This window comes from Silurus meridionalis, chromosome 7, assembly GCF_014805685.1.
Source record: "Silurus meridionalis isolate SWU-2019-XX chromosome 7, ASM1480568v1, whole genome shotgun sequence".
Taxonomy (NCBI): Eukaryota; Metazoa; Chordata; class Actinopteri; order Siluriformes; family Siluridae; genus Silurus; species Silurus meridionalis.
The window spans coordinates 22,906,285-23,050,463 of NC_060890.1; the positions used below are offsets into that span (position 1 = coordinate 22,906,285).

Consider the following 144,179-nt stretch of genomic DNA (forward strand, 5'->3'; position numbering starts at 1 on the left):
GAGCATGCAGGAGAGCTTAGTGTCCTCATTCTGGCCTTTAAGAGAAGCAGGGTAGGGGTTTTTATCCTGTTTCTACAGGAAGAGAAAAAACTCCACAAAGCCTAATTTTCTGCTGATTAAATCTAATTAGCACAAATGTGCTTCTTAGAAAGGGGGATTTTCTACATGAGGGGTAACTGCTCTTATTGTGGCCCAGCCTTAGCTTTTTCTTTGAAACTGCACAGCTGGTGAGAGACTGAAGTCTGAGACCGACCTGCTCACTGTTCTCTATATTTCTTCGTTTTAATGATGACACAGTATTAGTATCATTATACTGCAAAAACTCCTCATCTAGTCTAAACTTACAATTGTATTTCTAGCCATAAAAATCTTATTGATCTTGTTTTAAGAACAAAAAAAACTATGCAAGAGAAAATTGTGTATGATTGTTTTAAGATTTGTTTTTTCTTAATTAATAAAAAATTGAGCTTCATTGCTATTAGAGACACAATCTGAGGACTTTATTTTAGCTCTAATAACTGGTTTTAAGGTTGCTCAAAAAATATATGTCAATAAATACATTTAGGACATGTTATTTATTCCAAATGCTTGTTTTATGTCCACGCCAACACATTTATTTGCAATCTATTAACACATTATAAGACTCTGCACCATTAAGTCACCACACTCTTTTGGTTCTTTATACAAAGCTAATAGCTTATAGTTGTTCTGTAGTTCGATTTCAGTTTCTCATGCTGAATATCTTCCAGTGTTCAGTAATGACAAAGAATAGCAAAGTCCATTAGAATAGCAAAGTCCACTAAAGGCGGTAGATCATTTTCACATTTAGCTGTCTTCCTGACAGTGTTCAGGGCTCAGACACACTCTCCCAGTTTAAGTGCAGATTAAAAACCTTTCTTTTTAGCAAATCCTACACATAACATACGTCTCACGTCATAACCTTGTGCTCCAGAACATCTGATCACATGCAAATTATCAACTTGTGCTGTTAATATCATGAACAACAGCTACGCTAATTTCTCTCCACTGCTTCTCTTTCTCGCCCCATCCCAAGACACAATGAGGTTTGGCCAGCTCCAGTCACCTCCCACCTCATGAAGATTATGGACTTTAAAGCAGTAGATGCTGAACTCGCAAACATCCCGAACCATCTAGAGACGTTCCAGTGCCAATTGGATCCCACTGCATGTGTGGAGTTTTGACATTGGACCTCCTGGAGTGTTTAAAGGCTCTGGTGCTGGATCTGTGATGATCACAAATGTTGAGCTCATAAAACTAGGAGCTACTAACCATATAGACTGCATAAGACTGTAGAAAGAACATTAGTTATAATCTTATACTCCAGTGCTCATGTTAGTTCTCACTCTCCAGTGTTCTGTATTGTTGAAAGATTTATGATCAAACTCTTGATGTCACCCAAATGAAGATGGGTTCCCCTTTTGAGTCTGGTTCCTCTCAAGGTTTCTTCCTTGCCACAGTCGCCACGGCTGCTCATCAGGGATAAATGCACACCATTCACCTTGACTGTTAAGTTCTGTAAAGCTGCTTTGAGACAATGTCTGTTGTGAAAAGCGCTATAGAAATAAACTTGACTTGACAAAATAAATCTTTTATGTTGCAATAAGTTAAAATATTTTGAGAAGCAGCAAGTAATGATTTTACTTTGTTTTGACATCGTAACTATTGTATATTACAAGACAGTCTTCATTTGAATAAATAATTGCTAAATGCATGTATGCATGATCTTGATTGTAACAGTAGTGAACAAGCAAGTTTTAGGCTAATAAGACTAAATTAATTGCTTAGAATAATGCATATTTTAAGACATTTTATTATTATCTTACTGCACTAACAGATAATTGGACTGCATCTTCTTAAATCATGCATTAATTTCTTTTATTTCGATTTCTTTGCAGTGTGTTGTGTTCACCACTGTTCCTTCCTTGCAGCCCTTTTGAAAGATACTGACCACTACAGACCAGAAACATCCCACAAGAGATGCAGTTTTGGAGATGCTCTGGTGTCGTCTAGATATCACAATCTGGCCCTCGTCAAACTCGCTCAAATCCTTACGCGTACCCATTTTTCCTGCTTTTAACACGTCAACTTTGAGTACAAAATGTTCATTTGCTGCCTAATAAATCCTACACACTAACAGGTGCAATGATGAAGAAATAATCAGTGATCACCGCTCGTAATGTTATAATGTCATAATGTTATGCACAATCAGTTTTTTTTTTTTTCCAGAGACAACTCCAGATCCACTGCAACCCTGACCAGGATCAAGTGCTTACTGAATATTAAATATACTAGAAACGCTCGATGTAGAAACAGTGTCAGAACGTTAAAGATGGCTGAATGTAGTGATACTCAGGGTTTCTACAAACACCAGTTCCAGACTGGCAGAATAATTTAAATACTAATCTGAAATAATTCAATCTAGAGTTTATTTTAGAACAGACCCGTCTGTACTTTGGATATGTTATACTGCCCTCTAGTGTATAAAGTCTGTTCAAATGAATGACTACATGAGATCTTTAAAATAAATTGACAAGAAAAAAAATAAAATTAAACCTTACATTTTCAGCACATACAATATAGAGTTATTAGTTAATTCATAACAGCAGCATAACCTGCAGCACTCCTTTTCACAAATACTCAAGTAATTGCAGCTGTACACTGATTACTGGTTACTAATGTAAATAGACTAAATGTATTAAGACACCTGATTTTTCCAGCCATGTGTTTTTTTCCCCCAAAATGTTACCACAAACTTTTACCACAAAGTGTGAGGCACATATTAGATCCTTCCTTCACTTGAACTAGAAGCAAACCTGTTCCAGCAATAAAAAGTGCTCCTGTGCACAAAGCTAGCTCCATTAAGATATGCTTGACATGGGTTGGAGTGGAAGATACCCTGCTTTAGAGCTCTGAACTCAACTCTATTGAACACCTATGGGATGACTGTAAATGCTGACTGCACCCCAGGTCTCCTGACGTACATCAGAACCTGACTTTACTAACACTGAAGTAGCTGAATAAGCACACATTTCCACAAACACACTTTAAAATCTAGTTGAACATCTACCCAGAAGCAAATCAGGATCTGTAGGGGTTCAGGCTAGATGTTTGACCTTTTCAGTGTATTTTTCTTGTGTTTCACATTTTCCACCACCAGATGTCGCCAGAGTGTGTCTTCTTAGCCCTTAGTGTATTTTTCTCTTTTTGTACATTTGCTTGACTGTTCCTATTAAGACATCTGTTAAGAGTATATTTGCCTTTTTTCCCCTAAGAAAGACTTTGTTCTTAAAAAGTATATATTTTTTGTATAGTATATTTTCTGGTTAAACCTGCAGTCTTTAGATTGAGATTATTTTTATATTCAGTATATGGCATATTAATTAACAGCTGATTTGCAGGTGAGCAGAAGCAGGTGTATTTAGAGCAGAGGTAGCCAACATGGTACAATTTACATTTTTAACACAATTTTAAATATAAAGCCTGCTTGATTGAATAATATATAAAATATAATATTTAATTTTAAAAAATGGAATAAATCCGATTAATGCAATACATTTTTTATGTTGATTAAAATTAATAATCAAATAAATTAGCACAAATTAAATTGAATAAATAAATGGATCAATTAAATAGTTTGCATTTGTTAAACCATATTTGGATAATAGTGTATATACACTAAACTTACTATTAAAGCAGTTGGTGATGGCACAATGTGGAATGACACCTGACACAGAAGTTTCCACGCTAACTGCTCACCTGGCAGAGCAGTTTTGGGTAAACAAAGTCTTTTTTCACAAAGAGGATGAAAAAAAAAGTAACTGAAGCTTCATTTAGAGGTGCACTTTTTTTTATTATTGTAAAGACCAAGAAATAATGTTGCATGTTTAAATATGTGTTTTTTCTACCATGGTAAATCAATTATTGTGAGGAATTATTCACATTAACATCAGACAGTCACTTCATGTACACGAATATTACTATTATTATTATTAAAGGTGAACTGTGCCACTTTATCTTATTCAGGAAGTTTGTACCAAACAAGTAGCCCTTCATATTTCTCAGTACCCTTGAATTAGCTCTCAGTTTCGAATAGGTTGGTGACCACTAATTTAGAGTAAAGTAATCCCCCGTTTATTGCGGTGGTTTCGTTCCAAAACTGCTTGCGTTAACCGAAAAACCACGATAAACGGACGCCACCCCAAAAATGTCATAAATCATCCTCCCACACAGTTTAAACACACATAGAAATCATTTGCAAGTATATAGTCATTTGATTTTTATTAATAAATGTCATTATTTCAACATAAAACTCCATAAAAACTATTCCCTCTAAGTTTTTTGGTCTATCATGTTATCCGCAAGAAAATCAGCAGAACAAATCATATGGCAAATGCAATTCGACGATAAAACTGGGGGCGTGAGATTCGAACCGCCCGTAAAGCGGCGGATTACTGTACATTGCCTTGGGAATCACCATTGTATTGTGTTATACCAATATGCTGGAGTTGGTTATATGAGGTGGTATAAAAAAAATTGGAGACTAGTTCTATAGCATGCCAATAGATGGCAGCACAAGGCTGCACACACAGTCTCAGGGAACACCGAACTTAATAAGTCAGTGTGTCGAAAGACATCGTCCTATGTACATCGGGAGCTGTGCAACTGGTGCTACCATGTCTGAGATTTCATCATGGACAGCGAGTTAGAACACAAAGCAAACGTGAAATTCAGTGTGAAACTGGGCATATCTGCCACAGAGACGTTCGACATGATACTGCAAGTTTACAGCAATGCTGCAACCAGTCGTTCAAGGTGTGTTGAATGGCATGCACGCTTCAAGAGCGTTAGCACATCACTGGAAGACGATCAGGAAGAATGAGCTCAACCCCCAGTGTGTCATATGGAACAGTCCAGGCGATCCGCACGAGTGATTTCAACATGCATCGTGTTGATTCCAAGTTCGTCCCCAGGAGCAGAAGGAACACCGCTTTAATGTATGCCAAGAACTCCGTCAGCGTGCAGTGGATGACCGGGTTTTCAAGTCGAGGATCATTACCGCTGATGAAACTTGGGCGTACAGGTTGACCCTGAGACGAAGCAACAGTCTTCGCAGTGAAAGAGCCAATCATCTTCACAACCAAAAAAGGCGAGGCAGGTCTGCAGCTCCACCATGTGCATGCTCATCGTCTTTTTTGACATCCGCAGCATTGTGCATCGAGAATTTGTCCGCAAGAGCCAGACTGTTAATACCGGGTTCTACTGCCAGGTTTTAAGGCCAACGAGGGAGGACAATCGGCAATCTGTGGCACGCTAGTCTCAAACCTTTTTGATACCACCTTATCTTATTAGATAAGTTACGCATCTCACACAGTTACGCATCTTTAACAGGAGCAACTTTCACTTTCAGTCTCCAGGATGCCCTGCACTGCCTCTTCTTCCCTTCCTTTGGCAGTGTGTACAAATTAGCCTGCATCTGCGCCTGATTGTATTCCTCCAGCTGGGTGTCTGTCCTGAGCTGAAAACCTCCGCTCTCTCGGAATGGATCCAGTGGACAATGGATTTGCCTAGATCTCGCAGGAGTCTCAAAATCAACATGGTGGCTTGGATGCTTCGATTCACCCTTAATGAAGGAAATTCTAGGTTCTTGGGTAGTGGTGGTGGTGGCACAGGCCGTATGGGGGTGTGTGGATGCAGATTTAGGCAAAGTCTGGAGTAATGCTGGAGATGGGATGCTGGGATGCATGTCGGTTTTCAGGGGTGTGTATATTTTTAGCATGCCTTCAAATGAGGAGGGTTTGGAGGCAGAATGTGACCGTTTTGATGCTTTCTGAGCTGAAGAAGGAGATCCTTTGAACTCAGGCTGACGTCTCGGACGGACCTTTAGGAAAACCTGGGTGGGGGTGATAGACTGATGAGGGCTTTTCTTCCTCAAACGCTCTCGCACAGCTCTCTCACTCGGGGTCATTAAACATCTCTGGGCCAGGTAGTGCTTTTCTGTGAAATATAATGCCAATATTGATGTTCTATTTGATTTTACTTTGTGCTGCTCTACATATCATATATGAGGCACATTGAAAAGTGCTGTTAAATTCTTGAATCTAATTGGAATAAAAGGTATTTTGACAAGCCTTTTTGCTTCTGCAACCTCTAAAGCAACGCTGCTGCAGTCATGAGTCGTTTTTTTAAAGCAGCTTCTGCACCTGACGCACAGCAAAGCTATCACTATATCCAAGTTGCAGATATAAACAATGAATCAACTGATTCTGACTAATCGGAATCTAAATTCTAGGAGCGAGTTAAAATAAAGCCATGAATCAAATAAGCATTACATATAATGAAACAACACATTATGGAGCTGTCTCCATTTCAAAACCCACATCAGCACAAAAAAACAACCAACTAACATGTAATTGATGGACAGGAACAGTACACACCATGTAAGTGATGCATGCTGGGAGCTGAGAGGTTCCTCATCCGTTGGGAGAGAGACAGTGTTCTGGATCTCCTTTCATTTTTCTTTGGTTTAGTTGAGCTTGGTAAAGCAGCAGGGATCTTATGCTGAGGAAGTGTGTGATCCATTATCCGCTCCGGCGGCGCGCTGTAATCCCACTGCTGCTCGGAAAACTGCAGAGACAAAACCCGACTGCTGCTGTTCACCACAATACTATGAAGGAGAGAGAAACAAAGAGAAATAAATAAACATACATCTTATTATATTCTCAAGGGACAATGCTACAAAACAAAACTTGGATATTCTTTAGAGTAGTTAATGTGCAGCTCGTACAGCAGTACAGATTTTCTGTCCTCTAAAAATGACAACATTCTGCCATTATTGTCTAAATAACTGCCAACAAAACTGCCAACACCCTAATTAAACATATCAAAACTGTGTCCAAAGTCTCAATATTTAGTTTGAACATCATTGTTCTCTATCACTGCCTTAATCATCCTGGGCATGGAATTTACCAGAGCTGCACAGGTTGTTGCTGGGATCCTTTTCATTCCTTGATAATGACATCACGGAGCTGCTGGATGTTAAATACATGACGCTTCTCCACCGTCCACTTGAGATGCTCCACAGGTGCTCAAATAGGGTCCAGGTCTGGAGACATACTTGGCCACTCTATCACCTATTCTCTCCCCATCCCGAGACAACCTGAGGTTTGGCCAGCTCCAGTCACCTCCCACCTCGTGATGATTACGGACCTTTGAAGAAGTAGATGCCGAACTCGCAAACATCCCGAACCATCTAGAGACGTTCCAGTGCCATTTGGATCCCGCTACATGTGTGGAGTTTTGACATTGGACCTCCTGGAGTGTTTAAAGGCTCTGGCATGGAGAAGCTGATGCTGGATCTGTGGTGACCACAAATGCTGAGCTCATAAAACTTGGAGCTACTAACCATATAGACTGTTTAAGACTGCAGAAAGAACAACACTTATAATCTTATACTCCAGTAATCATGTTAGTTCTCACTGTCCAGTGTTCTGTATTTTTGAAAGATTTATGATCAAACTCCTGATGTCACCCAGATGAGGATGGGTTCCCCTTTTGAGTCTGGTTCCTCTCAAGGTTTCTTCCTCATAACATCTAAGGGAGTTTTTCCTTGCCACAGTCGCCACGGCTTGCTCATCAGGGACAAATTCACACCATTCACCATCACTGTTGATTTGTGTAAAGCTGCTTTGAGACAATGTCTGTTGTGAAAAGCGCTATACAAATAAACTTGACTTGACTTGACTTGACCTTCAGCTTCACCTTCCTCAGAAGCGCAGTTGTCATCTTGGCGGTGTGTTTGGGGTCACTATTATGTTGGAAAACTGTTGTTCGGCTCAGTTTCTGAAGGGAGGACATCGGGTTCAGCTTCAGAATGTCACAGTACATTTTAGAATCCATGTTTCCCCTTCAAGAAACCGCAGCACTTATGCAACCCCAGACCATGATACTACCACCACCATGCTTGTCTGTAGGCAAGGCACCATTTTCTTGGCACTGCTCACCTCCTCACTTAGTCTCATCAGACCACAGGACATGGTTCCAGTAACTCATGCTTTTGGACAGGTTGTCCGCAGCAAACTGTTTGTGGTCTTTCTTGTGAGCAGCTTCAGAAGAGGCTCCTTGTGGGACGACGGCCTGCAAATCGACTTGTTGCAGTGTGCAATCTGAGCCCTGACAAGGGGACTTTTCGCTTCTGCAACCTCTAAAGTAACGCTGCTGCACTCACGAGTCTGTTTTTTTGAAGCAGCTTCTGCACCTGACGCACATCATAAGGACTCGACTGTTTTAATGGGCCCTCGTGAGGTCTGTTCCGAGTGAAACCCGTCATGGAAAACCTCTGTATGACCCTGACCACTGTACTGTAACTCGGTTTCAGGGTAATACTAATTTATAATTCCTCAGAGAGTCTTTACCATGAGGTCCATGTTGAACATAAAGTGGTCAGTATGAGAGAATTGCACTCAAATCACCAGATTTTAATAAAAGATTTGTATGGTCAAGCAGACAAAAGCATGATGAATAAGACATGTGCCTTTGCATGGTAAAATGACGTTAAAGCTGTTATCATTACTCACTTTTTTCTGCAGTTATTTGGACAATAATGGCTGTATGTTGTTATTTTCAGAGGACAGTAAATCTGTACTGCTATACAACCTGCACATTGACTACCGTAATTTGCAGACTATAAAGCGCACCTATAAATAAGCCGCACCCACTGAATTTGACAAAGATTTTTATTTTAAACATAAGCTGCAGGTGTCTACATTGAAACAAATGAAGTCTACACAGGCTTTAACGAAAGACAGTGTTACACGGTGTAACGGGTGAAATATGTTGTGGCTCCATTAAGAGCAGAGCGGCATTTTGGGAAAAGCCTGCCGCCGAATTTTTCCGCTATTACTGCATGTGTGCAAGACCGAGGAATATGTCCTTATTATTTTCTGATGTTTTCTGGGTTCAAAACGTGGGAAAAAAGTAGCTGGTTAAAGTCCGAAAAATACGGTACTCTAAAATATATCCAACATAATTTCTATAGTATTGTCCCTTCGAGGAGATTAAATATTTAAAATGGTTGCTGAAATGTGAGAGGCATACTCACTTTTGTGAGATACGTATATATATATATATATATATATATATATATATATATATATATATATATATATATATATATATATACATACACAAAAAAAATGCCCTAAAGATGGCTTCATGTTTATGTCTTGTATTTTTGTGTGCGTTTTCTGGCCAGACTCACGTATTATGATGTGTGTGCAAAGAACGTATAGGGCTTTCATCTGTGCCGATTTTGATGACTCTCAAACAGTCTCCGCTGAGCAAGTTAAAGATCCGGATCCTTCCGTCCACACAGCCAGTGATAACTCGCAAGAAGAGGGAAGACACCGTTACCACTTCCCTACAGCAAAACAACATGTAAGCAATGTGAGAAAGGAAGGAGTTCAGTGGTTAAGACTTTGAGTTACCGATCGCAAGCTTGTGAATTCTTACTCTAGTATCACCAAGCTGCTACTCTTGGAGCCTTAACCCTCAAGGAGTGCTGCAGTCTGACCCCAGCTTACTAACATCACTGGGATATGTGAAGAAAGAATTTCACTGTTCTGTAATGTACATGTGACTAATGTAAGGGACCTACAACTAATTCATAGTGGAATCCTCGATTCTGATTGGTCAAAAGGGGTTGCTTTATTTTCATTAACAAAATTTCTGATAATAGTTACGTCTGCAGGTACGGTTTGCATTATAAATTGTAAGGCCGATGTGCCACATAAACATATAAAAAACAATGTGTATTTGTTGATATGCTAAGGTTTTCTGGAAGGATTTAGCAGTATTGTTAATTTGTCAGAGAAGATGAAGATGACAATGTAATAAAACAAGCAAGAACCTGAACTAACCATCCATGTACATAGATTCGCAAAGAATAATGTTATTTTATTCATTGTATATCATTAGTGCTTTATCAAATAAATATTGTTAGTGTTACACAAAAAGAAATTGTTAAAAAGATAATATAATCAACATGTGGTAACCCAATGGGCCATATCACAATTATCTTTCTATGCAACCAAGTACATGTAAAAGCAGGAGCAGGAAGGGGAAGCGAATGTAAAAATGGTTATAGTGCAAACATGAATTACAATGCTAAGACAAAGAGAATACATACACGAGCGCTAATTTGTTAGAAATGTGTATCAGGTGCCAAAAGCCTGGTGACATGGCATGTGTGGGTTCAGTGGCTAATGGGAATCAGGGATTTGGTGCCATATCATATTTCTGGTATAACACAGCTGAAAGACCCTCACTTTATTCACACAAGACTCACCGTGGATGCTGGAAGGTCATAAGACACTTTTTGAATTGACGGTCCGTGCTCCAGGCCAGCACCTTACTGTCTGATCCTCCGGACAAGATGTGAAACTGGTCAAGGAACAGACACCTTACAGAGCCCTGGTGACTCTGGGTAACCTATAAACACCAACACACAAAATTTACCAATAGTTTACAAACCCCTTTGTTTACTGATCGGGATTTAAAATTATATATATATATATATATATATATATATATATATATATATATATATATATATATATATATAAAATATTATATAATGTAATGTAAGTGAATATAATAATATAATGGTATAGATGTTTAATGTCATACTAGACATAAAAACAATTGTATTAGATGAAGAAAGACATTCTTCCTGACAGCTGTAGAACCTGACACTGCACATTAGGCCTAAAAGTTCCTGCCTCATCTTGTTAGTTTACCTTTAAAAGATTTGCTGTCTCCATGTCCCACATCTTGATCAGTCCTTCCTCACAGCCGCTGAGCACCAGAGTCGAGTCGGTCTTCACACACACTACAGGCTTTCGGTGACAAAACCTCATCCTGTCACAGCACTGACCAGTCTGCAGGTTCCACACTGACACAAACACATTTCCAGTGCATGGCAATGTGTGTCAATATAAATATTAAAGAAACTGCCAGGAAAGTGACCTGGCTTGTTAAATGTTGACCTAAACTTTTAGAACCACTTTTACCTTTGACTTTGCAGTCTCTGGCTCCAGAGACCAGATAGTTCCTGTTCAGGTCCAGGCAGGTGATGGTGCCCATGTGTCCAGAGAATAGCATCATGCATGTACCAGTCTTCATGTTCCAGCATCTGGCAAATAAAATTATGGGTGTATATAATTGGATTTTTACTGACCACTGCTTAGCCATGGATGCAGTTGGAATTGTTAAAGAAATGACACATTCATTACCTACACTAGCCAATCACTGAAGTTGAACAACTTTCTAGCAAAGTCCAGACACAATTGATTGCATCTCCATGATAAAGTGCACAAACTGTGTTTAAGAGGGCTGTCTGTCTGTCTGTCTGTGTCAGTGTAAGTTAATCGTACCGGATGCTGAGATCATAGCTGGCGCTGATCACCAACTCTCTTTCCTCACACACCAACACTGCTCTCACACTTCCTGCATGGCCATACATCCGCGGGGGAACCTCCTTCAGCAGCACCATGTCAAGAAGACGCACAAGTCGGTCCCTAGATCCCAGTACCACCTTACTGCCTCCATCATAATGGATCACTCTGCTGTGGTCTTCTCTGTAATAAAACACAAGCAATCCGAAAACCAACTCATTATATTAATATTAGAGGTCGACCGAGTCATCGGTTTTGCTGATTAATCAGCACCGATACTTGATTGCTGGAACTATTGGCTATCTGCAAAAATGAATAAAGATTTTGCTGTATTTATACAGTACAAGAACGGCAACTTACTTTAAAGAATTAACATCTCACATAAATCCAGTCATGCTTTAAATGGCCATCTTTAAAGGTGAGCATTGAAATTACATTACTTTTGTATTTTTGTGTCTAGCATCCATTTTAAAAACGAAAGCGGTTGATTATTCAGTTATCGGCAAGTACGATCCAACCTCGCAGTGTTGGTAAAATCCATCATCGTTCGAACTATAATTATTATTATTATTATATACAAATATTCAGGTAAAAATAATAACTTTCTTAATGGGTAATTCGTTAGATTTCTTTTTTTACTTATACCCTAATGCTGCTGATTTCTCCATCCTGATTGATCAGAAGGTGTTTATTATAAGTTTCCTATAAGAGCAGCTCTGAATGCAATTTATTGGTTCTAACCCAAAATAATATATAAATGCATTATATATATTAATTTATATGATGGGGCATAAAGAATGGTGGATGGCAACATGAATGATAACAGAAACAACTTCTTTCGGCTTCTCCCTTTAGGGGTCACCACAGCGGAACATCCGTCTCTATACCCCCCCTGTCCTTTACATCTGCCCCTTTCAAACCTGCATGTCTACCTGCATGTCTTCCCTCACCACACCCATAAACCTCCTCCTTGTCCTTCCTCTTTTCCTCCTTCCTGGTGACCCCATCCTCAGCATTCTCCTACTGATATACCCCATGTCCCTCCTCTGCACATGTCCAAACCATCATCTCCTGTCATCTCCTCCATCACCTTGTCTCCAAAACGTCCTACATGTGCAGTCCCTCTAATAAAATCATTTCTAATCCTGTCCATCCTCGTCATTCCCAATGAAAACCTCAACATCTTCAGCTCTGCTACCTTCAGCTCCACCTCCTGTCTTTTACTCAATGCCACTGTCACTAAACCATAGAACATAGCAGGTCTCACCACAGTCCTATAAACTCAATTCAATTCAATTGAATTCAAGACAATGAACATTGTCTCAAAGCAGCTTTACACAGGTAATGTGGTGATTAAAATGAATAAGATGTTCTTTATAAGTGTAAGTTTGTCCCTGATGAGCGAGCCAGTGGCAACTGTGGCAAGGAAAAACTCCCAGAGATGGCATGAGGAAGAAACCTTGAGAGGAACCAGACTCAAGAGGAAACCCGTCCTCATCTGGGTTGCATCGAATGTCCATTTCTTGCAGATATACGATGTTGCGGGTACAGTGATCTTGATCAGAAGCAAACTGTAGTCCTGAGTCAGTGTAGCAGACTGTTGACATTACCTACAGTCCAAATCCATCTTCAAAGCTCCTGTTCTTACTTCGGAATTTCATGGAACCACCCAAGACGTTGATGAGAAACTGTCTCCAGCTCCACAGAGTGGCCTCTAACCGAAGAGGATATCCATAGGCAGACCTGGACGAAGTGGGAAGATCCACGGATGGAAGAGGGGCAGGAACAGTGGTCACTGGAACCTTAGGAGCATGTTTAACTCGACCTAAAATTACCCTTACACTCTTGCAGATACCCTTCTATCACAAATCACTCCTGCCATCACTCTTTTCTTCACAATGCAACTCCTTCTGACCTTCTCTATACTTCTATATTAACATTCCTAAGGCAAATAATGCGTCTGTGGTGCTCTTCCTCGGCATGAAACCATACTGCTGCTCACAGATGGTCACCTCTTCTCTCAGCCTGGCTTCCACTACTCTTTCCCATAACTTCATGGTGTGACTGATCAACTTAATTCCCCTGTAGTTACTGCAGGTCTGCACATCTCCCTTATTCTTCAAAACCGGTACCAGCACACTCCTTCTCTATTCCTCAGGCATCTTCTCACCTTCCAGAATGTTGTTGAACAATCTTGTTAAAAACTCTACTGCCATCTCTCCTGAACATCTCCACGCTTCTACCAGTATGTCATCCTACCGAATTTTCCACTCTTCATCCTCTTAATCGCTGCTCTCACTTCCTCCTTACTAATCCTATCAATGATTCATGATCAGTGCTTTTTAAACATCCCATTCCACATTTAGTCCAGATTTGCTGTTATAATAACCTTTACTCTTCTGGGAAGATGTTCCACTAGATTTGTGATCATTCAACATAATGGAATTAGTAAAGTCAGGTACTGATATTGGTGAGGATGTCCTGGGGTGCAGTCAGCGTTTCAATGCATCCCATAGGTTGAGTTCAGAACGCTATAGCAAGAGATCTTACACTCCAACCCATATCTTCATGGAGCTGGCTTTGTGCACAGAGGCATTGTCATGCTGGAACAGGTTTAGGTCTTTTACTGAAGTGAAGGGAAAGTGTAATGCTAGCGTGTCCAAAAACATCTTGTACGCTTGCGTAACTCCAACTTTGTGGGAACGGTTTGGGGAAGAACCACATACGACTTAAAAAATTCATGTGTTTAAATACTTTTATCCATATCTTCTTCTTCTTCTTTTTCTTCTTTCGGCTGCTCCCATTACGGGTCGCCACAGCGGATCATCCGTCTCCACAACCCCCTGTCCTCTACATCTGCCTCTTTCACACCAACTACCTGCATGTCTTCCGTCCTCAGCATTCTTCTACCAATATAACTCATGTCCCTCCTCTGCACATGTCCAAACTATCTCAATCTCGCCTCCCTCACCTTGTCAACAAAACATCCTACACGGGCTGTCCCGCTAATAAACTTATTTCTAATCTTGTCCATCCTCGTCACTCCCAACGAAAACCTTAACAACTTCAGTTCTGCTACCTCCAGCTCCACCTCCTGTCTTTTACTCAATGCCACTGTCTCTAATCCATACAAATACTTTTATCCATATACTGTATTTTATTAGTACTACTACAGTGTAAACTCTTAAGGTAGTAAAACATTATGGTAGTATTCTCACTTTATAGTGCAAAATTAAATGCTCCGTTCTCCACTTTACCTGTCCAGCATGATTAAACTGTTATAGACTCCACAGTACACGTTCCTTTCTTCCATCTCCACAACCTTGGTTTTAATCTTTGTATAGACTGCTTCAAAGCCCCTGATGTCCTGTTGGAATGAATGCACACATACACACACAGATATTGTATATTGTGACACTAATACCTATAATAGAGTATTGTCTGATACAGTTTTTTTTGTAAGTACTTATTTTAAAATAACCTTAGATTTTTGAAAACTCTTCTTAGGCTGCATGAACACCTCCCCTAATCTGAAGGGCACTAGGACCTTGCGGATCCTTGCATAGGCAGGGTTGACTACAGAAGGAATTCCCTATGAAAAAAAAACATCTCAGCACACATATTGAAAGACATATAAATAGAGCGACTTGATGAAATATTACATATTAATGCAAGTAGAAATGTACAACAATGGCACCAATTCACTTTCTGTCTATTACCTGCAAAATCATGGCCTGCTCCTCCACCATCTTTTTTACGCTCTGCTCTGCAATGGTCTCCTCGGTTAGGTACCGCCAATGCTGGGAGACTTGTTTACACTTCTGTAGTGTATCTTTATCCAACAGGCCTGAAACATACAGCACAAACTTTACATTATTGAAACTGAGACTGTTCACAACACAAAACATTATTATATAATAATAAATAATAATCATAAATAATCATAAAAATAAATGCATTTTGGGATATTGTTGCGAGCGAGTTTTTGCAAACAATATGATGATCAAAATTATCAAGATTTAAGAGTTTATTGTCATATGTAGAAGAAACAGTATTTTACACCATACAATAAAATTCTGTGACCGTGACTCCTCCACCCTGACATAAATTACGGGCATGAGGTACAAAAAAAAAAAAAAAGATAAATAACAAAATGTACAAATTTAGGATGCAGTTTTAGTAATGCAAGCAGCAGATTCATCGGTTTTGTGATTCATCTGCACTGATATTTGAGAGCTGAAACGGAAAGAAATCCATACCGATAGTTTTTCCGGGTTGCGTTATACAGTACGAGCGCAGCCTCTAAAGGTGAATCACTAATGCCACGTGCTATTTATCTAAAGTGTCTTTTTTATTCGTTTTGGATGTAAATCTTTTACCTTATTTGGAGTATTACTTTTTGCTTCGGTTTGAATGCATGTCTTTTATTTACCTCAATATTTATTAATATAATTTATATATTCATATTTATTTGATTTAGCACATTTTCATGATTCAGTACTGTTTTTTTTTTAGTACTATTTTACATGGGGTGTTAGTTTTTTCCACTATCCATTTTTAAAAACTATTGGTTGAATAATCGGCAAGTACGATCCAACATAGCTATCGGTCGCCCTCTAGCTGAAAGGATCTGTCAGTAAGTGCGACAGTTAAGAGCTAAGAAACCTGCTAATCCCTCAACACCTAAACACAATAAAAAGTTAATATACATAGTGTATGGATCAAATAGTGTTTGAGAGAATGGGTCACGGTACTTTATTACAATTAAGACTTATAATGCACTACACAGTAATATTAATAAGATCTTTTAAAGGAGTTTTTATGCATATTAAGATATGCAAATGAGTAAAAAAAATATCTGCTACTACATGTCTCTTCTCTCACCTAAAATCCTCTTGGCGAGGCCGACTGGAAGTGCTCGAATAAAGTCTCGCTGTTTGCAAATTCCTGACATGTATCTGGAAGATATAGGCACCACCATGAGTGCCGGATCTTTTACATCATTCCAATCTATTTCCTCCACAACACTCCACCCAGATCCTTTGGCTATGGGAAAAAAAAATTATATTATAAATGTGGATATATTTGCAGGTTTTTTTAGTTGTCTCTGAAAATATTTGCTGTATTAGTAATATTATTTTTATAAGATCTGAGTAATGCCTAGTGCTTGTTCTAAATAAAAAGAAAAAAAGCAAAGCAGACTTACTGTCCAGAAGGTCTGATTCAGTATTATCTCGGGTTTCATGAGGGACTGAGCTAGCTCGGGCAAGAAGGTCCAGATCATGACTAGTTCTGAAGGATTCATTTGATTCAGTCACAGAACTGCTGTCCTTTTCAGTGCTTGGCAAAACTGCAAAACCATATAAAAAAAATTATAATCAGATTAAAAATATTTATTTGTGATTTGTTTGGTTTTATTTATGATTGTAAAAAAAAAAAAAAAGGAAAATGGTTAGATACAAGTCAAAATATTTTTTCCCAATCATGACTAGATGCAATCAGTCATTTCAATATGCCAGTTTTGAATATTGTTATGATTTCATAATATTAAATAAAAATTTAAATGCAAGTTCTGCAGACTGTAATGTGCCCATGAAACACAGCGATGACTATACATTTGATCAGCGTTTCAAATTATGAATAAATATTTGCTAATATATCAAATTAGTGTTAAAAAGTCGATCTGCTTTTGGACTTATTTTAAGAGTAGGATGCTCGTGTATTACCAGAACTGTATTGCTGTAACTGAGCCTTTTTTTTTTGTATGACTCTTTTGGAGTAAATCAATTCTGCATGGCTGCATGGTAAACAGCTAGTCTTTTTACTTCAGAGCTCCAAGGTTGGGGGTTCGACCATAAACTCGGGTTACGATCAGATAAGATTAGATTAGATTCAACTTTATCATCATTGTGCCCAGTACAAGTACTATAATAACTATAATAAAAAAAAAAACCACACATAAAATTGTGTACAAAAAAATGTGCACAATGCCCTGTGATGGACTGGTAAGCACCCTGGTATGGACCACGGTATGGAACATGGTATGAACCAGGGTGCTTACTGGTCTTGGAACTAAGGATCCACTGATCTATCTATCTGTTTTTCTGTGATATTAAAAAATATATATTTATAAAAAATAAAGTTTGTTATACCTGTTTTACATTGCAGAAGGTGTAGGTTGTGCTTCTCGATCAGCATACATGCCAGGTTCCCCAACATGTGCAACATCTCAGCATCACAAAAAGCCAAGAGTCCAAATAAATAATTGGTTTTCGTCACATCCGTGCTGTTCTTAAACCATTCCCAGGTGTCTAGCATCTCCTTTCCGAGTAAACGCACATCTGGAATTAAGGTTTTAAAGTGGCCAACGGTGTCGCTGGCTTTAACGCGACTCCTGGCATAGGTGAAATCTTTCCCCATAGTCACCTGTAGCACTTTCTGGACGTTGTGCAGGACTTCCTGACTCTGGCACTGCACTAAAATCCCTGTAAGGAACCTTCTCTTTGCAGCTTCTTCCGCTTCTAAGAGCCATTGTGTTGAGTTGTAGAGTTTGGTTGTGTAGTGAAAGGAATCCTCCGGTGTATTAAACTTGTTCTCTGGGTTACAGCTCAAACTTCTCCTTTCCCCTCTTTTCCTCTCATGCTGCATCTCAGTACACCCTCAAATGCCTTTATTTAATGTCTAAAAGAAAGAATACAAGTATTTTTCCTTTGACCAAATAGAGCTTGCTGACTGACTCCACACACACACACACACACACACACACACACACACACACACAAAGGAATGTTAGGGTAGTTCTACCTGTTGCCATGCAACTCCACTCCACACACTCTAATTCTTTTGAGACAAAATGATTCCTCGTCACTATTGGGCATGTCCAGTAATGTCTGGTTTGGTTCTGAACCCAAATCAGACATTAGAATACTACAGAAAACTATCTGGACTGCTGAATTCATTAATTTCTTTTTCCAGAAACAATAGACGTTGTCTCAAAGGAGGTTTACAGAGATGTAAAGGTTGTAAAGTTGTATAAAAGAGTGTATAAGCTAAGTGCCTATAAGATGTAGAAGAGAACTTGTCCTGCTACATGAATGAATGGACAGGCACACAAAGGGGTGTTCTCTTAGGGGGAATTCATAGTAGGGGTGTAAATGAATATGCAGGTACAGTAGCTGTAGCAGTAAAATTTTATATTGTAGTCATAATCAGAACTTCAGTATTAGTTAATGCTCATTTTACTCAGCAAAATGATTAAATATAGACTATTTTCCGCTATTTAAATATACTCAACACTTGTTTTTTTTCTCATATATATCTTATATATATCTTTATAAATTCTTATATTTTATATACTTTTTATACTTTATTTATCTGCCTTCTTTTTTTTTGTTTTATTTTTCTCCCTATTCTATTCCCTCATGCCGGACCGTCGTAAAAAGCATTTCACTGCATGTCGTACCCTGTATGTATGTGTATGTGACAAATAAAAGTTGATGTGATTTGATTTGATTATCTAAAATGTATAACAGAAATTGAAATATATGTTAGCTCATACTGGAAATATGAAAATGACTGAATATCCCTTTTGTGTTAACTGTGAAAGGGACTCCTGTTGTTAGGCTGTAGGCTAAAACCAATTATTTTCCTATTTCACCTAGGTGACTTCCCAAGAGCTATGGATATTACAAGGAGACTTGCTGAAATGATAAATGATTGTATAAGACCTGCAACCTAATTTAAGCTTTGAAACATTGTTTACGTTTGAAGTATTTATTTGATATCGGATCGATGCCAAATTTTGCAGTATCGCCCACTGCTTGTTCATTGTAGTGAAGAGTCGTTCATTAACGATTCGTTAATTTTGAATCTTTATGTGACTCAGAAAAATGAGTCATTTCAAAGAGTGATCCGCATTCGGCTCTTACGTTCATATCGAAGTTTGTGTTTGTTTGGTTTTTAATGTGTGTGTTCGCTTCGCTTGAATTCAATACGGTATTTTTAAGACCTAAATGAGCGTGCCCCTACTGGGAAGCTTTGCGGTATATCAGACCTGGCTCTTTGTACGTCCCTGTCCGGCCCGCGTGAGGCCAATCATAAATAACAGGGATGCACCGAATATTTTCGGCCGAAATCACCGAAACAACACGGCAGTAACACAATTGTAATGGCGCAATAAAAAAGCGCCGCCAGCACACGGTTATCTGGATAAGAGACAACATGTCTGTGGTGTGTGCATATCGATTTGCAAAACATGCAATGCTGAAATTTTAAGACAAACATCCCGATTGCCATTCCAAATATGAGAAGAACGCGGCGCAGAAAAGTAGTCAATCCGAGCATGCGCACTCCGTCTGTAGAGGACGATTTTGAAAAGGCAGGAAACTATATGATTTTCAAAAAATATGGATTTCATTGCCTTTTGAATTGAATTTTCATTTCTGTGCATCCCTAAAATATTATCGTTGGTGTGGCCCTCTGACACAATTCAGGTTTCTCATGTGGCCCCTTGTAAAAAATAATTGCCCATATTCATCTCACGCACATGCGCATTTGAAAGAATTGCTTCGAGTGGCAACAACGGAATACGAGGCAGATTTGAAGGGGATTGTTTAAGGCAAAGAATGCCAAAAGTCCCACTAAGTAACATGCATAGTAAAAGAAAAACGCTATTGTAAATTATTATATTTTTGTTTGTGGACTTGGTTAAACAGAGTTTGTGTGTGTGAGACAGTGCAGTGTTCATTGTTGAAAATGACTGTCCTGTGGTCTTAGTACTGTAGGAGTCAATTTCTGTCATTATGTTGGTGTGTGACATTTACAATAAATCTGGCTGAGCAGAGGGGTGTGAGTGTGTGTGTGTGTGTGTGTGTGTAAGAGGAAGGGATGGGTGAAGTTCATGTGTGCCCATGTGTATGATGTGGCTCTTTGCGGTAACACAGTAAAAAAGGTGGCTCTCGATCTCTGACTGGTTGGCCACCCCTGCAATAGGTCATTGTTTTGTTTTGTGTGTCCGAATGTTGACATTATTGTTACAAGATGCTACACAATGCAACAGATCAGGGCTTTTTGTTCCACATCTTGACATTGTTTTTACAATAATTATGGGAGTCACGTGACAAAAGAACTAAAGACTCGAGCTACTCGTTCTGTTGATCATAATTTGTCATATTTTTTATTATTGAAAGTACAGACGAGGTTTGTGTATGTAGACGTGTTGGGAGATCTTGTTAAAAAATTTAAAAATAAAATGATTTTATTTTATTTGAGATCAAAGGAACGAAATGAAGACATTCATTCATCTCATTAAAGAACCAAAACACTAAAATGATTCTATTTTCTCATCACAACCAATTAGCCACTGTTTCGAATTCTACATCATTAAATGCCAGTTAGCAGCCAATCAGAAATCAGAGATTGTTAGTTCCGGGTAATTCACGTGATCATTGCTGCACGCGCGTTCGTTACTAGGCAACATGGACGCGCACACACGCACACACCGAGTGGAAGTTCACTACAGGGACCCAGAGAGTCAAATGTCCGGTAACGCACCAAGTGGGACCTCCTAAAACTAACTCCTTAAATACGCGTGATTAAAAGTGTTCTTCATGATTATTGTTGAGTTCGCTGAGTTTGGTCTTAGTTTTCTTTTTCTTGTTTTCTCGTGAGCTCCACATAACGAGTTGTTGTGCCGTTTAATTTTCTCGTGATCTCGACATGTTCTGTAATTGTTTTTTTTCTGTTCTGCACCTTCTAAAGGCAGCATCAGAGATCATAACCATCCGTAATGACCAGACACCTGGTGTAACATACCTGTATAAACCAGCAGACTGACAGCTGTAGAGTTACAACGCTGTTTATTAGACCCTTTTTTAAAATAGTAAACATTGTGACGTTTTTTGTGGGCGGGGCTTATGTGGAGGCAGAAAGATTGCCCTGACCGCTTTACTAACGCTGGCTATGACGTTTTATTAGTTTGTTTTTAAACAATGTCTGGTCGATTTTATCTAGCCTTAAGGCCCTAGGCAAATTTGATAAAAACTTTTATATATTTACTAAATGTGCATGTTAATTAACATTTGAAAAATAAGGTCAACACAAAAAAACATTATAAATAAATGTCACCTGATTCAGTACTTCTAATGATTATTATTTCACCTAGCTGTGATTGCAGTTTTTATTTACAAATTATTATTATTATTTATTTTTTTGTATTTTAGCTCGAATTCGAAGCAGCATAAATACAGGAATTTAAACTCGTCATGGCAATCACACTGTTTTATACTCAACTGAAAATAATGATCCATCTTCAAATGGTGCTGAAGAATAAGCAGAATAAGGCTTTGTTTTTTTATTTTATCACATTTTTCAATAATACATCATAATCAAAAATACATGATGATGGCTCACATAGCTGCATCACGAGCAGTACATAGAAAAGTTGGATTTTTCTCATCCCAGTCCCTTCATGCATTCAGTGGGTGGGGACCCACATTTAACCAGTGTTATTAACTGGTTCCACATTAGGTGAGGATTTTTATATACAATGGACAATGAGTTTAGTCTTATGATGCCTGTTTTGATTGGTGAAGTAGTGTATAGGTTTGTTATGGTTACTGAGGCTCTGTCTCTAAGCCGGAGGCAGTTGCCTGCTTGGTAAAAGTTAGCGTTACAAGTTTATTAACTTCATGGATTGTTAGGTTGTTGATGTAGAACCATCTCCAGCTGCACAGAGTTGTCTCCAATTGAAAAGAACTCAATCAAAGGTTGGTAAGGCGAGCTGGGCCTTCCTCAGCTTTTTCAAGAAGAAGAGAAACTGCTGGGGTTTCTTTGTTATGGAGTTGGTGTTGAGGTACCAGGTGAGCTTTTCCTTCAGGTGAACATCATGGAATTTGCCTTTCTGAAGACAACAATCATAAATAATCAACATCATTTGACATTTGTTTAACTTACTGAATTAGTGGTAAAATATTTTAATGTTGTATATAGACTCGAAAAACTTCTAAGACTTTTTTCCACCATTTCTTCATCCATACGATAGAAAATAAAATTTTGTGCGCCGCCCGGGAATCGAACCCGGGTCGCAAGAATGGGAATCTTGCATGATACCACTACACCAGCGGCGCTGTTGCAGGAAGTCTCGCAGTTTTCCTTAAAAGCTACATCTAATCCGTTTTCTTGCTCCTGTTCATGTTTATTGTTTTTCTTCTACTTCTTTTTCTGATTTACGTCAAAGCGACAGATTTCAGTTCCTGCTGTAAGAAGAAGCATTGCAAATGACGCGACACATGATTTGATCACTTTCTTCGCTAAGTATACTATCGTGGTTTTACATCTACAGCGAGTTAACCAAATTATTCTAATTATTCTAAAATTTGCTAGCTAACTATAAATAACTATGATTAAAAATTATGTATATTCTTTTTTCAACTACAAGCTGCGTATCCAGTAATAATTAATCATGCAATTCCGTGAGTGGACGCATGATGTCGCTGCAGTTCAACAACGCAGGAAGAAGCTGTTAAAGCTAAACATAATTAAAATGTGATACTACTTGCACACAATAAGAGCAAAAAGTTTTGGGACACCTGAATTTTCCTCCCATATTTGGTTATAACAGAAATTTTGGAATGAATGCTGAACAGGATGTTCAAAAAGCAGATATGAATACTCCAACACTTTCTCTTCAAAAATCAAATAACAAAATAACAATAATGATTTACGAAAAAAAAAAAACTACAATTATAGCTGTAAAATTCACAAATACACGACAATTTCAGTAACTGATTAGAAGATTGGAGGTTATTATAACACAAATTATCATCAAAAAGCAGATACAAATCTTACCATCAGGTGTCCACTGTCTTTTGTCCATACAGTGTATGCTTTTATCAATCCTACACTTTTAGTACATTCAGGTTTGTAGGTTTTTTGTGAAAGAGAAAGAGAATTTTGAAGAAGAAAAAAAAAAATTATCTAAAAAAATTCCAGATAATGCAGGGTAAAACCCGACCCCTGTGTAATAGTGTGTAGTGTACAAAAGTAAAACCCGGCCCCTGTGTGATAGTGTGTAGTGTACAAAAGTAAAACCTGACCCCTGTGTAACAGTGTGTAGTGTACAAAAGTAAAACCTGACCCCTGTGTAATAGTGTGTAGTGTACAAAAGTAAAACCTGACCCCTGTGTAATAGTGTGAAGTGTACAAAAGTAAAACCTGACCCCTGTGTAATAGTGTGAAGTGTACAAAAGTAAAACCCGGCCCCTGTGTAATAGTGTGTAGTGTACAAAAGTAAAACCTGACCCCTGTGTAATAGTGTGTAGTGTACAAAAATAAAACCCGGCCCCTGTGTAATAGTGTGTAGTGTACAAAAGTAAAACCTGACCCCTGTGTAATAGTGTGTAGTGTACAAAAGTAAAACCCGACCCCTGTGTAATAGTGTGTAGTGTACAAAAGTAAAACCTGACCCCTGTGTAATAGTGTGAAGTGTACAAAAGTAAAACCTGACCCCTGTGTAATAGTGTGAAGTGTACAAAAGTAAAACCCGACCCCTGTGTAATAGTGTGTAGTGTACAAAAATAAAACCCGGCCCCTGTGTAATAGTGTGTAGTGTACAAAAATAAAACCCGGCCCCTGTGTAATAGTATGTAGTGTACAAAAGTAAAACCCGACCCCTGTGTAATAGTGTGTAGTGTACAAAAGTAAAACCGACCCCTGTGTAATAGTGTGTAGTGTACAAAAGTAAAACCCGACCCCTGTGTAATAGTGTGTAGTGTACAAAAATAAAACCCGGCCCCTGTGTAATAGTGTGTTGTGTACAAAAGTAAAACCTGACCCCTGTGTAATAGTGTGAAGTGTACAAAAGTAAAACCTGACCCCTGTGTAATAGTGTGTAGTGTACAAAAGTAAAACCTGACCCCTGTGTAATAGTGTGTAGTGTACAAAAGTAAAACCCGGCCCCTGTGTAATAGTGTGTAGTGTACAAAAGTAAAACCCGGCCCCTGTGTGATAGTGTGTAGTGTACAAAAGTAAAACCTGACCCCTGTGTAATAGTGTGTAGTACAAAAGTAAAACCGCCCCTGTGTAATAGTGTGTAGTGTACAAAAGTAAAACCCGCCCCTGTGTAATAGTGTGTGTACAAAAGTAAAACCCGCCCCTGTGTAATAGTGTGTAGTGTACAAAAATAAAACCCGCCCCTGTGTAATAGTGTGTGTACAAAAGTAAAACCCGACCCCTGTGTGATAGTGTGTAGTGTACAAAAGTAAAACCTGACCCCTGTGTAATAGTGTGTAGTGTACAAAAGTAAAACCTGACCCCTGTGTAATAGTGTGTAGTGTACAAAAGTAAAACCCGCCCCTGTGTAATAGTGTGTAGTGTACAAAAGTAAAACCCGCCCCTGTGTAATAGTGTGTAGTGTACAAAAGTAAAACCGACCCCTGTGTAATAGTGTGTAGTGTACAAAAGTAAAACCTGACCCCTGTGTAATAGTGTGTAGTGTACAAAAGTAAAACTGACCCCTGTGTAATAGTGTGTAGTGTACAAAAGTAAAACCCGACCCCTGTGTAATAGTGTGTGTAGTGTACAAAAGTAAAACACGACCCCTGTGTAATAGTGTGTAGTGTACAAAAGTAAAAACCGACCCCTGTGTAATAGTGTGTAGTGTACAAAAGTAAAACCTGACCCCTGTGTAACAGTGTGTAGTGTACAAAAGTAAAACCTGACCCCTGTGTAATAGTGTGTAGTGTACAAAAGTAAAACCAGACCCCTGTATAAGAGTGTGTAGTGTACAAAAGTAAACCCTGACCAGTGTGTAATAGTGTGTAGTGTACAAAAGTAAAACCTGACCCCTGTGTAATAGTGTGTAGTGTACAAAAGTAAAACCTGACCCATGTGTGATAGTGTGTAGTGTACAAAAGTAAAACCCGACCCATGTGTAATAGTGTGTAGTGTACAAAAGTAAAACCTGACCCATGTGTAATAGTGTGTAGTGTACAAAAGTAAAACCTGACCCATGTGTGAAAGTGTGTAGTGTACAAAAGTAAAACTTGACCTCTGTGTTATAGAGTGAAGTGTTCAAGCTCTGTATTTTACCCCTGTATAATAGTGTGTAATGTACAAGGGCAGAATTTCACCCCTGTGAAATACTGTTTAGTGTTAAAGGGCAGAACTTGCCCCGTGTATAATAGTGTGCAGAGTATGACAGATGTATCATCAAAGGGAAGTACATCTAAAAACAGTCTGGGACAAAAGTCACTTATCATCTGATACCAAGGAAACATTTCACACAATTACACAAACAAGATGATGATGTCACTGGCTTTTATTTCTCTGTTCATATAGATCTACATCAACAGTGCTTCCTCTTTTTCTCTCTAATTGATCTGTACTTTGATAAAAAAAAAGTAACACTGTATGTGTTTTTGCATTTACATAGACGTTAATAATAAACGATCTTGTGTTCATGTGCTGTACTTTAACGTTATTGCATTGCACAAAGATGCCTTCATGTAAGTGTGTAAAAATCACGATTTATTTTCACATAAAACCTATATGTTGTTTGCTTTTTATTTTTAATTTCTTTTGCAAGGCCATACTGAGAGCTTTGCATATATTAGACGCAGTCTATTCATTTGCAAAATTCTCTTATCTGAAGAGATAATCCAGCTGCGGTGCATAACGCACGGCGTGAGGAACGATTCGTTTCGGTTCAGACGAGCAGAGGCCTGTATGTGGTGATGAAGGAAGGAAGATGGAGCAAGAGACGTGAGACAGGCAACGCAGAGAGATGATGACAAGCTCATAGAGTCACACGAAGAAAGCGTTCGACCTCGCAGGGCCAGCTTTGAAACAGGAAACGTCGACTTCCGCAAGATTTTCTCACCAAAGATGTATGGCAGCTTGACAGATCTTAAGAATGCTTTGCTGAAGCAGGTTACATACAAGCCAGTTTTGGTTTAAGCTGCGTTGCTGTGTTTGTGCTGTTGGTAAGGTGCTCTGGATGCTCGGCCCGAGGAGGATTTCAGAAGGATTTAGAGTAAAACAGGAAAAACGATTCGAAACACGTTGCCAACATGATTCCAGCTCAGGATGGTTCCACCACTGACAGGCTGCTCGTTCCAACACAACAGGCAAGTTTTTTCTTTGCATAAGCAATTAAATCAACAATAAACACATTTTCTAAACTGGGATACAAATATGATCATATTAGTATATATAGACTTATGGTAGATCATACATATACAGCTAATGAATTTAGATTATTTGGTTTTCACGTTTTATTATCAGTTTTTGAGCAACAGACTATACGTAAATACCCAAATGGGCATTTGATTTTAATTTATCAATACATCCATTTGTTTTCTATCAATCTGATGCCTTTTTATAACATTTTATACCATGTCTTACCTCTGAGACCAAGCACAATGAAATCCTAAACATTGTTACCAAGACTCCTTGTTATAGTGAACAAGGAAGTGCAGACAACCACCACAGCTCTGCTGGTTTATTTGCAGCGTCATTTACATCAAGAAAAACAAATACTAAAAAAAAAAACAGCAGCCATAACGGTTCTCATAGTGAAGGACATAAGTCTCATTTAAAATACAATACACTGATCATAGGTGTTTTATAACTCTCAACATATTTCATGTTTTGAAAGCAGACGAATATGAATTTGAAACAGAATTTTCCTTGTTACTGTAAATGTAAAGTTATATTAAATGTCTGAAGTTTGCTTCTTAAGTTTGCCCCTAGAGCTCAAAAGCTAATGTCGTAACCTAGTTATAGAGTTCTCAGAAAGGCATCGCTGAAGCTTAGTCTCATGATGATTTGTATTTAGTTAAAAAGTAGGTAGGTATGCAAATACAGTGAAGTATTTAGTTTGGCAATTAAACATAAAATTTTGAAAGAAATTCAACTTAAGTTAATAAAAAATAAAGAATAAACAGAGTACACCGTTGATAATTAAAATGTTTTCTGTATATATATATATATATACATATACATGCAGGGAGCACATGAGAGAGAGAGTAATAGAGATGGACATGCAGTATTTCTTATTGACTGGTCTGTAGTTTTGTCTGCAATTGAATGGGTTGAATATAAAGTAATGATAGCTGGAATCCAGTGTGTTTTGTGATTGAAAACTGAAGGAATGAAAATCTTCGGGATCTTAGGGATCAAATAAATAGGCCAAATATTTTGTTTACATTTAAATATATCATCCACATGCATCACAAAATTAATATAAGCTTAAATAATGATATATATATATATAGAGAGAGAGAGAGAGAGAGAGAGAGAGAGAGAGAGAGAGAGAGAGATCAATGCAGTGCTGAATATTTAAAGCCCTTTGTATTACAATTATTTTGGAAAACATAACCATGCAGTTTTTGACCTTTACTGTTAAAGTACTCTCTCTCTCTCTGGCGAAATATTTCAGATCTACAAAAATAATAGTTTGGGACAAACCAGTGGACGTTTAATACATTTTTTTTATAACCCTAACCCTAGTGTCTTGTCTCTCATTAGAGGCCACTGTTTAGCTGTATTAGGCATTGGACTGTATTATACAATAAATTCGATTGTTTCTCATTGTATTATTATTCAAAATTTCACTGAACTAGAACTCTAAAAATGAGAGAACCCTGTTTTCTGTTTATTTATTTATTGCAGAGATTGCACAAGTACACACATCCTTCAATCAGAAAAACAGATACTCATGTATTAATAGTTGAAGTTCTGACTACACTTTTTCACTCAAGTTAAGGTAAAGAAGTTTGGGCTCCGACTTGGACTTAATTAAAAAGTAGACATTACTACTCCCTGTTTTAGTGTCACGCTGGTAACTGGACCTCATGACATTAATATATTACAAAAAAATGCAAAATGTTGTTACCTGATGAATGCATTCAGGCTGAACATCCACCATATAGAACACAAGCAGAGAGAAGATGATGATCAGGTGATCAGGAATGTCTCTGTTCTCAGTCATGTTTACATCACTGACTCCCTCTGTCTCATCCACATTAACCCCAGATTTCTTGTAGTCAGTGATGGATAGTAACAAAGTAAATGTAATTCGTTACTGTACATTTCAAAGTCAAATATCGTACTTTTTTACTCTACATTCCGCAAAATCAGTCATTTTTTTTATTTATAAGGGGATATAAACTTAACAGGTTAAACACACAATGAGCCACCAATCAGGGTCGAGTGTGAGCTCTGGTTTAAACTGGTTTTGATGGTGGATTTATGGGGACACCCAGGGCACGGTAAAAAAAAACAACACTTATTTGCACAGTCACATCAATTGTTATCTCATGTCACGGTGAATGAATCGGGTCGGGGTTTAGAGTCTGCACCAACCGCTTGGAGAAGTTCCCTCACTCATACACTCAGGTTTGGGTGAGGTCACGTGACGTCAGTAAGGAGAGCTGAATTTCAAATTACAATTATGGATGACAGAAAAGATCGAAATCTTTAGGAGCCCGATTCAGAATGCAGCTCTATCACTCATCTCGTTATGATAATAATATACGCTCAATTATTTTTAATTTTTTGTATGGTTAGTTTTAGTGTCTGCAATATTATGTGTATTTTTTAATTCCATCTTTTATGTCAAGCGCTTTGAGAAACTTCTTTTAAATGCGCTATACAAAATAAAGTTTATTATTAATATTAATGCATTTAATAAAATTGTCTGATAACTGTCTAATCACTTGTGCTGTGTTGCCTGATAAGCTTTTACGCATAGAGCAACAATATTTCTTTTAGCTACATAACATTATAATTCATAGTAGGTAGTTTACCATAATGTGTGTAGCAACAAAACAATTACAACCAAACTAGTCGAGTTGGATTGTAGTTAAACGAGCACCTATTGATTTGGTTTCCTTTAACTGAGGTGAATGATAAATGAATAAATGATGAAGGTTTTCTGTGATTGTACTGAAAATGTCCTGAACTGAGTTCAGTAAGGAGAATCTGCATTGCAGCTAAAAAGCTCATTTAAAAGACATTTGTGATAAGAATATAGATGTTGTCTGTATCTTATGGCTACAATTAACCAAAGAGTTGTTTGGTTGTTGGTTCGGAGAGTTTGATAAATTGTGCATTTAGGGTGATATTGCTACAAGAAATGGAGCTCTTAGAAATGTATACAGATTTGTGGACTGCTCTGAGAATATGTTTCACTCATCCAGTGATGCAAGCTGAAGCAAAGAGGAGTTTTTCAAAGCTAAAACTAATTACGGGGAAACGTTGGGTCATGGTGTGGTTCACCCCTCAGCTTCATTCAAACTGGAACCACCATTACCGCTTGGTGGTATCTACTTAGCACCGAACATACAGTTTAGCGTCAGTTCAACAGCAAGCAGAACATTTTTAGAGGAATAAAATGAAGAAACTCCAGACTCTTATTTGCATGATTCTTATTGAAGTCTTAGAAAAGAAGGTTGTGGGTTCATGATAATTTTTTAGATATCAATGTTTGAATCATCAATATTTTTCTATTAATTGATCAGTGTGCTGAGAGTCACATAAACTGAGTTGATTAAGTAAAGAGTCTTGTGATAAAAACTATAATAGAAACATTATAGCCATAATAAATCATAGTACTTGTATACTTAGGTACATTTGAAGGCTAATACTTTTGTACTTTTACTCAAGTGGAATTTTAAACGGAGCAATTTTTTACTTTACTGGAGTCAAATTTTACCTACTGTATCTTTACATTTACTAAAGTACATGCTTTATATACTTCATCCACCGCCTTGATCATTGTTCGCTTCGTAATCTAGCCTACGTCTGTGGTGTGTGAGGGCCAGGAAATGATACACCAGTGGTAAGTTTAAAAAGCCGCACAATGACAATATATAGAATGATGGGTTGAAAACAGAGCGCAGTGAGAAGAGAAAATATTGGTCATGTCACCAAATAAATTAAAACTAAAGTAACGAGTCTGAAAGTAGAAAGTTGTTCAAAAAATTAATAGTGAAGTAAAATACTGATACCAGAAAAATCTACTTAAGTACAGTAACTAAGTATTTGTATTGACTCTTTAATCTGTACTAATGTCAATATCTGTCATAGACATATCCATCCCTTTCTGTTTAAAATTATATATATATATATATATATATATTCATATTACATTATATTATTCTTATCCTTTTTTTATACCGTATAGTTAGACTATCCCTTTAACTTATTTAATTTATTTTTATCACTGAATTATTTTTTATTATGTTGTACTTCTAATTTCTAATGTTTTATGTACATAGTGTACTCTGTATAAATGTGTATGTGACAAATAAAAGTATTTTAATTCGAATTTAATATAATTTATATATATATATACATTTATTTTTATATAATATAATATAATATAATATAATATAATATAATATAATATAATAATATTTAATTCGAATTAAAATACTTACACACACATACCGTACTATACATATATGTGTGTGTGTGTGTGTGTGTGTGTGTGTGTGTGTGTGTGTGTGTGTGTGTGTGTTAAAATATGATATTTTGACCAAAATTTCCAATTTTGAATCAGTTGCCAGTTATTTACACTACTACAAAAGCATGATATTGTTAAAGGGACACATCAAAAATATATTATCAGTAATTCACAGTCAATTGTATTTCAGTATTATAGGTTCACACTGACAAAACTATTTTGCTGAATTAACAAAAAAAAACCCACAAGTGGCACATGATAGCATTCCATGAACCATGTGGATACGATTTAAACTTCCTGAAAAACAAATCTTTTGTTTTTTTCCAAATGTCCCTATGTTCTTATCATTACATTTTCCAGCCCTATTCATGCTGTAGTAAGGCATCTAAAGCAAGAGGAACCTCAAGAGAACCAAAGTTTACTGTTAGTCATACAAACACTTTCTTTAAAAGCACTTTTTTGTAATGTATGGTTTTGGTAATCAACTGTAATCCTACAATCACGGAAAAACGAGATAATATATTGCACTTTCTTTTTTTATATTTTTATCATTTTGTTCTCCTCACTGCACAGGGTCACTCATCTGGTTCAGGATCAACCAGAAGCAGACAGAGACAGGTACACATGCATTATCTTAGAGATCTTCCTTTATATCTGGCCAGTTTAAAAAGACTATCATTTCTAGCATATGGCACAGAGGGTAACTGATTGAAACAGAGTTTATACAAAGAGTTTCTGTCTCATGTACACTGAATCACATTTTTCTTCAGGGCTCTCCTGCACGAAAACTGGGCATGACCAGGAAACTACGGGACAGAAAGGTAAACACAAATACTCAAGCTTTTTTAAGCAAATCTATAGATATACTTTAAATGTTATAAAGCATAATGTATAATATTAAAATATATAACAATTGCTGGAGAAGTGATAACTTAGTGGTTATAGTCTGGGAACTGGGAAGTCTATAGTCTGACTGGGAAGTTATGAGTTCAAATCCCAGCACTATGCTGCCTTCTGGGCCCCTGAGCAAGGCCCTCAACTGCTCAGCTGTAGAAATTAGAAAATTCTACCAAAAAATACAATTATATATTTATTTATGTAGTCATTTCCAGTATTTTCCTAAACAAACTAATATTTTTTTCCTAATAGTCAATATTCAACATTTTCAATTTAATTCAGGAGTAAATTAGTCATTCTTACTTCTTTCTCGTTCATATAAGCTAAAATATAAAAAAAAAAAAATCATAAGGTCGCATGAAGCAAAATATGTAAATTAAAATATTTATTTAAAAATGTATAAATTTTTATGTAAATTTATAAAAAATAAATAAGATTTACAGTCAGCTGTTGCTTTATATGCGTAATATAATTCAACATCAGAACATTTCTGTAACAATGTACAGTTCTGGTGGGGGAGGGCGTTAAAAAAAGAGGAAACAAGTTACAACTAATACAGAATATGCGTAGTTAACAAATTCTGGACAATTTTTAACAAGTTCTTTATGTAGCTGTTTTGTGAAAGTATCTGATCATGACTTTTCAGGATCCTGAAGATCCAGAGGAAAGATCGAAAAGGCAAAAAGAGTTTGAGGTGAGCGACTATACACTCGCTTGTGATTATATAGACAGTTATAGTGCACTCTGTTTTATTTTGTGTGTTCACTAAAATCTAGACACTATATGGTCAAAAGTATTGGGACACCTGACTGTTCCAGCAAAAAGTAATTCTTTCCCAAACTGCTACCACAAAGTTCGAGGCACACAGATCTATAGGATGTCTTTGGATGCTTATAGTTCACTTGAACTAGGAGACCCACATTTTTCCAGCATTGAAATTCCCTCCTGTGCACAAAACCAGCTCCATGAAGATATGGTTTATATGGGTTGGAGTGAAAGATCTCGAGTGGTCTGTTTTAAAGCTCTGACCTCAACCCCATTGGGATAAATAAAACTCACCTACATTAATACCTGACTTTACTAACACCCTTTCACTGGAGGAGCACAAATCTCTACAAGGACACTCCAAAATTTAGTGGAACATCTTCCCAGGAGAATGGAGGACATTATAACAATAAATCGGGTCTAAATGTGGACTAGAATTCCAAAAGGCACATACCAACCTTATGGTCAGGTGTCCACAAACTTATCCATATAGTATATGTATCAAAGTCATTAAGAATGACAGGTTTGATATGTCTGAGTTGTCATAACTTAGTATTAATACAAAAATACAGTGTATATACTTTATATTTACATAAATGTGTCACATGTCTTGTAAGAAATGTATTGTATAAATGTAAAAAAAATATTAATTGTTCAGGTGACACTCTGCAATATAATTGGCTAAAGATTAATAACATATATTATTAAACATGAATGCTGCAGCTGAAACCACTGTACAAGGAGTTGCTGTACACCATTAAACACAGACTGGGCAAACCAACCACCAACACAGAGTACAGCACTATTCAGTTACAGGACTATATTAAAGAGGTGAGTTTATAGTGATATATATATATATATATATATATATATATATATATATATATATATATAGATATATAGATATATAGATATATAAATATATATAAGATATTTATTTAAAATTGATTGCCTCTATGTTATATTTCTATCTCTCGGTTTTTACCTTGTTATAATGGTTATAATTATTATTAGTAGTAGTAGTAGTGGAAGAGTATCTTCAAGAGTAAAAGAGAAAGTTTATAGGACTGTGGTGAGACCTGAGATGTATGGTTTAGAGACAGTGGTATTGAGTAAAAGACAGGAGGTGGAGCTGGAGGTAGCAGAGCTGAAGATGTTAAGGTTTTTTTTTGGGAGTGACGATGATGGACAGGATTAGAAATGAGTTTATTAAAAGGACAGTGCATGTAGGATGTTTTGGAGACAAGGTGAGGGAGGTGAGATTGAGATGGTTTGGACATGCAGGTAGTTGGTGTGAAAGAGGCAGATGTAGAGGACACGGGGGTATGAAGACGGATGATCCACTGTGGCAACCCCTAATGGGAGAAGTCGAAAGAAGAATTATTACTATTATTACATTTTTTATTATTGTTTTACATTTTAATTCTCAAAAATATTATGTTTTGTAAAATTTTAATTGCTTAAACTATTCTTGAACCTACTGAATCTTTTAATCTCTATTGAATATTTTTTTTATTTTTTTTTTTATTTTATGTCATTGGCTGACAATAAAAGCAGTTCACTGCTCTTTGCACTGTGCAAATAACATTATTATTATTATTATTATTATTATTATTATTATTATTAATAATAATAATAATAAATATTTTATGTATTATTATTATTATTGTTGTTGTTGTTGTTGTTGTTGTTATTATTGTTATTGTTTTTATTATTATAAGTTTTTGATGTTAAGATTGTTATATATTATTCCTGATGGTAAAACATTCAGCAGTATACATTATATACACTTTATTTTCTTCCAGGCATTTGGCATGACAGACGATGAACATGAAAGTTTGTCAGAAAAAGTGGACAATGCAATGGTGATGATTTAATTCAGTAATTCAGATCATAGTTTACAGTATTGTGAACCAATGTTTTTGTGTGATTTAAATACTGTGTGGTGTTTGTTTTTTTACCTTCACTGTCCACCCGCTGATTGATTTGTACAGAAACCGGTTTACTGCCTGAAGATCACTGTCAAGGAGGCCAAAGGGATTCTGGGAAAGGACATCAGTGGTATGAGCTTATTTCCTCTCTGAGTAATAACCTGTTTAAGATCATGTGAGCTCACTTGTGATAGGTTGTGCTGTAGCTAAATATTTCCCTTCACGAAGAACTTCCTGAGGAAAAACACTTTAGAAATATTGCACTGAAAATACTTCCTCATTGAGTCCATTTGATATTTTTTCTCTATTTCCATGTGTGTAAGGATTTAGTGATCCATACTGCCTGCTGAGCATCTTACAGAAAAATGCAGAGGCTCAGAGCAGCAAACCACAGAAGGCTGTAGTGAAGGATTCGGCACAGCAAGGGGAAATCTTCCAAACAGATGTAAAGAAACAGACCCTCAACCCAGTGTGGGATGAAACCTTTAAACTGTAAGTGTAAAAAGAAAAAAAGAAAATTAACTCTTTCCTGTACACATTGTTAAATTAATATATTTGATTCCTTAAAGGTTTAAGGCATTTAGAAAAAACAATATTACACATTATTATGGCATTATTCCTACAAATTAATTTGAAAGTGGTGTGTTTAGAAAGATGGGGTACTGTAGTTGACACCTCTCAGGATCAGAATGTAATCCGTTTCTGCATTGATGGGTGGAAGGCAGTGGATGAGTCTCATCCACAAGCCCAATGGCTTGTGAGTAAGACTTTTCCAGCCTTGTAGTTCCGGTTTTCACGCTCCTGTAACGTCTACCCAATAGTAGGAGTGTAAAAAAAGCCAGTTCTAGCGGTGACTGTTGATGATGTCGGTGGAGGGAAAAATATAATCGGAAATGCTGAATCCTGGTGTTCTATTTAAAGCCACCTAAATAAGACCTTGGTATCACATTCATAAGTATTTATTATTATTATTATTATTGTTGTTGTTGTTGTTGTTGTTATTATTGTTATTGTTTTTATTATTATAAGTTTTTGATGTTAAGATTGTTATATATTATTCCTGATGGTAAAACATTCAGCAGTATACATTATATACACTTTATTTTCTTCCAGGCATTTGGCATGACAGACGATGAACATGAAAGTTTGTCAGAAAAAGTGGACAATGCAATGGTGATGATTTAATTCAGTAATTCAGATCATAGTTTACAGTATTGTGAACCAATGTTTTTGTGTGATTTAAATACTGTGTGGTGTTTGTTTTTTTACCTTCACTGTCCACCCGCTGATTGATTTGTACAGAAACCGGTTTACTGCCTGAAGATCACTGTCAAGGAGGCCAAAGGGATTCTGGGAAAGGACATCAGTGGTATGAGCTTATTTCCTCTCTGAGTAATAACCTGTTTAAGATCATGTGAGCTCACTTGTGATAGGTTGTGCTGTAGCTAAATATTTCCCTTCACGAAGAACTTCCTGAGGAAAAACACTTTAGAAATATTGCACTGAAAATACTTCCTCATTGAGTCCATTTGATATTTTTTCTCTATTTCCATGTGTGTAAGGATTTAGTGATCCATACTGCCTGCTGAGCATCTTACAGAAAAATGCAGAGGCTCAGAGCAGCAAACCACAGAAGGCTGTAGTGAAGGATTCGGCACAGCAAGGGGAAATCTTCCAAACAGATGTAAAGAAACAGACCCTCAACCCAGTGTGGGATGAAACCTTTAAACTGTAAGTGTAAAAAGAAAAAAAGAAAATTAACTCTTTCCTGTACACATTGTTAAATTAATATATTTGATTCCTTAAAGGTTTAAGGCATTTAGAAAAAACAATATTACACATTATTATGGCATTATTCCTACAAATTAATTTGAAAGTGGTGTGTTTAGAAAGATGGGGTACTGTAGTTGACACCTCTCAGGATCAGAATGTAATCCGTTTCTGCATTGATGGGTGGAAGGCAGTGGATGAGTCTCATCCACAAGCCCAATGGCTTGTGAGTAAGACTTTTCCAGCCTTGTAGTTCCGGTTTTCACGCTCCTGTAACGTCTACCCAATAGTAGGAGTGTAAAAAAAGCCAGTTCTAGCGGTGACTGTTGATGATGTCGGTGGAGGGAAAAATATAATCGGAAATGCTGAATCCTGGTGTTCTATTTAAAGCCACCTAAATAAGACCTTGGTATCACATTCATAAGTATTTATTATTTATTATTAAGTATTGATAAAAATCTATGCAATGATTAGAGGATATAAGAAAATAGTAATTTTAAGTCATTTACATTTATGGCAATTGGCAGAAGTGAGTACACCCCTCACCTTTCAGCAACCATTTTAGGTTTTCTAAAGGGACAATACTATAGAATTGAAACTTGGATATATTTTAGAGCAGTCAGTGTGCAGCTTGTGTAGCAGTACAAATTTACTGTCCTCTAAAAATAACTAAACATACAGCTATTATTGTCTATATATCTGGCAGCAGAAGTGACTCCACCCTAAGTGATAACAGCTGTTTGTCGCTTAACCATGCAAAGACACGTCCTATTCATCATGTTCATGTTTTTTGTCTGCTTGACACGACCATACAAATTTGTGTATCTTGTATCAGAGCAGTTAATATTTGGTGCAATTTTAGTCCAATTCTCACTGGATGTTCAACATGGTACCTCATAGTAAAGAGTCTCTGAGGATTTGAGAATTAGAATTGTTGCTCCCTACAAAGGTGGCAAAGCGATAACAAGATCAGTATCACCCTGAAACTGAGTTACAGTACAGTGGACAGGGTCATACAAAGGTTTTCCAAGACGGGTTCCACTCAGAATAGACTTCACAAGGGTCTATTAAAGAAGTCAAGTCCTTGTGCTGTGCGGCAGGTTCAGAAGCTGCTGCAAAAAACAGAGGCATGAGTGCTGCAGCATTGCTTTAGAGGTAACAGAAGGGGAAGGTCCCCTTGTCAGTGCTCAGACTGTACGCCACACACTGCAACAGGTCGGTTTGCAGACCGTCGTACCAGAAGCCTCTTTTGAAGCTGCGCAAAAATGAAAGTCCACAATTTGCTGAAGACAACCTGTCCAAGTGCATGACACTGGAACCATGTCCTGTGGTTTGATAAAAATAAGATAAACTTGTTTTGCTCAGATGGTGTCCAGCATGTGTGGTGACGCCCTGGTGAGGAGAACCAAGAAAATTGTGTCTTGTCTACAGTCCAACATAATGGTGGTAGCATCATGGTCTGGGGCTGCATGAGTGCTGCTGGTATTGGGGTGCTGCGGTTCATTGAGGGAAATATAAATTCCAACATGTACTGTAACATTCTGATGCCTTCGCTTAAAAAACTGGACTGAACCACAGTTTTCCATCATGATAACAACCCCAAACACACCACCAAGATGACTTGCTTGCTGAGGAAGGTGAAGGTGAAGGTGAGGGAGTGGCCAAGTATGTCTCCAGACCGGAACCCTTTTGAGCACCTGTGGGGATCATCAAGCGGAAGTTGGAGAAACGTCATGTGTCTAACATCCAGCAGCTCCATGATGTCATTATGGAAAAGTAGAAGAGGATCCCAGCAACAACCTGTGCAGCTTTGGTGTATTCTATGCCCAGGAGGCAGTCATAGACATGTTCAGTTAGGGTGCACTCACATTTGTTGCCAATTACTTTGAAAATAATTGCTGTATGTGGAGTTATTTTCAAAGGACAGTAAATCTGTACTACTATACAAGCTGCACATTGACTACTCTAAAGTACGTATATCCTAGTTTTATTTCTATAGTTCTTAACAAGATCTACTAAAATAGTTGCTGAAATGTGAGGGGTGTCACTTTTGTGAGATACTGTACATTAAAAAAAAAGTTTTTTATGAGAAACAATCATTTGTTTCTAAACTGCTAAAAGACTCCTGGAGTTTAAATCCATGAAGGTTCAGTAGAGGATCATTTAAGAAGAGGTAAAAGTTGAAGGTATTAGTGGACGGTGGTAGAGGATGGAGGGACCAATGGAGAAGTGGTAGAGGATGGATGGATCAGTGGAGCAGTGGTAGAGGATGGAGAAGTCAGTGGAGAAGTGGTAGAGGAGAGAGGAAACAATGGAGCAGTGGTATAGGATAGAGGGGTCAGTGGAGCAGTGGTAGAGGATGGACGGTTCAGTGGAGCAGTGGTAGAGGATGGACGGTACAGTGGAGCAGTGGTAGAGGATGGAGGGATCCGTGGAGCAGTGGTAGAGGATGGAGGAATGGAGGAGCAGTGATAGAGGATGTAGGGTTCAGTGGAGCAGTGGTAGAGGATAGAGGGATCAGTGGAGCAGTGGTAGAGGATGGACGGTTCAGTGGAGCAGTGGTAGAGGATGGACTAATCAGTGGAGCAGTGGTTGATTAAGGAGCGATTAGAGTAGTGGGGAATGATGGAGAGATCATTTTAATAATGGTAAAGGATGGAGTGGTCAGTGGAGCAGTGGTAGAGAATGGAGGGATCAGTGGAGCAGTGGTAGAGGATAGAGGGATCAGTGGAGCTGTGGTAGGGGATGGAGGGATCAGTAAAGCAGTGGTGGTAGATGGAGGAATCAGTGGAGCAGTGGTAGGGAATGGAGAGATCAGTGAAGCAGTGGTAGAGGATGGAGTGATTAGTGGAGCAGTGGTAGAGAATAAAGGGGTTGGTAAAGCGGTGGTAGAGGATAGAAGGATCAGTGGAGCAGTGGTAGAGGATGGAGGGATCAGTAGAGCAGTGGTAGGGTATAGAAGGGTCAGTAGAGCAGTGGTAGAGACTGGCGGGGTCAGTGGAGTGGTGGTAGAGGATAAAGGGATCAGTGGAGCAATGGTAGAGGATGGATGGATCAGTGGAGCATTGGTAGAGGATTGAAGGATCAGTGGATCAGTGGTAGAGGATGGAGGGATCAGTGGAGCAGGGGTAGAGGATCGTGAGATCAGTGGAGCAGTGGTTGATTAGGGAGCAATCATTGGAGTAGTGGTGAATGATGTAGAGATTATTTTAATAGTGGTAGAGGTAGAAGGGGTCAGTGGAGCGGTGGTAGAGGATGGAGGGATCAGTGGTTGATTAAGGAGCAATCATTGGAGTAGTGGTGAATGATGGAGAGATTATTTTAATAGTGGTAGAGGTAGGAGGGGTCAGTGGAGTGGTGGTAGAGGAACCAGAGTGCGTGGTGCAGTTTGGGGTGAGATAAATGCTCTAAGATAAAGAGAGGTGTTGGTCTGTTTTTAGCTTTGTAGACAAGCATCAATGTTTTTAATCTAATGGCAGCAGTTACAGGAAACCAGTGAAGGAAGTCATCAAGCCAAAAATGTGTAGAGCATGGTTTTCTAAAAGCATCGCAACACCGAGATCGTCATCAGATAATAGAGTAACTATTAACACTCAACACTTTTTTTTCCAGTTAGGACGACTTTAACCTTGCGATTGTCAGTACAGACATTTACTGTCTTCAACAAGACTGAACAAGTTCATCATCATTGTCTTTTAAGCACAGTATAACTGATTTATAGTATGATTCATAATCATCACAGCTTTTCGGTCTCCATTTCTTCCCTTCAGGGTGTTTGACGACATCAAGTCGGCCAATTTTCATCTGGAAATGTGGTGAGTAAAAAATGCAAAGTGGGCCAGTTTTGTCGCTGTTCTCAAATAAGGTGAAACGCATTAGTGTTGACTCACACTCCACCCTCTTCACAGGGATAAAGATGAGGAGGTGTCGCTTGCTCAGAAACTCGACGAGTTCCGGACAAACTTTCACGGGCTGAAAAGGTCACGCCGTCACCCACATGACTTTCACAAATACGCTCGAACACACACACACTCACAAACGTACAGTTAGAATGGCAAAACTGATTTACATGCTTGGCGGAAACATGTTTTGATGTGATTTGCTTTCTGATCTGATTTTATTACAGAATGTTAAAGGATGCCAAGAAGGAGAAAGGGCAGGATGACTTCCTGGGAAATATTGTTCTCAAACTGCAGGTAGATGGCCACTGATATGAAAAATTTGCATTTACACCATTTGGCAGACGCTCTTATCTAGAGTGACTTATCTCTAGATAATTATCTCAGTTATACAGCTGAGCAATTGACATTTACATGCCTTGCTCAATGACCCAGCCTGGTGGTGCTGGTATTTAAACCCATGACCTTCCGATCAGAAGTCCAACATCTTATCCACTGAGCTACCACTTCCAAATAGCATGCATGGCGCTAAGTGTATTATAGAGCAGTAGTTAAAATGTTGCACTTCTGATCAGAAGGTTGTGAGTTCAAATCCCAGCACCACCTAACTACAACTGCTAAAGTTGTATAAATAAGAAAATAGTAACATGGGGAAAATACATTACAGTGGAAACAGTATACAGATAAGGGTTTAGTCTGTTCTGACTTCTGAATAGAATATCAGTGTCATGCATAAAATCGAAATAAATAGTTTAAACAATTATGGTAGGACATAATAAAAAAGTATAAATGAATAAAAGTTCGATTTTGGGTTGAAAGGTCATACATTCAAATCCAAGCACCACCAAGCTGCCACTTGTGGGGCACCTTGGCAAGGTCCCTAACTCTCAACTCCTCAGTGTATAAAATAAAAAATAATTGTAATTCACTCTGGTTACAAACATCTGCCAAATGCCATTGTTGTAAATTGAAATAAGGAATAAAACATAATGGGGGTGTGCACTTGTAGTTAAATCAGTGACGTGAAACATTACTGTACCACCCTGAAGCTTCCTAAATTATATCTTATACCCGCAACATGTCTTAGAATGATTTGTTTAGCAATTTATTATTATTTATTAAAGAATAAGCTAATTTTTTAAAGTCTGCAAAACAAGTTAGTTCCTGTGATCATTTGCTATAAACCATATTTTCTGACCAATTGGAATACAAAGTTTGAGAAAGATGCTGTAGTATATTAAAATGGTGTATATAATGAAAGATAAAATAGAAGCACTGCACTAATGAGCATGAAGAATTTCTAAAATATCGGTACAGATTAAATTAGCAATAATCTGTATTAGAATTAAAAAAGCATATAAATAAAAACCTGTTCCAAAATGATGCTTCTTGGCAGAATGGGCTATGGAACAGTTCATTTTACATTTCAATTAATACAAGCCTGCTAGTTGCTTATGAAAGGGACAATGCTTAGAATTAAACCCTGCAACTTTTTCAATTTCTACATTTTCATTATTTAAGATTCAATTGTTTATTGTCATGTGTACAGGAAACTGTTACACCATATATTGAAATTGTTAGTCTGTGACTCAATTCAATTCAATTAATTTTTATTTGTATTGCGCTTTTAACAATGAACATTGTCTCAAAGCAGCTTTACACAGATAATGTGGTGATTAAACGTAAATATGTTCTTTGTAAGTAAGTTTGTCCCTGATGAGCAACTGTGGCAAGGAAAAACTCCCCGAGATGGCATAAGGAAGAAACCTTGAGAGGAACCAGACTCAAGAGGGAACTTATCCTCATCTGGGTTGCACCGAATGTCCATTTGACTCCTGTTTACGACATAAATTTTAAGGACAAATTAAATAAAAATAAAGTGCATAGTGTGCAAAACTGTGTGCAATTTGAGCATGGAAGACATGCATGTAAATGGGTCTGTGTTGTTATTCAGGTGTGAATGTGTATGTTATGTGTATAAATATTTCATTGTACCAGATGATGTGTATATTACTGTATAAATATAACAGTATCCTCCTGGCCAATATGCATTACAGGACCTGCACTGTATAGAGGATAAGTGGTACATACTCCAGCCCCGGACAGAGACGTACCCAGACCGAGGGAAGTGCCACCTGCAGGTCAAATTAATCCACAAGCAGGTGAGTGCCAGTACTTTTCTATACTGGGAATTTTCATTATCATTAAAAGGTACTCGGTTTTGTTTGTATAGCGCTTTTAACAATAGACATTGACCCAAAGCAGTTTTGTTGGCGAAGAAACTCACACCAATACACCATTACTCCATGACATTTTAAGTAGTTTAGAAGTAGTGTGATTTTAGATACCTCCTCCTTCTTCTACTACTCTAACTACTACTTTTTACCCCTAATGGTCTAAAATGTAAACATACAAGCAGGACTAATGTTTCATAAATGCAGCTTTTTCTGTATTTTTTTTAGCTTGAGCTACATATGGTTTGTTCAGTAACATCATATCTGTTCATTTACAAGATGCTGAACAGATATGATGAATATTTATTCCGATATTTAGTCAGAATTAAATCTATAAACATGATTTTCTCTTTTTAGACTTTAATCTGCTAAATGCAAAATAAACTCATATGAAGTCTTATCCATCTGTAGTTTCAGAACTATATATGAGAGAAAATGCAGTCATTTCACCATGTAAAGGGATTTCCGAGGTTACCACACATCATGTTTTTATGTCTGAACCAATACATTCAACACCATGACTATGATTTCATCTCTATTAAAAGGGAATGGTAACCAGTACAGTGTTTGTTATTGACAGAGAGACGATACTCTGAGCGCCGGACGAAGCCTGTACGTGAATTATAGTGGCATCTTACAGCAGTTTGTGCAGGCGTACATCTCCAAGCAACAGGTAAAACCCCAACTAACACTGTATCGCCGTAACCACATATTCAACACGAATCAGCAAATTAAAGGATTAACGCCATGACCATTATGTTACAGTAAATAGTTAATAGGTTTACACACACAAAAAAAAGTGTAAGACAAAGATTCATTTCTGTGTGTAGAAACGTTTAGTGTTTTACAGACATTTTTATTTAAGTAACACAATCAAATTTAGTCATCTCATTTAGGGTCATGTGACTTTCTTTCAAATTCTTTTCTGTTTTTATCTTTTTTTTGTCTTCATTGCCTTTTTAATGTATTTTTATTTATTTACACTGAAAACAGTCTTTTTTTTAAATAAGAAACTATGGAGAAATAAATTGTCTGTACTTATATGTGCTTACTGTATATGTGAAACAAGCACTAGGTCGAGAACCTGTGGAGGAAATCCTGAAGATATTTCCTCAATACTAACTAACATAAACAGTTCAATAGTGCATGTTAAGATATTAATAATGAAAGTTAAAAGGTCGATTGAAAAGCTCTGTAAATTCTTTAAGACTATTATAGAATAAATATATATATATATATATATATATATATATATATATATATATATATATATATATATATATATATATATATATCCATTTTGCTGTTATACTAATCTCCACTCTTTTGGAAAGATATTCCACACGCTTGCATTTCAGATTGTGCTCAGCGAGGTTTGTGCTCGTTCAGCCAAAAGGGCTTAAAATCAGTTAGGAGACCTGGGGTGCAGTCAGCATTCCAATTCATCTCAGTAGGGTTGAGGTCAGAACTCTATAGCAGCAAAAACCATGTAAAGCATATCTTCATGGAGCTGGCTTTGTGCACAGGAGCATTATCATGCTAGAACAGGTTTAAGTGAAAAAGATTTTTTATACTGAAGTCATCCTTTAGAATTGTGTCTCTCCAACAAGGTGGAAAAGTCAATAAATGTTTCTTTATTGAATGCATGTCTAAAATTCTGCCCTCTGGAAAATGCAATTGCACAGTAGTATGTCGTGCAAAACTACCAGACTCTGCAAGAGCTTTTCCACACATGCCATCAACTCATACAACTCTGACAATAAAGAAAAACCTACCTACCTGTTATGACTGTAACGGCTGAACCGCACACTTTTTCAGTCTTGTCTTCGGGCTGGTAGCTTAGTGGTTAAGCCATTTTACTTTGGCTCAAAAGGTCATGAGTTCAAATCCCAGCAAAACCAAGTTGCCACTTCTGGGCCCCTGAGCAAGGCCCTTAACCCCATATATGCTCAGTTGTATGAATGTGATAATTGTAAGTCGCTCCTGATAAGGGTGTCTGCCAAAAAAAAAAAAAAAAACATAAATGAACATTGTCTTATGCATTAACCAGACTAGTTATGTTATTGTGAGCATTATTTTATGAGTTGCTCAGTAGCTCCTAGTTTTATAATCACAATGACTGTAAAAGACTGTAGAAAGATCATTACTCATAATCTTACACTCCAGTGCTCATGTTAGTTCTCAATCTACAGTGTTCTGTATTGTTTAAAGATTATAATCACAGTCTAGATGTCACCCAAATGAGGATGTGTTCCCCTTTTGAGTCTGGTTCCTCTCAAGATTTCTTCATCAGGGATAAATACACATCGTTCACCTTAACTCTTAACTCTTAAATTCTGTAAAGCTTCTTTGAGACAATGTCTGTTGTGAAAAGCGCTATAGAAATAAACTTGATTTATTGTGCAATAAGCTTTTGGTACGGACGTGCAATATTTAGCCTTTTTTTGTTCTGTCTGTGTGTCTATTGTGTTATCTATGCGTATTGTTTTTCAGTACTGTCTGGTCTATTGTCTATTGTGCTGTCTATTTGTTATCTGTCTTGGCCGCTGACTGTTATATGTTACATCTGCACATCAGAGCCTCTGAAAAAATGCAATTTCATTCTGCTTGTTCACGCTGCTGCCTGGCTGAATGACAATAAAGTTCCCATTTACTTTAACTTTGACTTTAATTATCTCTAAATATGCATAAAAGTATACGTTCTTTTCAGTTAACACTGGGTCATTAAACCTTTTGCATTTTAAATGTCCTTCTATGTAGGCCAAATATTGAATGGATGGATGGATGGCTAGATCAATGGATGGATGGATGGATGGATGGATGGATGGATGGATCAATGGATGGATGGATGGATGGATGGATGAACGGAGGCATGGATGGATGGATGGATGGATGGATGGATGGATGGATGGATGGATGGATGGATGGATCAATGGATGGATGGATGGATGGATGAATGGAGGCATGGATGGATGGATGGATGGATGGATGGATGGATGGATGGATGGATGGAAGGATGGATGGATGGATCAATGGAAGGATGGATGGATGCATTTATGGATGGATGGATGGATGGATGGATGGATGGATGGATGGATGGGTGGATGAATGGAGTTATGGATGGATGGATGGATGGATGGATGGATGGATGGATGGATGGATGGATGGATGGATGGGTGGATGGACGGATGGATGGATGGGTGGATGGATGGATGAATGGATGAATAGAGTCATGGATGGATGGATGGATGGATGGATGGATGGATGGAGATATCTCACCATACACTTAGTCAACTGAGTCAAATTAAATCCTGAAACTATTGATTTTGCAGTCTAAAAAACATTTATATAATAAATTTGTAGCAACTTTTTAACAAATTTGTTTGGGTTCATGTGTCTCTGCGGATGTGGCATGTATTCTTCTGAAATAACTCTGCACTGTAACAAAAATGTTGCTGTGTCGTGTTATAGGAGGAAGTAAACAGTGCTCATCATGCTCATTGTATGTGTGGAAAAAAGAGATTTGACTGACTGATAAGCTCAATTTATATACAGTATACAACACCGATACTGTACAGATATACACTGAAAGTGACATCACCTGCATATGGGTGAAAAGCTTTCTTCTATTTCTCTTTTACTGATAATCGGTGTATTTATGCCTGTGTTCAGGATGGCGGTCCCTGGAAGGGAGAGCTGTGTGGAGAGGCCAGTACTCTGCTGGAGTATTACGCCACTCAGAATGATATTTCACCTTTCCTGCAGGACCTGGCGTAAGTTTATATATAGTGTGCCTTTTTGTCTCCTAATAAACATATCTACACAGACTCACATAATAAGATGTGTGTGTATATGTGTGTGTGTGTGTGCAGGAAGTGGGTGGCCTATAGTAAACTATATCAGAGCCTGGAGGTGGACTCTACGGTATTGTTTCAGCAGCTGACTAGTATTGAGTATCACTGGGACCAGCAGGAACTCCCGTACCAACAGGTCAGAGGCTTTAAAACATCTGAGACCTAAAACATCAGAAGTGGTGAAAAGGAAATGCAGGTGTATTTAAGAAAATGTTTTAACATAAGCTTAACTGTTAGATCATTGAACAATTCAGATTTTCTACCTCATTTTTTTCTTAAACAAAACAAAAAAAAGTACAAATTAGTTTCATTTTAAATCCCTGATTGTGTAGTTAGTGTTAGTTTTAGACACAGCTTTATACACAAATATGAAATCTACACTATACGGACAAATGTATTGGGACACCAGCCCTATGTGGTATTTCAGTCGTATGTGGTTCTTCATAAACTGTTACCACAAATGCTGTAAAATTAAATATTCCCTATTTCACTTGAACTACGAGACCCAGACCTGTTCCAGCATGGCAATGCACCTGTGCACAAAGCCAGCTCCATGAAAATATGTTTTGGAGTGGAAGATCTTGAGCGGCCTGCTTTATTGATTGAGCACAAATCCCCAAAAACACACTCCTGAATATAGTGGAAAACATCTTCCCAAAACAGTGAAAATTATTCTAACAGCAAACGGGGACTAAATGTGAAATGGCATGTTAAAAAATCATATAAATCTTATGACTAGCTTCACTCTTGTATAAGGGGGTCTGGGGTGCATTTGGGGTCTTTCCCGAAGGCTAGGTGTTCAGTGGGGTTAAGGAAATCAGGGGTTTGTGCAAGATGCTTGAGTTCTTCTTCTTCAACCTTACCATGTCTTCATTGGAGTTCACCAGGTGCAATGGGATGTTATGTTGCTGGAACAGTGTTTCCAGAGAAGGGAAATCGTAATGGAATGGCTATTGTGTGCTTTTATTTTTCTGGCAATGGGTCGAGGAAGAAGCACATATCAAAGCATCGGGCTCGTGTCCACATACTTTTGACGGTGTCGTTTATATATGAAATACAGTTCTACGTTAAAGAGCCACTCTTTTTTAACTAGCTCTGCGATAAAAAGCAATCTGATCAAAACAAATGATACCCGCTATGCTTTGCTAGCGAGAAATGATTCTCGCTAGCAAAGTGTCATTTCCTCACTATTTGATCAAGTTTTTTGATAAGTCCAAAATGTCTTCATTGTCACATCATCAAAACAGGGACGAGCCTTTGCAATTTTTTATGTACTATAAATAAAGCATTAATAACGCAGAAAACTCACAGTTTAAGGCTATTCTGGATGATGAACTGTACCCCCTTCAGGGTTTACTCATGAATCAGCAAAGCTCCTTTAGCAGGAGACTCGTTCAGCTTGGCTGTAGAAAGGAATGATACAGGAGGTCCCGAGAGCGATCACACTGTACGACATACAACACTGCACTGAGACAGTCTTAGGATTGTCTCATCGAGGCATCGTTACGTTAATTTACCTCTACTGCACTACATCACATCCTCACGCTGTAACTGTTTCTTATTGCATACTGTATAAACAATTATTTTTTATAAAAATAAACATTGTTCCAAAGCAGCTTTATAGAGATAAAGAGGTTATGAAGGTGAAATGTATAAGTTAACTGCTTATAAGTTTTTTCATTATAAGTTTATCTCTAATGAGTGAGCCAGTGGCTCCATGAGATGACATGAGTAAGAAACCTTGAGAGGAACCGAACTTAAACAATTAACAATTTATATAAAAGGTGCTTTATACTTCTCACATGTACTTTACAGCACAGTGTAATTCTGTCTTTGCATATCCCTGCGATGTTAGGAAGCTGGGGTCAGAGCGCAGGGTCAGCCATGACGCAGCACCCTTGGATCAATGAGCCTCGGCGGCCCATGACCGTCACCGGTTCACCACCATTCCTTTATTTGACCACTTTTTATCACACTGCAGACCAGGAATAGACCACAAGGGCTTTGGTGGTGTGCTCTGACCCAGTCGTCTAGATGTCACAATTTGTCAAACTCGCTCAAATCCTTACGCGTCCCCATTTTTCCTGCTTCCAACACGTCAATTTTGAGAACAAAATGTTCGTTTGTTGCCTAATATATATATCCGCCCCACTTTCTTTCGGCTTCTCCCATTAGGGGTCGCCACAGCCCCTTCCTAATACAACCCTTCCTATTTATCCGGGCTTGGGACCGGCACTAAGAGTGCACTGGCTTGTGCAACCCTAATGGCTGGGTTTATATATCCCACCTAATAACAGGTGATAATCAGTGTTAATCACTTCACCGCTCATAATGTTGTAATGTCATGATGTTATGCACGATCAGTGTACAATTGTTTGGCCGAAGGAAATCTTCATACCGTTCCTTGACCCATTTTTTTGCATATAAACAAAAACAATGCACGTGTCTCACAAAAACCATAGAAGACGAGGTTTTTTGAGCATTTTGTAATTCTTTACAATTTGGAGTTATTTTTGTAGGTTAGGTTTAAAGGTAGATTTCACATCTTTCAGTTCTCTATTGTTACTGTTGGCAGCCATTTGTGATAAAAACACTGGAATTTCATTTCTGGTTGAGGTGTATAGAAAAGAAGAACGAGTGTATAATGGTAAAAACTCTTATCTTGTAAAGGGGCTTTCCAAGGCTTTTGAAAGTGTGTAGGCAAAGCGTATAATTAAGCGTTGTGCTCTAAAATCCTGCATGTAGGAGTGTATTTGTAGGTGTGCAGAGAGAGGCAGTGTTGCTGCTGTCGCTGCTGCTGATGAAATATTTGCATATGAAGTGTTGCTGTTTGTTTTCCACATGAGGTCTGATGTGGTTACTGATGGGCATGATGGGTTGCAAGAGTGCTCAAGTAGTCAAGTGTAATTTTCCATCTGTGTGTGTGTGTGTTAAACAGAAACAAGAATTGGGAGACTCTTTGCATGGCTTTCTGCAGTATGGTTTATGTTTGGTGTCCAAGTACAGAGATATTTTTCCTCCGACACCTAAATGTACACCGAGGCTACACACACTGCTCAGGTAAGGCACTCATAAGACCATTGCCTGAAACCAAATGTCCCCACAAATGTAGAAATATCTGACTGTTAAGGTCAAGCGAACTAACTGAATTACTAAGTGTGTGTGTGTGTGTGTGTGTGTGTGTGTGTGTGTGTGTGTGTGTGTGTGTGTGTGTGTGTGTGTGTGTTTGTGTGTGTGTGTAGGGTTCTGGTCCAGATCTGTAAAACTAGAGCTTTTCAGAAGCTCAACCCAGCTAACTTTGCTTTACATGATGAGGTCATTGATGCAGTGCTGGTAAGAAGCAACTCAATAATAAAGTATGAAGTTAGAAATTAGCAACACTGCTATAATTACATTTTAATCACGATTTCATTGCTGGATTTTTCACAGAACGGTACTGAGGAGTGGTTCAACATTAAAAAAGGACTACACCAGCCAATGACGAAGGTGAAATATTTATTTATAATATAAATATTTTTTGTTTGTTTGTTTGTTTGTTTGTTTGTTAAAGGACTAAGTTGTCAAGTCAATGCGCATCTGTTGCAGGATTTGCTGGACGCAGTTAGCGCCTTCTCTCTATTGATTAAGGAAGTGCAGGAGGACATTTGTCTCAGCAAGGACGTGTGGAACAGAGTGTTTGTCAGGTAACAAGGTTGAATGTAGATATAACATTAACCACGTTTGATTTATTCATTCATTCATTCATTCATTTTAATATTTAGGCTGAAATCAGTTCTTTAAAATGCAGCTCATTTATTTATTTATTTTTTTTACACATATCATCCACAATTATATTGGCACATTAAGCACTGTTAAAAGACTGCTAAAGACTGGAAGACTCCGACTTCAAGCACATGTTACAGATATCGAGAGGATCGAGTCTGATCAAATATTCAAGACCTCAAATAATTCTAAAAGTCTAAGTCAACTAGTTAATTGGTTAATTTCTGCTTAATTTCAGAATCAGAATTATTTTTATTGCCAAGTATCATAAGTTGCATGTACAAAGAATTTGTCCTAAAATTTGTCCTAAAACTCGAAAAACTAGACAATATAATAATGAAGTAATAAATAAAGATATACAGTACATTGAACTATACAGTTTGTGCAGGGGATGTAAAGTGAGGCAGTGCTAATGATAATGTAAGTGAGACAGTGCAATTTCCGAAATGAGTTCAAGGTAAGGGGTTGCAATATAGTGGCCCTCGTTGATTGTGTTAATTATTGTGCATTGCAACAATTAGAAAGGTTTTCAGAAGAAGGAAGTACAATAATATTTTGACAATAAGGGCTGTATGTTAAGTTATTTTCAGAGGACAGTAAATCTGTTCTGCTATTCAAGCTGCATAGTGACTACTCAAAAAATATATCCAAGTTTTTTTGAGAAGATAATACTAAGATGGTTCTAAAAATATATATGCTCAGGGAAGTACAAACAACCTCCCGTGTTCACCAAACAGCTTTTATTAGCTACATAATAGACTTCTGGTAAAGCCATAGTGTAAACATTTCTTTAATTTTAATCCAATGTTACATATTTTACAGGATATATGTCTCCTTTAATGGATTAAATCAATCGCATGTGTCTCCTTAAATAGATTAAATCAATCAACTATATTTATAAGAGCAGGTCAATGCACATATAAATCATCAATCTAATAGAAATGATGACTCACATAGGCTTACTCAGTTTTTATAATATTATTGCTATATTGGAAAAAAATTGATTTGAAATCCATTATGTATTTAAACTCTAAAATAAAGTTAATATTTCCACTCACAAACTTTTACACTTCACTGAATATATGCTGTTAAAAAGTATATAAAACTTGCAATAATCGTGATATTTGAATCTACAGGTTATACTTTCTATCAGCAACCACATTTTTTTTTATAAATTACACATGATTTAGTTTGTATGTCTAATCTTCCAATTATTTGAATTGATTATCTACTCATTTAATAAGTAAATAATGATCAATCCTAATTCTCTCCTCAGTGCTGTGCAGTTGGACGTGTTTACAGTCGTGTACCAGAAACTCGACTCTCTGGTGAGAAATTTAATGAAATTAATATAAATGATATAGCTGTATATACGTGTGTGTGTGTGTGTGTGTGTGTGTATATATATATATATATATATATATATATATATATATATATATATATATATATATATATATTTATTTATTTTTTTTTTTTTTTTAATTATTATTTATTTATTTTTTTAATAAAAACTTTTTTATAATAGTGAATTGATAGTTATTTTGCTGTATAATAAAGAATATTACATTAAGATTTGTGTGTATGTGTGTGTGTGTGTGTGTAGCTGGCAGAGGAGCTTCAAGCAAAGCTGTGTCAGTTGGAGAATCATATGGATCAGTCTTTGGCTAACAGTTTGTTTCCTGTGTATCTGAGTCTGCAAACCATCCACAAAGAAAAAGCATATCTACAGAAAAGGTGAAACATTTACATATTAAAGCCACATGGTAGCAGAAATGTTACACAATATATAGACACAAGAGCCAGTTCAGTTTGCGGTTCAAGGCTCAAGTACACTGTAGGGAAAAATGTTAGGACCTTAAAACACTTTTAAAAAAAAAGTAACAATTGCTTTTTAGCTACATTATATAAGCAAGGTTTGAGGACACCTGACTATAAGAATGGTTTGTGTTTTTTTATCATCCCGTAACAAATGCAATCTCCATTTACTGTTAAGCTCTATTCTTCTGGGAAGATGTTCCACTATATTTTGGAGTGTGTTTGTGGGGATTTCAGCTACATTCAGCTACAAGGGCATTAGTAAAGTCAAGGTGTTTAATAGTGTTAGTGTTAGACCTTAGGTTGATGTTACAGTTAGGGATAGAGAGCATTTCAAATAAACATTTTAAGACATCCTATAAAAGTTTGGGGAAGAACCAAATATACCTGGAAAAGTGAGGCGTCACAATACTTTTGCTCATATAATGTAAATGGATTTATGGTTCCTTGTAAAAATCAGAAGTTTATTTTTCGGGGGTGATTTTATACATTTCATAATGTGGGAAGGTTCAGGTGGGGGTGAATACTTTTGCAAGGACTGTACGAGGTGGTATCAAAAAGTTTCTAAGCTATTTCTGGACAAATCTGCCACAGAGATGTTTGACATATGAGTTTGACATACGTCAATGCTGCAACGAGTTTTTCCAGTTGTTTAGAGTAAAACGTGCAATTCAAGAGCAGAAGAACATCACTGGAAGACGACGAGAGATCGGGAACACCTTCGACGAGCTCAACCCCCGAAAATGTCGAAACCATTTGGCAACTTGTGCATGATGATCGTCTGAAATAAATCAGACCTTGCCTTCTTCCTAAAGATGAAGATGCAGGTCAAAGGTCGCCGTTTTGACGCCGTTGAGGCGATCCAGCGCAAATAGCAGAAGGTGCTTGATGCGCTTCGAAAAGAAGACTGATGGGACACGTTCTAGAAGTGGCATTAACGCTGGGGGCGCTGTATTGCTGTGCAGGGGGACTATTTTGATAGTGATAGTCTGTAAATGTAGACAAATAAAGTACTTCTTGTAAGTTTCGTCTCGAAATTTTTGATACCATCTCGTAGTCTAAACGGGTGTGTGTCCATTTACAAGTTTGCTACAATTTTTTTTATTGTTTTCGATTATAAAATGTCTCATTTGATGGATCACCCAGACCTTACACATGCTTTTGTTTCTTTCTCAGAGATAAGTTGCTGCAGCTGACAAACTTCCACGAGGATTTCCGTGAGGCTCTGCCATACTGGCTGAATAAAGCTTACAGTACCACGATGGAGCGTGTGGAGAAAGCAGTGCAAGTGGATCAGGTAATATTGTGATCTTACATAGTGATGGCTGATCATACATATGTATTTTCCTTATTAGAAGTAGTAGTATAGCTATTGTATTGCTGTGTGTGTGTGTGTGAGTGACACTGATGCTTTGGGTAACACACTGAAACTGGTGTTTAAGACCCTGAGACCATATGTGGCACCCTAAAACTGTGTGTGAGACCCTGAGATAGTGTATGAGACCCTGACACTGTGTAACCCTGAGACTGTGTGTAAGACTCTGAAACTGTGTGTGTGTGTGTGTGTGTGTGTGTGTGTGTGTGTGTGTGTGTGTGTGTGTGTGTGTGTGTGTGTGTATGAGACCCTGACACTGTGTGTAAGACCTTGAGGCTGTGTGTGTAAGACTCTGAAACTGTGTTTGTGAGTAAACCTGAGACTGTGTGTAAGACCTTGAGATTGTGTGTGTGTGTGTGTGTGTGTGTGTGTGTGTGTGTGTGTGTGTGTGTGTGTGTGTGTGCATGTGTGTGCGTGTGTGTGTGTGTGTGTGTGTGTGTGTGTGTGTGTGTATGAGACCCTGACACTGTGTTTAAGATCTTGAGACTAAGTGTGAGACCCTGAGATTGTGTGTATAAGACTCTGAAGCTGTGTGTGTGTGTGATCCTGAGACTGTGTGTAAGACCTTGAGATTGTATGTGTGTGTGTGTGTGTGTGTTTGTGTATGAGACCCTGACACTGTGTGTAAGACCTTGAGATTAAGTGTGAGACCCTGAGATTGTGTGTTAAACCCTAAAGCTGTTTGTGAGATCCTGAGACTGTTTATGAGACCCTGAGATTGTGTGTGTGACACTGAGGCAGTGTGTGATGATACGACTGTGTGTGATCCTGAGGCTTTGTGAGCTCCTAAAGCTTTATGTGACTCTGGACTGTGCTTCAGCTTTATTTACAGTATTTTAATCTGCAGATACAGTGGCCTGTGTTACCTCATAGTTATAACCCTTCTGTAACAGGAAGTCATAGTTGAGCATTATCCTGTTCTTAGGTACCCATGTGTACCAAAGAAAAATAAGCATACATTACATACATTAAGTTTTTTGTGGTAGAAAATATTATTAGCACTCTTTTGTAATGTGTTGGTACATTATCTACTCATAACTGAAATGTAAAAGTGTGTGTGTGTAGTTACAGCCTTTACAGTCTGGAACAGTACCGATAAAGCACAGCTCTTCAGCCGTTGATCTTGCAGCATGTCTACAGCCGATTTGTCAGCTTTGGGAACAACTGAGCTGGCCTGACTCAGAGGAAGGCTTCATGCTCATGGTCAAGCTGACAGAGGTGAACACACACACACACACACACACACACACACACAAACACACGTTTTACTACTCTGTGTCTATCCAAATATTCCCATATGATGGTCAAAACCAGGAGTCCCCAAACTTATTTCCTTTCTTTAATGGAGGCCAGGTCTGTCTGTAACAGAAAACAACATAGGCCGGCATGACTACCAGTATTATTGAATATATTTTTTATGATTTAAAATGTATTTATTATGCCTCCTTATGCTAGATTAGTTTAATATTTTGTTATGCACCATACAGACAAATAAGTGTTACTTTTAAATAGATATAAAGCCTTTTAAAAGAGCATTATAAATATCATAATGCTATCTTTTCATATTCCTTGCTATTGAAATCAAAACATTTACTTATGCAAATGCATAGAGTTGGTGGGTGAATATAACAAATAATTAGGTTTATGTTGATAACGTAAGGTTGGACCATACTTACTTATAATCGATTAACCAACCGATAGTTTTTAAAATGAATACTGGATAAAACACAAACATAACACTGTCAGGGCAAGCTGGCAGGAAGGAGCCAATAGCAGGATGCCAGCATGCCTGACACGGGAGACATGGAAAGTCAGATGGATCCGTAGGATTCTTGGAAGGTGTACTGCCGTGGGGTTTATGACTTTGAAAATGGGGAATGGGCCCATGAAATGAGGAATGAGCCTCTTGCACATGACTTTAAGAGGCAGGTCGCAAGTGGAAAGTCAGATCTTTTCGCTGATCTGGTAGTGGGGAGCAGGACAGGCTTCTGGGTGGAGAACAGTGGGGCCCAACCTGAAAGGGCGAGAGGCTGATGGTGCCAGTGGGCAGTGTATTATGGGCATATTCAGCCCAGATAATTTTTTGGACCAGGTGAAGGAGTCTTGGGCACAAAAGATGCAGAGACTAGTCTTTAGTTCCTGGGTAAACCTCTCCATTTTGCCATTGGTTTGAGGATGAAAGCCTGGGGAGAAATGCCCAGGAGACGACTGAAGTCCTTCCAAAGATGGGCCAAGAACTTAAACCCCCGATCGAAGGCAATGTCCCGGGGCAAGCCATGCAGGCGAAAAACATGTTAAAGCAGGACCTGGCCAGATTCCTGGGCAGAGGGGAGCAGGACAGGATTCTGGGTGGAGAACAGTGGGCCCAACTTGAAAGGGCGAGAGGCAGATGGTGCCGGTGGGCAGTGTATTATGGACATATTCAGCCCAGATAATTTTTTGGACCAGGTGAAGGAGTCTTGGGCACAAAAGATGCAGAGACTAGTCTTTAGTTCCTGGGTAAACCTCTCCATTTTGCCATTGGTTTGAGGATGAAAGCCTGGGGAGAAATGCCCAGGAGACGACTGAAGTCCTTCCAAAGATGGGCCAAGAACTTAAACCCCCGATCGAAGGCAATGTCCCGGGGCAAGCCATGCAGGCGAAAAACATGTTAAAGCAGGACCTGGCCAGATTCCTGGGCAGAGGGGAGCAGGACAGGATTCTGGGTGGAGAACAGTGGGCCCAACTTGAAAGGGCGAGAGGCAGATGGTGCCGGTGGGCAGTGTATTATGGACATATTCAGCTCAGATAGTTTTTGGACCAGGTGAAGGAGTCTTGGGCACAAAAGATGCAGAGACTAGTCTTTAGTTCCTGGGTAAACCTCTCCATTTTGCCATTGGTTTGAGGATGAAAGCCTGGGGAGAAATGCCCAGGAGACGACTGAAGTCCTTCCAAAGATGGGCCAAGAACTTAAACCCCCGATCGAAGGCAATGTCCCGGGGCAAGCCATGCAGGCGAAAAACATGTTAAAGCAGGACCTGGCCAGATTCCTGGGCAGAGGGGAGCAGGACAGGATTCTGGGTGGAGAACAGTGGGCCCAACTTGAAAGGGCGAGAGGCAGATGGTGCCGGTGGGCAGTGTATTATGGACATATTCAGCTCAGATAGTTTTTCGGACCAGGTGGAGGAGTCTTGGGCACAAAGGATGCAGAGGCTAGTCTCTAGTTCCTGGTTGAACCTCTCCATCTTGTCATTGGTTTGAGGATGAAAGCCTGGGGAGAAATGCCCAGGAAACGACTGAAGTCATTCCAAAGATCGGCCAAGAACCTGAGCCTCTGATTTGAAGACAATGTCCCGGGACAAGCCATGCAGGCAGGTAGTTTCGGTAGGGGAATGACCCATCTTGGTGAACCGGTCGATTATTATGAGGATGGCAGTATACCCAGCGGAGGGTCTTGTGACAAAGTCCTCATCGATGTGTGACCAAGGATGTGGGGAACAGAAAGGAGGTGAAGGAACCCTTAGGGAAATCGATAGGGCACACCTAGAGCAGGCGGCAAAGTACGGCCAAGGTGCGAGGGGCGCCCGGGTGACAGTAAAAGAGAGAATTGTGACACTACTGAAGGAATACAGACTGCAATTGTTTATGTCTATGTATAGTTTCTGCGGCGGGCAGCGCTTTGGGCTGATGAAAGATTAAATAAACTCTACTGAATCATGAAAATCTGCTTAGGGAAATAAATATGAATATATTCATTAATAAATATAATTAATAATAAATAAATTATAAATAATATATAATATAGCGCTCTCCGTGCAGCGCGCATTTTCACGTTTAAGTACAAACAGCACGTGGCGTTTGTGATTCACCTCTTGAAATTTGAATTTAAAGCCAGAAACAAATAGTATGGGTTTATGCTGATAGCCAATAGTTCCAGCAATCAACTATCGGTGCTTTGATCCCTATTAAAAACTAATGGACATTTTAGTTTAAAAGTGAATCTTTACTATTAAATACAGATAAGTAACACATATTTATAATAACATTTTCAAAATATGTCTTTATTTTGCCTGTGGGCATAGTTTGTGGACCCCTGGTCAAAGCCATCACATATCCCTATTCTAGTGAGGAATATTTTGACCTAGATAAAAAAAGAAAAAAAAAAGTAAATAAAATGTCTATGATCATGGATTCATAGCAGGGCAGTAACAGTAACTTAAGTAACAGAAGTCAATGTTTCTTCACTCATACTATTTTAAAGGACTGATTGTTGGGTGGAATTATTTATTGGCATTATACTGTAAATAAATACAATAAATATGATTGTGTGTTAGGATATGTGCAAGATTGCCTCCATGTACTGCCGTTTGCTGAAAGCTCGGGTGAAGGAGCTTTCCCAGAATTGTGACCCAAGCAGTTCTGTCAACATGGTGAGCGATAAACACCTTAAAAAATCTTCTTTTAGTGTCTAAACATCTCCTTGGAATAGTAGTTCAGTGGTCTGATCTTTGCTGTTCTCTCTGTAGCTGTGTGTTGTAGTAAACGATCTGGAGCACCTACGGTCAGTGTTGGCCCGCCTACCTCAGCAGCTGAACTGGGCAGGGCTTCGAGAGCGGACCCGGAACGTGATCGGAGAAAGCCAGTTTCAGAACACACTCCCCTCCCAGCTGCAGCACACACAGGGCGCCCTGAACCGAGAAATCCGCTCGGCCGTCGACACTCTCGGCCAGAAGGTAGTACACTTTAAAGGTGCAGTTTGAAAATTGATTTTGGATCCTAAAATTCCTAAAAGGCAAACCAGAGATACTTTTGATGGACAAAAGGACACTTGACCTGACTTTGTCATATTTGGGTCTTCCACAAACTGTGTGAGACTCTGAGATTGTGTTTGACGCTGAGACCTGAGACCATGTGTAACCTGTGGGTCAATAATTCTGGACTTTTGAATAGATATTTGAAGAAAGTTGCTAAATCTAATGCTGACATTTTTATTGTGCTGCTTTTTCAGTGTGTGTGAGGGTTTGAGAAGTCCTGTAAAACACTGTGTGTGTGTGTGTGTGTGTGTGTGTGTGTGTGTGTGTGTGTGTGTGTGTGTGTGTTTCCTCTCCAGCTGCACACTGATATCGGGGATTATGTTCGCAGGATGGCCACACGACATCGGCTCCCTTCAAGATCCACAGAGGATGTGTGTTTCATAGTATTTCTTTCATTCTCTTAACTTTATGACTGTGTGTGCTCTTGAGACCATTAGGGGTGTGTATGAGACCCTAAGATTGTTTGCTCAATAACCTGAGGATGTGTGTGAGACCCTGAAGATGTGTGTGAGACTCTGAGGCTCTGATTTTGAGACGCTCTGTGTAATTTTGATGCTATGTGTAACCTGTGGGTCATTAATTATGATCTTTGAATAGTTTGAGGATTTCTACCTTTATGTAATCCATGACTGTTATTTAAAGCTGATTGTGCACTCTGTCTAGGCCGTGGATCCTCTGATGCGGTATTTGGAAAAGGAGCTGCAGTATATGAATGAAAATCTGGTACAGGAGAATTTTAACAGGTTGGCATTTTTTCTAGCACATATATCCTGTCCGGAAACGTTTTAGATGATTTCTCAACAGTAAATGATAAACTAATGACACAAAAAGCTCGGGTGCTGGACTAGGACTATTTCTAAATCAATCTGGCTGAATGAAATATTGCATTTTGCAGGAATACACTATAGGGTTTTTTTTTTCCAGAAACAACTGACTTTTCCTGGCGTATGTGGTTCCTCCCCAATCTTGTACCACAATGTTGGAGGCACACAACAGCATAGAATTACTTTGAATGTGGTAGCATGAAATCTTCCCTTCACTTGAACTATGAGACCCAAACCTGATCTAGCATGACATCTGTGTGTTTCAGTTTGCTGACGCCGTTGTGGATGAATTCAGTGAAGATTCTGCACCAGGTCTCGAAGCAGGAGGATGCCAACACGGTGTATTTTCAGAGACTCCAGTTTACTCTACAGGTGTGTACCTCGTGTCTCAACTCCAACCCATGCACAATAACATCCCTGTATTAGATTACACAAGGAATTGTGTAGATTCTGATCTCAAAAATAGTTAGATAGTTTGTGGACACTATATAGAAAAAAGTTTCGAGGCACCTAAGATTAATGATCGTAAAACATAGTGAAAACTTTTTTCTAGTAAATAAATTGATAAAGAACAATGTGGAGAATCCTGAGGCTCATTAGCTCTACCTTAACTACAGTAAGGTCTTCTTCCATAAACCTCCTCCTTGGTCTTCCTCTTTTCCTCCTTCCTGGTGGCTCCATCCTCAGCATAGTCCTACCGATATAGCCCATGTCCCTCCTCTGCACATGTCCAAACCATCTCAACCGGGCCTCTCTCACTTTGTCCCTAAAACATCCTACATGCGCTGTCCCTCTAATAAACTAATTTCTAATCCTGTCCATCGTCGTCACTCCCAATGAAAACACAACATCTTCAGCTCTGCTACCTCCAGCTCCACCTCCTGTCTTTTACTCAATTACTCAATATCTCTAAACCATACAACATCGCAGGTCTCACCACAGTCCTATAAACTTTCCTTTCACTCTCACAGATACTCTTCTATCACAAATCACTCCTGCTATCACTCTTCTCCACCCACTCCACCCTGCCTGCACTCTTTTCTTCACTTCTCTAACACACTCTCCATTACTTTACACTGTTGACCCCAGGTGCCTGAACTCCTCCACCTTCTCCACCTCTTCTCCCTGCAACCGCACCACTCCACTGCCCTCCCTCTCATTTACACACATGTACTCTGTCTTACTCCTACTGACTAAATGAAAGTAAGGTAAAAGTAAAAAAAACTAAAAGTTCACTTTTAATACAAAGAATTTGATTTTTTTTATACTTCAGATATTTTATCCATTTAAACCTTTGGTGCCCACTCTAGAGCCGTTACAAAAAGTTTAAATTATATGATACAAACTAGAGCAACAGAGATCACCGACAATCTAGTAGAACATGGTAGAAGGTGGGCAGGTCGGGGCGGGGTGGGGCGGGTGGGGCAGGGCAGGGCTGTTCAGCCATGATTTTCCAGATATTTTGTGCAGGTATAACATTGTAAATAGAGGACATGAGTGGGACTCTTTTTTTCCCCCTGAAACTCTCTTGTTGCTTTTCAAAAGCATATTCCATAGTCAAGTCAAGTTAAGTTTATTTGTATAGCGCTTTTCACAACAGACATTGTCTCAAAGCAGCTTTACAGAAATCAACAGTTAAGGTGAATGGTGTGTATTTATCCCTGATGAGCAGCCGTGGCAACAGTGGCAAAGAAAAAACTCCCTTAGATGTAATAAAGAAGAAACCTTGAGAGGAACCAGACTCAAAAGGGGAACCCATCCTCATTTGGGTGACATCAAGAGTTTGATCAAAAATCTTTAAACAGTACAGAACACTGGAGAGTGAGAACTAACATGAGCACTGGAGTATAAGATTATAAGTAATGTTCTTTCTACAGTCTTTGGTATAAAAGTAGGAGCTACTGAGCTCAACATTTGTGATAATCATAGATCCAGCTTCATTCCATATGAACTGCTTGAAGTGAAGCCAGAATGTTGGTTGAAGACACTGGTGCATATTATGCTGATTGTTGATCAGTAATTTTAAATCCGGGTTGTTCAAGAATCCCAAATAACTCAAAGCCACAAAATAAGACGGCAAGAAACTATAATGGTGGTTTAAATTTAAAATATTTTGCATTATTAGCAAAACATAGTTTCTTCAGAAATTCTTCATTGAAACTGTATCCCACTCCTGATTCTCCATCGCATCATATATTTATATATTATCATATATTACAATGTGTGTGTGTGTGTGTGTGTGTGTGTGTGTGTGTGTGTGTGTGTGTGTGTGTGTGTGCATGCATGTGTGTGCATGTGTGTGCTGGACAGTGCCTGGAACAGTGTTTTCATGCTGAAGGGAACGGACTTCCGCTGGAAACGCTACACACAGAGGAATATAAGGTCAGTGATTAAACCACATTTCATTGTGAACATTTTAGATTTAGAGAATCAGCTTTTTCGTCACTACTTCATTAGCATTAAATTTGAATACCTGCAAAGTCTACAGATAGAACCCCTCCTTTAAGTAACCCAAATAAATGGAAAGAAAGATGACTATTAAATCTTTATGTTGGTTGTTTGTACAAACTGTCATGGATTTGGACTACATGATATAAACACAAAGTTAAAATGTGCTAAAGTGAATTCATAAATTTTCAAGTTTGGAAGCTGTACTTTAATCATCTATAATTTTCATCTATAATGTCATCACAGAACTTTTACATAAATCATAATTTTTATACTTTTCTTTATACTATTTCTCATTCCAGGCTCTGCAAACCCACCTGATGCATAACGCCATGAGCTGCCAGCAGCTAATAGAAAAGTTTTTTGAGAGAAAAGTGTGGGAGCAGGTATGGTGTACACTAAATAGACAAATGTTTGTGGATCCCTGACCATAAGATTTGTATTTGCTTTGTGAATAACCCATTCCACATTTAGCCCCAATACAGTGCATCTGGAAAGTATTCACAGCGTTTCACATAGATTATATCGGAGAAAAAAAATGATCTTGAACAGGGTGACAATAATTATGCTTCTGTGCTACTACTGGTTTTTTTTTTGTTGTTGTTTTAAAAAGGAAATAATTTTTGTTTTTATGTTACAGCCTTATTCAAAAAGGGATTACATTCATTATTATCCTCAAAAATCTACAAACAATACCCCATAATGTCAACGTGAAAGAAGCGTGTTTGAAATCTTTGCAAATTTATTAAAAATAAAAAATGTACATAAGTATTCACAGCCTTTGCCATGACACTAAAATTGAGCTCCTGTGCATCCTGTTTCCACTGATCATTCTTGAGATGTTTTTACAACTTGATTGGAGTCCTCCTGTGGTAAATTCAGTTGATTGGACATGGTTTTGAAAGGCACACACTGGTCTATATGAGGTCCCACAGTTACAGTGCATGTCAGAGCACAAACCAAGCCATGAAGTAGGAAATGTCTGTAGACCTCTGAGACAGGACTGTATCGAGGCACAGATCTGGGGAAGGGACAGAAAAATCTCTGCAGCATTGAAGGTCCAAATGGGCACAGTGGCATCCATCATCAATAAATCGAAGAAGTTTGGAACCACCAGGACTCTTCCTAAAGTGAGCCGCCCGACCAAACTGAGCGATCGGTGCGAAGGGCTTTAGTCAGGGAGGTGACCAAGAACCGGATGGTCACCCTGAAAGTGCTCCAGTGTTTCTTTGTGGTGAGAGGAGAACCTTCCAGAAGAACAATAATCTCTGCAGCACTCCACCAATCAGGTCTATATGGTAGAGTGGCCAGACGCAAGCCACTCCTTAGTAAAAGGCACATGACAGCCCACCTGGAGTTTGCCAAAAAAGGCACCTGAAGGACTCTCAGACCATGAGAAACAAACATTGATCTCTTCTAAACCCAGACTTAAGCCTGAATAAACATCTCTATAGAGATCTGAAAATGGCTGTGCACCGATGCTCCCCATCCAACCTGATGGACCTTGAGAGGTTCTGCAAAGTGAATACATTCCTGGAAAGATGTTCTAGATGTTGGAGTTTGCTTGTGAGGATTTGTGCTCATTCAGCCACAAGGGTGTGGGTGTTAGTAAAGTCAGGTACTGATGTACGTGAGGTGAGGAGAGGAGGCCTCAGTCAGCGTTCACATACACCTCAAAGGTGCTCAGAGCTCTGTAGCAGAAGATTTTTCACTTCAACCCATTTAAAGCATATCTTTATGGAGCTCGCTTTGTGCACACGGGCATTGTCATGCTGGAACAGATTCGGGTCTCCCAGTTAAAGTGAAAGAAAAATGCGATGCGTTCAAAGACATTTCATAAATAATTGGTTATGGTTGGAAAAGTTTGCTGTCCCAAAACATGTGTGTATGTGTGAAAAGAAGAAATACATTTCTCGCAAAAAGTACGTATTTGGCAGAATTTTTCCTTACGCAAGCACAGATGTGATTATTATTGGGAAATATTTGTATTCTCAACAGAAAGTGTGTCATGGAGAGAAATACGGAGCAGTAACACTCATCACCTCGTACAAGCGCTCAGAGTCGAAACTGCATGTGGAGGTGCTGAATGCAGTGAACCTCATTCCCCTCGACTCCAACGGTACACAGCATGAGCCTGCTTTAACAGCATTATGACTATTCAATGTTGAATATTGCAATGTTATTTATGTTATATGAAATGGATTCTGGATACAAATGTTTTTCTTTTTAACGTCAGGAGATATCATGTAATATTTTATCAGAGAAGATTTTGTCTACTGGAAATGATTTAGATATTGTTTATCGCCAAGGTCACTTCCTGAAACCATTTTGATTTTAATTTTATGAGAACAGATTACATCCAGAAACTAATAGAAATTTGGCTTTTGTCATTGAATGAGTCATGACAAAATTCAGACTAATGCTTCTGTTTAAGACTAAAGTCATACTCATTAATTTTTTACTCTTCAGGTTTCAGTGACCCGTTTGTTCAACTGTCATTGGAGCCACGGCACATTTTCCCACAGGTGGACCAACGATCGACTAAAGTCAAAAACCGTGACCTGAACCCGCTGTTTGAGGAGTGCTTCGAGTTGTAAGTAATTAACATACAAATTAAAATGGCTTAGAACTATTCAATTTAATTGTATTTGTAGAGCGCTTTTAACAATGGTCATTTTTGCAAAGCAGCTTTTCCCAGAAAAAGAGGTTATAACATTTACATTTATAACTTTAATGCCTATAAATTGACCCTTAATGGGCAAGCCAGCGGTGATCTGTCAAGAAAAACGTCCTGAGACTTAATGAGAAAGAAACCTTGAGAAGAACCAGACTCAGAAGGGAACCCATCCTTATCTGGGTGGCATTGACTGTCCATTCATTACAGTTTTATCAATGTTGACTACAATCATCATGAAGAGTTTGACAACCTCAACAATAATTGAACTATAATAAATCAGTATTCGATGGCCTCAGATGAGGAGGGTTCACTTTTGAATCTGGCTCCTCTCAAGGTTTCTTCCTCATACCATCTAAGAGAGTATTCCTTGCAGTTTTTGTCACTGGCTTAATCATTAAATAGATAGAATTAGAGATTAATTTATAAATTCTAAATGTATATTTGTGAATATATAATATTCTGTATAAAGTCAAGCTTACTAGATTGCATACAAGAAAAAAAATCTTGAACAGGGTGCCAATAATTATGCTTCTGTGCTTCTATAGATTTTTTTTTTATTTATTTAAAGAAAGGAAACATTTCTTAGCTTCATTTAATTTGTGTACTGTAGTCCTTTGTGTGTGTGTTGATTAAGGGCTTGTGATGTTAATAGTCCTCCTGTGCTGCGGGGGGCGCAGTGCTGTTTCTTTACAGCAATGTCAGTCAGCCGGAGCGTGCCTCCTGGTGACGGTACTGGACTACGATGCCTTGCGCAGCGACGACTTTGAAGGAGAGGCGTTTCTCTCGCTGAAGGCGGTGCCTGGAATCGCAGGAGGTGAAGGCCCTGTTCTCAATCCTGCTCAGATCCGCCTGCCTCTGCTGCACCCCAAACCAAACAGTACGAGTTTTCCATTTCTCCCGCTGCTTTTGAAACGTTATCTTCACAACCGTGGTGCACAATAACAAAGTAAATGTAAAACTGTACTTAAGTAGCTTTTTCACGTATCTGGACTTTACTGAATTATTTCCTTTTGGGGAGACTTTTACTTTACTACATTTCAAAGTCTAGTTTTTTATTTCTTTACTTCACTACATTTTGCAAAATTAACTAGTGGTCTAGTGGTCAGGATGCGGCGCTCTCACCGCTGCGGCCTGGGTTCGATCCCCGGTCAGGGAACCAACCCCAGCCATTAGGGTTGCACAAGCCAACTGAGTTGATTAGGCAAAGAGTCTTGTGATAACAAATGAAAATAGGACAAATCTTTGGCTACTTTTCAATTTTGGTAAATTTCAAGGCAAATACTTTTACTCAAGTGAAAGTTTGAAGGGACACTTTTACTTAGTTTACCTAGTGCATGTCTACTTTAACTCAAGTACATGTTTTGTGTATTTTGTCCTTCACTGCTCTACAGTGCAAACTCCAATTCAACTTCATGAAACTTGAGCTCTCGAGTCCCAGCCATTAGTCTTATTGTCTAAAGTTTAAAAACGTTAACATCCCTCCAAGGACAGGGAATCCAAGAGAGCAAAAAATTGGTTATGCTCTATAGGTGAGACAGACACAACCCTGCCAATCAGACTGAAATGAGCTAATCAGGGTGCTAGTGAGCTCATAGTGCTCTACACAGCCAGCCAAAAAGATGTATTTAGGCTTTGTGTCACAGAGGAAATGTTGGCCTTACACACTTCCAGTTAGTAGCTAGTACAGTCACATTAATGGCATTTGGCATCTAATTCTCACAACTGAGCAGCTATGGAGTTAAGGGCCTTGCTCAGGGAGTGGCAGCTCCCAATAAACTGAGACTTTCAGGTTGCTTGTAAGTGATCAACCAAGCAGGGACTTTTTATTATTAACAATTGGAGACCACTCTGTGCAGATGGGGATGGTTTCACATCGACAGCCTATAGATCTATGAGCAACTTACTAAACAAATTACAAGGTCCTAAGCAACTCAAGATCTTTGAGGATGGATTTGGACTGTAATTAAAATCAACAGTCTACTACAATGGCTCAGGAACGCAGGTTGCACGAACAGTTCTACATTTAAACGCCTCACCGAACAGAACACCTCAACAATGAATGGACATTCGGTGTTGAGGATGACGGGTTCCCTTTTAAACCTGGTTTCTCTCAAAGTTTCTTCCTCATGCCATCTGAAGGAGTTTTTGTCTTGCCACTCACCACTACCCAACTTAGTAGGTATAAATGTACAATTATAAGGGACCAGGGGTCACCAACCTTTTTAAAACTGAGAGCTACTTCTTGGGTACCAAATAATGTGAAGGGCTACCAGTTTGATAAACACTTCTGAAATAACAATTTGCTCAATTTACTTTTAATTATATGTTATTAATAATAATTCATGATATTTATCAATGTGAAGACACTGATCATGTTAATGATTTTTCACAATAATTAGCAACAATGATTTAACAAGGTAGAAAACAGATAGATGCAGCTCACTGGTAAATGGTGCTTTGGGGAGCTATTTTTAGGAGCTTTTTTTGGAGCTGCCATGTTGGTGGGCACCATGTAGTTGACCCCTGTTATAGCAAAAATAAACTATATATTTTATACATCTTTATAACCCTTTTTAAAAGTGCTATATAAATAAAAATGAATAGAATTTAATTATCCCATTTCTAGGAGGTAAAAGTTACTTCATAGTTCAATTTAAGGTTAACACAATTAAATAAGTTTAACCCCAGCAATCACTCACAGATCGGATATAGTTTTATATATATATATATATATATATATATATATATATATATATATATATATATATATATATATATGTTTGCCTGATGTTTGTTCATGTATATTCCATTTATTTAAAGGTCGCCTAGAAATTCCTAAATTGTCGAGCTTTCTGGGAAAATTTCAAAGCGGTGGGTCTAGAACCATCAGCCAACCAAAAAAATAAATAAATAAATAAATAGCCCAGAAAACCTTTTTTGGATTGGGAAATAATTGATCAAATGTTAATAAAAACGTCTGGGTGTTTCCAGGTGACACGACTCTGAAGACGCTCGAGAGCAGAAGGAACGAACGTGACGCTCAGGCCTTCGTCAAACTGCGCAGACAGAGAGAACGCAAATCCCAGGAAGCCTAAATCTCAAGTCTTGGAGGCGAGAGTTTTGGAACCGATCATCTCTACTGATGTTCTGTATTTATCTGGAGACAGTAATGTTATAGTGATTTAGGTGTTTATTCTAGAGCAGAGATGGTAAAAGACAGGAGGTGGAGCTGGAGGTAGCAGAGATGGAGATGTTGAGGTTTTCGTTGGGAGTGACCAGGATTGACAGGATTGGAAATGAGTTTATTAGAGGGACAGTGCATGTAGGACGTTTTGGAGACAAGGTGAGGGAGGCGAGATTGAGATGGTTTGGACATGTGCAGAGGAGTGACATGGGGTATATCAGTGGAAGAATGCTGAGGATGGAGCCACCAGGAAGGAGTAAAAGAGGAAGACCAAGGAGGGGGTTTATAGATGTGGTGAGGGAAGACATGCAGGTAGTTGGTTTAAAAGAGGCAGATGTAGAGGACAGGGGGTTGTGGAGACGGATAATCCGCTGTGGCGACCCCTAAAGGGAGAAGCCGAAGGAAGAAGAAAATGAAGATGTTATCCTCAAACACACCTATGTGTATATTATTGTGTGTGAAAGTGTGATAAGACAAGACTTGTAACGCAGGAACAGTTTTACACCAGGATCCTGATTAGGGACCATCTTTCTAAAATATTAGAATGAAATATTCATATAAAAGGTTTTGCTTGATGAAATCTCTGCTCTCTTTTATTTTCCTGTATAGTTTGCTTTAAATTAAAAAACACATTTGTATAAACATACTTGACTTGAGACGTGTTCATCCAAAAATATACATTTGTTTATTGTAGAAAATCAGAATGAAATACTGAACGGTTTGGACAACGCAGATGATTACAGACTTCACAGTGAAGCTCTGATCCAAAAAGCTTATAAAGAAGTCGAATGTAAAAATCTTCGCACAGCTTCCAAGCGCGAGTTTCCTCTCGCACGCTTCTGATCTCCTGATTAAGCTCCATTGGCGAGGAAACACTACTCTTTGTAGCAGCCCTTCATGACAGAAACTAATGAATGCGTATGTAGACCTGGTCTGAATCTCCACTACACTCGTCCCTACACGCTGCCGAGCTATAATAATACGGCTGTGCGGTCTCACCCGAGGTCTTCTACGATGTGCTCTAGTGGGTGGGCGGAGTCAGTGCACACGACAGATGCTGAAATCAAACTTCACAATTAAATACCGAAACAAGTACAAATTTTAGATGGCTTTCAGTAAATGCTATACTGCTTCATGTGTTCGAGACAATTAAAGCATTATCGAATAAAATCCCAGATCTGGGCAAGACGAATAATGTATGTTTTGAATATTCATTAGGTAAAGATTCTAGACAGAGATGCACCAAGGATTCTGATTTCGATAGGAAACCGAGATTGGATTTCTTAATACGGGATGAGTGTGAGCTCTGAAAGCTTCTATAGCGCTGAACATGGAATGTTAAATTGATCTTTCATGAACCATTTACATTCATGGCATTTGGCAGACATCCTTGTACACGGTAACTTACAATTATCTCATTTTGACACCTTGAGCAGTTGAGGGTTAAAGGTCTTGCACAAGGGCCCAGCAGTGGCAGTTTGGGGGTGCTGGAACTAGAACTCATGACCTCCCGCTTAAAAGTCCAACACTTTAAACACTAAACTACCACTTTCCTCGCACCGTATGGACAAAAGTTTTGAAACAAGGGATTTTTCCAACTATATGTGGTTCTCCCACAAACTTTTACCACAAAGTTGGAGGCACATAATTGTATTGGATGCGCTCGAATAAAATTTTTCCTTCACTTAAACTGACAAACCTTCCAGCATGAAGATACCCCTGTGCAACTTCATGGAAATATAGTACATGGGTTAAAGTTGAGGATTTTAAGTGGCCCCCTATAGAGGCTCTGACCTGAACCTTAGTGAACGCCTTAAGAGTTAAATTTGAATACTGACTACGCTTCAAAATCTTCACAAAAGAGTGAAAAGAGATCATTAACAGCAAACAGGAACTAAATAAAGGAACTAAACTGTAGGGGAGGAGGTAGTAGCTCAGTGGTTAAGGCTCTGGGTTACTGATCGGAAGGTCGGTGGTTCAAGCCTCTGCATTGCCAAGCTGCCACCCCCGTTCCCCCGTGCAAGGCCCCCAACCCTCTCCGCTCCAGGCTGTATCATGGCTGACACTGCGCTCTGACCCCTGCTTCCCATCGCTAGGATATGTGAAGAAACATTTTTACTGCGCTTTCTTTCTTAGTTGTGGAATGAAATGTTCAAAACACACTAATATGATCTTTAGGTGTAACTTTTGCCCACAAACTATATTCAGAAATTTCATGGAATTCAACAAACAAAAAAATCCCTAAAAAAAAAAAAAAAAAAAACCCTGCAATATGGCGATCCACATATCGGTCTCGTATCAGTACCAGGTGTCCGACTGGTGCATCCTGAACATTCATCAATGACACATTCACAGGGTATTGTTCATTTCAACCTCTGTGAATATCTAATCGACTGTTCCGGAAAATCAGCGTGTTCAGGCAAAAAAGATTTACACTCCGAAACAAAAAGCAGATCAATGGACTAGAAATACAAGCTCAAAGAATTACAGTGCAGAGAAAAAGAACATTCATATGGCTGATATTTGTGTTCCCACATCCCACCATTTATGAACAACAATATTGAAAATTCAGCTTACAAAAAAAAAAAAAAAACTAACATTCATTATTTTACCACTAATAATTTGCTTCTAGGGGGAAAAAAAACAAACCAAAACAAACAAAACCATGCTAACCAAGAGCCATATATGCTGTATATAAGAATGTAGGAGAAAGAAGCAGGGAGCAGATCTCAGCCTGGGGTAAGGCCAGCCTTTAGAAATAGAAGCCAAAGACGTCAATGTTTGGGACCTTAATTACTGTAGGTTGAACTGTGCATGCTGGGGCACTGGAGTTTCTGGGGAGATTGTGAAAAGAACTGGAAATCGCATAGATCAATATAGAGCACTATACAGGAGGCAGCAGTGACTGGGACACCGGCTTGGATAAATAAATCATTTGGTTCATAGAATACTACTTCTGGTTATCTCGTGATGAACTTAATTTTTTTGTGATCTTGACATAAGAGTCAAAATAGAAATAGCTCTGTGCTGCAAACCATTCAAACGGCATCTCTCATGCGTCAATCGGTAGCCATGCAGACGCACCGGACCCTTAAGTTGGCCGTAGATGAAACTGACTACACAATGAGGGTCACTATATTGTCTTCTACAATAAAGTTCCTGACAGAGTCCTTCTCAAGTGTCGGACACTTAAGTGTAAGTTGTCGATCGCTGACAGACATGTGATCATCTATGATGCTGTGATGATACTGGCTCTAGAACATGTTCTTTTGCCAAATACACAGAAAAATTAAGTACTGATCACAAGGAAACAATGTTTATGTCAAGATCACGAGAAAATTAAGTCGTGGTTTTGTTATGGCAAGAATAATTGTGTCGTGCTCACGAGATTATAATAATGCATGGCCTAGTAGGACTTTTATTAAAACGTTAACTTATTTTGAGTGCCATTAAACCTCTATTTATATATACACTGTATATATGTGTAATTAAGATGATTTTTGTGGCATCCAAAATGTGTGTGTGTGTGTGTGTGTGTATATACACTATTTCCAAAGGTTTTGGGTCACCTGGTCATAAGTACGGTATGTGGTTTATGAGCATTGCATTAGACATATAGTCCAAATTCACTCATAATTCCCTCCACTCTTCTGGGAAGATGTTCCACTAGATTATGGAGTGTGTTTATGGATATTTGTGTTCATCAGCCACATGAGTATGACGAAAGGCAGGTACTGATGTAAGTGAGGAGACCTGGGATACAGTCAGTGTTCACATTCATCCCAAAGGTGTTTAGTAGGGATGAGATCAGAGCTCAACGACAGACCATTCAAGATCATCCTCTCCAAAGCATGTAAACCAGATCTTCAAGGAGCTCACTTTGTGCACAGGGGCATCACCATGCTGGAACAGGTTTGGGTTTTCAAGTTCAAGTGAATGCAAAATTGTATTTTAGCTCATCTAAAAGACATCCTGTACAACTGAGTGCCTCCAGATTTGTAGTAACAGTTTGGAAAAGAACCACAAATAGTAGGAAACGTCAGGTGACCCAATACTTTTGGAAAAATATATAGTGTATATGCGCTTTGGTATCCATTTTGACCAATACATTTTTTGAGTCGAAAGAATCTCTCTCTATACATAATGGTACTTATACGTAGCCTAAATTCACAGAGCATTATGGGTAATACTACTGTGATATGTCTGTCTAAAACTGAAGATTAAGACGATCCAAAATGGTTGCACCCAAAACGGTGTACTATCAGGTGAACCGTGAGCAAACGGAGCTTTGAGGTACTCTTTGCAACCCGAAATATTTTTCTGAGCTTTTAAATCAATATTAAAGCTACACTTGATCCGAGTTGAAAGAGGCACATTAAAGTTAGAGGGTACTGTAGTCCTATTTGTAGTTTCTATGTGACAGTTTAAATGCTGTGCTTCCTGAGCATTCCTGATTGCTGTCATGACAAATCATAACATTCGTTGGATCCAACACAAGGCCAGGTGATGTCTCTAAGGGGGGTTTTGAGTTGAGGAGTAGTGTTAGGCATGGGTAAAATAAGAGATTGGAGCAGAATGTGTGTAAGCGTTCGGGTTGTTCGGTCTTGCCCGTATTTGCTTCCTAAGATCAGTGGAGTTTGTGTGTGAGAGAACTAAATGCTGAGGTAAAAAGGTTTTACATGACCATTTCAAACCTTCTCCTGGAGATCCTGCTAAGTTAAAAAAAAAATAATAATAGCAGCCAGATGAACCAGTCAAGATTACATCATAATTGAAAATGTTTGAGATATAAAAAACACTGAACCAATGCTAACTGGTACAACTTGTAACTTGCAATCCCACCTGGCTACGATCAAGCTTGCTTACTACTGGTGCGATTGGCTGCAGGAGTGTTGGATTTGTGCTGAAATTGAACTAAATCTCCAGGAGGAGGATGGGAGCGATGTTCAGTGCTAAGCATAGAGGAATGGATCAGCATTATATGGCTGTTAATTAGGACTGGGAAGGATTTAGGCTCTGCTGATGCTCGGCGCACACGGGGCATTCGGCCGCGGCCGTGCAACGTTCGCAACACACGCCGTGCTGACATGGCAATGCCACGGATCCCAACTCCTCGCATGACACGCAATATAACCGCTGCTTCCTGTACACGGCCTGAGAGAGAGAAAGAAGGGAGGGGGGAGGAAAAAAAAAAAGTTATAGGGTTTTAACAGGAACTGTTGAAACCAATCCTCATCAACTTCCCCTCATACACTGCTAAGTGAATGGGGAAGTCAACAAGGGTGTGGTTAAAACACTAAAAACTGTATATTAGTGTGTGCGTGCGTGCGGTACCTGTTCTACCGTCCGTAAGCAGGTGCATATCTGAGTTTGCAGGCTGCATATGGAGCTAAGAGGGAGTTTGTGCAACAGCTGGAGCTGGTGGAGCTGCAGTCGTGGGTTATCAGAGCTGCGCAAGCTCTCCACTGCCTCCTCCAGGAGCGAGACCTGTTCCTGGGCTTCCTCTTCAGCCTGACGCGCTCTGTCCGCCTCTAACCCCAACCGGCCCGCCAGCAACCGAGCCTCTTCAGCATCTGCCTTCAGTACTGCCCATGACTACACACAATGACACATCAACACACACCCACACACCTGTAGAAAAGTACTTTCAATGTACAATCTGATTAATCAGTTCAACAGCTGTTAATTACAATCATTTTTTTAATGGATACTGGTTAAACGAACAAACAAACAACACTTCATGTAAAGTAGTATTAAACTTTATTACAAAAAAATGATAATAATAATTAAATTATAAATATAGCGCTCTCCGTGCAGCGCGTCGTCTTGCGTGTAAAAACAAAGACGTTGTGTTGGTGATTCGCCTCTAGAGGGCGCCTGACATAATGACGCAACCAGAAGCTGGAAAAACTATCAGCATGCATTTCTGCCTATATCCGACAGTTTCAGCATCCAACTATCGGTACCGATTAATCGGGCGACCTCCAACTGTAAGATTGCTGGAATGTTTCAAACCCACCTGAGACATTTGCCTCCAGCTGTGGTCCCAGTGCTTCAGCAACCTATGAGACTCCTCCACTTCCTGTTTGAGACGGGAGGCCTCGGAGAACATGGTTCCAGTGGAGAGCAGGGCTGGGGGTGTCCCGGGAGAACAGCCCAAGGGAAAATGTTCCCAGATGCTACTGCTCATTCCATTTAAACCTACACATTACATATGGTAAGTTAGTCTACACGGTTCATTGGTACTGTCTGGGCTTTAGTTACAGAACGACCTCGTGACTATCAACACCCTCTGACCAATTAGATGCACAAATTCAACATAATATAACTGCAAACCTGAAGAAGTATACAAACCTAAAGAGTTATGAGACGATCCTAAAAAATTGCTCTCTGATTGGCTGGGCGGTGGTAACTGGGCAGACAGAAATGGAGAAGGGTGAGCTCGGATTGGAGGAGAAGGAGAGGCGGATCTGAAAGGGGAGGGACTGCTGAGGGATCCAGGGATGTTAACAGGAGCTGAACTCTGAAGCTGACTTCCTCCTGTTTAGAGCAACAAAACATAAGTTAAAAAAAAAAATAACACCAGTCCACTATGCTGTGAAAAAATATTTTAATAAAAAAAAAAGCAGAATTAGCAAGATGCGTTTAATATGTATATGAGGAGGCTGGTCATGATAACGGCCTCTCTTGCAGAAATAATTGTGGTAAATGAAAAATGTTGAATATAATGTTAATATAATAGCTTCATAAGGCACATACAGCCAATTCAAAGAGCAATAAACCTATAATTGTCATGAATACAAAGACATTAGAACTGGAACAGCAATTCAAATGAAATATGCCAAATCTGCATGTTCAATAACTATTTAATTCACTGTTCAGCTGTAGCTCATGCAGGTCAATCCCCAGACATAAAAAGCTAAAAGCTGTAAATGTAAAGTGATGTAAGTGATGCTCACCTAACATGAGTCCAATGCTGGGCATGGAGCTGCTCTCCAGACTTTTCTCCAGAGCAGACACTCCAAAAGCATTTAGGTCAAGATCATCCAGTGCTGACTCTGATCCAAAAAAAAAACAAAAAAAAAAAAGAAAAAACACCACATGTAAACCCATAGTACCAGAAATGAGCCCCCCAAGCCTTTTTCACCACGTCTCCAGAGTCTCCAGTGTAAGTGCTTTGTAACACACAATAGTTCGTGGCTTTAGGCTTCTTATAGATTTCAAGTAACAAAAGTGTTAGATGATTGATGACTCTAATGGAGTTTTCCTAGCCACTGTTGCCATAGTAACCTTATAGTGACTACTTTATAAATTCAATGCATATTTTCAAGCTGTTTCTGTAGAGCTAAAACTATTTGGGATTATGTTCATTGTAAAAAGCAAACAAAATTGAAATGATTTTCTCTGCTACATCAGACTTCCTCTTACAATACCACAGCTCCTCTCTCAGCACCCTGTCGTACGCTTTCTCTAAATCCACAAACACACAATGCAACTGACCTTCTCTATACTTCTCCATCAACATTCTCAAAGCAAATAATGCATCTGTGGTGCTCTTCCTCTGCATGAAATCATACTGTTGCTCACAGATGGTCACCTCTTCTCTCAGCCTGGCTTCCACTACTCTTTCCCATAACTTCATGGTGTGACTGATCAACTTAATTCCTCTGTAGTTACTGCAGGTCTGCACATCTCCAATACTGCTTTCTCTTATTTTATATTTATACTTTATTCATTAACAGCACTCATGTCTACTGACCTACTACAGACTCCACTGTGTCGCTGGTGGGGTAGAAAGGCAGTGCATTAGCATTCATGCTAGATGAAGGCGCAGGACTGGGGGGAGTCGCCGCCAGGCTGGAGGGCACGCTGGATGACAGACTTAGTGGGCTCCCCACGGGCAGGAACACAGAGAGCTCCTACAGCAGCAGACCATTAAAAAACACAACATAAATGTTTATAAAAAAAACAAAAAGAAAAACCTACAAGAAATTCGTAATGATAATCAGATAAATCTTTAAATGATGTCAAAAGAGGTCAAGTAAAATCAAAATACCGGCTTGCTGTGTAACCCGATTTCTTTATTGCGGTGTTCCATTGCATATGTCTTCTGTTTTGCCTAATAAAGAAAACAAAAAAAAACAGGATTTAAATAATAAACCACCTTGGAGAAAGATGGACAAGTCATTAATAGCTTTTCAGTAGATAAAGTCATGGAGATACAAGTCAAAAGATTCACTTATTGTCCACAACAAACATCATAATGAAGAAAAAGCCTCAGAAATATGGCCTGATTTTGGTGCCAAATACGTTAGGGTTAGAGATTTGGGTTAGCTGGACTAAGTATTTCAAATTCTGTTGATTTCGATTCATCGGTTATGCCGATTAATTGGCACAGATAGTTGATTTGCTAGAACCATCGGCTAGAAATCCATATCGATAGTTTTTCCGGGTTGCGTCCTTTGGTGACGCAGCTGAGAAGGTACGCTGTCAATACGAGAGCCGCCTCTAGGGGCGAATCACTGACACTACGTGTTTGTTTTTACATGCAAGACCGCGCTGCATGGAGTGAGCATAATGCACAAAAAGAGCTATATTACATTAATTTATTCATTATAGAATTATATTTGTTAATTAATATTCCTATTTATTTGATTAACACATTTTTAATGATTCAGTACTGTTTTTTGTAATAAAAGGTTGTATTATGTATAATAAAATATAACATAATATTTTACATGGAGTGTTATGTTTGTTGTTTTTTAATCCAGTATCCATTTTAAAAAACTATTGGGTAATTAATCGGTTATCAGCAATTACGATCCTATTTAGCTATTGGTTAAATTTATCGATCGACCTCTAGCTTTTACACAGAACAGTGTTTTAGCCTGGAAAATACGGTAATGAGAATTTAATGTGTATATGAATCCAAACCCCAATTTCACAAGTCTACACAGACAATTTACTTAAAGAAAAAATTAAAATAGAAAATATTCCACAAAACCTGATCCTCTCTCTCAAAGCCTGGAGCTTTCCCATAACCCCCTTCTCCTGCCCAGATGGAATTGAGCGGATCCAAAATGGAGGTCTCTTCATACAAAATCCTTCCCAAAAGGCTTTGCTCAGCGTTGTCAGCGAGTGCTGAAATGAAGGCTGAGGGTGAGGAGCTGCACTCTGGGAAAGGATGATTATCACTCACACTCACTTCTGGAGAAAGTGAAGAAAAATATTCATCATATAAATGATCATAAATCAAATTGTTTTTTTACTTAATAGCATACATAGTGTATACATTTTTATAAGAAAATATTACATTGAAAGTTAAACTCCTGACACTAGTTGATGGTGTGAAGGTAGACTGGTGTACATTTGGACTTGGTGATGTTACACACAGTCTGCTTAAGAAGTAATTGGTGAAATGACGGAGTTCTTACTCTCGAGGTGGGCAAATGCGCAGAAAGGCCCTCTGGGACAGCTGCCACTCTGCTGCATATCATTGCATTTGCTGGATTTGTAGATCTGCATGGAGAACCACAGCGGATTAGACAGGCAGTAATGGTGTCACCTCTTACAATTTAATCTACTCATCAGTTTTTTTAATGCACAATTTTCAGTTTATTTTGATATATTAGCTATCGATTGTTTTAGCGATCGAGTATTCTACGATGTTTTTTACAATCCATAATTGTACAACGTACGAGATTCATTGGCAGATCAAATTGCTATTTACTCTCGTTTCTTTTGGGCGACTGCTGATTCAGGAGCGGTGTACTGTACCTCAGGGTGGAACTGCTGCTCTGTACGAGTGTGACAGTACTGGCAGCTCTCGCCGCTCTCACACTTACTCGGGTCACCCCACTCATCACTGTGCTTCACTGAAGGACACGGCAAGGCCCTGCAAACACAAACATGTACCAGGGACATTAACGGGTTTAAGATGACACTGATGTTTGCAGTGGGCGTGTCTTAATGAAAAAAAAATTATTATATATAAATTATTACATTATTGTGTGACAATCAGATTCACCATAAAACTCATATGGAAATCATGTATGTAGGTGAGTGTGGTTTCAGTTATTAATCAGGCAGCGCAATAATGCAGAACAGACATTAAACTGAACTACTGATGCTTCCAGACAATCAGATCAAGCATTCAGACTGACCATAAAAAAACAAATAAAATCATACCATAAGACCATAAAAATAGCTGGGTCTTTACTGACCGTAGAAAATAATTCAAATGCCCCGAAATGTGCTTCACTGATGTAGAAGACCTTTCACAGAACAGTCTGTGTGCAAGTTAGACTATACAGGGTACAATTTATTTGTAAGATGCATTAATGTTCAAATGAAACTAAATAATTGCAAGAATAAAAAGAAATAATTAAAAAATACAATAAAGTAAAAAAAAAAAATAATAATAATCTAGAAAGGGGAAAAAAAAACAAAAAAAAAAAACAATTGATAAAATTAAAAAACACTTTACTGCCTATTAAATCTATACCTGATTTTTTCCTTAATCAAATACTGTCAACAAAAAATACACCCAAATTATGTGGAAGTAGTTCTATTTCAGTTTCCTGCAGCTAAATCTCAAAAATTTTAAAAAGCGTCCTATAGTAAACACATGTTTGGTGTATGAAATGTAAAATATGTAAAATACATATACGGTGACAAGAAATGTATGCAAATTGGTCAATTTACATAAATATTTTCAGCAGTCATTTGGTCCACGGTTCATTTTTTTTCTTAAATCCCAATAAAAACAATGTTAAAACCCTGCCAAATACGACACATTCGTTCCTTTTTATGATTTAATATTCAAAGCAGAAAAAGAAGAGAGCGGCTTTTTATTGTTTCTGAGCCACCCAAGAAAAAATAAAATAAAATAAATAAATAAATAAATAAATACATTTGTATTCTTTTTCTCTATTGGTGTAATTATAATGGAATGTGACCCTAATCTCACCATACTAAATATGATCAATGCCCTAAAGTGCACAATATTTCCAATGTAGCATCCAATCGAACTGGAGATCCAATCCTCACCTGGAACTAAAAGGGAATTTTATAAATGATTCCGTATATTTAATTGCGTATTACTCCTATGGAAGAGTACCTGTATTTGTGCTTGTGAGGGCAGCGTCTGCGGTCTTTACTGTTGTGGTAGTAGGGGCAGGCGTAACCTTGTCGACACAGACGAGGAGGCTTTTTACAGAGCTCAGTCTTATAGTGCGACAACACGTAGCTGTTATCTGCAGACAGCCAGGAGGAAAAAGGTTCACAGCACAATGTCATAACATATGCATTCTATTTATTACTCTTAGGGTTATAAGATGATTCGAGTAGCTACTTGAATGTGTTTTAATAATTTTAAAAAGAGCCTGTAAAAGTCTGTAAAAGAACACCAGTTTGGACCGAAAAGTTAATGGTGTGCGATAACAACAACAACAACAAAAGAATTATTATATCTCATTGGGGGGTTTGTTTGGGATAACGATAATTAGATAATAATTGTTCATTGTTTGGTGGTCAGTTCACAGCATTACCAGATTTCCAGGAATTTACTTTTCTAATAACTTAAACAGATTTTTACCTTTTATGGGTTTGTTTGGTTTTTTGTGTTTTTTTTACCTTTAATAATTATTTTTAACTATTTTTTTTTTTAATATATTTTTTAACAAATGTGCATCTTTTTAACATGTTTTATTCTGAAGAGACATTTTGGCTGTTGCCAAGCAAATAAAATCAATATTTTATAATATAATTTATATATAAATTGTATCAAATATTTTAGGAAAAAAAATTAGGAAATTTCCGGGCTATTAAGCGCACCCATATATAAGCTGCACCCACTGAATTTTACAAAGATTTTTATTTTTTAACATAAATAAGCGTCTACACTGAAACTAATGAGCTTTACACAGGCTTTAATGAAAGACACGTTACACACGGTGTAACGGGTGAAATATGTTGCGCTTCCTTTAGGAGCAGAGCGGTATTTTGGGAAGAGCATGGCACTGCATTTTTTCCGGTATTACTGCATGTGTGCAAGACCGAGGAATATGTCCTTATTATTTTCTGATGCTCATTTCTAAGTTTCTTTGACTAACCCGTAAGGCTGTTGCCAAGAAAAATAAAAAAGCACAAGTTTTGGAAACCTGTCTGTGCTTATATGATTTCTGTTGTAACTGGAGTTAACGAGCTCTCCCTTCACCCAGACTCAACGCGCTACAACGGCTTCTATCTAAACAGTAGCCTACCAAGAAAGTCATTGTTCACTGTCTTCCTCCTTCCTTTCACAACTATTTCTCTCAGGAGTTTATCTTTTGGCATCGTCGTGCGTTTAAAAAAAACGTTTTTTCTCCCCATGCCGTGCAGCTCAGAACACAGGTGAAGTGTGTTTTTTCATTGGTCTAATGTTATGGGGCTCAGTTTTTTGGCTTGAAGTTTGTGAAACCGGGAAAAACCCAGAAAAAATTCATAAATTAGCCGACTTGTTGTTTAAGCCGCGGGGTTCAAAACGTGGGAAAAGTAGCGGCTTATAGTCCGGAAAATACAGTGTAATATATTATATATTTTATATATATATATATATATATATATAAAAATAAAACACTTCGCATGCAATATTGATTAACTGCAACAAATTATATAAAATTGACATTTTTGGCCCCATACCTTACATTTTGTGATTGTTCTAAACTCTAATAGCCAATCGTGCAGGAAAAAGAACACAAGTGCACGAGTCTAACCTGCTAAAAGAACAATTACGATGTTATCATACACGATAATATATCGTACGCTGAATTACACTGTGCACTGAAGTGATGGGTTTGATGTATCAGAAGATGCAATACTACTGATGATCCTCACCCTGCCATCGGGGCTCCTCGCTCAGAGTCTTCTCTATAAGAGCAGCGCTGGCCACTAATCCGGACTGTCCGTCCCCCACTCCGCTCTCCATCAACCCCGACCCTGTCTGAACCTCCAGAGTCTGGACCTCCCTGCAAGATATTTACATTATTATGCTTCACTCTTCTTCACTTCTGTCCAAGACAGCATGTGTGTGTGTGTGTGTGTGTGTGTGTTAGTTATACCTGACATCATAGACGGGACATCGCAAGTCATGAGAGCCGTGAGCAAAAGCACAGTGGGGGCCGTTTTTACTGCAATGGCCTTTCGTATCGGTCTCATGAATACAGGAGCCGGTCTTATAGTAGCGCAGGTGATAGCGCCTCTCCGTGTCTCCGGCTGTTCGGTGTAAGTAAGGACATCTAGATGTGAACAAGACATAAAGCACATGATGAGAGAGAAAAATACAAGGTAGGTTTAATTTGAGAGCCTGAAATTTATTTATTTATACAAACAGTGGTGTGAAAAAGTGACTTATTTCCTGATTTCTTTTTTTTTTTGCATGTTTGTTACACTTTAATGTTTCAGAGCATCAAACTAATTTAAATATTGGTAAAAGATAACACAAGTAAACAAAACATGCAGGTTTTTAAATGAACGTTTTTATTATTAAACAAAATCCAAAACTACATGGCCCCGTGTGAAAAAGTGTTTGCCCCCCCTGTTAAAACTGTGGTTTATAACAACGGAGCTAAATTTCTCTCACCACACCCAGACCTGATTACTGCCACACCTGTTCATAATCAAGAAATCTCTTAAATAGGACCTGCCTGACAAAGTGAAGTAGATAAAAAGATCCTCAAAAGCTAGACATCATGCTGAGGATCAGAGAATTTCAGAAACAAATGAGAATGAAAGTAATGGAGATCTATCAGTCTGGAAAAGGTTATAAAGCCATTTCTAAAGTTTTAATTCTCCAGTGAACCACAGTGAGAGAAATTATTCACAAATGACAAAAACTTGGAACAGTGGAGAACCTTTCCAGGAGTGGCCGGCCGACCAAAATTACCGCAAGAGCACAGCGACGACTCATCCAAGAGGTCACAAAAGACCCCACAACAACATTCAAAGAACGGCACATCTCTCTTTCCTCAGTTAAGGTCAGTGATCATTAATCCACCATAAGAAAGAGACTGAAAATGGTCTGCAGGGCAGAGTTCCAAGAAGAAAACCGCTGCTGAGCAAAAAAAGGCTCGTCTCAGTTTTGCCAGAAAACATCTTGATGATCCCCAAGACTTTTGGGAAAATACTCTGTGGACTGACAAGACAAAAGTTTAACTTTTTGGAAGATGTGTGTCCCAATACGTCTGGCGTAAAAGTAACACCACATTTTAAAAAAGAACATCATACCAACAGTAAAATATGGTGGTGGTGTGATGGTCTGGGGCTGTTCTGCTGTTTCAGGACCTGGAAAACTTGCAGTAATAATTGGAACCATGAATTCTGCTGTTTATCAAAAAAAAAAAAAAAAAAAAAAAAGATCCTGGAGGAGAATATTCAGCTATCTGTTTCTGACCTCAAGCTGAAGTGAACTTGGGGACAACGATCCAAAACACACCAGCAAGTCCACCTCTGAATGGCTGAAGAAAAACAATATGAAGACTTTGGAGTGGCCTAGTCAAAGTCCTGACCTGAAGCCTATTGAGATGCTGTGGCATGACCTTAAAAAGGCAGTTCATGCTGGAAAACCGTCCAATGTGGCTGAATTACAACAATTCTGCATAGATGAGTGACCAAAAATCCTCCACAGCGCAGTAACAGACTCATTACAAGTTATCACAAACGCTTGATTGCAGTTGTTGCTGCTGAGGACGGCCCAACCAGTTATTAGGTTTAAAGGGCAAACACTTTTTCACACGGGGCCATGTAGTTTTGGATTAAGTTTTCCCTCAATAATAAAAACCTTCATTTAAAAACTGCATGTTGTGTTCACTTGTGTTATCTTTTACTAATATTTAAATTAGTTTGATGATCTGAAACATGCAAAAAAAAAAAAGGAAGAAACTTTCACACCACTGTATATATAAATATACACAATCTACGACAAAGGCTTAGGACCAGAGTTTGCATGAACAGTTCAGCATTTAAGCACCCATCACTGATCAGTACACCCCAACAATGATGGAACTGTAACTAATGGACATTCAGGGTCACCCAAATGAGGATGGGTTCCCTTTTGGTACTCGTTCCTCTCAAGGTTTCACCCTCATGAAGTCTTAGGGAGGTTTTGGGAGATGTATCTGCTTTGGGATGGCTTTTAAAATCTGCCCTTTAAATATGCTTACAACAGTAAAACATAGGTGATAAGCTTTCGATGCTTTCCACATGACAAGGAATTACATCAAAGAGCTTAGACTGAAACACGCTGAACTATTTTTTCAACAGAAACACATTTGCGAATTTCCCTCGTACAACAAAGAACAACGTAACATGGACAGTTAGGCTTAACGTTTAAAACCATGCTTTTTTTGGGAGTAGGTGCTCAAAGGTCGTCCTCTTCTTACTCGTCTCCGTCGGGGCAGGTGCCCGTGCCCTCGTCGTACTTGGCGCAGTAAACATCGGGACTGTAGTTGAACGAGCCGTCCCGCCTGCGGATAGGCCGTCTCCGTCTCTGGTTCAGGAAGTGCCAATGGAAGCAGGTGAAGGGCCGGTGCTGAGTGCACTTGTGCTGTACGAACAGAGGACACTGCTCTGTCCTAAACTCCTTCAGATATCTGAAAGGGGAAAACAAGAGGGTGGGGCCAATACACAAATATGCACATTTTAACAGAAATCTTTTCATTATTATTATTATTATTATTATTTTTTATTTTTTTTTTAGGTTCAATGGCTAGATGTAGACATACTGTATAGGGACATTTTAGCCCAATATTTCGAACACATACCCCCAAAATTCGCATCTTTCAGTGTATATAAAAACGCATATTCAGGATCAAAGAGCGTATGGGCGTGTCTAGTTTACATATCATGCATATTCATTAATTCGCAGCTTTACTTTTACATTTTTACAGCTTTGTAGACATTTTTAAAACGCTTATTAAATAAAAGGTTTTTTTTACTATTATTGTTTTGGGGTATAATGTCCACATGTACTTTAAGAGTACTATTAGAAATGTATTATATATGATTAGAGTTTATATGGATTATACAGCGATTATACACACACACACACACACTAATATATAATATAATATTAAATATACATACACACATACATACATAAAATAACATTTAATACTGAATTAAGCAAGTGGTTATTCGACATAAAATGAATGTATAAAAAAATTAAAAAATGGCGAGTTAACTTTTTAAAAAACTTGCTACCCTTTCCAAACGACTGCTTGAAGGATATAAAGTGCACTATCTAGGGCACTAGACGCCGTTATGTAGAACAGGATGTAGGGCACTGAATGTAGGCAGTATGAAGTGGATTGGGACTGTGTGTATATTTGTGTGTAGGCCTGAATAAAGGAAGAGAGATGGGGTTTAATGGACAATAAGGCATGTAAACATGTTACAGAGCAATTTCAGAGCGTGCGTGCGTGCGTGCGCGCGCGTGTGTGTGTGTAAAACGTACGTGTAGTGCTGGGGCTTCTCGGTCTGCGCCTGCAGAGCGTTGGCGGGAGAAGACAAAGGCGGTGAAGAGGAGGAGGAGGATGATGAAGCTCCTTGGTTGCCTGCCGGTGCACTGGCCTGTCCATGCGCTTTGGACATCTTTATATTCCAATAAAAATCACCGCCATCCAACTATTTAAGCTAAAAATTATTACGAGCTCCCAAGCCTGCTTTCTTTTTCGAACTGCGCATGCGCCGAGTATCCCTCCCCCTCCCTCCCCACGTGTGATTTTTTTTTTTTTTTTTTATAAAAAGAACTTCCGGGTTCATATTGATGACGTTCGAATAAAATTAAGGCCACTATCACCGGAAAGTGTTAATATAAGATATAAATAATCTTTATTCTGCAGGGGGAGCTTGAGATAAAATATGAAACTGACCATAGGCTCGTTTGCAGAAAGTAATTTATATATTTATATATATAAGTAGTGATTTTCCTGCATAAACAATACTGAGTTTCTTCTCCTTAAAGATATTTCACCCTGATCTACTTCATTAGAGCACCACACTGATCAGGCTTTACTTTATGAGCACCTGTCTAATATTGTGTTGATCCCCCTTTTTACTGCTGTTTTGGAGACGCTCTGACCCAGTCGTCTAGCCACAATTTAGCCCTTTACAAACTTACTCAAATCCTTACGCGTTCCCATTTTTCCTGCTTCTATCAAATCAGATTTAAGAACAAAATGTTCACTTGCTGCCTAATACATCTCACCTACTAACATGTGCCATGATGAAGAGATAATCAGTGATATTCACTGACCAGTCATAATGGTATAATGTCATAATGTTTTATATATATATATATATATATATATATATATATATATATATATATATATATATATATATATATATATATATATATATATATATATATTTAAGATTATCAAACTAATTTAAATGTTAGTAAAAGATAACACAAGTGAACACAACAAATGAAGGTTTTGATTATTGAGGGAAAACTAAATCCAAAACTACATGGCCCTGTGTGAAAAAGTGTTTGCCCTCTAAACCTAATAACTGGTTGCGCTGCCCTTAACAGCAACAACTGCAATCAAGCGTTTGTGATAACTTGTAATGAGTCTGTTACAGTGCTGTGGAGGAACTTTGGTCACTCATCTATGCAGAATTGTTGTAATTCAGCCACATTGGAGGGTTTTCCAGCATGAACCGCCTTTTTAAGGTCATGCCACAGCATCTCAATAGGATTCAGGTCAGGACTTTGACTAGGCCACTCCAAAGTCTTCATTTTGTTTTTCTTCAGCCATTTAGAGGTGGACTTGCTGGTGTGTTTTGCATCATTGTCCTGCTGCAGAACCCAAGTTCACTTCAGCTTGAGGTCAGGAACAGATGGCCAGACATTCTCCTTCAGGATTTTTTGGTAAACAGCAGATCTCATGTTTCCATTTACCACAGCAAATCTTCCAGGTCCTGAAGCAGCAAAAGACCATCACACTACCACCACCATATTTTACTGTTGGTATGATGTTCTTTTTCTGAAATGCAGTGTTACTTTTACGCCAGACGTAATGGGACCCACCTTCCAAGAAGTTAAACTTTTCAGTCAGTCCACAGAGTATTTTCCCAAAAGTCTCATCAAGGGGATCATCAAGATGTTTTCTGGCAAAACTGAGACGAACCATTATGTTCATTTTTGATCAGCCGCGGTTTTCGTCTTGGATCTCTGCCATGAAGACCGTTTTTGCCGTCTCTTTTTTATGGTGGTCATGAACACTGACCTTAACTGAGGCAAGTGAGGTCTGCAGTTCTTTGGATGTTGTTGTGGGGTCTTTAGTGACCTCTTGGATGAGTCATCGCTGTGTAAATTTGGTCACTCCTGGGAAGGTTCTCCACTGTTCCATGTTTTTGCCATTTATGAATAATGGCTCTCACTGTGGTTCACTGGCGTCCCAAAGCTTTAGAAATTACTTTATAACCTTTTCCAGACTAATAAACTCTGCTGCAGTTTATTAGAATTATCTAAAATCTACATAAATGATTATTGATGGACATTAGATAAGTGAAAAATGTTTGAAAAAAAAATCTTATATATAGTCAGCTTGGGTAAATATATAAAATTATATTTTATAAAAATAAAATAGAAATCAAATTAATGCGATACCCTTTTTTATAATGTTGATTAAATTAAGAAATCAAATAAATTGGCAAAAATTAAATGTATTAAATCAAATTAAATAAATGGAAAAAATATATTTTATAAAATTAAAATAGAATAAATCAAATGAAACACTTTTATTATGTTAATTAAACATAGTAATCGATTAAATTGGCACTAATTAAATTGAATAAATAAAATTAAATAAATGGAAAACATTTATTAAATAGTTTACATTTGTTAGCCCTCATTTGGGTAATACAGATATGTATGTAAGTGTGTGTTGTACATTTGATATTTTAGATTCTAAAGATATGATCTATTTAACTGTTCAACTATTTTCAGCATACTTTAACAAATATGTCTCCATTCATTCACACCCTTGATATGCAGAACTGTCAGGAGTTTGCAGCTGAACATGCAACGCTAAAGAATCCATATCCCTAGCCACTAGCCACTTCCTGGTTAGCGGCTAACGCTAGTGCTATGGATTTGTTAACATTTTCATGCATGCGCGAAACAAATCTTATTTCCCTTACGGAGTGAGTTGCCACAGTGACACTGCGCTAACTCTAGTTTTTTTATACCCCTGACATTGTTGTGTATGTTTATTCAAGCTTAATAATAATAAGGGCAAGGCTGAGACTAACCAAAATGGCTGTCCTCCACTTAATACGTTCCTGAGGGAAGTCAGATTTTAACTCCACACGTAAAAAGAATTGCATTCAGTACACATTTCAGTATTTATACGTGTACTATTTTTTTTTTTTTTTAAATGCACACACACACACACACACACACACACACACACACATATCTATCTATCTATCTATCTATCTATCTATCTATCTATCTATCTATCTATCTATCTATCTATCTATCTATCTTCTCAAAAAGTATATATCAAAACATTCCTGAGACATATATTTTAAATTAAATCAACAATATACCTTCCAGCCAGTGTCTAGTCCAGGATCTCACACAGCTCACAGTTCTCAAACATAAAAAAAAATAAAATAAAATAAAATAAATTCACATACCTTTTGAAGAACATGCATGTGTCTCTCAAACATTATAAAATACTAGGCATTTTGACAAGCACTGTAAACCTGTCCATGTTTTGTATCTGAGCTACAAATTAAATATACCATTTTTCTCATTTCTTTTATGCTATTTTCAGCTGACTCGCCCTCATTCATTCCATTTGTCATGCTTCATCTGTGTGTTTAAAACAACAATTCACCATGTTTGAGTCATGAGCATTTATTAACATGAAATATTATCCACACTCATGTTGTCAATATCATATCATATTTGTAGTTTTACATTTTCTATGTGCTGTTAATCTGCACCATTATCTCTCTATATAAAATATAGTTTCGTACTAAAGATAAATACATAAATCAATTAATGTTTTTGTTAACCTTCATAACAGGGTTTAAAATGTGTTAGAACTAATTTATTCATAAAATAATTCTGTTCTGTGACAATTGCATTTGTTGAAGTAAATCCAAAAAGTTAAATTAAGCCATGAAAACATCATTGTAGTCAAACATACCGACTTGTTTTGTCCTTTAGCTTATCTTATTTCACGTTTCATCTGGTGTTTCATTATGACATTTAGGATGTAATAAAAAACATTTGAGTTATTCAGACATTTTTCCTTTTTTAGTACACTTTTTCAAACAAAAGTTACATTTACAAGCCATTTCCAGAGTACTACAAGATTACAGAAATTATTACAATTATGCATATTCTATATATTGTGGTACTACAAATAAAAACTATGGAAATGCACATTCCATCCATTTCATTAGAAATACCTGTACATCTGATTAGCCAATCATGCAACAGCAGAACAATTGTTCATTTCAAACATAAAAATGGGAGGATTTTGATTGTGGCAAGGTTGTTTGGGCTAGAAAGTGAGTACACCCTGAACGATAACAGCTGTGTGTTGCTTAACCATGCAAAGCCACAAGTCCTTTTCATCATGTTCATGTGTTTAACTGCTTGACCAACTGCCAACCTTCAGCTTTATTCAGGAAAATGACAGAAACTTTGCAAAAATGATTAAATGTTCCACCTTTAATCTAAAAAGTGCTGGTGCGCTTTGCAGATAAATGTAGTTTAGTTGAGTTAAGCCGGAGTTTTTTCATAAAAGCCTGTTAAAACATTTTAGTATTGTTCATGTTGCTTTTGTAGTCTCCTCCTACAATTATCTCATTTATACAACTGAGCACGTGAGGATTAAAGGCCTCGCTAAAGGGCACAGCATTGGCAGCTGGGCAGTGCAGGGATTTAAACTCACAACCTTCTGAAATGAAGGCCATCTAAACCTCTGATCTACCGCTTTCCTCAACAGGGAAAAAAGCAAGACTTATATCTGCATGTTTTTTTATTGCATTGTGGTGCTGATTGGCTGATTAGACAACTGCATGATGTGCAGGTCTACAGGCGTTCCTAATAAAGTGCAGAGGAGAAGGTCAAATTAAAATCTCTTTACATATTTACAAGTGTTCATTTTCATGAGTGAGCATGGTAAGGAATATCTTTTATGTGTATTCATATATTTGTGCTTTAATAATTCCACCACCAAAATCAGAAAGTGTTCATCAATGATCATTGTTCACAAATTATCAACAAATGAAGTGGCTCCTGAGTGCATATAAAGTATGGAAAAAAAGTACCTTGGAACACCTTATATTTCCAGCCATATGTGGTTCTTCCTCAGACTGTTCACACAAAGTTGGATTCACACAATTGTATAGGATGTGTTTGGATGCAGTAGCATTTAGAAACCCAAACCTGTTCCAGCATGACAGTGCCTCTGTGCACAAAGCCAGCTCCATGAAGCCATATGGTTTGTATATATCAAAATAACTGATAATAATATTTGTTGTCAATGAATGTCGTTATCGATTAGTTGGGCTGCTCAAGTTACAGGTTAGCATTGCATAAAACTGTTTGTTTGTAACTTCGGGCCAGTCGCACTGGATCCGTTCTGTCGTGACTCGCGAGCATCAGGTTGCGGGATCGGCTCGTTTACGACATTTTGATGGATTCAATTAAAACGGTGCGGACAAACACTAAATCTGCAAGCAGCAAATAACAGCAGCAGCAAACGATTACATTTTTAATTACTGTTGTGGTTTTTAGCGAATGCTTAAGCGTTTGTACACCAACGTATATTTTTTCCTTTTTAAAACTGCTGAGTTCTGTTCCATTCTCCTTTTATAGCATTTGGTTACCACAACAGTTAATTTACTGTGGCTTTACTAGAAGGTCAAATGCTTGTTTTTTAATGTTTGTATATTTAATTTATGCGCATATCATTAAATTATTAAATATGTAATTAATTGTATATTCTAGATGCTTCAAATCTTCATAATTGAACAAAATATCTGTGTATTTTTTAAACAAAAAATGTCAAAACACTGTTGTATTATATTTGATATTGAGTTTTTTAAGCATGATTATCAATCTGCTATTATCATTAGAAGCAATAAAAAGTTGATTTACCCAATTTGCTTCACCTTGCATTTTTTTTTTTTTTTTTTTTACAGAAAGAAACAACCCTGCAATTTGTTCAAGGTGAAATCCAACATGAACTCCTCAACAAGCAGCTACTATAAGCTTTATAAAATATCAAAGATAGTTAAACTCAACATGTGGCTTTTTTAAATTGTACCTTGAATTTGTGTTTTAGACTCTAATCAACATGCGCATAAATAAATACGGATGCTTTATGCAAATGTATGTTAATTATTAGTGAAACTCTATGTTGGAGCATGACGACAAAATATTCTTGTAAATGTTTTAAAGTAATTATAGTGTTTAAATGACGTAAATCATCAGGACAGCAAACGTGTGTTGCATTAACGATTTTAATTTTGCCTCTTTTATATATTTTTTTAATATTTCTAATAAAAATCGTCAAACGGAAATGCGTGCTGCTTTAATAAAATTAGTTGCGTTAAAATTAATTTGCGTTAACTGTAAATTGCGTTGCGTTAATTAGAATTGATAACAATCCTTCAGGCTTATTTGTGAAATTAACAATGTAAAAATAATGAAATGACACTCGCAGAACACGAGTGTGAATCCCAGTATACCCGTGTGCTTTGCTGATAAGCGCAGTTTATAAAGAAGAAAGCATGATTTCCTCATAAACGCCTGTAAAAACCTTTTGGTATTGTCCATGTAGCTTTTGTAGTCTCCTCAGACGAACCATTCAGTGCTTTTAAACCCTGTAGCTGTGGGAATGAAAAGGAACAGTAGAGCTCATGAACAGAGGAATGAATACAGATTAAACAATGTGAAATCTGTACTAATCTTTACTAACTGTCGTCTATTAGCCAGGACATGTCTGATGTCCAAATCTTGCTTCATTAGTGTTGATCTGATGCTGTATGTTTTAGATAACATTAGAGAGATACTGGAAACTAATATAATAGCATATAATATAATGGTGGCATGATGTGGAGTTCAGTCCTGTCCTATAGCAGCAAACTATATTCTTCGTATGCAAGAGTAGTTTGCAAACAATTTTGCATTAATTAAGAAACATCTATAGGATTTATGGGTTTAATGCTGTGGAGTGTCCTTGAAAATAGTTGCTTATAGTTTGTATTAAATAAACATCACTACAGTGCAATAAAAGCACAATAATGCAATGCATTTTGAATGCACTAATGCAGAAATGAAATTTGAAACCCAAACAAGACCTGGCTACCTGCCTTCGATATATAATTACCAGAGGGTTAATAATGGTTAAGGTATTGGTGAGCTTTGGGTTCTCACCAATGCGGTGGACGATCTCTTCACACTCGGCGCTGGATGCCGCCTTTAGAACCACACAGCAGAAACCCGTATCTGGATTATCTCTGAAACAGGACAAAAAATGATCAAAAGTGTTAATATCGTTAATGTCAGTGTTAATATCGACCAAGCTAATCAAGTTTAAGTTCATATAGGTATGTAATGATTTAGATGCCTACCCCACACAGAAAGCAAAGATGGTGAAATCCGGCTGGCTGAATCTCCCCACACATGAAATCTCGGGAAAGTGGTGCTGGAACAGCTGCTGTATAAAATTAAAGAGTTTCTTCTTAGTATTATTGGTATTTATATAAAAAATAAACATGTTTATTTATCGCATTAAACAACGGCTCCAAACCTGTTTATTGGATTTGTCAGTGCAGGTCAGGTGTGTTTCCTTCACGTCCAACAACACGTCCTGGGAAAATCGAAGCGAAAGGCTTTAAACTTGTCACATGTATATTACAGCATAGTAAAATTCTTTCTAGAATGCCGGGGTCAGAGCGCAAGGTCAGCCTTTATACAGTGTCCCTGAATCACAGGCAGTGAAGGGCTTCGCTCAAGGGCCCAAAAGTGGCAGCTTGGCGATGCTGGGGTTTGAACTCCTGACCTTCTTATCAGTAACCCAGAGCCTAAATCACTGATTTACCACTTTATGCACTGCACACCTTTTTATTTTATTTTCAAAAGTTTTCTTCCTCATGCCATCTCAAGGGGTTTTTCCTTGCCACAGGCTCACTTATTAGGGGTAAACATACAATTATAAGGTACAAACTTGAAGGCAGTAAACTTCTATTATACTATATAATAACCACTATATTTCTGTAAACCTGTTTTGAGACAATGTGCATTGTTCAAAAGAACTCTACAAATACACATGAATTTAATTGACATGGCTACTTGTAGAAGAGTTTTCAGAATTTATGCTATTTTGGAATAATAATAATAATAATAATAATAATAATAATAATAATAATAATATGAAGGCATTGACAATAGGAAAAATACACATGAAAATATGGCTCGGTTTTCAATTCATTTCAATTTTTTTTCCGCAATCCAGCAGACTTTCTTTTCTGATTCTGATGCTTATTAATATCATGGTCATATTGTGTGTAATGCTTCATTTGGAATGATGTATTGGTGTATTCGTACCTTTCTGCTCTGCCTCCTTTGCAGCACAGTGGGTATGACATACTGCAGAACCTCCTTTCCTCCATACTGACAGAAAAACAAGAAACATTTCACACTTCATAAACTAAAAGTCGTATTTGAATTATGGGAGAGGGTTTAATAAATAAATTCAGCTATTCAGCACTTAGACTTAGAAGTGCAGTTTGAAAGCTATGTGAGACTAACACACAACACACACACACACACACACACACACACACACACACACACACACACACACACGCTAGAATCGTGTTCAGATAAGAAATCAATATTTTTCATGTTATGCAATATCAGGTTGAGCGAAGAAAATCTGCTTTATCTATTATGTTTTTGCTTCGCTTTAAGGCTTGGGGGAGTGTGGATGCTATTATAAAATAAACTTGGACAAAAGTATTGGGACACCAAGGTTTTTCAGCCACATGTGCTTCTTCCTCAAACTGTTGAAAACACACAATTGTACAGGATGTCTTTGGATGCGGTAGCATGAAATTGTCCCCCACTTGAACTAGGAGATCAAATCTTGTTCCAGCATGACAGTGCCCTTGGGCACAAAGCCAGCTCCATGAAGATATGCTTTACATGGGTTGGTGTGGAAGATATTGAGTGGCCTCCAAAAGAACTTCATACATATTAAACAACTTCAGGATGAATTGGAATGCTAATGCACCCTCCTCACCTCACCTACATCAGTGACTGATGAACAAGTACCAAAAGGAGCACGATTCACCATCCTCCAAAATCTAGTGGAACAAATTGGGACTAAATGTGGAATGTTGAAAGAGCACACACAAATCGTATAGTCAGGTGTCCACAAACTTTTGCCCATACAGTAAATATGTTGAGTAGATGGTGTATCTGATGTTGCTACTGAAGATCGCAACTTCTGCTAATCTAGAAAGCCATGAAAATGGTTCTTACGCAGAGCATTCAGTATAATACAGCCCTAAGTGTATAAATTCTATAGTGGCTCTGAATTCATACTTATTAAATTATGAGCGTAGAGTTAATATTTCCCGTACCATTCCTATATTTGTTCTTCCCAACAGCTGCACTGCATACAGGATCCTGTTACAGAATAATAGCAGATGATTCGTATTCACTCAGACGCTTTCATTACAATGAGCATATTACAGAGAAACGCTGGAGCTTCTCACCGTCCCTCTTTGACACACTGGCTCTGGCTGTCATGCTGCACCGAGAGTTTGGGAAGAGGCGAGCCGAATTTCAGAGAGGGATTTTCCCGTTTCAGCTGGCGTAAAAGCAGCACCAGGGGGCGATACACCGACCCGTTCTCACCTCTCCAGCGTAACAGGCGCAGGGTCAGAGGCTGTCCTTTTAATCTGGACAGCACCACACCTGCCTTTACACAACACACAATAGGTGAGAGTTGATTAGAAATTACAATAAAACCTGCGTCATTACAAGTCACACGGTTACAAAACCATGTCATGAAATGGCCGACTGGCTTTTTCCACATTTTCCCTTATTATTTTTAATAATCTTTCTCTGCTTAATTATTTATGCCAAATTAAAATGGAGTTATTTATCCATTTACTACAGTGCAACCTGCAGGTGGGTGAAAAACATTAAGGTTACTTTATGCCACAATTTACAAAAACACTTAAAAAAGAAAAGAAAAAAAGTTGTTGGTGGTGACGGTCATCTAGTTTTTATTTGTCCAACCAAAAAAAAGATGCATACAGTTTAAAAAAGTAAACTGATATATATATATATATATACACACAGTGAGGAAAATAAGTATTTGAACACCCTGCTATTTTGCAAGTTCTCCCACTTAGAAATCATGGAGGGTCTGAAATTGTCATCGTAGGTGCATGTCCACTGTGAGAGACATAATCTAAAAAAAAAATCCAGAAATCACAATATATGATTTTTTTTTAACTGTTTATTTGTATGATACAGCTGCAAATAAGTATTTGAACACCTGAGAAAGTCAATGTTAATATTTGGTACAGTAGCCTTTGTTTGCAATTACAGAGGTCAAACGTTTCCTGTAGTTTTTCACCAGGTTTGCACACACTGCAGGAGGGATTTTGGCCCACTCCTCCACACAGATCTCCTCTAGATCAGTCAGGTTTCTGGCCTGTCGCTGAGAAACACGGAGTTTGAGCTCCCTCCGAAGATTCTCTATTGGGTTTAGGTCTGGAGACTGGCTAGGCCATGCCAGAACCTTGATACAGCTCTTTTCAGGTCATTGACCAGCTCCTCCCGTTTAGTTCTGGGCTGATTTCTCACCTTCCTTAGGATCATTGAGACCCCACGAGGTAAGATCTTGCATGGAGCCCCAGTCCGAGGGAGATTGACAGTCATGTTTAGCTTCTTCCATTTTCTAATGATTGCTCCAACAGTGGACCTTTTTTCACCAAGCTGCTTGGCAATTTCCACATAGCCCTTTCCAGCCTTGTGGAGGTGTACAATTTTGTCTCTATTGTCTTTGGACAGCTCTTTGGTCTTGGCCATGTTAGTAGTTGGATTCTTACTGATTGTATGGGGTGGACAGGTGTCTTTATGCAGCTAACGACCTCAAACAGGTGCATCTAATTTAGGATAATAAATGTAGTGGAGGTGGACATTTTAAAGGCAGACTAACAGGTCTTTGAGGGTCAGAATTCTAGCTGATAGACAGGTGTTCAAATACTTATTTGCAGCTGTATCATACAAATAAATAGGTTAAAAATCATATATTGTGATTTCTGGAATTTTTTTTTTAGATTATGTCTCTCACAGTGGACATGCACCTACGATGACAAAGTTCAGACCCCTCCATGATTTCTAAGTGGGAGAACTTGCAAAATAGCGTGTTCAAATACTTATTTTCCTTACTGTATATATATATACACACAACTATACAATAGAAATTGGGACCGACTTCACAGCTTTACAGAAACGTATGTCCAAATACTGTAAGTGTTGTTTAGAGAGCAAACAGTCGTCTGGAATGATATTTATCATGAAATGGCCTGCCCAGTTACTGCACCTAAATCCTATTGAACTGCTCTGGGATTAACTGGATTGCAAGGTCAGAAAGAAATCTCTAGTGAAGAATAATTTCGGAAATTTTACAAGAGGCACGGCAAAGTATTTCAGCTGAATGTTTAGAGAAACGAACTGTTCGGATTTAGAGAGTGTGTAAAGCTGTTATTCATCTTAACGGGGATTTTTCAATGAAAATGTCATAGAGAAAGCTGTTACTTGGTTTTCAAACATAGGTTAAAAGAAGAAAAGAAGATAAGAGTTTGTGCTTTCAGGTTTCTCAGTAATGAGAATCTGAGAAAGGAAAGAGAGAGGCTGGTTAGGGAATGACGTTTATAGCTGCTATAATGCAAGTGATAACAGGAACAAACCTGTTTCAAAGTGAATTAATGTATAAATATAATAAAACCAGATTAAAAACTATGATGGGTCAGTATTTTAGCATAATTTGTGCTTTTCTAAGCAACTAAACAAGTTCAAGGCGTTTACACCTCAATCACACAAATTCCTTGCGTTGCTCAGTTCTAGTGCAAACAAAAGCACAAACCCTGCCTTCACACAACACGAAGTGGCTTTGAACAATGAACACATTTGGCTTCACATAACAAATAACTGAAGCCACTCACTTAAGTATTTACAGTACACATTGGTGAAGATATGGTAAAAATATGAACAGTGGTGGACATTAACATAGTAGATGTAATTCGTTTCTGTACTTAAGTAGCTTTTTTGTGTATCTGTACTTCACTGAAGTATTTCCATTTGGGGAGACTTTTAATTGAACTTCACTACATTTTAAATTTGAATATCTTACATTTTTACTCAATTACTTTTTGCAAAAATCAGTCGTTCCATTTTATTTCTGTTTGTTCCTGTTTTGAACTTGTTTTGATTGTCGTTTGGTATCTATTTTGCACCAACATGCAGTTCAGCGTCAGATCAACAGAGGGCAGAACATTTTGAGAGGAATAAATGATGGAAGAATCTCCTGATTCGAACTCGCCACAACACCCGAGACCTCATTTGCACCATTTTTTTAGTAGTTGCAAAGAAGGTTTTGGGCTCATGATCATTTTAATGTATATCAATCAGTGTTTTACTCATTAATATCATTCTATTAATGGATCGTTGCGCTACATTAGAGTCTTTTCACATAAACTGAGGGGGCACTTTTACTTTTAATGGAGTCATATTTTACCTACAGTAACTCAAGTACGTTTTGTGTACTTTGTCCACCACAGAATATGAGCACCACACATTAAATAGTATATATGAGGCTAAATTCCAAAACCTGTCCATTGTTGGAATTTCTCAGCGAAATGCCATTGATTTCGTCGATGATGTCTCCAGGCTCTGCAAACATCTCAGCCTGAGCCACACCGCCTTGGAGCAGCTCCAACACAAACACACGCCTGTCCAGATATCTGAGAGAGACCGAGGAATCATGAGGAAGGTAGATAAACAAGGCTTACAGCAGAACAAAGAACATATAATGTTAGCCCTGTGTCAGCAGATACAAGCAGAAAGGTGTGTGTACAGCAAGTGCGCAGAAGCATGCGCAGAAATCCTCAGTGTAAAAGCTGTGAGTGTGTCGCATGCAGATGTAGGCATGCTAACCTGAGAACCATCCCCAGCTCGCGACAAGGCACGGCCTCATACGTTTCACACACCTATAACACACGAGTAGGCTTTGATCATGCATTATCACATGCACTCAGTGATAATTATGCAAGTTGTGAAGCTTCAGACTTACAGGGAGCAGCCAACTCTCATCCAGAAAGCTGCAGTTCTGAAGTGGAGGATGTGGACATGGGGGTTAAAGTGGGACCGTAGACAATGAGAGTATGAGTTTATGTAATATTAACTATATTTATGGGAGGCATGGTCCCATTTGCTGTTTGTCACAGAATGAAGTGTGATGTCTGTGTTGTCTGTCCGGGTGAAGAAAAGAAGAGTGGCCTCTTTGCTGTCATTTTTAATGAAGGAGGTGTGGCCTTATATTAAACAGTTTCAGTAAATAAGGAGTGGCTAGAAAATGAAGGTGTGGTCTATGTGGTGTCTGTTGCATTGAAGAAGGTGTGGCTCTTTGCTATCAGTCTTATGAAAGAAGGTGTGGCTCATTGCTATCGGTCTGAGTGAAGAAGGTGTGGCTCTTTGCTATCAGTCTTTGTAAAGGAGGTGTGGCTTATTGGTTTCAGTCTAAGTGAAGGAGGTGTGGCTCTTTGCTATCAGTCTTTGTAAAGGAGGTGTGGCTTATTGGTTTCAGTCTAAGTGAAGGAGGTGTGGCTCTTTGCTATCAGTGCCCAGTTACAGTTAATGAGGCATGGCCTATTACGGTAAGTACACAATATTTCATCAGCTTCAAATTGTATTCTATTAAATTGGCAGATGCTTTAAATGTATTATGGATGGTTGGTCATGTATAATGGCATATCATATTAAGAGAGGAGGAAATACATATGTATACGTTCAGAGCAGATACTTACCTGCATGTTGAGCTTAAACTCCATTTCAGAGAGAACCAGACACAGAGACAGGAAAGGCTCTAAATGATTAAAAACCCACAGAATAAACGTGTCAGTGTTAAATGCCTATATGTACATCAAATACAGGTTTATTAGTGAAGCCTCACCTACGAATTCTTCATTCCTCAACACAGAAATGTCAGGACTGTACCACTGCAAACAGGCAGATTAATGAAAAAATGTCTTCTGTATAAACTGATCCAATGAAAGTAAAATAGTAATGAATTTACTGACCTCTATGATGCTGGATGTGTGTAGTAGATGGGTGACTATATTTCCAAGAGTTCTCCTGCTCAGCATTAGACGGATGAAATAGCGTCCCCGGCCCTGAGCACTGAGGAGTTTGGGACATGCTGTGGTCTGCTGCACAGCTAAAGAGACAGCGGTCAGCCTTTCCGGAACAACAGTGGGATATAAAATAAAATAAAATAAAATTAATGAAGTAGATGATTAATCATGATAATCAGCTGCCATTGGCTATCCTGGTACAACCCTATTAATCTACACATGAGCCACAAAGCATCACTGATGATGTTTATTGAAAACAATGTTCTACAATCTGCGTGATGCGGTTTATTTTTACAGCAACGTTATGACAGTTGTGTCTTTGCCTCAATCACCATCCATCTCAATCACAATGTCAAAAACCTAGCACATTTTGAACTTACATTTATCTAAACTTATCTTTTTACCAAAGGGAAATAAAACATGCTTAAACTCCAAACCAAAGATACCCAAACCTTTTTCCTACGAAGGGCCTACGAAGCCTGTGGTCCAAAAGTAAAATTATATTATATCAAACTGTATTATATTAGAATGAAAGTGTACATAGTATCCCTCATTTATGAATTCATAATATTCAGAAATTAATAAATACATAGAAGCAATTACTCTGCAATTTGCTTAACTAAGAGTTTTATTTTCAAAGTTTTCTAGTTCAATTAAACTTATACATAGTACAATATAAATACAGAAACAATCCTATTATAGTACAGTTTAAAGAGCTCAATGCCCAATACAGCCATTCAGTCTATAAGCAATGCTGCCTTTTGCTTGTGATATCAGTCCCTCTAAAGAGTGGCGTAAAGCTTTTTAATTATTTTCTTTTACAGTTTTGAAAATTAATCTAATTCAAATTCACTTTTCTATACTATTCTATACTTTCCATTTTATTTATTTTTGTTGCCGCTTTAAAATAAAACTAAATATATAATATTAAATATGAAATTATAAATAAACATATATTACTTGTATATTCATTTAATATATTAAATTGTGTATTTAACAATGTATTGTCCCAAAGCAGCTTTACAGAGATAAATAAGTTATAAAATATGATTTTATATATTTTAGTGCTTATAAGTTTTTTTCCCCTTATAAGTTTATCCCAAATGAGCAAACCAGTGGTGACACTCGCAAAAAAAAAAAGAGACGGTATAGTATGCGGAAGAAACCTTGAGACACTCCTAATGTTCAGTGGTAGGTGTTTAAATGCAGAACTTCATGTAAATTGCAGTCCTTAAACTTTATAGTTGCCCATTTATATTAATTACAATCCAAGTACATCTTAATATACCAGTGTTTTTCCCTCCATTCTCTTCTTATATATTGCACGGTGAGCAAAATTAAAAGTTGCCATGGGCTGACTTTGGTCCACGGGATCTAGTTTGTTCATATTTGCTGTAAGAACAATCAAAACAAATGGTTATCCAGTAGAAACATTTTTTTTAGGGCGCCAATAAAGTACAGCAGACAATGTTGTTGGTTTAATCCTGAGTTCAGTTAGGAAGCATGGCCTGCTCTCCTTTTGGTTTCCTTCAGGGTTTCCAGTTTTATAGAATCCTATCTAAAGTGTTGAATTGCCTCCCGTCAAGTGTTTCTGATATTTGTATATACAGTATATAAAATGCATTGTGAGATAAGGACTGACCTTCCACATGTGTCCAGTTGAACTAACTGCTCGAAACAAGACCAATAGTCTCTGTGTGTCAAACTCAGCACCGGTTCTTCAGAAGGGAGGGAGGGAGGGAGGGAGGGAGGAAGGAAGGAAGGAAGGAAGGAAGGAAGGAAGGAAGGAAGGAAGGAAGGAAAGAAAGAAAGAAAGCTAATTTAAATGCAATAAGAACATAGATTTAGGTCTTGATAGACATGTACTGTATGTATACAACGTGCTGCATGAGAATGGAAGTGTGTTACAGAGAAATTGTGTGTTATTGTATTGATTGTTTCCTGATAATCAGACCTCCTGGTGGGGTTTTATTCCACATATAGCGCAGCTCGTTTCCAACCCACAATTTGATAAAATAATCGCTTTTTATCCAGTTATAGTTACATTTAATGTTATGTAATCGCTCCTCATGTTATAGACATAGAATATGTATTTTATGTCAGTGTTTTGTGTGTCAAGCCCCCTGTCAATCATAAAAGACACCAATCAACAGCGTAAAACATGTGCCAAATCAAACGTGCGGATGATCCGCTGTGGCGCCCCCTAACTGGAGAAGAAAAGTTTTTATGCCATCCCTTGTATACTTTGTTAGCGTATTTTTTTGTGTAGTCGGTCCCTTATTTCTTACGTTCATTTCTTTGGCACTGTAGATGTTCTCCTTTACTTGTCACAACAATTAACGCTTATTGTTTTAGCAAAAGAGCCACTTGTACCCCCTTTCCCACCAAATAAAATTTGTCTGGACTCACAAAACATATTTGACTTTTAAATCAATAACACAATTTGTTGTTTCATGCAAATGGTAAATAGCTGCATAGTTCAATCACTAGGTTGCAACTATTATGATTTCTTCTGAAGAGCCATTTTTGGAATATAACATTGAATCATCACCTGTTGACCAATCAGAATCGAGAATTTCACTGCACCGTGGTGGAAAGCTGATAAATTCACTAGAGATTTCTGAATGCAACTTGCGAGACATTCGGCCATAGTTGTGTCCCTGGTTTAAAAGTAAACAGTTAAGTGCTTGTGTGTGTGTGTGTGTGTGTGTGTGTGTGTGTGTGTGTGTGTGTGTGTGTGTGTGTGTGTTTATGACAAAGTTCTAATGATGAAGGAAAAGAAATCTCACGCTGCAGTCCTTTTCGCAGAATGAGCTCCAGCAGCTCACAGCATGAAGCCAGGTGAGGACTCGTGTCAGTCACCGTGTTTTCAGCCTGCAGCTCCAAAATACACACTGCAAAACACACACAGCATGATAAAGCACATGTATAGAGAAATTAGATGTTTTCCAGAAAGTGCTTTTATTATCAATTAAATTTGATAATACATAAAAACTATAATAGACCACGCCTACTTTGCAGTGTGAGAATGTTTCATGATGTTGAGGTCTTTCTGCACTTGGCCTTGGAAAGTGTGTTTGTGTTTTATTTCCCCTTAAGTTTAAAGGAATTTCCCTGTATGATTGTTACTATATTGTTAAAATAAATTATATAAAAGTAACAACAATTGTATTTAACAATTATAATGAATAATTTGGTTAGTAACAGCAACACTAGGGAGTGTTGAAGTAGTAACAGTATTAGTAATAATAGCAATATTAAAATTTGTAGTAGTACTAGGAGGAGGAGGAGGAGGAAGAGAAAAAAAAGGAGTATATGTAGTACTAGCATTAGGTGTTAGGTATAGTAAGAAGGAGAAGGAAATGTAGTATTAGAAAGTGTAGTTGTAAAGAAAGGAGGAGGAGGAGGTAAAAAAAAAAGGAAGAGAAGGCAGGATGTAGGAGAAAGAGGAGCAATCTAGTAGTAGATGGTGTAGGGAAATGGAGGATGACCGCCTGATATTGTGTTGGTCCTCTATTGCTGCCAAAACAGTCCTTAACCATTAAACATTAGCAGCTTTAACTTCAGCAATTTGAGCGTCAGGAGCTTATCTGCTGATTCGACCACATGAACCAGCCTTCATTCCTCACATGCATTAATGAGCCTCGGCCGCACACGACCCTGTCGCCAGTTCACCACTGTTCCTTCCTTCCTTGGAGCACTTTTAATAGATACTGAACTACAGAGATGCTCTGACCCAGACGTCTAGACGGCACAATTTAGCCTTAGTCAAACTCGCTCAAATCCTTACGCTCGCCCATTTTTCCTGCTTTTGACATCAACTTTGATTACAAAATGTTCACTTGCTGCCTAATAAATATACCCACACTTACAGATGCCATGATGAAGATATAATTGGTGTTGTTTACTCACTGGTCATAATGTTATGCCTGAGCAGTGTATGTAGTAGTAGGTGTATTTGTATGGGAAGGAGGAAGACGAGGATAAGGTGAGAGTAAAAACAGTAGTAGAAAGTGTAGGTGAATTGATGGAGAGGAAAAGATGAAGAGTATTTGAAGGTGTATTAGGTGTTTTAGGGAAAGGAGGAGGAAGGAAATTTATGAGAGATAGACAGACACAAGTTTATTGTCATTGCAAAGTGCAGGTACACAGCACTGAAATGCAGTTTTTGCATCTACTAAAGGTGCAAATAGTAGCAATTGTGCAAACTAACAAGTGCAGATAAATATGTAAATATATGCACAGCATGTAAATAAGTGGCCTTTTGTAAAGAGGACATTTATGCACTTCTGGTTAGATGCTAACTGCATTTTATGAGCTCTGAACATGTACCTTGCACAATGACAATAAAGTTGAATCTATATATATATATATATATATATATATATATATATATATATATATATATATATATCCGTAAATGTGAAATATTAGACAGGATGTACAATAGCAAATAAATTGTAGATTGTAGATGCTCCAGTCTTGAGTTCGGCTCTGTTAGTCAGCCTGATTACTGACAATATTAAGAACAAATATTGACACTGGGACAAGTGTGAACAGAATTATTTACATTATGTAAAGTTAGAGCTAACCCTGGAGAATGGCTGCGTCTCAAATACAGCCTTATTCCCTTGATAGTGCATATAATGCCCATGACCAGCTTTGTGGTGCAGTATTTAATATTTGTGATATAAGTGGCCTAATATCATGGGACAATATAATAATAATAATAATAATAATAATAATAACAACAAAATAATAATAATAATAATAATTATTATTATTATTGTTATTATAATTATATAATGAATGAATCAGGGCTAATTATGAATCAGAATATGAAATCTTACCTTTCAGTGTCTCAATAAGCGGGTCTTTAGTCGGCATTGCGCTTAATTCTTTGATATCCTGTAAAATATGAGCGCATGAACGCACATTTCCGCAAACGCACTGCGCGGATATGATGGCATTTCATTCCCGGATCTGGAGCTTATTCAAACAGAGACATGCTTCAATAAATAAGGACATATAAATAAATAAATTCTGTCCTGCTTTCAGAAAGGCTAAAGCGACCGAGCTCATATGAAGAGGGTAATTATGCAGAATATAAAGCTGAGGATGTTTAATGTGTGTTTGTGTTAGTGTGTGTGTGTGTGTGTGTGTGCGCGCACGCCAGTGTTCAAGGCAAACCCCTTCCCTTAAAAACATTTGTTTTTGGCGACATCTAGTGCCTGGGCTTAGATTGCAGAAAAGATTCAATACGAAATATATGTGAACATCACTTAGAGGTGGGGGTTGGAGGACATAATTTTTGAGGCCCCTTATCAGATTAAAAAAGAGCTTTATTGCCAAGTATGTTTGCACTTATAAGTACTTATAAGCACTTTTTTTTTTTGGTGACAGAAGTTTCCAGCTGCACACTTTTTATACAAAAAAAAAGTGGTATTGCACATATTGGGGGGAGGTGGCAACCTAGTGATCTGGGATCTGGGGGTTGTGGTTTCAAATCCCAGCCATACCAGGCCACCCTTAAACCCATCCCCCAATGGGTGCCCAGTTGCAGGAATGGAGATAAAGTACTTTGCCATGGATGGTTTCAAGCCCGGCTGCAAAGAGTGGGTGTCAAAGAGTTAGCCTGACCCTATAACAAAACTGCTACGGAAAAAGCAAGTAAGCCGCTGGCCAATGTGCCTCATGGCTCAGGAAAAATAAATAAATAAAATGTTACCCATGTATATTCTTATTGCACAAGAGGGAGAGCATTTAACTGTTCATGAGGTAGATTGTCTGGTGGAAGAAACGTTTCTTGTGCCTGGCCTTGCTGGTGTTTGGTGCTCTGTAGTGTCGGCCAGACCGCAAATATTTTGACTTTTTATTAAAGAATTAAATAATTTATAATATTAGAGAATTTAGATTATTTGCATTTATAATATTGGATACCTGAGCGTACAATCGTCTCACACATATAATACACTCAATATATTTTAGTGCTTTTTCACACACTTTTAACAATGACCTGATTAATGCTTTTGCGGGTGAATGAACATAATTCTGAATAGCCACACTCCAAAATTTTGTGGAAAGCCTTCCCAGAAGAGTGGAGGTTATTAGAATAGCAAATGAGTGAACTAAATCTGGAACAGGATGTTCCAAGCAATTTAAGTGGTGGTTTGTGATTCACAAATTTTCAGCCATAATCTGAAGTGTGACCCTCTCTGTCTGCTGCTAATAAAAAATTTTGAATAAATGAATATGAATAAATAAATAAATAAATAAATAAATAAATAAATAAATAAATAAATAAATGGACAGAGGTTTCACAAAAACACTTTTTATATTCTTCATGTTCATGATAATTATAATCATGACTATCACCACCAACATATCATCATCACCTTCATCATCACCTTCATCATCACCTTCATCATCATCATCATCGTCATCACCTTCTTCTTCTTCTTCTTCTTCTTCTTCTTCTTCTTCTTCTTCTTCAGTAACTGTTTTATTGTGACCAGGGTCAATAAAGCCAAGTCTCAACGCATTGGGTGGTTCCATAAAATTCCATAAGAACCAGGGCTTTGCAGATGGATTGGACTGTAGTTAATGTCACCAGTCTGCTGCATTGACTCAGGACTACAGTTTGCTTCTGATCATCATCACTGTACCCCGCAACATCGTATATCTGTAAGAAATGGACATTCGGTGCAAGCCAGATGAGGATGGGTTCCCTCTTGAGTCTGGTTCCTCTCAAGGTTTCCTCCTTATGCCATCTCGGGGAGTTTTTCCTTCACCACAGTCGCCACCGGCTCACTCATCAGGGACAAACGTACACTTATAAAGAACATCTTATTCATTCTTTATCACCACATTATCTGTGTAAAGCTGCTTTGTGACAATGTTCATTGTTAAAAGCGCTATACAAATAAATATGGATTAAATTGAATTGAAGTTCCATTACTTTTCAGTCCTAACTGAATGTATATTAAATATATTCTTTTAATCCATTAATATGGAGAGATTAGGTTTGACAAAATGTTTCCATTAAAATTATACATTATTTTCAGCTTGATAAATAAGGTCACTGATGTGAAATTGTAGCTCATCATTTTAAACAGATCGAAATATAAAAATGTACCAAAATGTATCAACTTTGCAAGATACTGTCCAAATAAACCCTGTAGAACTTGATCTTAATCGAGTGCTTTTCTTTACTGAGAGACAGAAAGACCCAAAGAGAGTCATCTTTATAAAGACTAATCTAAAACACATCAGCGCACTGACTCAGAACGTGATCGTCCCTGCTGCTTTCTCCATCACTGCTGATTTGGACCATCAGGTTCAGGTCAGTATGTTCGCACACTGATTGAGATCAGACATGTGGAGCAGCATTAGGCCTGACAGCATCCTGCAGAGAGAACTAATAACACTGAAGCCACAAAATGCTGCAACAGCTCTCTGAACTGCTTTAGAAGAACCTGTTGACCTAAAAAGAAACAATCCAAATCACCATGTTTGATGAGTAGTGCACTACAGAAAATAAGGGCTGTGGTAGATTGGTGGTTAAGGAAATTGGACTGTGAAGCCAAAGGTCGTGAGTTTAAATCCCAGCCACACTACACCGCCACACCTCGACCCCTGAGCAGGACCCCCAACCCATAGCTTTTCAGTTGTATGAATGAGATGAAAATCTTAGTTGCTCTGAATAAAGGCTTTTACCAAATGCTGTATATGTCAAATTTCTTTTCACTTAATACTCAAGTGGTAAAATATCATTTCTTTCTTTCAATAATATACTTTGACCTTCTCTACTATAAGCAACTAAAAATGCATTTGAAAAGATCATGTTGTGTAAAGAGGCATTTTAACACACAAAAGTAAAAACTAGTTCTGTTATTACCCAAACTGAGATTAACTCAAGACCAGTGTTTGTTCATTTTATTTTCTTTCTTTCTTTTATTTATTGTGCACAAGAATAAAATAAATACAATAAAAAGACAAAATCAAAGTACAACCAATATGCAGTGCATGGAGAGGCAGAAAACTCAAAAGAGCTTATTTAATGTCCTTCATCTAAACTTGAAAAAAAAGACTAATAAAACTGAGGAAAAAACTAAACGACTGCAAATCAATTATGTGTCAAGCTGTCTCTCAAAACCAAGGGCAAGTCTGAATCAATACTAAGACCAGACCAGCACTCTTTAAATTCATCTGAAATATTTACATACTTATAACCCTAAAAAGTCATAATAAAACAATTATTTAACATCATTGCAGATGTCAATTTGATGTGTAGGAGATTTCCTTTGGTTTTTATGATTCATGTTACATTATATAACACATTTTTCATGTTTTTCTTCCATCTTACACAATATTGTGCAAGCAAAAAAAGGTTAACATTTAAAATGCAGAAACCCTGTAAATACCCACAATGTACTGAAATCTGTGAACTTTCAATAAAACTATAATAGAATAATCATAGAAGTATTAATATAGTAATAATGATAGCGTATGTTGAATATTGGTACTCAGCAGTCATTGAGAGTGTGTCAATGGGCAGGATGTTTTAAATAAAAAAGCACAATAAAAAGCAGTTTTAACAGCCATTCTATGGATGTGTTTGGAAGTATTTTTATGGCTACAATCAAGAAAAAATTCTAACAATGTGTTCAAATTGTAAGTCACTTAATTTGTATCATGATTGCAAACATGCTCACATTGACAACCTCACATTTTGTTATATTGAGTAATTATAACAGATGTTTATATATATAGAAACAAGATCTCATACAAGTAATTTTTTTGCAGTTAATATCTTTATCGTTTATCTGTAATAAATGGACATTCTGTGCCTTTGGTTTGGTGGAACCCAAGCCATGAGGATGTGGTTCCATTTTCAGTCTGGTTCCTCTCAAGCTTTCTTCCCTATGTCATCTTGGGGAGTTTTTCCTTGCCACAGTTTCCACCGGCCAACTCATTAGAAACAAACTTAGAACATCTTATTAATTCTTTATTACCACATTATCTAATCTAATTTATGACACTAAAATGTATATTTGTAATCTTTTTAACTAAGTAAATCTGCATCGGGACAATGTTTATTATTAAAAGTGCTGTACAAATTAATCAAACTGAATTAAAATTTAATTAAACTGTGCTCTCAGAATTAAATACCAAGACCTCTTAGTTTGAGATCAAGACAAGAGTCCAAATGCAGTCGAGATTGAGAAAAGTCAGAGACCTACAAAAAAAATGGTCTTGAGACTGATCTCAAGTACAAACATTTTTAATAGTGAGATACTCGCACCATCATTAAAATAAAGAGGTTACACAGAAGGTTAAAAAACGTTTATCTGTCCTAGTAAATGGTTTTAACAGAAATGGGTGCATGAATCAGTGATTTCCCACTGATGTTAGTGTGAACAGATATCATTTTACTAAAGCCATGTCAAATGGGCATAATATTTACCTCAGGTAACAGGACAGAAACAGAGTGAGAGCAAATGAAAAATATAATTTGGCAGTAATGCTGTTTTTTCTCTTAGTAGATTAGGTTTAAAAAGTATACGATTCAGAGTTTTTTAAATGTAGGATTATGAAATTCTATAAATGTACATGCAGTTAATATAAATACAAAAAAGAAACCAATTTTAGTTCAGGAAAAGTCAGTAGTATTCAGTAGTATATATATATTTTTTTGTTTTGTATCGTCATATGTTATATGATTGTTGTACATTATAGTGCAAACAATAAGCCATAACATTAAAACCAACCTGCCATGTTCGTTCTTACTCTCCAGTGTTTTGTAATATTTTAAGATTTATAATTCATACCAGATCAGTATGAATTGGATGATGTGGAAATGTTGAAGCAGGAAGTGGATAGGATTAGTAAAGTGGAAGTGAAAGCAGCGATTAAGAGGATGAAAAGTGGAAAGTCAGTTGGACAAGATGAAAGAAGTGTGGAGATGTTTAGAAGAGATTGCAGTGACGTTTTTAATCAGGTTGTTCTTTTTAGAAGGTGAGAGGATGCCTGAGGAATGGAGAAGGAGTGTGCTGTACCGATCTTTAAGCATAATGGATTATGTGCAGACCTGCAGTAACTACAGGCGAATTAAGTTGATCAGTCACACCATGAAGTTATGGGAAAGAGTAGTGGAAGCCAGGCTGAGAGAAGAGGTGACCATCTGTGAGCAACAGTATGGTTTCATGCCGAGGAAGAGCACCACAGACGCATTATTTGCTTTGAGAATGTTGAGGGAGAAGTATAGAGAAGGTCAGAAGGAATTGCATTGTGTATTTGTGGATTTAAAGAAAGCGTATGACATTGTGGAGAGAGAGAGGAGTTGTGGTATTGTATGAGGAAGTCAGGTGTGTCAGAGAAGTATGTGAGGGTGGTGCAGGACATGTATGAGGACAGTGTGACAGCAGTGAAGTGTGCAGTAGGAACAACAGACTGGTTCAAGGTGGAGGTTGGACTGCATCAAGGATCGGCTCTGAGCCCTTTCCTGTTTGCAGTGGGGATGGACAGATTGACAGACGAGGTCAGACAGGAGTCCATGGACTATGATGTTTGCGGATGATATTGTGATTTGTGGTGAGAGTAGGGAGCAGGTTGAGAAGAGCCGGGAGAGGTGGAGGTACACGCTGGAGAGAGGGGAAATGAAAGTCAGTATGAGTAAGACAGAGTACATGTGTGTGAATAAGAGGGAGGGCAGTGGAGTGGTGCAGTTGCAGGGAGAAGAGGTGGAGAAGGTGGAGGAGTTCAGGTACCTGGGGTCAACAGTGCAAAGTAATGGAGAGTGTGTTAGAGAAGTGAAGAAAAGAGTGCAGGCAGAGTGGAGTGGGTGGAGAAGAGTGATAGCAGGAGTGATTTGTGACTGAAGAGTATCTGCAACAGTGAAAGGGAAAGTTTATAGGACTGTGGTGAGACCTGCAATGTTGTAGGGTTTAGAGACAGTGGCATGTGGTGAGGGAAGACATGCAGGTAGTTGGTTTGAAAGAGACAGATGTAGAGGACAAGGGGGTATGGGGAAGGATGATCCGCTGTGGCAACCCCTAATGAGAGCCGCTGAAAGAAGAAGAAGAAGAATCACACTCTTGATATCACCTAAATAAGAATGGGTTTCGTTAGAGGTTTCTTCCTCATGTCATCTAGGGGAGTTTTTCCTTGCCACAGTCACCACAGTCATTCTTTAAAGCTGCTTTAAGACAATATCCATTGTGAAAGCTCTATAGAAATAAACTTGATTTGACTTGAAACTTGACTAATAATTTGAAGGTCCCTGTTGTGCTACCAACTCCACAAGACCTCTGTAGGTATGTTGTGTTATCTGGCAACCAGATGGCAGTAGCAGAACCTGTTTTCTGGATAAGTTCTGGAAGTACTCTTACTTGGTTCTCAGGCCGGCCGTGTCAAAGTTACTCAGCTCTTTAAACTCACCCATTTATATATATGAGTATATAGTATTTATACACAAGCATCTGCAGTAAAAGGAGCACAGCATGGTGGTGATATGAGAGAACTTATTGCTGTGTCTTTCCTTATGCTGTATCTTATATTTATACCTTCAGATGTGTACAAACCAGTGATCAGGAGAATCTTCAGGTATTTAGGGGGTTAAATACTGTCTATATGCATAATAACAAATAGTAATACAATAAATTGCACATTTTGAAATAATTCTTCACCCGTACAGCTGAAATGAGACGATGTTCTGGGGCGCAATAAAGCACCTTGTGTAAGCAGTCTACAGAGGATGACCATTAATTGTTTAATTCATGAAACACCTGAAGCGTTTTATATAGTGCGGTTTTCCTGGAAGTCCATTAACCCAGAAAAACACCCAGAGTGTGGACAGAGCACACAGAAACATCTGCTCAGCTGCTGTATTGGCCAAGTCAATGACCAAATACAATATGAAGCTGAAGTAGACTTTTAAAACCTTGATATTTTGTTTTAAAAACCTTTAAATGTCATGGGATAAAAAAATTTCAAAAAAGCCAGAATGAAGAAAACCCCATTTGATGATGCATTATTACACCACAGTGCTGAATTCTTAAATGTGGTATGGTTAAATGGTCAAAAGGTGTTGATTAATTTTCCACAGCAGCAGCTTTGACAGTAGTGCCAATGTCCTTTTTACATAAAACATTTTTATTTTAAAACAATGAGTACATTTGAAAATTAATATCAATATACAAATGAAATAAATCAGAAATCCAATGAACACTGAGCTTATGGAGTCCCAGGTGTCCATAGAAAATGATCATACATCCTTCAACAACCACTTGTGTCATGTAAAGTTAAATGAACCTGCAACACTGTTGATTTTTTTTCCACTGAGAGAACATGTTAAGTCACGTTCACATTGCTGCCCTTTACTCCCAGGGCGCTGTAAAAAAAAAAAGAAAAAAGCTTCAAGCTCCACATGGTGAAAAAATTGAGAGGATAAAACACACAAGGATAAACAACCAGAATCTGTCAGAATGTCTATTACAAAACAACCTACCCAAATGATCTAGCATACACTACAGTACTGTTCATTTCTCAATTCTGAATGGTCAGACGCATTGTTAATTTTCTATAGTAAAAACTACACAATACATAGAAAAGTACTGGGACACCTGACTTTTCCAGCTTTATGTGGTTCTTCCCCAAACTTTTACCACAAAGTTGGAGGCACACAATTGTATGTGACGTCTTTAGGTGCAGTAGAATAAAATATTTCCTTCACTTGAACTAGGAGACTCAAACTCAGCTTCATGGATATATGGTTAACATGGGTTGGAGTGAAAGATCTTAAATGGCCTTCTATAGAGTGCTATACAGTGCCCCCTAAGCACAGAGCATTAAGGACCTTGCTCCAGTGCACAAGTGTAGCAGCTTGAACCAAGAGCCTTAACTACTGAGCAACCACATCACTGGTTTTTGCATATCCCAGCTCGTCAGGAAGCTGGGGTCAGAGCACAGGGTCAGCAATGATAAAGCACCTCTGAAGCAGAGAGGGTTAAGGGCCTTGCTCAAGGGCCTAACAGATGCAGCTTGCATTGTTATTGACCTTATGATTAGTAACCCAGAACCTTAGCCACTGAACCATCACTGAACTGAATACAGGACAAAAAGGAATCTTAATGCAGAATGGGATGTTCAGAAAGTAATCTCATGGTCAGGTGTACACAAACATGTAGTGTATGTTTGTCTATATAGTGTATGGTCTAAGTACAAAACAAATTTGATGCACCAAGTTGTTATTAATTTTAAAGCGATTCTATTTTTATTAAGAAGTTGCTAATTTCCATTAGTTGATAGAGGCCAAAAAGTTGGATAGTAAAAGAAATTTTTAAAAAAAGGGGGAAGGAATATTTTGCATCTCCCCTGAATGCACAGACACAACGAGATGCACAAACATTTGTGAGGCAACATTTAACAAAAAACAGCTACAATAAAATGTCAGAATTTGTGTGAAGTAAATAAATTTAGCCAAGATTACGTAACATTGAAAGTCATACAGGCACTCATCGCTGTCTTCCTCTCGCTCTTGCTCAAAAATCTAACCTTCGCCGAGCCATCACTGTGATTGGACCCATCGCTTGATCCTACCTCAACCAGGCTCACCGTCTGTGCCTGTGGTGCCATGTTCACCTTATTGGCCAAACGTTTCTGCGCCACGCACCCAAACACCTTTCGGAAACCTTTGCGGAAATGCTTGGACACTAGTGCGTAGACGATAGGGTTGAGGCAGGAGTTGGTGTAAGCCACCAGATGTGAAAGAATGCGTAGCACATAGGTGGCGTGGTTGAGAGGGAAATGGCCGAACCACATGCACATGATGATGAGGTGGTGTGGGAGCCAACAGAGGCAAAATAGAACAGCCACAATCACTATCATCTTCGTCACCCTGCGTTTGGCGAGGCGACTATCACACACCTCCTGCACTAGGTCTACGCTTGTCCACAGGTATCGGATGGTCCTGGCATATGTCAGACCCAGGACCAAGACGGGAATCAGATATCCAAATACAAACGTGCAAATGTCCATGGCTTTGCGGTTTTGGATGCCCCAGGCAGGGACACACACAGTGGTGCCATTTAGATCCATCTGCTGATAGTAGCTAAAATAGGGACTGGAGAACACCAGCGAGAGAGTCCATACCACTCCGATGGAAGCGAGAGTGTTATGTGGCGTTCGAAGTTCTCTGGCGTGAAGGGGGTAACAAATGGCTAAATATCTGGAAGAAAAAGATCGAAATATTTTTAATAAAGCAAAATTATTGGTCACAGCTATGACTGGTTTTAATCGTTCATCACACTGTAACTAAACAGAAATATCTAGTGGTACTAAATAATGAAGATCTATTTTTTTTGTTTTTTAAATGAATATTTGACGATTATTTTAATGCAATTGTATTTGCAACATTTAGAATATTTCACCTTGTACACACACCTCACATGTGTGCATCCATCAATAGATTACCTTTGTTTATTATTAATAAAAAACTTAATTAACTTTAAAGTATAATCCTTAAATTTATGTACACACTCAAACTTTGCAAAAGTAACAAAATTATAGACATTAGAATTACTGCATGCTGAATAGCAACTGTAAACTTAATGTTTATAATAATTATAATTATAATAATATAATTATTACCTAATACAGATTACAGCAGCCTAAATATTTTTGAATATAATGCTCTTGTTCACCAAATATACTATATATATATATATATATATATATATATATATATATATATATATATATATATATATATATATATATATATATATAAAGTAATGGGACATCTGACTATTCAAGCCATATGTGGTTCTTTCTCAAACTGTTAACACAATGCTGGAGGCTCACAATTAAATAGAATGTCAGTAACATTAAATTTCCTTCACTTGAACTAGAAGATATAAACCTGTGTTGGCATGACGATGCTCCTTTGCACAAAGTCAGCTTTATTAACATATGCTTTGCCTGAGTTGGAGTGGAAGATCTTCTGCTATAAAGCACTAACCTCAACCCTATTGAACATCTTTGGGATGAATGTAAATGCTGACTGCACCCCTGAGCTCCTCATCTCACCTACATCAGTACCTGAATTTGCTAATGCCCTTCTGGCTAAATGGGCGTAAATCTCCACAACCACACTTCAAAGTCTAGTGGAACATTTCCCCAGAAATGTGGAGGTTATTATAACAGCAAATTGGGAGTAAAGGTGGAAATTGATTTTCAAAATGTTATTTTTAAATAGAAGGGTGGAGATTAGTGTACATAATCTTTGAATGTTATGGTTTTATGTATAAGGACATAATAAAAAAACATGTTTTTTGAGGTCTTAAGGCAAATACAACCTCAGATGAATAACAACACATGACATTATTTTACAGTGTGCTATGTTTTTTTTGTTTGTTTGTTTGTTCTACTAAAATAATGCCAAAATGGAAAAGTCATAAGAGAAAAGCTAAGTATACCTTTACATCTTATATAGGATTTTTAAAGATTAAGTAGCAGCCAGATGCTTCTGTGAACCCACATTTTAGTAGTTTGCTGGTCTAAAACATTTACACCAGAATGTTTCAGATAAATTCAGGTTTCCTCCACCAAGGAGGAATAACACCAAAAATGATCTTAGAGATGCCCAACAATCTGGAAAGGGTTATAAGGCCATTTCCAAATCATTTAAAGCTCATTATTCTACAGTGTGGAACATTATTCACATGTGGAAAACATTCAGGACAGCTGCCAATCTTTCTAGCAGTAGACATTCTCAACAAATTCAATCCAAGGCCATGCAATGCAAAAAACCCTTACCATCTCTGACTCTACAGGTCTCAGTTAGCATGCTAAATGTGAAAGTTGTTGACAATACAAATAGAAAAAGTTTGAACAAGTTTGGTTTGTTTGGTAGGGGGGCCAGGAGAAAGCTTCTTCTTTCTAAAAAGAACATGGCAGAACGGCTTAGATTTGCAAAGTTGCAACTAAACAAACCAAAAGATTTCTGGAACAATGTCCTTTGGACAGATGAGACCAACGTGGAGATGTTTGGCTATTATACACAGCCCAATGTTTTAGCAAAAACCAAAATTTTCAGGAACACCTACAACCGAGCAGTTGAGGGTTAAAGGCCTTGCTCAAGGATCCAGCAGTGGCAGGTTGATGATTCTGGGATTTGACCTCATGATATCTCCCCCCTATCTCATACTAAAATACCACCTCCACATAATAGGGAAAGTGATATTTACACCTCAACTGTCAATAAGGTGAAGGTACTGATTTTGTCTTGTTTTGTAGACATAAGAGCTGAAAACTTGCAGTCATTGAGTTACAGGACAAGAACTCATCAGTACACCAAAGTATATGTCATGCTACAGGACAATGATTTCAGGGAACACCAGCAAATCTTCAACAGAATCCATCTCCTCCTTCTGTCTTTTACTCAGTGCCACAATCTCTAAACCATACAACATCGCATGTCTCACCACAGTCCTATCAACTTTCACTCTTCCAGATACTCTTCTATCACAAAACCATAGAATTCATTGAGGGTGTATTAAAATTTTCACACGACTGTATAGTCAGGGATGGGCAGTATTTATCATAAAAATGGCTTCACATTTTTTATCAAAATACTGTGTAAGAACTACATAAAGACCATAAAAATGTGGCCTCTTAATTGTGCTTACCCAGTAGTTTGCCAAAACTTGTTGAGATCAGAACAGAAAATGTATCCATATGGAAGAAGTTGGTAAAGGTAAAAAACATGCAGGCTGCCAGCTTTTAAATACTGTAGGTGTCCAGTGATTGATAAATAAATATTTGATTGCAAAATAATGTACCCTATTTGAAGAAGCTGTTTAGTAGGATCATGATTTTGCATATCATTGCATGAATGACTGCCTAACACATAATATATTATTATATTTATGGTTAACAATCAAATTATTATTTAGTTAGAAACTTGTTGCTATGAATACAGGTGTAATCAGTTGTATTCTTATGAATTATTTGTTTGTCATTGAGTCAGTGTGTCTGATGCTAAGTAGCCCTTCTTTACTAAACACCAAGTACAGTAACTAAATTAAGATACAATTATGAGTAATTTGTGAACTTAAACATTAAACTGTTGGTTACTTCAAAACTAACCTTCATCTGGGAGATCACAGGGATTATGTATGTGAATATTTAATGTGTTAACTGGTTGCATATGTCAGATTAATTGCATGCCTCGGCCCAAAGAAAAGCTGTTGTTAAAGATTGATTACTGAATCAACTAAGTCGGTGTAATGGTGAAGAGATCAAATAGGTCAATTGATGAAAGGTTTGTAAAGAAATTTCATGCTCCCTTGTAAAAGTATTTTTTAGTATTTTTTAAATACAAACATACAGCAGTTTATTTTGATACATGGTGTGGCAACTGTATTTTGAAGTTCCTATCAAAGGCTACATCAATGCTGCGTTTTATAATGCTATGGTAACATTCTTTTTTGACCGGTTGAGTGTGTCAAACATGCCAAGAATTTGGCTTAAATAACCTCGGCGGGTGACATCGTCACAATGCGTGCACCTGTGAGGCATAAATAGATGTGAGAAGGACACCCCTTCAGGTTTCTTTGTCTTCAGAGACTGCATTGTGTGTGTGCTGTGTGTTAAGCATGTGCTGGTAAAAATAAATAGATAAATAAATAAATAAATAAATAAATAAATAAATAAGGGAAGGTATATATGAAAATAATGTCTTATGAGTCTCATCTTGGTTGATGACCCACATGATTTTTGCTTAGAGTGTCTCGGGGAAAAGTACACAGTTCGTGCTCTTGAGGACATTGAGTACGAGCACTACCCATTAAAGTGCTCCTGTCCTGACTCTATTTTTTTCAAAAAAGGCGAATCTACACTTCCTCCTTAAGATCATGGGGCTCGCACGTTGAGCTGGCTGAGAGGTGAGATGCGGACACACCCTTATCTCTCACTCTTTTGCCAGGCCTCGATGTTCCCATGTCCACTGCTGAGGCATGCTTTGGTGCTTCCTCAGAGAGAGGCAATGACATGGTTTCCCTTGCCTCCGACAATATTGAAATTGAGAGCACCGCCTCCAAGTGCTCCTCACGTGATGATAAAGTATTTTAGGAGTTACTTGAGGTGATGAATTGTGCTGTGGCCAGACTTAATTTAGACTGGCCACAGGAGCAAGAGAATCCCAGACACCCTGAACTAGATGACAGATTTTTGTTGGGTGGCCAGTGGGAGGAACCCTAACGTTGGTCCCTCCAATTATTCCCTGATCTCCATAATAAGTTATCAGGATCATGGAGTAAACCTTATTCCTCTCAAGTCTTTGTGCCCACAATATTGATTTATTTGACCATTGTGGGTGTAAATGTGCAGGAGTATATGATGATGCCCCAGGTGGAAGAGAAACTTGCAGGCTATCTCTCTTCTGACGACACGCCATTGCTTAAAAAGCCAACCCTCCCCACTAGGCCGTGTAAAACAAAATCCACATTGGTGGGGAAGGCAATCCAGGCAGTTGGTCAGGCAAATGCTGCACTACACACCATGGTGGTTTTGCAGGTGTACCAGGCTGACCTGCACAAAGGCCTTAGCACGGGTGGAGGCATTAGTGAGGAGGCTAGCTCCGGGAAGGAGCACAAGAAATTCTAACAGAGAGCCAGGTTTTCTTCCTGACATCCTTAGGGGACTGCTGTAAACCCAAACATCGCTCAATGGGTTGTAAGGACCGCAAAAAAAGGGCTGCATGTTACAGCTTGCACATCCTCCTTCGCACTTCAACGGCATGGTACCCACTACCATGAAGTCAGAACAAGCACAGTTGTTGAGACAAGAGTAGCAAGTGAACAAATGGGCCACATAACAGGTTCACCTGCCAGACAGAGAGACAGGTTACTCTAGCTGGTATTTTCTAGGTACCAAGGAAAATGAGGAGTTGTGTCCAATTTTAGACAGGTTGAGCTGCTACCTCAGAACATACAAGTTCCAAAAGTTGACAGTCAGTATAACTGTATCTCAGATCCAATCCAGGTATTGGATACCAAGGGCTCTGGAGAGGCCATCCTCTTGACTGGCACATCAATTGCCTTAAACTTATGGCTGTATTCCGGGCCCTGAAATAACCCCTTTAGCACTTAAGTGTCTACCAAGCTACCAAGTCCTAGTGTGTGTGGACAACAATGCAGTAGCCTCTTACATTAATCACCAAGGCAGGCTGTGTTCGCACTGCCTGGACAAACAATTGCAGCAGTTTCTGCCTCAGGCCTAGGACAAGTTCCTTTCCTCAGAGCAATTTACATTCTGGTGTGTATAAATATGGGAGCAGACCTGCTGTCCAGACAAGCTGTGACAGGCAAGTAATGGAAACTCCACCTGAAAATGGGCAGTCAGTTGTTCGAAAGATCTAAAGAAGCAAATCTAAATCTTTGTTCGAAAGATCTAAAGAAGCAAATCTAAATCAAAAAATTTCTAAATCTTCCAGCTGTCCTGGGTCTGGACACAATGACCCATATGTGGCACAGACAGCATCCTCACACATTTTAACCAATAGTTCTGCTCCCAGGAGCCCTGGCAAAAGTCCATCAACAAAGGTATTGCTCTTTACTGAAAGCACCTTGTTGACTGACCAGTGTGTGGTTCTCTGATCTAATATCCCTCTTGAGGAGAGATATCCCATCTCAGGCACAGGGGACAGTGTTGTGTCATTTCAAAGCCATTAGATGGCAGACTTTTGAAGGTTGGTGTATGAAATACCACGCAGACCCAGGTCACTGGCAAGTTGTTTCAGTGCTGGAGTTCCTGCAAGTAAAGGTTTCCACAGGCACAGGTCCTGCTATTCTTAGGGTTTATGTGGCCACCATTTCAGCTTGTCAGATTAACAGGGTCTCTGTAGGCAAGCATGCTTGTAAGCCTGTTCCCTGAAAAAGTGGGAATGAGATGCTGTGCTTCATTGCTGCACTGTCGGCATGTCTGGATGCCTCTTTAGACAAATGCATAATCTAAAGGTGTGTCTGTGTTGCATCTATTTATGCCTCGCAGGTGCACGTGTTTGATGGACATGCTTCACAACACCTATAGAATTATGAAACGCAGCCTTTTGATCCAAGGAACAGGGTTCTTCTCAAGTAACTCGAGACATTTATTTTGATACCCTTAAGGTTAAGGTATTTGGTATTTCATTTTTAAATACATTTTGATGTATCTTTGTCCAACCCTGTGCGCAATAGCAAAACATGCAAAACTTTGAATACCCAAATAACATTTACAATTTTTTTTAATTATACAGTAGCAACAATACATTTCTTCTTCTTCTTCTTCCGGCTGCTCCCATTAGGGGTCGCCACAGCGGATCATCCATCTCCATACCACCCTGTCCTCTACATCTGCCTCTTTCACACCAACTACCTGCATGTCTTCCCTCACCACATCCATGAACCTCCTCCTTGGCCTTCCTCTTTTCCTCCTACCTGGTGGCTCCATCCTCAGCATTCTTCTACCAATATAATTCATGTCCTCCTCTGCACATGTCCAAACCATCTCAATCTCGCCTCCCTCACCTTGTCACCAAAACATCCTACATGCGCTGTCCCTCTAATAAACTCATTTCTAATCTTGTCCATCCTCGTCACTCCCAACGAAAACTTCTTCAGCTCTGCTACCTCCAGCTCCACCTCCTGTCTTTTACTCATTGCCACTGTCTCTAATCTATACAACATCGCAGGCCTCACCACAGACCTATAAACTTTCCCTTTCATTCTTGCAGATACCCTACTATTACAAATCACTCCTGTCACTCTTCTCTACCCACTCCACCCTGCCTGCACTCTTTTCTTTACTTCTCTAACACATTCTCCATTACTTTGCACTGTTGACCCCAGGTACCTGAACTCCTCCACCTTCTCCACCTCTTCTCCCTGCAACCTGCACTTCCTCATTCCACCACCACGTCTCTTTGTCTTCCTTTCTATTTCCAGATGTCACACCAAGTACTTTTCTAGCTGCCTCCCTCACCACTCCTGCAGTAGTTTCCCAATCATCCAACACCTCTTCAACACCACGAGCCTCTGTCTGACCTCTTCCCTGAACCTCACACTACACTCTTCCTCCTTCAGTTTCCACAATCTTATTCTTCTTTCAGTCCTCACTCTCCTCCTCTTCTTCTTCACCTCCAAAACCATCCTACAGACCACCATCCGATGCTGTCTAGCTACACTGTCCCCCGCCAACACCTTACAGTCTCCAATCTCCTTCAGGTTGCATCTCCTGCATAGCACATAGTCCACCTGTGTGCACCTTCCTCCACTCCTATACGTCACCCTATGATCCTCCTTCTTCTTAAAATAAGTGTTCACCACTGCCATTTCCATCCTTTTAGCAAAATCTACCACCATCTGCCCTTCCTGATTCCTCTCCTTAAAACCCATACCTACCCATCACCTCCTCATCACCTCTGTTCCCCTCACCTACATGCCCATTAAAGTCTGAGCAACAAGACATTTAATGTGTTATATTTTACAATAGTTTCTTTATTAGCACAGGCAACAAAAAATGGACACTGTATAAATTCTTCTAAAAATACTGCTGTTTTTCTTTACATTTTAAATGGTTGGATTCAGAGGTGGAATTAATTACATTTACTCGCATTGCTGTAATTGCAATTGCATCAGTGCATGACATTCCTAATGTTGGTTACCACCAGGGTTGGAAATTAACAGGGACTTGGGGAAAATTGTCACTACACAATTAAATGAGCTCTAATGAATGAAAACGTACTATTTTAGAGTAGATATGTTGATGTTATATTAGATTTGAGCAATATTGTGTAAACAATCACACACTTTTTTTGCTGAGAATGCAGTGTTTAATCAAAGTGTATTGTTTATTAAGTTATATTGCTTTAATTTGTAAAGGTGTTCCTTTACAACTAGTTTTAAATTTACATTCGCTTGTCCTTTTTAAACTGCAAACAACTAACAAATCCCCCACCACAACCTTTGTGTTAAAAGTAAATAACTCTGTAAATATTACTCTGAGTAAACTTTTTAAAATGAGCTACATTTAACTTTTTCTTGAGCAGATTTTTAGACCGGTAACTTTACTTGTACTTAAGTAAAATCTCAATAAATTAACAGTTCTTTTTACTTGAGTAGAATATTTTATTACTCTTTCCACCTCTGGTTGAATTGCTGCCTTATTATGTATTTCCCCACTTTTCATGTTCTATTTTTTTCTCTCAACCACCACAGGGGATGCAAATATTTACCACTGCATATAAATACATTTCATATTTGTGGAAGAAGTGTGCTCTTACTGTTGACTTGTTTAGCATTTACTATCTCCTCTATACCTTATATATTGATACAGGTACTTCTCTGGCATATTTATATTTGATAATGGAATCCTAACTGCAGTACACATTAATGATAAACAGCTCATGTTGGAATTTCATTTCAAAAGTCATATCACATTTTACCTCATCTGTTTGCAATATGCAAAAAGTTGAGGACGTACCTGTCCAGAGAGACAGCAGTAAGAGTGAAGACGCTGGCGTACATGGTCAGGTAGATAAGAAAGTGCACCATTTTACACACGAACGCTCCAAACACCCACTCGTCCATGGCATAGATGGTGGCTTGAAGCGGAACGCAAAAGAGTATGAAGCAGAGATCGGCGAGACCCAGGTTCAGGATGAACATGTTAGTGGTCTTGGAGTTCATCTGGCCATTGCGAAGTAGGACAGCGAGGACCAGGCAATTTCCCACTGTGCCAAGCACAAAGATCAGAGCAAATACTGAAGCGATGATCGCTGACTCAACTCTTCTGTTTGAGGAGAAGTGCATCTGCTGTGAGGTGTTCATTGTTCCTACCAATCCACAAAGCCTGCAGGTGTCACAGCAGCTCATACACACTCAGGTGGTTGACATTGTCCTTTCTGTGCTGAGGAGTCCAAGAAGTGAAGCTAAACCAAGATGACACACACACACCATCATCATGCTGTAAGTCTCCTCCCATTCACAATATTCATGTCAGCTTTACAGGCATAAATATATATATACAGTCAACCTGATGTGTGTAAGTATCCTGTATATTTTATATACAAAAAGCTTTTTTTTTTTTTGACTCTTTTTAAAATGTCTTTTGTTTTTTTTTGTCATCTGTCAATACCCACCAACCAACTCTTTCCTCTCATACAACACCGACCAGGTGGTGAGGGAGAAACTCCCTGGGTTTATACGAGGAAGAAAACTTGAGAAGAATCTGGGAGAAACACTGGATATTCATTTATTATAGTTTCATTGTTATCGCTGAAGATTAATAGTCAAATACATAGAAATATTTCTTAATAAATAAATATTAAAGAGGCAAAATGAAAACCTTCAACGCAATACACCTTTATTCATAACGTCCTTTTTATACTCAGATGTAAAAAAAAGAAAAAAACTTTATTGAAAAAGAATGTAAACAGTCTTGTGTGAATAAATTGCCCAATTGGGTCTGATCCTGAGTCACATAGAATAACATGGCAGAGGTAGAGCTGCATCTTCCTAGAGACAGTACAGGAAAATAACACCTAGTTTCCTGTTTTTTACACTACAAAGGCCTGTGTGTGAAAGGGCCATGCATTAGAAGTCAGAAGGCACTTAAGTAAATTTATGATTTGCTGTCTGTCTGGATCATAGACATAAGTGTACTCATATTCACATGATATTTTTTCATTGCATCGTATTGCAATGAATCGCATTTTGTTGAATCAAATCGAAATACGCTCGAACTGCATTGTAATTGGGGTGCATTGCATTAGTAGCTGCTTCATATGTATCTTTAATAAACTAATTTCTTTGAAATTAGTAGACGGGACACAATCATAATTCCTAACAGGTAGTGAAGACGAAATTCCCTTTGCGCAGCACTCAAACTATCACCATTATTATAAAGATTTATAGGGAACGCTCATTGTGCACCACTTCACTGCGCCATTATAACTAATGGCTAACGGTTCTAAACGAGCTTGCACTGGTTCCAAACAACTGCCAACTCCTACCTCCAAAATTTCCTGTTTCCCTGCGCCACCCTGTATATAGTTAAGTGTTGGTCACATACTAAAGCATTCATTTATATGTCTTAAAAGATTATGAACAGTATGGACAAAAACAATTATCTTAATCCTACAATTATTTTTGTCTTGTGTCTCATTTAAGATCATAGAATATAATGCTGACCTCTAGTGGACAAGAGTTAACATTACTGATTCAAATCAATATTATCTACTTTTTTCTTTTTCTTCTTTCTGCTGCTCCCATTAGGGGTTGCCACAGCAAATAATCCGTCTCCATACTACTCTGTTTTGTACTCTGTTTAAATCAACTACCTGCATGTCTTCCATTACCACATCCATAAACCTCCTCCTTGGTCTTCCTCTTTTCCTCCTTTCTGGTGGCTCCATTCTCAGCATTCTTCTAACAATATATACCCCATGGCCCTCCTCTGCACATCCATCTTAATCGGGCCTCTCTCACTTTGTCCCCAAAACGTCCTACATGTGCTGTCCCATCATCTTCAGCTCTGCTACCTCCAACTCCACCTCCTGTCTTTTAGTCAATGCCACTGTAAACCATATAACATCTCAGGTCTCACCACAGTCCTATAAACTTTCTCTTTCACTCTCGCCTTTTTTCACAAATCACTCCCGCTATCACTCTTCTCCACCCACTCTACCCTGCCTGCAATCTTTTCTTCACTTCTCTAACACACTCTCCTTTACTTTGCACTGTTGACCCCAGGTACCTGAACTCCTCCACCTTCTCCACCTCTTCTCTCTGCAACCGCACCACTCGTCCGTCAACCTGTCCATCACCACTGCAAACAGGAATGGGCTCAAAGCAGATCCTTGATGAAGTCCAACCTCCCCCTTGAACAAGTCAGTTGTTCCTACTGCACACTTCACTGCTGTCACACTGTCCTCATACATGAAACCATACTGCTGCTCACAGATGGTCACCTCTTCTCTCAGCCTGGCTTCGACTACTGGAACCATAATGGCTGGGTTTTTTAAATCAGTAATATAATGTAGGGAAAATTGAATTGCACATACACTGTATAGCCTATCATCTTAGAAATGCAGGTTATAAGTTATTATATTTTATATATATATATATATATATATATATATATATATATATATATATATATATATATATATATATATATATAGGGTAAAAAAAATAACTAGGTATTAAAAACTGTAATAAAGGTAATATTTCAAATAGAAATTTATAGACATTTTTATAGTTGCTTTGGAGCATTTCTCAGATCAGAAATGAAATTCTCAAAAATACTTGTTCAACCTCCACATCATGGCGTCACTTGTGCACATCATAAGGACATTTAATGTTGCTTTGATCAAATTGCGAACGCTTTGGTACATTCACATAAATAATTGTGTAAATGTGAATGATTGTGTACGAGTGTCTGCTGTTTCCTATATTATCAGTTTATGTTCATGTTGATCAAAATATAATATACTGGTTTTCCCCTGAATAGTTTTAACCCCCAAAACATCTCAGCATCAGATCATTTGACAAGTCATTGAATGTAAAATGGTTAAACCAGTTGTCAGAATCTGTCATCTAAAATTTCTATCCAACTTTTTTTTTTGTAAATGTGTAGAATTGATGAATTGTGCAGATGAATCTTGAATGAATCTTGAACGAATGTCACTAATGAAGGAGAGTTTACAGCATCAGATCTACCAATTATCAACATTTTCTCTAAAACAGGTCAAAGGTGAATCTCGTGAATTTTTAATTGGAGAGTGAATACAGACAGAGAAAAACACATAATTATACAGTCAGAAAATGGATAAACAACTAAGAAACAAACAAACATTTGCACTACAGTAAAAGTGTGAATCCTGTCCAGTCTCTTACAATCAATATACATCAAATATGCAAAAAATAATGAATTTGTGCTGCTGAAATTCATAGATGCCAAACAGAAGAAATAAAAATGTCAATCAGTATAACATTTTACCTCAGGAAATACTGAAACTGTGCAGCGTCATACTGACAACATGACTAAACATTTTGATGATTTTGTTTGTGAACAATGACAGAAGGACTTTTCATTCTGATGGGAATGAATGTTCATTGACACAAATACTTACTTTTGAGAGATGAACTGAGGATTTTTAGAAAAGTTTAGGCTTTTGAAAGAAATCCAGTGTTGTGCTGTTTGTACACATTGTTTTGAGAAATGCACTTACTGGTTTGCGAATATTAAGGATGAATCGAGAAATGTTCCAAAAGAACTGAGAAAAACTGTTTTATTGGGAATCGTTTGGAATATGGCTAAGAACCTCTTGAATCCGTGCCTCCAAGTGCTCCAGTGTGCAAGGCTTTGTCCTCCACACCTTCACCTTTGTGTAGCCCCCACAGGAAAAAAAATCACAAGAAGTGAGATCTGGACCTCTTGAAGGCATTTCATGATGTCTGCGTTGTCCGAGCCAACGTTCTGGTCTAATCACGCCCGCACAGTAAGAGCAAAATGTTCACCATCCTGCATGAAAATAAGGTCGCCAAGATCTATAGCCATTAAATATTAACTAGTTCATTTTCACCCACACTGTATTATATTATATTATTCTATTTAATAATATATTCATTAGAAACTGTACTAACTGGTAAAAGTATTTCTGGAAAAGCTCCAGAAAGATTTTAATGTTCTTACAGCCAATGTCAAAATCTTTATTAAATTATATCAAATAATGCTGCAAAAATATTGTGTAAATACGAATAGATAGATAGATAGATAGATAGATAGATAGATAGATAGATAGATAGATAGATAGATAGATAGATAGATAGATAGAGTTTGACTCCTAGTAACCTTTGACCTTGTGTAAGCCCTCTTCCCAGTCAAACTACATGAGTCATAGATTTTTACTACAATATTTACACACCCAAGTATGCATCTACACACACACACACACACACACACACACACACACACACACACACACACACAGACAGAGATTTCTTTTTATATCTCAAACTATCCGGAAAGATGAAGCAGCTGAGTCTATTTGCGTCTCCGTATCTGTGCAGGCTGATATACAGGGAGTGCAGAATTATTAGGCAAATGAGTATTTTGACCACATCATCCTCGTTATGCATGTTGTCTTACTCCAAGCTGTATAGGCTGGAAAGCCTACTACCAATTAAGCATATTAGGTGATGTGCATCTCTGTAATGAGAAGGGGTGTGGTCTAATGACATCAACACCCTATATCAGGTGTGCATAATTATTAGGCAACTTCCTTTCCTTTGGCAAAATGGGTCAAAAGAAGGACTTGACAGGCTCAGAAAAGTCAAAAATAGTGAGATATATTGCAGAGGGATGCAGCAGTCTTAAAATAGCCAAGCTTCTGAAGCGTGATCATCGAACAATCAAGCGTTTCATTCAAAATAGTCGACAGGGTCGCAAGAAGCGTGTGGAAAAACCAAGGCGCAAAATAACTGCCCGTGAACTGAGAAAAGTCAAGCGTGCAGCTGCCAAGATGCCACTTGCCACCAGTTTGGCCATATTTCAGAGCTGCAACATCACTGAGTGCCCAAAAGCACAAGGTGTGCAATACTCAGAGACATGGCCAAGGTAAGAAAGGCAGAAAGTCGACCACCACTGAACAAGACACACAAGCTGAAACGTCAAGACTGGGCCAAGAAATATCTCAAGACTGATTTTTCTAAGGTTTTATGGACTGATGAAATGAGAGTGAGTCTTGATGGGCCAGATGGATGGGCCCGTGGCTGGATTGGTAAAGGGCAGAGAGCTCCAGTCCGACTCAGACGCCAGCAAGGTGGAGGTGGAGTACTGGTTTGGGCTGGTATCATCAAAGATGAGCTTGTGGGGCCTTTTCGGGTTGAGGATGGAGTCAAGCTGAACTCCCAGTCCTACTGCCAGTTTCTGGAAGACACCTTCTTCAAGCAGTGGTACAGGAAGAAGTCTGCATCCTTCAAGAAAAACATGATTTTCATGCAGGACAATGCTCCATCACACACGCCCAAGTACTCCACAGCGTGGCTGGCAAGAAAGGGTATAAAAGAAGAAAATCTAATGATATGGCCTCCTTGTTCACCTGATCTGAACCCCATTGAGAACCTGTGGTCCATCATCAAATGTGCGATTTACAAGGAGGGAAAACAGTACACCTCTCTGAACAGTGTCTGGGAGGCTGTGGTTGCTGCTGCACGCAATGTTGATGGTGAACAGATCAAAACACTGACAGAATCCATGGATGGCAGGCTTTTGAGTGTCCTTGCAAAGAAAGGTGGCTATATTGGTCACTGATTTGTTTTGTTTGGTTTTGAATGTCAGAAATGTATATTTGTGAATGTTGAGATGTTATATTGGTTTCACTGGTAAAAATAAATAATTGAAATGGGTATGAATTTGTTTTTTGTTAAGTTGCCTAATAATTATGCACAGTAATAGTCACCTGCACACACAGATATCCCCCTAAAATAGCTAAAACTAAAAACTACTTCCAAAAATATTCAGCTTTGATATTAATGAGTTTTTTGTGTTCATTGAGAACATGGTTGTTGTTCAAATTAAATCCTCAAATAAAATTAATCCTCAAAAATACAACTTGCCTAATAATTCTGCACTCCCTGTAGACAGGATCTGGGCAGAGTCATAGGGGTTTTTTAAGTACATTCTGTACAGGAAATGTACAAAATGAATAATTTGTTATTTAAAAAAACAAATATGAAAATGTCAACAATCAACAGGACAGGACAGGACAGGACAGGAGAGGACAGGAAAGGACAGGACAGGAGAAGACAGGTAGTGGATAAAAATGGCCAAACCAATGACACAAATACTATGAATATCTGTATTTTTATACTACTTAAGTTCCAGTTTTAAACGCAAAAAAAAAAAATAAAAAAAATCCCACACAGACAATAAAAACAATTACATCCCAATCAGTAATTATGCTGACAAGGCAAACTGTTATATATACAGTTAAGTGCAAAATGTTTTTCTGGGTATGGAAAAAACACAGTTTCAAATCTTAAAAATTAAAATGTGTGTCCTAAAACAAACAAACAAACAAACAAACAAACAAACAAACAAACAAACAAATCTAAATGTCTAGTAGTTTTTATGGTCTTTGCAATGAATTATATAATAAAAAAGACAGCATTGTATGAAAGAAACCGACACAATCAACTATTTCTAAAGTTGTATTTTGTAAAAATATTTTACGTTTCGGCAAACATGGCAGCGTTGAGTAACATAGCAGCATGCCAGGATGTATGCATCCCCGCCAGATTTCAGTAGTCTCGGTGTTAAATTTTGTGGCGTTTGAAGCACAATTTTAACTCTTGTCGCTCTCCATCACCGGATACTGAAACAGAGAGCACTGATCTGATAGACTCATCAGTTACAGGCGTGCTTCGCACTACAGTTAAATTTTAATTATATTTATTAATTGATTTATTCATATTTTTTTCATTTAGCACATTTCATGATTCAGTACTGTTTCTTTTGTAATAAAGTCTATACTGTATGGTAGCTTATGTACTTTAATTTGATAAATTATAAACAAATTACAGTACACTCTCCATGTCTTGACTTATTTTGAAAGTACAATAGGCTGCCTTTTTCTATCCTTTAAAATGAATTGGTCTTAAAACTACTTAAAGTGAGTTTGACAGGATGAAAAAGAAGTAAAAATGACAGACAGAATACACAGAGCACAAAGAAGCTGAAGAATATGAATTTTCTACCTAAACCCTGTGAACCTGCAGTTTTCTAACTGCACCAGCAGGCGGCAGCACTGACCTGTCAAACACAGGCCCCGAAGGTCAATCAGTGCACTGTAAGTGAGCGTAAGATCAAAGTGTGCTGCTCGGCCAAACTTAGCCGTACTGATGACATAAACATCCCGAATTATTCATAATTCCGGGTAAATATTGGGCTTTGCTTTGTGTCCTGTTCCTCACTGGGTGGTATGATGTAACCTATAAAGACCAAACCAGGTGTATTAAACTGTAATGTGCAGAAGTGGATAGAATGGAATTACAATCATAGCGTGGGAAAGATTACTTTCAGGAGCTGCTTTTTGGTTAAAAGCTGAAATATCGATGTGTGAGAGCGCGAGGGAGAGAGGCCAAAGACGTCTCCATCCATAATGATTTCCCAGACTGCTGGTGGCTCGCTAAGAGCTGTGCGTGATATGGCCTCTGAAGTCAAACAAAGGACACATCATTCACAGACGGGAGAAATGAAGACGCAAAGGAAAACGGTTCCATCGGTTTTCTTAGCATCTCGTATCACTCAGTCCTTTTCCTGAACACACACACACACACACACACACACACACACACACACATACACACACACACACACTTCTTGCTCTGAGCTGAGATGCTTCTGCTTTCCAGTAGGCTCTCAGCCAAAACAACTGCGGTAATATCTGAACTCGGACCGCCAATTTCCTTCTGATTTTCTATTCTGTGCACCAAAAATGGTTCAGATATTGTGGCAGGATATGGATACCCATGTCAACAGAATCTGATTGGTCAATGAGCTTCCCTGTTCAGTGCCTCAAACTCAGATGCATTACTATTTATTTTCTTTCGTTTGTTCATCTCCAGTAACTATTTTATTCAGCTTAGGGTCCTAGTGGGGAAGGTGGTAAATCAGTGGTTAAGGCTCTGGGTTACTGATCAGAAGGTCAGTGGTTCAAGTCCTGGTATTGCCAAGTTGCCATTCTTGGGGCCCTTAACCCAACCCTCTGTGCTCCACTGTATCATGGCTGACCTTGCACTCTGACCCAAGTTTCTAACATTGCTAGGATATGTGAAGAAAGATCCCCCCTTTCAGTGGATCAGCAGCCTATACCAGGAACAGTGGAATTGGGAATACCAAGAATTCCCAGGGCAAAGATGCTTCTCCATGTTAGGGGCAATTCTAGTATATACACACTATATTGCCAAATGTATTGGGACACCTGACCGTTCCTGCTATATGTGGTTCTTTTCCAAACTCAAAAACTAGAGGCACTCAGTTGTACAGGACGTCTTTAGATGAGCTATAATAAATCGCAGCATATGAGACTGTGAGCTACAGAGTGCCTATGTTGACCCCCTTCCCTGCTTAAAGCACCTTCAGTGAGCATGTGAGAATCACCATGTGTACAAGCACCATTTGTCTGCAGAAGAAATGGCACCATGATGCAATACTGGGAGAAGGCGAGCTAGCAGAAGCAGTGTGACGCTCTGGACAATGTTCTGCAAGAAAACCTTCATGTAGATGTTAGTTTGACATGTACCAGCTAAACATTGATGAATAATGAATAATCCCTTCATGGCAACAGTAAAATAGCACTGGTCTATTTCAGCAGGATAATGCACTGTGCCACGCTGAAAAAAATTGTTCCGGGATGATTTAAAGAAAAGGACACGATGTGGCTTTCAAATTCCTCGAATCTTGGTATGATCAAGCATCCCTTGGACCTTCTGAATAAGTCCGATCAGTAACGGCTTCACTTTACAGCTTTAAAGGCCGGATACCACAGTTCCGGATCATGGAAATGGATCTCTAACATGCCTTAAAGAGGTTCCTGGTTCTAAAAGTTGTTCGTTTACCAACCTAAGTTCACTGTGAAGTCTGTGTGCAGTCTCGAGAGCTGCATGGACACGTATGTAAACCTGCCCAGGCCTACATACACACAGACATGTACACACACAGATGGAAGGAAATGATCGAATAGTCTGTGAGTGAGCTGCTGATAGAAGTGGAGAAGATATAATACCTACAACCAGTAATATTCATGGTATGTTGTTATATTTTAAATAGTGTCTCTAGGAAGCACAAGAACCCCCCCCTAAAAAAAAAAAAAAAAAAAAGGCACTTGACAGATGCCCTTATCCAGAGCAGACTACATTTATCTTATTCATACAACTGAGTATTGCTCAGGGGCCCAATTGTGGCAGCATGGCATGGCTGGGATTTGAACTCACAACCTTCAGATCCAAGGCCAATGCTTTAACCACTCGATCCGTTGTGCTGTGTGTGTTTTTATTTTGCTGCCATCTGATCAAACACCTTTACCCTAGAGCTGAAACTGGCTGAAAAGCAGCCATTAAATCATAAAAAACAGAAAATATTTGTCATAAAGGGGAAAACAGAAAGATATTAGAAGGAGGGAGTTCGTAGGGAGACTGTCACCAACAGTAAAAACCTTTACTGAGAAACTGAAGAAACACAGACACAAAGACGTAACCGAAGAATGGAGAACGGAATGAAACTGCAAGAGAAATTATATAACTATAAAAAAATGTAATAAAATCTTAACAAAAGAACACAATTATAATAAATTTGGAAATTTTTATGAAGAATTCTTAAGCATTCTGTTGATTGTGGCAAAAACATTGATCAAATCGAACTCTTTTGGTTTCTTCATTACAAAGTAAGGAAATACAACCTTTAGTACTGGGCTATGAAAACATAATGCATAAGCTATAAAAGCTATCTGAATCTATAGGTTGGAAAGATTGCACACTTGGGAAGTGTTACAGTAGCCTGGTGGTTAAATCTTTGGACTTCTAATTGGAAGGTTATAAGTTCAAGGATTTTTATTTGTCTAATGTTCATTACAGCACAATGAAATTCATTCTTCACATATTCCAGCAATGTTAGTAAGCTGGGGGCAGAGCACAGGGTCAACCATGATACAACACTCCCACTCCTGAAGCACAGAGAGTTAAGAGCATTGTTTAAGGGCCTAAGAGTGTCAGCTTGGGGCATGAACACATGACCTTCCAATCAGTAACCCAGAGCCTTAACCACTGAGCTACCACTTCCTCAGACCTGCCATGCTGCCACTGCTGGGCCTCAAGTGCTCAGCTGTATAAAAAAAATGAAATGAATAAGGGTCTATTATATGCCATATGCCTAATATGCCCAATATAACTAATGGCATAAATGTAATGTACACTTGTGTGAGATTGTCTTGTATTTAACCAGTACTCTATCACACCGATTTTATCTATAATTATGACCACAGAAAACCACAGAAAGATACTAGTTATTTCTAGAGCTGTTCACCATATAAAGTAAAAAGTTCAACAGCCGTCATCTCTCAGTCCCGGCGAGTTGTTCGGCGTTTGCTTAGGACCCGTGAGTAATGGCCTGTGCCGTTTTTTTGAGTGCAGCGCAGGAAGCTGTATAATATTTCATCTCCGGGTTTCAGCCAACCGCGAGTGGCAGTGAAGCCCCAATGGCTACAACCCACAAATCATGGTTGATCATTAAGACAAGTGTCAGCACTGACCGGATTCAGTGACCTCAATTCATCCACTTTACCCCTTTCCTTCCAGGCATTCACTGAGCTACAAGGCTAATCTCGACAGAGCACTAGCATGTTTTATAAGGCTTTTCTTCAGCTTGTGAGAGGCCTCTCTTGCCATATCGTTGTTAGTCCCACGTGTTATGAATAGCGTGTGTTTTTAATACGTGCATGTGTCCAGTGAATAACGTCATTGTGCTGGAAGAAGGACTACAGGAGTGTTTCATTATAAACCTGTGCCATTAAAAACCTGTTGGCATGATCTGGATTTTGGCTCCGGCAAGCACGCATTCTGATCTTTTTTTGGCTTTAGTGAAGGAAAACTGGAGTTCGGCAGTCAAAAGGATGCGATTCATAATAGATAGCATTCTTCATTATATATCTTAATTGGAATATGTTAATTAGATAATCCTTAACGAAGGATGCTCATGTTGACACGTTTATATGGTACAGTTGGTCAACAATAACAGAGTTATGGAACAAATCTGTGGGCTATATGAAAACCCAAACCTGAGCAAATGTAGACCTATATTTTATTGGGATTTGTAATCATTTCCTGTCTTTCTTCAGCATGCAAAGGTCATCAAGGTCAGGTGGCAGTGCATGCAGGTGCTTCTGAGGGTCTAGGGGTAAGGAAGAGGGGAACACATGTCCTGAAAGGAGCCACAATCACGCAAGCTGCGTGTGGTTTGTCGCTGGCTGCCAAGAACTCTCACTCTGTGTGCATCTTAGACTTTTCTCCCAGGGTTATCTGATCCCCCCTTCATCTCTCCATTCCTCTTCCAGCCGCCCGCCCCCGACTCCCGACCGCACACAAATGGTTTGAATAAGAGGCCGGCATGACTGGGCCATGGCTTCAGATGAAATCCCAAAGAGCAATAGTTTACTTAGCCTAAATACCCCCGATTAGACGAATTCAAACATTGTTGTTATGCGGTGGAAACTCAAGGACCTATTGGCCGAGTCTTTTAACCCTGTTCCGGAAAGGACCTACTGCAGCGTTTCGTCATTTGTGAACCACAATTTCTGGTGGATGCGAAAAGAATGAAAGAAAGCATTAAAAAAAAAAGCAGAGAGACAATGGAAGCATCAACAAAACACCCAAACAAAACTGAAATCCAATCTGAAACAGTAAAAACATGAATCATCAACAAGGCACACGCTACTCGAGCTTCTGTAAGTACAGGAAAACACGTCTGACCGCAAGTGCTCTGTCCTGCCTCACGAATCACAATGCATCACGTAATATTTTCCTTTCTCATTAACTCGACCTGCCGAAGTGTGCAGATCTGTCTAACACTATCCGAACACTGGGAAAAAGCGAAAGTCCAGAACATGTTTTTGTAAATTTGTACATAAAAATGTGTCTATGTTTCCGATTAGCTCTGGTATTTCACTCACTAATGTTCCACAACACAAACTGAATGAGAGCACATTAACCTTTAACTTCCAGAGTATTATTTGGAAACGACAGTCCAGGAATTTTAAAGCATTAAACAGGTTTTCCTTTAGATCAGGGTTCTCAAATTCATTATAGGTAAGGGGCCCATGGGCCACATGGTTTTCTCAAGATTTAAAGGCTGCAAAGGGATCTAATGTTTTCAAATTATGCAAAACCAGGGACATGAAAGATGTCTGACTCGGTGCAAAGGTTTACAGTGACACAGATAGGCTGAATGCGCTTGGAAAAGACAACCTATCCCGTCTGCACAGCTGCAGTTGCCTCAGAAATAAACCCATTTTCTACATAATCAAGGTGATTGAAGCTCTATTTCCAGACTATGGCCCTTTGAATTATTTAATTCCTTTGCCTACAGGATGGTGCCAATTTTTGAGCTTTCAAGATCAAGCCCGCATCTTATCTTTGCATGTGCACCTGCAAAGATGCCGTCACAACTTGGCAAAGTTCTGTCATCACCTTCGGCTTGTCATCAAGAGCCCTAGTATGCTCAGAAAATATAAATGGACGAACATTCTAGCTTTGTTCACTGAGGTGCGATGACTCGGGAGTAGATTTACACTCGGACTCCTTTGTCTTTTACTGATCTACTAATATTTCTAGGCTAACAATGTGTTAGCTTTGTTTTTCATCTATTTATTTATTTTGTAACATGACATAAAGGGTTGACAGCAAACAAGAAAAATGTATGGTTACAGTAAAAAAAATGACACTCATTAATGCATTCCTATAGTTTAATTTCCTTTGAAGTTAATAAGTTGAGGACCTTCAGGAGAAGAAATAAAAAAGATTCTGGGTTACTCATTGGAAGGTCAGGGGTTCAAGCCCTGGTATATCGCCAAGCTGCCACTCTTGCGGCTCTGACTAAGACCCATAACCCTGTGCTCTAACCCCAGCTTCCTTATATTGCTGGGATTTGCAAAGAAATAATGCAATAAAAAATTTCACTGTGTTGTAAAGTACATGTGACAAGTTCCCAGCACCTTTCTTTCCGTTCTTTATGATTTATAATCCTGACTGTGTGCTAAAACTACAGTATATTTTTAAATTCCCCGTATGTATGTTTACCACTGAGGTACTTTCGACCTGGATGAAGATCAATTAGGGCCTTCTTGTGTTCAATTTAGCATCTTGTTTAGTTTGGCAACATAACCCTTTAATAACACCCCGCATCAATCTCACAGCTTTATGTACCATGATGATGAAACATTTGAGAAGTAACTCTGCTCTAGAGGTGGTAGCTCAATGGTTAAATCTCTGGGTTACTCATTGGAAAGTCAGGGGTTCAATCCCCAAAATTGCCAAGGTGCCACTCTTGGGGCACCTGTGCTCTGTGCTTTATCATCGCTGTGATATACAAAGAATGTCACTGTGCTGTAAAGTACATGTGACAAGTATAAAAGCACATTTACCTCATTGCCCTGAAGGACTGAGTTCTTATTTTGATCAGCAACACAAAGAAACAAAAAAATATCATGGATGCTTGTATGCATTAGTTGAAGGTATCTTCCAAATGCTGTAACTGTAAAATTCACAGTTAGAACTTATATAGTAAATGCAATTTGAATGTAAATTTTACAGCAACTGTCCTGTCCTTAGCAACTGTCGTTCACTTGATTGTTTATAGTTGGTAGATGTTGCTGAGACGAGTTTCACTTAATGCACCGCCAATATCTAAAGCCTGACTAAGCTGTCCATGCAGTTTCAGACCCTACGCATCACTATTGGTTCTAGATTACCAATGTCTCCAGATTACCAGTGGACATCTTAGTCAGACTTGACATATTGATGGTGCGTTGAGGTGGTATGCTTGCCCATTTTTCCTGCTTCCAACACACCAATTTTGAGGACAAAATGTTCACTTGCTGCCTAATATATCCCCCCTTCTAACAGGTGCCATTATGATGAGATATTTAGTGTTATTCACTTTACATATAATTTTCAAATGTTCTAATGTCTTAATGTTATGCCTGATCAGTGTATGCCCATGCCATCATCTTGTGATTTCGTTCGAAGTCACCCCTGAAAAGAGTCGCCAACTGCTAACGGGAATGGCATGGAAAAGAGGAAGGTAAGTCCTAGGGGTTCAAGGGGTTAAAATTTCAGCTCAGATCAGTTGGATACCTGTAAAGCATCACACCTTCAACAGAAATCCGTCGTCTTAATGCTGATTAAAGAAACAGATGGTGTTTTAACAATTGCTCCCAGTCACTTACTAGTTATGATAGTAGTAGCATATTTTCCACATTTTACTGGAAGTCTCTTTACTCGCATGTATGTGAGCGCACAAACACACGCAAGTGTGAGGAAACACAGCTGCTTTCGGCAGCACCTCGCTAATGGCTACACATCCTTCACTAGCAATCCGGGTCATACTTGATGAAAAGTTTCCATCGCTGCTAGGTTTTTATTACCACCATAACAGTGGAAATAAATTGTACCATGCACACTATGACAAAAGATTTTATGAAAGCTTTTGTGACGCCATCAGGGAGGAATTTGTTAAGGCAGGCTGTCTAAAGTCAAACTGAAACGAAACTGTCATGCTTTGTTTAAGACAGTTACTGTGCATTATTGAATATTTTTTACAAAGAATTCAAAAGGGTTGTCATGAGCCATAATGACCAAAGGGTGCGGTGGTCTGCAGTGATCTCCCTCACACTGTAATTTGCTTATGCAGGGTTTTACACTTCTGATCTGGACAACTTAAGTGATCCAGAAAGTCACATTTGTGGCCCCTTTACAGATTATGCACTATAGCATTTGAAACTTCTCCAGTGAAGTTGCCTCGGGGGCGACGGGGCTCTGAGTCTTGACAGCAGGCCGATTTTTCCACTGTTTTAACGAGAATGACAGACGGGGAAGGAAGCACAGCGAGTATTTATAGAAACAGCTGGAATGTGCCCCTAATTGTGCTTAGTCTATTGCTCGTCTGGTCACCATTACACCACTTTTCAACAATGGCCCCCGAGAAGTGCGAGATTCACTAGTGAGTAAATCTGGGCGTCCTGTTTCCATATCCATTACTTCGCAAGCTGGAAGACATCTGGGTTTTCCTTGTCAGGACATGCGTGTGATCTTATTGGTCACTGTTTTTTGTTGTTTTTGAATCCATCCAATCAAAGACAGCATTTAAAAAGTAAAAAAAATAAGGCTGGTTCAATACTATTTGAGTAAATATATTCATAGGCCATATATTCATAAATCTTTATGGATGTTTCTTATTGATGATGGTTTTGTCTGAAAAGGAAACTGGTGGAAAAAGGATGGAAAAAATTACACTACAACAGCCATGATTTATTATTAAATACATATTTGCACTGTGTTTCTTCTGGATTTCTGGTGTTTAATTGTTTCCAAACAGCCTCCATGGTGGAACGGTTACAATATTAATAGAATTTGTCACCGACTATACCCTGAAATAAAAAGGGTTATTCAAAGGCCAGCACTATTTTACATTTTTATAAAAAAAAAAAAAAGACAATTTAAATAGAAGAACAAAATATTCATTCTTCACAAACAACTGCTTCACAAAAAGCAGCGGTAGCCTTGTGTTGAGACCTTACATAAAACCTTTGATCAGGTTTCAAACATCACCAAAGAAAGCTGATATGAGTCAAGATCTCCAGGCTCAATGTAGCCTCCCTTAAATCCACACTCTGGACCAGAGGAAAAAAACAGGATGAGCCAATCATGCTAATGAAAGGCACACTGTTTCCCAGCTTCAATAAATCAGTTGCTGTGCAACTTATGTCATGTTTACTTTCTGTTGTCACTACACGCTTTTTTTGCCCATTGCTGTGACAGTTGTTTGTGTAAATGTGCAGCTCGAATCATTTTGCGCTGGGATATGTCAGGACATCTCGGCAGGTATCGGGCGTCACTGGCCTTTTGGTAGTCTGAAAAGTATACTTTTTTTGAGAAATTATGTTATTATGGCCCTGGTAATTCTAAAACCTATCAATCAGCTGATCGTATCTTTGTCTAAGACATCACAGTGAAGTCTCAGCTTGGAAAAAATGCCTTTCATGCCTGTGTCACCTTGCATGCGACACACACTACCGGTTCTGCGAGAACATCTGTGCTGCACTCCGAAGCTGCTTGAAGAGCCAATGCTTGTTTGCATTTTTCTGCTATGACCCATGCCTTGACCTGATGTGAGAAATGGCCATTCTTTATATAGTCCACCTCCATCCGAACCAAACCACAAGATCCTTATCAGGATTTGGCCTTCCCTCTCCGGAGTTTATACTCGTTCGACTGTTTATTCCAAACACCCACGAGACCTTCGCAGCTCCTCCTTTGCCAGACAGACAGAACACACTATGAATGTTCATCCTGTAATGACCTTCTTCACTCTCAAAATGAATCACGTTTGCTAACCAGTAAAAATTGCCTGGGTCTACTTGCTATGTGCTTGCATCAATGACAGGAATACAAAGAGGAAATGGCACTTAAGTACCTCCTGTTCACTTTGGCACACACACACACACACACACACACACACACAGACACACACACACACACACACACACACACACACACACACACACACACACACACACACACACTTGTATATACACACACAATGACTCTTGGCTCCCTAAAATAAAATATGATTTGTGAAAAACAAGTCATACTTTGTGTTTTACTTCACATAATATCTAATAGGAATAATCAAAAACAAATGCAGACCATATTTTTATAGAACAAAATGATTGCATAGTAATATTTAATGACTTATTTTTTTGCCTTTAGGTTTTCTTTTTGTTTCATTCCACTTGTTTTCCTTGCATACCTCTACAGGCTTGTCAATGTGGAGGCCAAGAAGTAAAGAAGCAAAGACAGGACAGGTTATGGGCAAGTTTAAAGGTCTACTTCAAGATCAGACCTTCTCTAGTGGTGGATGTTGGATGCTGGGAGGTCTGAGTCTAACTCACATTTTAGTATCAAAAACATTACAGTTATTCAGGTTAGAGACTAGAACAATGGCGCCTCTATCATCCAGCGCTACCTGATCGCTCTCCTTCTCTCTTAAGCGTCTTGTTTTGACTCACTAACTCGGCTGCGGCGAAAGGTACGGATCCAAGAAATTCACTCCCCCAAGCAGCATGCCTTTCTGCGGACCTTCTCTTCACCTCCTTTGAACTTTTTTTTCAAAACCAAATCAGATGGCGTGTGCCAATCATGTTATAAAACAACAATGTTCTTTTGGCCATGATGCAGGCAAAAAGATATTGTTGTGACTATTAATATCATTTGTTTCCTTTAAAGGTGTAACTCATTTTAGATTACCATTTTATACTCTGTATAATTCGCTCGACTGGACCAACTCAGGTCATTGCCCAAAAACATACCTCAGAGCGGTTCAACAAGTTCGTTTAAAAGGGAACCTTGCAAGCAGTTTAAAACCAGCCACAGACTTCAGGTCAGGGCAGGATAATCTGAAGCCTAGTGATTTTCTGCATGCAGACAGATTATTAATTGCTTTGCGGTGGTGCGTTCTTTAAGATATGGAAGTTTCAACGTTGAGGGCCTAAAACCAGGAAGGCAAAAGTGACATTAATCTGAAAGATAAATTTTTTAAGTTTTTTTTTTTTTAGTTCCATACACCAATACATGAGCAAACCAATACTCTAACTATAATGGTCTGACATTCTCAATTAAGAACAGATTAATAAGCCAACAATATTTTGACTTGCAGTTATTCTGATTATGCCTTAGATTAGAGGACTAGTGACAGTGATAATGGGCTTCCAATTTGTCACGTACAGTGAATAGATGATGAATTATCAAAATACTTACAATCCCAAAGCATTAATCCCCAAAAATCACACCAGTGGTCGATAGTAATAAAGTAAATGTAATAAATTTCTGTACTTAAGTAGCTTTTTCGTGTATCTATAAGTATTACCATTTGGGGAGACTTTTACTTAACTTCACTACATTTCAAAGTTCTTACTTTTTACTCAAATATATTTTGCTTCCTTCCTATTTATAAGTGGATAAAGTCAGAATCTTTTTAATTTAACACCTGTGGCCTTATTTGCGCATTTTTTAAGTACTTGAAAAGGTTTTGGGCTCATGATAATTGTAATAGAAATCAAGTAGTGTTTGACTCATTAACATCATTCTTTTAATAGATCAGTGTGCTGAGAGTCACATTAGAGTCTTTTCACATAAACTGAGTTGATTAAGCAAAGAGTCTTGTGACAAAAATGATCATGGAACATTATAGTTATAATAAATCAGAGTACTTTGAAACACATTTGAAAGGCAAATAGTTTTGTACTTTTAATTAAGTAAATTTAATTTGAACTCAAGTACATGGGTGTGTACTTCGTCCACAACTGCCCCACACTGCTATGGTTTTCATGTTCAGCAGGGTTACTTCACTAAATGATGCAAAGCCTGTATTTCACTCAGCATTTAGGCCATATCGAAGTATTGAAAGAAGTTCAAGTTCAAGTGTATTTCTGTAGCGCTTTTCACAATGGACATTGTCTCAAAGCATCCTTATGGAACTGAAGTTGTTGAATGATGTGTATTTATCCCTGATGAGCAGCCATGGTGACTGTGGCAAAAACCTATGAGGACGAAACCTTGAGAGGAACCAGACTCAAAAGGGGAACCCATTCTCATTTAGGTGATATGAGTGTTGTGATTATAAATCTTAAAATAGTACAAAACACCAGAGAGTGAGAACTAACATGAGCACTAGAATATAAGAATATGAGAAATGTCCCTTCTACAGTCTTATACAGTCATTTGAGATTATGGAACCAAGAGCTACTGAGCAACTCATTAAAAAGCTCAACATCATAGATCCAACACCAACTCCTCCATGCCACTCAAAGAGGTCTAATTTCCAAACTCCACATGAAGTAGAGATGGTTCGGGATGTTTGCGGGTTCGGGATCCATTGCTTTAAAGGTCCATAATCTTCATGAGATGGAACACCTGAGCTGAATCTGGTGCAACCTTGGGATGCCTTGAGAAAAAGTAGTAGTGGAGAGGAATTAGCGTAGCTGCTGTTCATGATATTAACAAGCACAAGTTGATGTGCATTTCATCAGATGTCCTGGAGCACAAGGTTATTAAATGTGTTATTTGTTGGACTCGCTAAAAAGATAAGTTTTTAATCTGCACTTAAACTGGGAGAGTGTGTCTGATCCCCGAACACTGTCAGGAAGCCTGTTCTAAAGTTTAGGAGCTAAATGTGAGAATGTTCTACCACCTTCAGTGGACTTTGCTATTTTGGAACTACTAGAAGTCCAGAGATTTGAGATCTTAAAGAGCGTGTCGGATTGTAATGTGTTAAATGTCCATTTGGTGTTTTATAAGTAAGAAGCAGTAGTTTGTAATCGATTCGAAACTTAACAGGAAGCCAGTGTAGGGACGATAAGATTGGGGTTATATGATCATATTTTCTCGACCTTGTAAGAACTCTGGCTGCTGCATTCTGGACAAACTGTAGCTTGTTTATTAATGATGCAGGACATCCACCTAGTAATGCATTAGAATAGTCTATTCTGGAGGTCATGAACACATAGACGAGCTTCTCTTCATCAGATATAGATAACATGTTTCTTAGCTAATCAAAATAGCAATAGCTAATAGCTAATCAAAATAGCAATATTTCTAAGGTGGAAGAAACATGGTTGATATGTAACTTGGTTGATATGATTTTCAAAAGACAAGTTGCTGTTTAAAATAACTCCTAGGTCTTTTACTGTTGAACTAGTAGTTACAGAACATCCTTCTAAATGCAGGTTGAAATGCTGGAGCTTCTGTGTACTGTTTTTTGGGCCGATGAGCAAAATCTCTGTCTTATCAGAATTTATTAATAAAAAAATTATGCGTCATCCAAACAGCATTGTTTAAAATGCTAAATGACATACTGCTGGCCTCTGATCTGGGTTGTCTCTCTGCATGTATTACTTGGTCGCAATGCAGCATTTGATGCCAGACAGATTTAAGCAAATGGCTATTTTTCTGTCTTGGATCTTATTTGACGGATAATTTTTACCTTGTAAATGTCGAAAATGTTGTTTGAATGCATACATAAATACAATTAAACAACACCTTGGAATAAGCTTTGACTGCCGTAATGATGTCACATAGCTTCACATGTAGCAGCAACATCAGACACCAACTTAATAAAGTTAAACAAAGTGTAGAGACAACAAATGCTAAATATGACTTCATCCTAATCATTTCTGAAATGGCTAGGGCCATAGGTAGTTAAAAGCATGCCTGTATCATGCTATATGATTACTGAAGTAACTCTGGATGGCCTTTCAGTTACATCACGTACAGCAGCGAAAGCCCTCGGTCTGATTACTGACTCCAGTCTCTCATTTCCTATTTCTAGGTTGAATTGCCTTGCTGTCTAAATGTTCCAGTAGCTGACTAAACAAGCTCCACTTTGGCCAGAATGCAGGGAAACTTCTAGAGCCAGGAAATGTGACCACGTACTCAATATTTTATCCATAGTGCATTGAAATTTCACATAATAATACTTAATAAAATTTGCATTGGTATATACTTCTAATGAATGAATTACTGACTAATAGTTTTGTCCTGGCATACCTAAAGGGGAACGTTTGTTCCCAAAGGGCCACTGTGCAGAATTAAGTTATACCTGAATTCAACGATTGCACAGGAATTTCCGGGCAAATGTCTGCAGATTTCCCGACTAACGCTGGGCGATATTTTATACAACATGGCAATTGTTGCTTGTCAGCAAATCACATAATTGTGCATATCACATAAAACAACTCAAACACATAATACAAACACACAATTTCTCCACTAGGTATTTACCTTAATTTTAAAACCTTTACACCCAAGGGATTAATAAATGTCTAAAATGATTTGTTTTAATAATAGGAGTTCTCTACCGAATGCCAGAAGGGAGAAAGTAAATCTCATGGTTCATCAGGTGGGAATCAAAATGCTCTGGGCATCTCTGCCTGAAAGCTGTCTGTGATTTACAGTGGGGGAAATAATTATTTGATCCCCTGCTGATTTTGTAAATTAAGTGTATGTTCATTTTAACATATAGAGAAAGAATATAAAAAATATATACATATTATATAAATTAATTTGTATGTGATCGAGTGTTTATTTTTGATCCCCTACCAACCAGCAAGAATTCTGAGTCCCACACACCCACATTAATCCTGTCCCTTTAAGAAAGAACTCCAAATATCAACTTATTATGTGTATAAAAGTCACCAGTCACAGAATCAATCTCTTCCATTTAAACCTCTCCATCAACATGGGCAAGACCAAAGAGCTGTGAAAGGATGTCAGGGACAAGACTGCAGAACTGCACAAGGCTGGAATGGGCTACAAGACCATCAGATTGTTGCCTTGGCTTTGTCATGCTGGAAGATTCATCCACGACCCATTTTCAGTGTTCTGACTGAGGCTAGGAGGTTCTCGTCCAAGATTCTACATCGGCTGAATGAAATACCTTTAAATTTAATTGTACATTTTATGACAGCCAGGAACCTTAACAGAACATTCTGAGTTTAATAACTTTATATAGGCTGTTAAGGTTTATATAGTAGTAGTAGTGAGTCTTCACAATTGGAAATATTTTATAACCGTGCCTAAAATGCCTATAATGTTTTCAACTTGTAACACGTCTCACAAATGCTTGACATTGAAACCCTAGTTTCAAAATTACAAAAAACACTTGTGCAAAAATTACAATTTTTTTCTGGCCATCTGTGGACATCATCCCCTGTATTTATTAGGTCCTTCTGTAGCAGCATCTAAAAAACTGAATAATAGTGCTGAATAATAGTTTGCCTCTTGGCACTGAGTGATATCACAGAGGCACTTGAGTAACTGCAGTGTGAAGAAAGTGTGGCAGACTGCTTGTAAACCAATTTACTTTCATCTCTGTAAGTGAAGTATATTAGTGAAACTGAGAGACTGCAACAAATACCCTTTTGCAAAACCTTTTAGACAGTTAGATATGTCTGCTACTGTTCTTAACAGAAACTGAAATCGTTAAATTTCCAACTATGTGCCTTCTTCACATACCTGAATACATAGAATAGGGGTATCTCAGGAGAAAGGGATAGCTCAGAAGTTAAGATGTTGGACTTCTGATCAAAAGGGTGAGTTCAAATCCCACCAACTCTAAGCTGCCACTGCTGGGCCCTTGAGCAAGGCCCTTGACCCCCAACTGCTCAGTTGTATGAATGAGATAATTGTTGCTGAGATAAAAGTCGCTTTGATAAGAACGTCTGCCAAAATATCATAAATGTCAATGAATACAAAAAAATTACAACATCAAATATGAAGGTAGTTGGGGTGACCCCGAATAGTCAAAGATTCAATGCTTCAGTAGGAGGAGCCTAATTTGAATACCAATCTCACAGTTGAATCTTTGCAGAGTTGAAACAAGGATCAAGCCATTTTGTTTATATGGGGTGCTCAATGTATGATTTTACATAGCACCACAGGTTTTCACTCAATAAGTTACAGCCTATTGAGAAATATAATGCTGTATATAAAAAAAATTAAAAAGTAAAGATTTATGTTTCACAGTTTCATGATCTGTGACCTACACAGGAGCATCATAGTGGCAGGTATTTAAATATTTAACAATGTCTGGCAAATTCTTTAAAGGTATATTCTGTTCTAATTTTATTATTATTTATTATTTTATATATGTAAATGAATTTTCAATTGTTTTTCGGTGCATCTATTTTGTGCTATTTCCTGCAGTTATTTATTCTGTTTTTTTTGTTTTTTTTTACGTTTATTGATCCAAAATTTTTCTATACATTTTATTCTATATCTTTGTCTGATGTTTTGTACATCATGGCTTTATTAGTGCAATCGGTTTATAAATGCCATAACTTGGCAGGCAGTTGTGGTTGCTTTATTAGAAAAGTTGTTTCTTTGTGCTGTGTGTGAGAGAAAATAATATTTGTCCTACTTACTTGTTGACTACGTGGTGTTCAATCGACTATTAGCAGGACTCCAGATTCTGATTTGAGTATGAAAATCCTTAGTTGCGGACAACCCTGGATGACAGACATGTGACTTTCGGTCCAGGTCCTCATTATATCAGCTTGCATTACTAAAGCACTATATATAATCTAAAATGAGAAAGTTCAGGAAACCTAAACGTTCATGTTATGTGCCTGTTTATCTCACCTGCTAAAGCTCCTTGTAGCCTACAATTCCTAAATGGCACCAAATGGTTCCTGGTTCAGTGACCAGCTTCACACAGCTTTTCTGAGAGCTCTTCAGCACTGATAAACAGAAAATTCAGCTCTCTTCAGTATATGTATATAAATGCATGCTGGTACTATATGTGTACTGAAATTAAAGGTTCCCTTTGCCATTTAGTTACTTTGGACTTGTTTTATGCTACATGTAACTTTACTTGTCTGACTGCTTTTAGTGTTTGTTACAACAGTGTATATTTTCTGGTTGGTTGCTTTTGGAGGACCTGCCTTGGTGTTATGCTTGATGCTTGGCTTTTGTTCTGGTTATACAGGAAAATGAAACAAATGCAGATGAACTTCATTTTAGGTATCACTATATAACTAGTGTCAGCCACTCTCAGTGCCGGTCCCAAGCCCGGATAAATTGGGGAGGGTTGCGTTAGGAAGGGCATCCAGCGTAAAACATGTGCCAAATCAAACATGCGGAGGATCCGCTGTGGCGACCCCTAACAGGAGAAGCCGAAAGAAA

The 144,179-nt window shown here is 38.2% G+C and overlaps 5 protein-coding genes and 1 non-coding gene across 9 annotated transcripts; 1 reads left to right on the plus strand and 5 right to left on the minus strand.

Moving 5' to 3' along the window:
- Positions 1 to 3,887: 3,887 nt before the first annotated feature.
- On the minus strand, positions 3,888 to 21,489 carry fbxw10 (F-box and WD repeat domain containing 10). The gene is made up of 14 exons (XM_046853067.1): positions 21,285 to 21,489; positions 17,624 to 18,152; positions 16,678 to 16,821; positions 16,356 to 16,517; positions 15,191 to 15,318; positions 14,953 to 15,063; positions 14,729 to 14,838; positions 11,451 to 11,654; positions 11,088 to 11,209; positions 10,815 to 10,969; positions 10,364 to 10,506; positions 9,278 to 9,436; positions 6,456 to 6,685; positions 3,888 to 6,015 (listed from the first exon to the last, which is right to left on the minus strand). Exons 2-14 carry the CDS (start codon positions 18,117 to 18,119, stop codon positions 5,393 to 5,395), a joined length of 2,787 nt encoding a protein of 928 aa, XP_046709023.1. The 5' UTR covers positions 18,120 to 18,152; positions 21,285 to 21,489; the 3' UTR covers positions 3,888 to 5,392.
- A 1,037-nt stretch (positions 21,490 to 22,526) lies between these two features.
- trnag-ccc lies at positions 22,527 to 22,597 on the minus strand. Its single transcript has one exon. It is a non-coding gene; the product is annotated as a tRNA-Gly (tRNA).
- A 3,215-nt stretch (positions 22,598 to 25,812) lies between these two features.
- unc13d (unc-13 homolog D (C. elegans)) lies at positions 25,813 to 67,315 on the plus strand. Of its 2 annotated transcripts, XM_046854631.1 has the most exons (34): positions 25,813 to 26,596; positions 31,513 to 31,557; positions 31,710 to 31,760; positions 32,483 to 32,530; positions 33,325 to 33,432; positions 34,407 to 34,466; positions 34,596 to 34,662; positions 34,856 to 35,024; positions 40,073 to 40,117; positions 40,211 to 40,282; positions 40,429 to 40,498; positions 42,259 to 42,363; positions 43,016 to 43,108; positions 46,108 to 46,208; positions 46,308 to 46,425; positions 49,228 to 49,349; positions 49,532 to 49,622; positions 49,719 to 49,775; positions 49,875 to 49,972; positions 51,328 to 51,379; positions 51,658 to 51,788; positions 53,046 to 53,166; positions 54,310 to 54,462; positions 57,558 to 57,653; positions 57,750 to 57,956; positions 58,334 to 58,408; positions 58,701 to 58,780; positions 59,128 to 59,233; positions 61,172 to 61,243; positions 61,612 to 61,695; positions 63,308 to 63,428; positions 63,779 to 63,902; positions 64,664 to 64,863; positions 66,978 to 67,315. In XM_046854631.1, exons 1-34 carry the CDS (start codon positions 26,540 to 26,542, stop codon positions 67,079 to 67,081), a joined length of 3,303 nt encoding a protein of 1,100 aa, XP_046710587.1. In that variant the 5' UTR covers positions 25,813 to 26,539; the 3' UTR covers positions 67,082 to 67,315. The 2 variants fall into 2 exon arrangements, with proteins under 2 accessions (XP_046710587.1, XP_046710588.1); XM_046854632.1 differs by lacking the exons at positions 25,813 to 26,596; positions 31,513 to 31,557; positions 31,710 to 31,760; ... (3 more) ...; positions 34,596 to 34,662; positions 34,856 to 35,024 and adding exons at positions 35,650 to 35,705; positions 35,835 to 35,901; positions 36,095 to 36,263.
- A 3,810-nt stretch (positions 67,316 to 71,125) lies between these two features.
- unk (unk zinc finger) lies at positions 71,126 to 83,899 on the minus strand. The gene is made up of 15 exons (XM_046854226.1): positions 83,663 to 83,899; positions 82,590 to 82,799; positions 80,271 to 80,447; positions 80,047 to 80,177; positions 78,290 to 78,425; positions 76,948 to 77,065; positions 76,605 to 76,689; positions 76,175 to 76,377; positions 75,227 to 75,289; positions 74,930 to 75,089; positions 74,130 to 74,228; positions 73,525 to 73,710; positions 73,190 to 73,371; positions 72,505 to 72,765; positions 71,126 to 72,324 (listed from the first exon to the last, which is right to left on the minus strand). Exons 1-15 carry the CDS (start codon positions 83,797 to 83,799, stop codon positions 72,163 to 72,165), a joined length of 2,310 nt encoding a protein of 769 aa, XP_046710182.1. The 5' UTR covers positions 83,800 to 83,899; the 3' UTR covers positions 71,126 to 72,162.
- Positions 83,900 to 87,072: 3,173 nt separating this feature from the next.
- On the minus strand, positions 87,073 to 102,775 carry si:ch211-250n8.1. 2 transcript variants are annotated; one of them, XM_046854744.1, is made up of 16 exons: positions 102,474 to 102,775; positions 100,413 to 100,517; positions 99,266 to 99,341; positions 97,570 to 97,726; positions 97,443 to 97,488; positions 97,297 to 97,355; positions 96,564 to 96,599; positions 96,428 to 96,480; positions 96,102 to 96,234; positions 92,971 to 93,176; positions 92,836 to 92,881; positions 91,796 to 91,861; positions 90,999 to 91,058; positions 90,820 to 90,902; positions 90,623 to 90,705; positions 87,073 to 90,075 (listed from the first exon to the last, which is right to left on the minus strand). In XM_046854744.1, exons 1-16 carry the CDS (start codon positions 102,508 to 102,510, stop codon positions 90,041 to 90,043), a joined length of 1,281 nt encoding a protein of 426 aa, XP_046710700.1. In that variant the 5' UTR covers positions 102,511 to 102,775; the 3' UTR covers positions 87,073 to 90,040. The 2 variants fall into 2 exon arrangements, with proteins under 2 accessions (XP_046710700.1, XP_046710699.1); XM_046854743.1 differs by having other exon boundaries at positions 90,820 to 90,905.
- Positions 102,776 to 110,875: 8,100 nt separating this feature from the next.
- On the minus strand, positions 110,876 to 120,595 carry LOC124389111 (galanin receptor 2a). 2 transcript variants are annotated; one of them, XM_046854358.1, is made up of 3 exons: positions 120,504 to 120,565; positions 120,148 to 120,397; positions 110,876 to 111,850 (listed from the first exon to the last, which is right to left on the minus strand). In XM_046854358.1, the coding sequence occupies exons 2-3, from the start codon at positions 120,351 to 120,353 to the stop codon at positions 111,109 to 111,111; spliced, it is 948 nt and encodes a 315-aa protein (XP_046710314.1). In that variant the 5' UTR covers positions 120,354 to 120,397; positions 120,504 to 120,565; the 3' UTR covers positions 110,876 to 111,108. The 2 variants fall into 2 exon arrangements, with proteins under 2 accessions (XP_046710314.1, XP_046710313.1); XM_046854357.1 differs by having other exon boundaries at positions 120,148 to 120,595.
- Positions 120,596 to 144,179: the final 23,584 nt, after the last annotated feature.

Coding starts and splice junctions, on each gene's coding strand:
- LOC124389111 (XM_046854357.1), bottom strand. CDS start 120,539: ATGAGCTGCTGTGACACCTGCAGGCTTTGTGGATTGGTAGGAACAATG. Junction 111,851..120,147: donor ACTGCTGTCTCTCTGGACAG/GTACGTCCTCAA, acceptor TTTTTCTTCCAG/ATATTTAGCCATTTGTTACC.
- unc13d (XM_046854631.1), top strand. CDS start 26,540: ATGATTCCAGCTCAGGATGGTTCCACCACTGACAGGCTGCTCGTTCCA. Junction 59,234..61,171: donor GACTCCAGTTTACTCTACAG/GTGTGTACCTCG, acceptor TGTGCTGGACAG/TGCCTGGAACAGTGTTTTCA. Junction 64,864..66,977: donor GCTGCACCCCAAACCAAACA/GTACGAGTTTTC, acceptor GGGTGTTTCCAG/GTGACACGACTCTGAAGACG.
- si:ch211-250n8.1 (XM_046854743.1), bottom strand. CDS start 102,510: ATGCCGACTAAAGACCCGCTTATTGAGACACTGAAAG. Junction 96,600..97,296: donor AGTTTAAGCTCAACATGCAG/GTAAGTATCTGC, acceptor CCTCCACTTCAG/AACTGCAGCTTTCTGGATGA. Junction 93,177..96,101: donor GAAATTCCAACAATGGACAG/GTTTTGGAATTT, acceptor TGTTGTGTAAAG/GCAGGTGTGGTGCTGTCCAG.
- fbxw10 (XM_046853067.1), bottom strand. CDS start 18,119: ATGCAGCATGAGAGGAAAAGAGGGGAAAGGAGAAGTTTGAGCTGTAAC. Junction 15,319..16,355: donor CCTCGCCAAGAGGATTTTAG/GTGAGAGAAGAG, acceptor TGTATGTTTCAG/GCCTGTTGGATAAAGATACA. Junction 6,016..6,455: donor CAGCATGCATCACTTACATG/GTGTGTACTGTT, acceptor TATATTTCACAG/AAAAGCACTACCTGGCCCAG.
- unk (XM_046854226.1), bottom strand. CDS start 83,799: ATGTCCAAAGCGCATGGACAGGCCAGTGCACCGGCAGGCAACCAAGGA. Junction 80,448..82,589: donor ACCTGCCCCGACGGAGACGA/GTAAGAAGAGGA, acceptor GTTCACATCTAG/ATGTCCTTACTTACACCGAA. Junction 74,229..74,929: donor CACAGTGGAGTCTGTAGTAG/GTCAGTAGACAT, acceptor TTTTTGGATCAG/AGTCAGCACTGGATGATCTT.